The sequence below is a fragment of the Bos indicus genome, chromosome 6 (assembly GCF_029378745.1).
Source record: "Bos indicus isolate NIAB-ARS_2022 breed Sahiwal x Tharparkar chromosome 6, NIAB-ARS_B.indTharparkar_mat_pri_1.0, whole genome shotgun sequence".
NCBI classification, from domain to species: Eukaryota; Metazoa; Chordata; class Mammalia; order Artiodactyla; family Bovidae; genus Bos; species Bos indicus.
In genome coordinates, this window is record NC_091765.1 from 84,790,647 (window position 1) to 84,930,278 (window position 139,632).

The window sequence follows — 139,632 nt, forward strand, 5'->3', positions numbered from 1 at the left end:
AATTCACTAAATGTTAATAAAACAAGCCATATCTTTAATGCCTTCACTAAACATCCCTATATTTATTTTGGGAAGAAAAGAGAGGATCTTTAACCTCAAGAATAGTAAGAAATCAATCAATTATTCAATCTCTTACCAATAGGGACAGAATAAAGGAACAAGGTGGGTGATTAGAGTTAATCCCACTAGGGGATTGTAAGTACAGAAAATATGGGAGACTCTATAAGTTAATGATTACTCAAGAAAGCAAGTTTGCTTAACTGCAAAACCAAGTAGCCTTGCTTAGCAACAAAACCAAGCAACAGAAGCATGAGACATGCCCCCAAACAATAAAACAATGGTGGCATGAGACATACAGCCTGCTCAGTGAGCTCAGTAGGTTAATGATCCCTAGGACATGCTCTCTGCACACATAAAAAACAATAATCTAGCTATAATAATCTAACAATAATCTAGCTGTGTGGACCTAGCTTGACCACACAGGCACAAGAAAATTCCCCTGCCCAATCTGGAGGAGGAGTTGATGCTGGAAGCATGATGATCACTCAAGAAAAAGAAGCTCTTCTTCTCTTCCCTGCTTTTCCTTTGATTATTATACTATAGCCCAGGAAATTCTCAAGGTATGGCACTCTTTCGCTTGCCCACTTGAAATCCTCATAAGCGTCCTTTTCTGATAAATCACTTCTTATCTATTGCTTTGTCTCTTGCTGAATTCTTTTCTGTGCTGAGACATAAAGGACTCTGGTACCAGAAGCTCTTTGGAGCCCCTGGAAACGACCAAAATTTTCATTACCATTTCAGAGTGCATGCTCTACATGCTACTTGCTGGAAGAAAATGATGTGGGAACTAGTATCCTGACAGCCCAAGGGTTCCTGGGGAATTCATCAAGCCACATTAAATCACAGAAGGGTAGTGACTCTGTCAGTGGATTCTAGCTGATGGAATGACCTTGGACCTTTCAGACCTCCCTGAGCTGTAGAGTGCTTCCTCACAGAGCTTCCCTCCTTCCATGGTTCTTACTGCGAATGGCAAGAATTTCAGAGCCTGGACATGTAACCCACAGATTTCATAAAATTCTGAGATACATATACTCATAATTATATATATATATACATATATATGTATATGTATGTGTGTGTATATATATATATATATATATATTCATCATATACTTATATTGGTAGGGACTTCTCTGGCAGTCCAACAGTTGAGACCCCACACTCCCAATGCAGGGGGCCCAGCTTCAATCCCTGGTCACAACCTGCAACCAAGAGTTTGCATGCTGCAGCTAAAAGATCCTGCATGCTGCAACAAAGATCAAAGATTCAGCATGCTACAACTAAGACCCCCACACAGCCAAATAAGTAAATATTAAAGCAAAAAAATCATATTGATGGATACTCAGATACTTACAATTCAAGTCTAGTACTTGTACCTAAAGTGGTTGTATCATAATCAAGTTATGATCTACAGGGTTTGTGTGAAAGTCACTCAGTCATGTCCTACTCTTTGCAACTCCATGGACTATATAGTTCATGGAATTCTCCAGGCCAGAATACTGGAGTGAGTAGCCTCTCCCCTCTCCAGGGGATCTTCCAAACCCAGGGATAGAACCCAGATCTCCTGCATTGCAAGCGGATTCTTTACCAGATGAACCACAAGGGAAGCCCAAGAATACTGGAGTGGGTATCCTATCCCACCGAGAAATACTGGGGTAATGGGTAGTCTAAGGACTTCATTGTACTTCACCTACAGTAAGAACTGAAATGTTCAAACTTACTAGAAAAAAAATTAGAAATTTTAAAATGATGTGTCATTTTCCTTTTTAAAGGAAATTAAATTATGGAACAGGACGGTTGGAAAGAAAAAAAAACTGGTATAAGTTTTCAAAAGGGGAATTTTGCAATAATTATAAAAACTTGAAAAGTATACCATTTGCCTGAGATTCCACTTAGAGGAATTTATTTATTTATCAAATAGATAAATATGTAACAACCTAAAAGCCTAAAATTTAAGGAATTTAAGTAAATTATAACAATGTTCTACTTGCATTCCAGTCTGCTTCTAGTATTCTTCCTGTGCCTTCGAAGTTGGAAAGTAAAAACTACATTTCCCAGATACCCTAGCTGTTGGGGATGGGATGGGTTTAGGATCTGCCACTCAGAGACCAGAGATCAGTGAACTGCCGCGCAGCCCAAGCTGGTTTTGATGCTGAGAACCCTGGCGGAGCCTGTATTGTTCTGTACCCCACAACCTCGCGCTTTGATGATTTCCTAATGGCAATGCTACTTGGGAGTAAGGGTTGGCGGTGTGGTTCTGGTGAGTGGAAGTAGTCCTTCCCGGAAGCTCCCGGATGCCAGAGTTTAAGCCACCTAATACCGGGTAATAAATTTCTCCTACTTGGGACAGATAGAATGGTATGCAACCATAGCCAATAGCTCATTCATACGATGGAATACGACACACATCAATTTAAAAATTACATAGTCAAAATTTGATCACATAGTAAATTCTGTAATTTTATTTTTACGGCTCAATCGTTCATTTTTTATAGCTTAATCGTTTGCCTCAAAAACTGTTTACTTCAAGGCCCTCTATAGCATTGCTGCTGCTAAGTCGCTTCAGTCGTGTCCGACTCTGTGCGACCCCATAGACGGCAGCCCACCAGGCTCCCCCGTCCCTGGGATTCTCCAGGCAAGAACACTGGAGTGGGTTGCCATTTCCTTCTCCAGTGCAGGAAAGTGAAAAGTGAAAGGGAAGTCGCTCAGTCGTGTCTGACACTCAGCGACCCCATGGACTGCAGCCTTCCAGGCTCCTCCGTCCATGGGATTTTCCAGGCAAGAGTAAGAGCTAACAATTGAACGTGGTTGTAGGAAAATTAAAAATGATTTTTTTTAACACAGCACTTTAAAAGAGTTCCCTTCTGCTTTTCAGCTAAGCCACGATTCTGTTGCTGTACCACTCACTTTCCAACAAAAGCATTTGTTTTTAGGTATCTGTCTGTCCTGTATCGTTCAAACAAATTTAGCTAAAATCCACATAAATGGTAGAAATCCTGCTCTCCTCCATGTTGTTTTTGCTCATCTAATTCTTAGGAGAGAGAAGGAATGTGGAGGGTAGGTTTAATTTTTTTCTGAATAATTTATCGGTGTTTTTTCTGCTTGTTCTCTTGTGTTAAATTAATTAAACAAGGTGACCGTTAGATGTGTGAGTCACTCAGTTGTGTCTATAACTCATTGCGACCCCATGGACTGTAGCCCACCAAGTTCCTCTGTCCATGGGATTCTGCAGGCAAGAATACAGGAGTGGGTTGCCATTTCCTTCTCCAGGGGATATTCCCAAACCAGGAATCAAACCTGGTTCTCAAACATTCCAGGCAGATTCTCTACCGTCTGAGCCACCAGGGAAGTATGTCCTACTCTTCTTCCCTCTAAAAAATAAAACTGTGGTAAAACTACTATCAATAACGACAAGAACAACAACAATAAGGACTTCCATTTTTTAAGTACTTACTTCTGTAAGGCCACATATGCTTTACTTGCTAAATCTGCAAGGTAACTCTTTGAGGCAGATACTGTATTCTGATTCCCACATACCCTCAACATTAGGACACAGAACAGAAAGGGGTTAATTTAATCAATAGCCAAGTGGCAGAGTCTGGATTATAACAGAGAGCCTGATTCCAGAGTTTTTAAAGAGAGAAAAATTTGTAGACTCAGGCCCATTGAAAAATAAATTACTAAATAGATGCATAGAGAAGTTGATAGATTTATCATATTTAAAACGATCCAATCATGGTATTCCCATCAGTCACTCAAGATGCCTGTTAAAGTTTCAAGTTCCCAGGTTTATAACAATCTCCCGAATCTGATTTCTGGGTTCGAGGCCAGGAATCTACATTTTCAATAAATCTTCCTTATGAATCCTATGCACAGTATACTTTGAGAACTCTAGATCAAGAGGGTCAAGTTCAGACTCTGTATTTTGGGACAAAAACCAATGTCTTGGGCAGGACTTGCTGTGTAACAGACGTACAATAAATACTTGTGGGAAAAAACCGAAGGGGCAAGGAGGGGAGGAAGTAGGTTCGGCTACTTAAGTTTTGGATAAAACTAAGGCTTAAAATGGAGATAGGAAGATAGGATTTCTTGCCGAAATCCTATACATATTCCAGGATTTGTTTTGTGTCTTGTTTTTCTTTCTCCAAAAGATGGTAGCCCTTGAAAAACAAATGCATTAATTTAAGCATAAATGTAACTACTTACTTTTTAAATGCCTTTCATTCTATTCCTTTTTATTTCCCCTTTCTCTGCTTGCACAGGCATGCAAACTGGTTGTTCCGGTCAAACGAGTCAGTTTGGATGGAAGCAATGAGCTACGGGAGCACAGCTTGTGTTGCCATCCTGCTCAGACATTTACGAAAGTAGTGACTGCAGTCACTACTATTGTGCAGTCACTACAACTAGAACAGTAGGCCTGTTCTAGTTAGTCCACGGAATTTCTAAAATGTTCCTGGACTTTTGACCTGAAAGGTGTTTCAGAAAGGCTGGCACAATTTTAGTCCAAACTTACCCAACTAAAAACTGTCCCAGTTATCTTGACTTTATTATTATTATTTTTTAAATATTTATTTGGCTGCACTGGGTCTTAGTTGCAGCATGTGGGATCCATTTCCCTAATCAGGGATCAAACCTGGGCCCCCTGCTTTGGCAGCATGGAGTCTTAGCTGCTGGGCCACCAGGGAAGTCCCTAAGACGACAATATTATTTTTTAGAGTAGTTTTAGGTGCATAGCAAAATTGAGAGGAAGGTATAGAGGTTTCTGTTTAACCCCTGCCCACACACATGTATAGTGTTTCCCATTATTAACATTCCCCACCAGAGTGGTAATTGTTATAATTGATGAATCTATACTGAAGCATCATAATCACTCAAAGTCCATAGTTTATCTTAAGCACATCTTCAGTGTTGTACATGCTTTGGGTTTGGACAAATATGTTAATATAATGACATGTATCCATCATTATAGTTTCAGATAGAGTAATTTCACTGCCCTAAAAATCCTCTCTGATCCACCTAGTCATCGTTTCCCTGCCTTCAACCCCGGATAGCCACTGATCTTTTTACTGTCTCCATAGTTTTCTTTTCCGTACAGTAGGTAGTCTTTTCAGATTAGCTTCTTTCCCTGCCTTCAACCCCGGATAGCCACTGACCTTTTTATGATCCTTTTACTGTCTCCATGGTTCTCTTTTCCGTACAGTAGGTAGTCTTTTCAGACTAGCTTCTTTCACTTACTAACATGCATTTAAGATTCCTCTGTATCTTTTCATGCTTAATAGTTCATCTTTTTACAGTGCTGATTAATAATATCCATTGTCTGGATGTACCATAGTTTGTTCATCTATTTACTTACTGAGGAATATCTTGTTTGCTTTCACATTTTGGCAATTATGAATAAAGTTATTATAAACATCCATGTGCAGGTTTTTCCTTGGGCATAAACTGTCAACTCCTTTGGGTAAAAACCAAGAAGGATGATTGCTGGACAAATGCCAAAGAATGCTCAAACTGCCGCACAATTGCACTCATCTCACACGCTAGTAAAGTAATGCTCAAAATTCTGCAAGCCAGGCTTCAGCAATATGTGAACTGTGAACTTCCTGATGTTCAAGCTGGTTTTAGAAAAGGCCGAGGAACCAGAGATCAAATTGCCAATATCTGCTGGAGCATGGAAAAAGCAAGAGAGTTCCAGAAAAACATATATTTCTGCTTTATTGACTATGCCAAAGCCTTTGACTGTGTGGATCACAATAAACTGTGGAAAATTCTGAAAGAGATGGGAATCCCAGACCACCTGACCTGCCTCTTGAGAAATCTGTATACAGGTCAGGAAGCAACAGTTAGAACTGGACATGGAACAACAGACTGGTTCCAAATAGGAAAAGGAGTACATCAAGGCTGTATATTATCACCCTGCTTATTTAACTTATATGCAGAGTACCTCATGAGAAATGCTGGACTGGAAGAAACACAAGCTGGAAGCAAGATTGCCAGGAGAAATCTCAATAACCTCAGATATGCAGATGACACCACCCTTATGGCAGAAAGTGAAGAGGAACTCAAAAGCCTCTTGATGAAAGTGAAAGTGGAGAGTGAAAAAGTTGGGTAAAGCTCAACATTCAGAAAACAAAGATCATGGCATCTGGTCCCATCACTTCATGGGAAATAGATGGGGAAACAGTGGAAACAGTGTCAGACTTTATTTTTGGGGGCTCCAAAATCACTGCAGATGGTGACTGCAGCCATGAAATTAAAAGACGCTTACTCCTTAGAAGGAAAGTTATGACCAACCTAGATAGCATATTCAAAAGCAGAGACATTACTCTGCCAACAAAGGTCCGTCTAGTCAAGGCTATGGTTTTTCCAGTGGTCATGTATGGATGTGAGAGTTGGACTGTGAAGAAGGCTGAGCGCCGAAGAATTGATGCTTTCAAACTGTGGTGTTGGAGAAGACTCTTGAGAGTCCCTTGGACTGCAAGGAGATCCAACCAGTCCATTCTGAAGGAGATGAGCCCTGGGATTTCTTTGGAAGGAATGATGCTAAAGCTGAAACTCCAATACTTTGGCCACCTCATGCGAAGAATTGACTCATTGAAAAAGACTGATGCTGGGAGGGATTGGGGGCAGGAGGAGAAGGGGACGACAGAGGATGAGATGGCTGGATGGCATTGCTGATTCGATGGACATGAGTCTGAGTGAACTCTGGGAGTTGGTGATGGACAGGGAGGCCTGGAGTGCTGTGATTCATGGGGTCGCAAAGAGTCGGACACGACTGAACGACTGAACTGAACTGATAGTAAGAGTATGTTTAATTTTGTAGGAAATAGCCAAACTGCCTTCCAATGGCTGTACTCTTTTGCATTGTCACCAATGTAAAAAGAGAAACTGAGGCAAATTAAAAATCCTTAGTTTATTTGAGCAAAAAATAGATTCAAACTGCATGTAGGTAGGAGCACTTGGCTGAAAAGAGTCAGGGGAAAGACTTTATATAAGAAAGCACAGAAGCAAAGAAAGGAAAATATTTGACCGCTATAGCTTAAGGCCTAGATGGTTATTTGTGATGGGTTGCACTTAGTGGTTTGATTTCGTAACCTTGAGACATTTATAGGTTCAGGATTTGGTTTGCTTACATCAGCCCCTATGGTGTTAGAGCCATCTAAATATAATGGCTTCCTTGTTTAATTAATTTCACAAAGGTAAGATTATCTGTCCAAATGCAAGGATAAAATGCAGCCAAGTCTCAGAAAGAATTGCAGCTGAAAACTAGAATGCTGTAAGACAACCACGATGGGTATTTTCCTTTTCTGCTTCCCCTTTGCATTTCTTCCTTATTAGAAGATCAATCTTACCTGCTACTCAGTCCACGTTATGGTGATTAGATCAAATATTCAAGTGTTAATTATAGCTCAGTCACACAAAGAAAATGACCCTTGGTCTTAATTCACTCCTAAATCCTGCTTTACTCACATCACCTGTGGCCAGGAGCGACCATGACATTATACAGAGATAGCCACTGGGAGCTGTATATGTGAAAGCAGTGGTTTGTTAGAATTGGCTTATAATGACTTATGTGCGTGTGCTCAGTCACTCAGTCATGCCCAACTCTTTGCAACCCTATGGACTGTAGCCTGCCAGGTTCCTCTATCCATAGAGTTTTCCAGGCAAGAAAACTAGAATGGGTTGCCACTTCCCACTCCAGGGAATCTTCCTGACCCAGGGATTGAATCTGCATCCCCTGCATTGGCAGGCATAGTCTTTACCACTGAGCCACCTGGGAAGCCCTATACAAGAGCCAATTGTGAGATTTTCAGAAATTTTGCAAGCTGGTTGTTAAAGGGATTATTTAAAATTAGATTATATATGGAGTCCTTCAAGACTGTATATTATCACCATGTTTAACTTTATGCAGAGAACATCATGCGAAATGCCAGGCTGGATGAATCATAACCTGGAATCAAGATTGCTGGGAGAAATATGAACAACCTCAGATATGCAGACAATACCACTCTCATGGCAGAAAGTGAAAGGAACTGAAGAGCCTCCTGATGAGGGTCAAAGAGGAGAGTGAAAAAGCTGGCTTAAAACTCAACGTTCAAAAAGCTAAGATTAGGGCATCAGGTCCCATCGCTTCATGGCAATAGAAGTGGAAAAAAGGAGAAGCAAAGACAGATTTTATTTTCTCAGGCTCCAAAATCACTGTGGAAGGTGACTTCCCGCCATGAAATTAAACATACTTACTCCTTGAAAGAAAAGCTATGACAAACCTAGACAACATATTAAAAAGCAGAGACATCACTTGGCCGCCAAAGGTCTGTATAGTCAAAGCTATGTTTTTCCAGTAGTCACGTATAGATGTGAGAGTTGGACCATAAAGAAGGCTGAATGCCAAAGAATTGATGCTTTCGAATTGTGCTGGAGAAGACTCTTGAGAGTCCCTTCTCAACAAGGAGATCAAACAAGTCAATCCTAAAGGAAATCAACCCTAAATATTCATTTGAAGGACTGATGCTGAAGCTCCAGTACTTTGGCTACCTGATGTGACAAACTGACTCAATGGCAAAGACCCTGATGCTGGGAAAGATGGAGGGCAGGAGGACAAGGGCTGCTAGAGGATGAGATGGTTGGATGGCATCACCGACTCAATGAACTTGAGTTTGAGCAAACTCCAGGAGACAGTGAAAGGGAAGCCGCCTGGCATGCTGCAGTCCATGGGGTCACAAAGAGTTGGACACAATTTATCAATACTGAACAAACAAGTTGTAAATAGATTATTTTAAAAACAAAAGTAATAAATTTCAAAACTCACCACTTTAATTCTTTCAACCTAAAGTTAGTGCCGTCTCTGTTCTTGGGCTTATTTATACTTCCATGTATTGCATCTGTGTTGTGGAAATACTACGCAATTGTGTTATTGCACACTTTTCAACTGAACATATCACTTTGTTCATGATATGGTCTTACTTTGGTAGCTTGAAATAGGTCACCATGGAATTATCTATATCATAGAAGTTGGCAAACATTATAAAGATAGTTTTCCCTTCTGGAGAGCTGGTTGTTAAATATCTCACCACCAATTAAAGGAATCAAAACCCTTTATTACCTCCTTCTATTGTACTAGAAGGCAAGTTCTTTCAAACTAACTGTAACACAATTGATAATACAATTGATGCTTTTACAGTTTTTTAAATTATTTTTTTAATTGAAGTATAAAGTGAAATTGCTCAGTCATGTCCGACTCTATGTGAACTTATGGACTATAGCCTGCCAGAATCCTCTGTCCATGGGATTTTCCAGGCAAGAATATTGGAGTGGGTTGCCATTTCCTTCTTCAGGGGATCTTCCCAACCCCGGAATCAAACCCAGGTCTCCTGCACTGCAGGCAGACTCTTTACCTTCTGAGCTAGCAAGGAAGCCCAAAAATTGAAAATAAATGGAAGTATAGTTGGTTCAAAAAATAAAATGGCGGTTTTAAGGTTGTTACTGCTAAGAGATGACTATGAGTTTGGATAGCTAGATAGCAGTTTGCATAGCCATGTTCACAAGTAACCACAATGAGAACAGCAAGTGTCATGGGACTACAGGGTAGACAGTGATTACCTGAGACAGGCTGGGTGATATTTAAAAAAGAAAAAAAAAGGAATATATAAATGTTTGTGCTCAGATGCTCAGTCATGTTCAACTCTTTGGGACCCCATGAACCATAGCCTGCCAGTCTCATCTGTTCATGGGATTCTCCAGGCAGGAATACTGGAGTTGGGTGCCATTTCCTTCCCCAGGGAATCTTCCCTACCCAGGAATTGAACCAGTATTTCTTATGTCTCCTGCATTAGCAGGTGGATTCTTTACCACTAGCGCCACCTGGGAAGCCCAGTATACAAATAAATACATAGTTTTCCTTTATAGGGTTACATTCCCTGGTGGCTGAGATGGTAAAGAATCTGCCTGCAATGCAGGAGACCCAGGTTTAATTCTGGGTCAGGAAAAGTCCCTGGAGGAGGGCATGGCAACCCTCTCCAATATTCTTGCTTGGAGAATCCCATGGACAGAGGGGTCTGATGGGCTACTTCAGTCATAGTTGGACATGACTGAAGCAACTTAGCACACACACATACATGTATACTATGAAATGATTCCTGCAATCAAGTTAATATGCATCTCTATCCGTTCACATAGTTATAGTAACTTTTTTTCCCCTTTGGTGTGGTGAGAATACTTAAGATCTACTCTCTAAGAAAATCACAAGCATGTGTAAAATACTATGAACTATAGTCACCATGCTGTACATTAGATCCTAGAACTTAGTCATCTTAAAGCTGTTGTAGCTCTCCTAATATTGTATTCTCTTATTTTATTAAACTTCTTTTTTAAAATATGTGTGTATGTATGTGTGTTAGTAACTCAGTTGTGTCTGACTTTTTGCTGCCTCATGGACTATTTAGCCTACCAGGCTCCTCTGCCCATGAAATTCTCTAGGCTAGAATACTGGAGTGGGTATCCATTCCTTTCTCCAGGGGATCTTCCCAACCCAGGGATCGAACCATCTCAGCCACCAGGGAAGTCCCTTTTTAAATAGATGTATATATTTGTATTTAGCTGTGTCAGGTTTTTATTGCATCACGAGAGATCTTTTGATGAGGCGTACAGGTTCAGTAGTTGTGGCTCACTGGGTTTAGTTGCTCCTCATCATGTGGGATCTAGTTCCCTAACCAGGGATAGAACCCAGGTCCCCTGCACTGCAAGGAGGATTCTTAACTAGTGGACCACCAGGGAAGTCTCAGTTATACTAAACTTTTTGATGTTATTATTTTATAAAGATACATCATCCTTACCAGGCATAGGTGAAGATGGGAAAATACAGAGGCAGGAGCATCAAATCAGGTCCTATTAAACTGGCTCACATAGTACTTTACAGAGGCACTCAGGCTGGCAGTAAATAGAAAAGAGGGTGGAGGGTGAAGGCACGCTAGGCTTTATGCATCTGGAAGTCCAGATAAGCATTTTAGTAAAAGACACAGACTCCTATCTCCTGCTCTCCTCTCACCTACATGCACTTGCTTAGAAATAGGAAATGTTCTCGTCTGCATCAAACTCTTCAGAATGAGCAGAAACAAGGCCTCTAGTGGAAAAGGCCTCGAAACAATGACAGTGGAATGCTCGACTTCTTTACTACTGCCTTGAGCAACTATTTTAAACACAATTGCATGATCTGTTCAATTATAAGTTCAATTTAGAAATTTGCCTAAAATTCTTCATATGTAATTTTTAAAAATGAAATATTTCAAAGACACTGAAGACAGTAATGTAACCCTCATATTAATGTATTAATAATTAATAATACTTAATGTAGCATGTGTTAATGTCATTGCTTTGACATGTATTTCAGTTCTTTCTTGTCTTTAAATAAAGCATATCTGATGAGCATTAAATCCTCCTTATACCCCTCCTTATACCCCTTCTCAGTTCTATTCCTTCCTCACGTCCCATAATTTGTATTTTTCATACATTATTTCTGTATAAAATAATACTTTTATGTGTTTTTTACATTTAAACAATATTACAATAGCGATCTGAAAGCTCCTGTTTCACTTAACATTATGTTTTTGAAATTCAGCCATGTTTTAAATGTAGCTCTTGTTCATTTTTAATGCTGTATTATGTAACTGTGTATGAATATAACACAAATTATCTAGACATTTAATTCTATATTCCATGCCTAGGTATGATCATATCATACTTTCAGTTCAGTTCAGTTCAGTCGCTCAGTCGTGTCCGACTCTTTGCAACCATATGAATCGCAGCACGCCAGGCCTCCCTGTCCATCACCAATTCCCGGAGTTCACTCAAACTCACGTCCATCGAATCAGTGATGCCATCCAGCCATCTCATCCTCTGTCGTCCCCTTCTCCTCCTGCACCCAATCCCTCCCAGCATCAGAGTCTTTTCCAATGAGTCAATTCTTTGCATGAGGTGGCCAAAGTATTGGAGTTTCAGCTTTAGCATCATTCCTTCCAAAGAACACACAGGGCTGATATCCTTTAGAATGGACTGGTTGGATCTCCTTGCAGTCCAAGGGACTCTCAAGAGTCTTCTCCAACACCACAGTTCAAAAGCATCAATTCTTCGGCACTCAGCTTTCTTCACAGTCCAACTCTCACACCCATACATGACCACAGGAAAAACCATAGCCTTGACTAGACGGACCTTTGTTGGCAAAGTAATGTCTCTGCTTTTGAATATGCTATCTAGGTTGGTCATAACTTTTCTTTCAAGGAGTAAGCGTCTTTTAATTTCATGGCTGCAGTCACCATCTGCAGTGATTTTGGAGCCCCCCAAAATAAAGTCTGACAGTGTTTCCACTGTTTCCCCATCTATTTCCCATGAAGTGATGGGACCAGATGCCATGATCTTCGTTTTCTGAATGTTGAGCTTTAAGCCAACTTTTTCACTCTCCTCTTTCACCTTCATCAAGAGGCTTTTGAGTTCCTCTTCACTTTCTGCCATAAGGGTGGTGTCATCTGCATATCTGAGGTTATTGATATTTCTCCCGGCAATCTTGTTTCCAGCTTGTGCTTCTTCCAGCCCAGCGTTTCTCATGATGTACTCTGCATATAAGTTAAATAAGTAGCTTGACAATATACAGCCTTGACGTACTCCTTTTCCTATTTGGAACCAAACTGATCTATTAGTCTATCTGTCTTACTTTACCACACTGTGTTACTATAGTTTTATGATAAGTGTTGAAGTCAGGTAGTGCTAATTCTCCAAATTGTTCTTGTTTTCCTAAATTATTTTGACTCTTCTAAGTCCTTTTCACTTCCCTACAAATTTAATTTCACCTTGTCAATTTCTTTTAAGAAACTCCACTGGGATTTTGAATGAGATTGCTTTGAATTTATAGATCAATTCAGGGAGGGTTGACATCAATAGTGAGTCCTTCAAGGCATGATGAGTATCTTTTCATTTATTTAGGTCTTCTCTAATTTTCTGTCTACACTGTTTTATAGTTTTCAGTATTCCTAAGTATCTTATATTTTTAATGCTATTGTAAATGTTTTTAAATTTTATTTTCCAATTGTGTGTTGCTATATTTAGAAATACAATTGACTTTAACATATGGCATTTTATATTACTTCTCTAAGTGCCATGTAACAACATACTCTCAAGTTTAGTGGTTTCAAGAACAACCTTTATTATCTTTTGTCATTTCTGTGGGTCAGGAATTTCAGAACCATTTAGCTGGGTAGTTCTGGCTTAGGAAATTGAGGTCAGATTAAGGCTGCTGTCATATGAAGGCTAATCACCCTGAACTTCTGTAGGTTGCGTATTTATGTTTTTTAATCTTTTCTAATATGAAAGACTCAACTTCCACATTTTGTTTCCTCTTGTGGCTCATTCTGGACCTTGGTTTTAGTCTGTTATACAAATTAGCAACCATTAATAACTACTGTCTTGATCTGTTTATCTTATTCATGGTTATAAAATGATGACATCCTAACTTATAACATTGCTTTGCCCTGGACACATATTAGCTTGTATACCTCCCTAAAGAGAAACTTTCTTTCATCAACTACTTGCCTGGTAACCATGAGATTCAGTTCTAATTTGAAAGACAGGTTAAATGATTACTTCTCTTGTTTACCATTTTTCAAAATAATGAACTGGTTCCCTAGCATAACCCAAAGGGGACTGATAGATTTTTTTGAACTATGATGAATTCAAGGATTTAAACATATTTGGTATATTTCAGTCTACTGCAATTTTATCTTTACAGCTGCTCAAAATGCCTCATAGTTTGATAGGGCCCTAGCATTCTCTCTCTTCGGAGAAGGCAATGCCACCCCACTCCAGTACTCCTGCCTGGAAAATCCCATGGATGGAGGAGCCTGGTAGGCTGCAGTCCACGGGGTCGCTAAGAGTAGGACAAGACTGAGGGACTTCACTTTCACTTTTCACTTTCATGCATTGGAGAAGGAAATGGCAACCCACTCCAGTGTTCTTGCCTGGAGAGTCCCAGGGACAGCGGAGCCTGGTGGGCTGCGGTCTATGGGGTCGCACAGAGTCGGACACGACTGAAGCGATTTAGCAGCAGCAGCAGCAGCATTCTCTTATTACTCCTTTCTAATATGACAAGATGTTCTAGGTTCATATTGTATATTCCCTTTATTGATATTCTCTAAGACTCTGTACTGAGTTTCCTTTACTCTTCACTCTACATAACCTTCCCAGAGCAACAGAATCCAACTACCATTTTTTTTTTTTTTTCTGAATCCACACACTTCATAGATACATACTTCAGTCAGTAACACTGGACAAAGGTAAGGCAGTTGAGAGGGATGGTGGAGGAAGTCTTACTGGAAAGTGCCTGCCCCAATTAAAGGAATTAAGCTTCAATAAAAGCACAGAAACACTGATGGTTCAAGATGTCTTAGGTTAGCAGGCACCAGTTTGCAACGTGTTCTATAGGACCTGGCCCTGGTCTGATTTAATAGTAAACATTGTGGAAAATGTTTCAGAGATGTTTAAGATTTTGCTGTTTTCCTCCTAGGTGTGCTGCTCATCTTGAACTTGTGTTGGCTTATTTTCACATTTTATAGGTGTGGATCTGTGGAAAGCCAGAGGTGTTTTCCATCTGCCTCCAGTGGGCTCACCCCTGAATTTATGTCTCTCTGTAGATACTGAGCTGCTTTTGTTTTTGGTTGGGTCCTGATTAGGCCCTTACTCCTAAAGATGTGGCCTGTTTCTCAAACATTATCTCAGCCACTTGCTCTCTCACTATCTGGGTGGTAGCTCAGTGATGTTCTTTGTGGATCCTTGACCACACCAAGGCCTCCTTCCTGATCAGAGCCTTTGGGTGTGCTGGTCTCTGCCTGGAAGACCCTTATCTCCACCTTTTACTGGGTATCAGTCTCAACTTCATCTCCTTAGGACTTTATATAAAAAGCCTTCACCTAAGCCCCCTGCCTTGCCATATTAGCTTTTTCTTTCATAGAATTCATCATGATTTTTAATTTTTTACTTATGCTTTGTCTTCCTCAGTAGAATATAAACTCCTTGAAGAGAGAAACCAATCAAGGTCAAAGAACAAGGGAGCACAGATCCTGCCTTTCTTTGAATTTGTTATTAGTTTGATTTTATATCTTAACAATGTTACTTTTTTTTTTTTGCGTTCAAATTTTCTTTCCCTTGTAAACTCAGTTATGGAACAGTGAAGCAAAATTATATTTTCATCCCTTTGACAATGAACTTTAGGCAAGTGTCCTCAAAGATCTTACTCTATCATGTAAAATGATTTTTGGTCACTTTCGTAGTTTTAATTTCTCAAGTCTATTTAACTCAACTGTGTACCCTAGGAGCTCAATACATGTTTAAATCAAATTTACGTGACTTTACAAAGCTATTTTAAAATACAATACAATTCCTTTCCCCAGTAAAAAACACAACTAGCAGGCTTTTGTTACAACTGAGCTGATCGCATCCTGCGCTGCCTTTCGGTAAGCCTTCAGCACCAAATCAGAAAGTACATCTTGTACTTAGTGTAGAAAGTGGTGGCCGCACAGGGGCTGGCCCAGACTTGTCCTAAATAAGCCTTCAATTTTCAGAACTGAATCAGGTGTCCTGCGGAGAGACAGGAAGCATCTCTGTCTTGAGGCTGGAAGGTACTTTAATAGGCGCTTCAGGTGAGAAAACAGAAACCTGGGAGTACGCAAGATAGCATGTAACTTGGAATACTCGATCCCTAGAAATGAAACTCACTCCAGAGACTTCCGGGGTGCAGGGGGGCGGCACGACGTGCGGACGTTACGTCACGTTCCCTCGTCCGTCCCGCCTCTTCGCCCCTCTCCGCACTGTGACGTTCCCAGGGAGGAACGTAGCGTAAACAGCGCAGGGCACTTCGGGAGCTGGATTGTTTCACGCAGGAAGCAGGCTCCATTTTAGCGCCGCCCGCTGTCGCCATCTGTTTCCCTCCCCCCAACCCCCGCCTTTCCCCTCCTCCCGTCTCTAAGCCCCAACGGGAAGGCTGGGCCTAAGCTGCGGGTGGCTAGAGTGAAAGGAGGGAAGGGGAAAAGAGAAAGGGAAGAAGCGGGGAGAAAGGGTGAATCGGGAAGGGTAAGTGTAGAGGCCACGGTGCCGAGCGCGCAGCCCAGCGGACGGACTGACGGACGCGCCTGTTTTGCTGCCGCGCCTGCGGCACCCGCGCGAGTCGCCTCGAAGCCGCGGCGGCGGTAGCAGCAGCATCGGAAACAAGAGGGGAGCAATGGCGGCCGACAGCCGAGAGGAGAAAGGTTAGTGCGGAGAAAGGTGACGGGCGGAGTCGGGGCTCTGGAGTGGTCGCCCGAACCGTGGTCGTCATTGTGAGTTGGGGGTTGAGGAGGTTAGCTTGCTCCGCGCGGAGCCGGTCTCTCCATGGAGACACTCGAACTCACTGGCAAAGACCAGGCCTGCCCTTTCGTCCTCGATCTCCACATGACCTAACACTTCATCTAGCCTTGGATTTTTTCTTTGATCCTAATTTCCTTCTTCACGTAACGTTTATCCGTCCTGGGCGCGGCTGAGAGAAGGCCTTTCTTGAGTTGCAGGCCCTTGGGTTTATTTCCTGGTAGTATTATGCGGAGGTAATGCGTATTTTTGGAAGTCTTTTCTCTTAGGCTGAATTTCGAAAACCCTTAATGCCACGATTAAAGCTGGTAGTCTAGTGGATGTTTAAGACGTGGTATAGATAGATGATTAGTCCGGGGAAATGTCGACAAGTAATTTCTGTTCCTGTTAAGTAGGCAGTGGCAGGAATGGCCTATTTGGTTACATATTTACTTATTTTGGGAAAGGTAATGTTTGAAAAGAGGATTATGTGGTTCAGGCCTGGTAGAAAAAATCTTGGCCGCTATTCTGAAAGACACACGTTTTGCGTAGTTACTGGAGGGTAACTAGGAACAAATGTAATTTATAGAGTCGGAGGGATACAGTTGCTTTGAAATCTGGGAGGAACTGATGTTGCCAGAATGAAATATCAGGTCTTTTGAAATACTGGCCTTCCGGGGCCTAGATGTAGATCCAGACTCAATACAAGTTTGAAGAGTGGTCTAGATTGGATGGTGAGTTAAGGTTTTTTTTACAACCCAAAGATTACTATAATAGTTTTGGGAAGGATATAGCTGATTATTAAAAAATATATACATATATGGCCAGCTGTTGCCCTTTATTTCTCGAATCTACCCTTTTGTGTGGTGAGGGGAGCAATTTGTTAAATGGACTGCAGAGTCAAGTTCCATTAGATTTGTGATCTCTAATTTTGCTCCTTAAAAGAAGAAAGAGTCAATGAACTGGAAAAATCAGTGAACTGTTCTAGGGAAAGGGACAACCTTGAGAGTTGGACTGGGTGGGAATATGTTTAAGATAACTGCTCCTGGTTTAAGCAGGAGATGGTGACTGGGTTTAGTAGTTGAATTTTCCTTCCTTAAAGGAGTCCTAAAAATCCTCTCCCCTGCTTTTGAGCAATCCAGAAGGAATGCAATCATGGGATTGATTAGGTTTTAGTAGTTTAATTTTCCTTCCTTAACGAGCCCTAAAAATCCTCTCCCCTCCTTTTGAGAAATCCAGAAGGAATGTGATCATAAGATTGCATGATGTTAGTAAATAAAACAAACTGCTTTTAATCAGAAGTATAGTAGTATTAAATAGATGATTTTAATCAGTAAGAATTAACTCAGTCAACGATTGTTTCAAGAGTGTTATCTATGAGCTGTGTGTGTGGGATGGTGGTTGAGGTATGTGAGATGAGCTAGATGAAAAATGAGTAAAGCTCGGTACTTTCAAGAGTTCATTGTCTCAAGATGAACATAGTTGTAAGTCAGTTATGGAGTAGACACAGTTGTACAGGAGGAAAAAGAGTAGGTGCTATATTGAATTTTTTGCTTTAGAAATGGATTTAGAGGTGAAAATGTCTACATGAACTTTGTCACTTACTGGGAAGTAGTAATGCTACCTAAGAGCAATACTTAGGATAAATTGTCCAGCTTTTGAAAGGCCTCACATTTGTGTAGTTTTTAAAAACTTAATTTTCGTAATTCAGCTTATTTCAAAATTTATGATAAAAATGCTTATCTTATAGTTTAAGATTGTCTATAGTTTACTGGCAAAGCTAGCAGATACATACCTACTGGAGTTGCTTATATAATTTTGAAATGGGAAGATTTCTAGAATAGCCTACTTTGCAAATAAGGAAATTGAGGCCTAGGGTGTCTTACTTTCTTGATATTTGTCAAACAGCTGGAAAATAGCTAGAATTAGAATTAATACTTGACTTTATTTTCACATTGAACAAGGAAAAATGAACAGCAGATGTCTTGAATGAAACGTTAAGAAATTATAAAGATAAGCCCTGTAAGAATCTTAGACATGCCCACACACCTTAGGCCTTTCTTTAAAGATTCTGTAAGTGGTGTAAGATCTTGATAAGAAATGAGTTTAAGTTGCAAAAATTTGCTGTAAATAACAAAACAGTTAAACTTTGGTCATAAACCCCTTGTATTATTGGGCTTTGCACATTAGCTATATAATAAGCAGACATTACCTTGTATGAATGCTTATGTAATACCTGTACTTGAAAGCTCAAGCCTGTAATTGGAGAAATTGCCTGCTTAATTCCTGTGGTGATTATCCAAAATGGAGATTTGGAAGATGTTGAAATGTTGGTGGTATTATCGAATGTTATTTGCCGTTTTTCTGTATAAACATCTTTGCATTTTATTTCAGTTCTTATAAAGTTCTTTCTGGAGAACAGTTACACAAGTTTAATATATCTAAAATGTGGATAATTAGGTACCACTTTAAAAAGTAACATGTTTTTTGCGTGTTACCCAACTGGAAGCTCCATGAGGGCCAGGAATATGTCTGTCTTGTTTACCCGATTGCTGGTGTACAGTAATTGTCTCAGTACCTTGAATAAATGATTTAGAAAATTGTAAATCGTTAGTTCAAAGTTGGACTTCATTAAAAACTATTTATGTGATATTTGCTATTGATGTCCAAAGTTAAGAGTTTCTCAGTTTATACATAACACACGTTCATGCAAATACATACAAATATGTGCATTTGGTAACACACACACACACAAACACATGTCCTCACTCTAGTAAGTCTTTAGGGCTAGATAGTGTTCGTTCACTTTAGGGCTTTATAAAGCGTAGAGTATGTTTGATATTCCAATATATTTGTTTTATCCATAATAGAAGTAGGACAGAAAGCTACACATGCTCTCCGTAGACTTCAGTTGTTTGTTTTTTGAGAGGCAGGAAGTTTGGATGGGACGGGAAATCCAAGTCTCTTCTTTTAGAAGAATGACAATTTGAATGACAAAAAAATAACTGAGAGACTGGTCTAATCTAAAACAAAACAGAATGGGAGGCTCCAGGAAATGTTGCTCCATCGCCAAACCCCACTATATTAACTGAATTAAAATAACAACTGTAATGTATTGGTGCCCTATGTTAGACACAAAATGCACAATATATTTAACTGCTCAGTTTTTTTTTTTTTGTCTGTTTTTCCTCCCTTTAAATACTTAAGGTCTTAGTCTGAACCTGGATCCTGAAATAAACAGTACTCTGTATCTCCTGATCCAGAAGCTTCCAGAGTCCAAAAAACAAACAAAAAGCGAACCATTTCTCAGATAAATATTATTTTCAACACTGGTATCCCTGGAGTTAAGGATTGTGGCCTTTCAGGCCAGGAGTTTCAAGGTTGAGGTGTAATTCTGGCACAGTGGAAAGAGTACTAAATTTGGATTCAGAACTGTGAGATTTTATTCACAGTACTTGAATTTATTGGGCTTCTTTTTGGAATACTTGTTTCATACATAACCTTCTAAAGGTTAGAAACTACTTTGAAAGCCAGTTAGATTTTAAAGTTCCTGTGTTTATCTTATCCAAACAAATACTCCCATCTACAGAAGACAAGCTTTGTTGACTAACACAGTTTTGAACAGGTTCTCTAAAAACAGTGATTTTTTTCTTTCTTTGTTTTGTTTCCTGTATTGTGGATCTGTATATTTATCCCAAAACTCAGTTTGTTAATAGTTTGTGATGGTAACATAAGATTATGCTTGTTTAACCAGTGATGATAATGAAGTCCATGTATGAGCATCATATATTGCGAATGCAAAACGTTCACAGATGATTGTATTTCCATAAAGGAATCAAGCTAGCAGCAGCCTGCTTTGTTTTGTTTTAAATCAAGGAGTATTTGAAAGTCAGACAATTCAAGTAAAAATCTGAATTTAGAAATCCTCTTGAAAATTTATAAGATCTGACAGGGTACTTGGCATTTCTCTTAAGACAGTGAATCCACTGGAGTTGAGTAGGCTTGTCCCCTGTAGCATTCCTACTCTTTCACAAGGTATCCTGTGTACTAAAAGTATATATGTTTGGTGTTCCTGTTACCTCAGTGTCTTGAATTGAACCATAAATTTTTTGGTAGTTACTTAATATCAGTGTTGTTTAAGAGTTATGGGCATATGCATTCTAGGGTCAGGCAGATAAAATGCTTTAAAAATAGATGTGTGTGTGTGGCAAATAGATGGAGAAACAGTGGAAACAGAGGCTGACTTTATTTTCTTGGGCTGTGAAATCACTGCAGATGGTGATTGCCGCCATGAAATTAAAAGATGCTTGCTCTTTGGAAGAAAGCTATGACCAGCTTACACAGCATATTAAAAAGCAGAGACATTACTGACAAGGGTCAGTACGGACAAAGCTATGACTTTTTCAGTAGTCATGTATGGATGTGAGAGTTGGACTATAAAGAAAGCTGAGCGGTGACGAATTGATGCTTTTGAACTGTGGTGTTGGAGAAGACTCTTAAGAGTCCTTTGGACTGCAAGGAGATCCAACCAGTCCATCCTAAAGGAAATCAGTCCTGCATGTTCATTGGAAGGACTGATGCTGAAGCTGAAACTCCAATATTTTGGCCACCTGATGCAAGGAACTGACTCATTTGAAAAGACCCTGATGCTAGGAAAGATTGAAGGCAGGAGGAGAAGGGGACAACAGAGAATGAGATGGTTGGGTGGCATCACCAACTCAACGGACAGGAGTTTGAGTAAACTCCGGGAGTTGGTAATGGACAGGGAGGCCTGGTGTGCTGCAGTCCATGGGGGTTGCAGAGAGTCGGACACGACTGAGCGACTGAACTGAACTGTGTGTGTCTTAGTCGCTCAGTTGTGTCTGACTCTTTGCGACCCCATGGACTGTAGCCCACCAGGCTCCTCTGTCCACGGGGATTGTCCAGGCAAGAATACTGGAGTGGATTGCCATGCCTTCCTCCAGGGGATCTTCTCAACTCGGGTCGAACCCAGGTCTTCCATATTGCTGGCAGATTCTTTACCATCTGAGCCACCAGTGAACCCCTATTTAATACAATAGGTAATGGCAAGTACGGAGAAGGCAATGGCACCCCACTCCAGCACTCTTGCCTGGAAAATCCCATGGATGGAGGAGCCTGGTAGGCTGCAGTCCATGGGGTCGCTAAGAGTTGGACACGACTGAGCGACTTCACCTTCACTTTTCACTTTCATGCATTGGAGAAGGAAATGGCAACCCCCTCCAGTACTCTTGCCTGGAGAATCCCAGGGACGGGGGAGCCTGGTTGGCTGCCATCTATGGGGTCACCCAGAGTCAGACACGACTGAAGCGATCTAGCAGCAGGAATGGCAAGTATTGAGGTAATAGAGAATAGAGGGATAAGTATGGTCCATGTTCAGGAAATACTGGTAAATACCCTGATGTAAAAAACATAAAGCTAGATTGTCTCATGCACAACTTTGACATAAATTACTTTGTGTGTGTCTTTACCAAAGACTGTCAGGACTGCTCCAACTGGTAGTTTTCAGGTAAAAACCTGGGACCCTAGGGAAATGGCCACCCACTCCAGTGTTCTTGCCTGGAGAATCCCAGGGATGAGGGCGCCTGGTGGGCTGCCGTCTATGGGGTCGCACAGAGTCAGACACGACTGAAGCGACTTAGCAGCAGCAGCAGCAGCAGCAGTGATCAAATAGTCTTTTTTTAAAATGTAGAATATATGTTCTTACTTTAAACCCTTGGAGCTTTCAAAGACAAAGCATCCAAGAGCTAAATTCTACAGGCTCTTAGTGTATAACTTTGAATGGATTTGAACTTTAACTATAAATGGGAATACTGTTTGTGTTTCATTTGAGTTATTTTGTTGCATCGACACATTGTGAAAAATTCATTTTTTGTTGTGACTTTAAACGGGTTTTTTTTTTTTTTTTTAAAGACTCTATATAGATTTCTCAAAAAATAAATAAAGCACTTTAAATACTGCATTTGAGGGGCTTCCTTTGTGGTCCGGTGGTTAAGAATCCACCTTGCAGTGCAAGGGACTCAGGTTCAGTCCTTGGTTGGGGAAGATCCCACATGCCACAGAGCAGCTAAGCCCATGAGCCGTAACTGTTGAGCCTGTGCTCTAGAGCCCAGGAGTCTCAACTGCTGAGCCCATGTGTTGCAGCTGCTGAAGCCCTCACGCTCTAGGGCTTCTGGTCCGCAACAAGAGACGCTGCCGCAATGAGAAGCCCATGCGCCACCACTCCTGAGCCCAAATTCTAGAGCCTGTGCAATGAGAAGCCACCACAATGAGAAACTCAAGCACCACAAAAGAGTAGCTCTTGTGCACTGAAGACTCACCACAGCCAAAAAATAAAAATAAATAGATCTTTAAATAAATAAATTCATCTAAAAATCCTGTTAGGAAATGCTGCATTTGAGTTATATTTTATATAGAATTCTTAACCAGGCATCTGCTAACCTTTGTTCATTTTATTGCTAATATTCTTATGGTGCTGCTGTCAAACTACTGTGATGAAATTGAACATGTGCATATCACTGTGCAGAATAATGTTAAATTTCAGGATAAAATGAGTGATTTAAAGCATAAAAGAAGTCACACTGGAGAACCAGTGGATGCTACTTTCTCTCTTCTTCCCCAAAAGGATGTACCAGGGGTAGGTTAATCTTTCATAGTGGTAACTTCTGAGATTACTAAAATAATCCTTTATAGCTAATTCATTTTAAATTAAAAACATGAATTAAAACACAAAGTGTACATTTTCTAGCCAGTGAATGGTCATAGGAAGCAGTTAGCTTTATAACCCAATACTCTTATTATTTTAAGAATACATCTTAACATTTATAATTAAATAAGCAAAACTAAGCAAGTGGTGATAGTTTGGATAACACCTTCCAAGTATTTGGAACATTTCTTCCACAGTAGTTGGAGTCCCTGGCTCCTCTCTTTGAACCTGAGTAGATGGCCCTTTTTCTTTTGGGCTGTATTAATGTATCTTTAGAGCTCTAAACCACCATGAAAGAGGTTGACCTATGCTGAAGCTGTCATGGTAGAGGGTGCCATTGAAAAGCATGGCCTAGGAGCCCCAGCTGTTTTGAATCTACCCAGCCAGTGTGAATAAACAAGCCTTCAGATGGTTTTAGCCAGCCTTTAACTGCAGCCACATGCGAGACTTTAGTTGAGCCTCAGAACCATAAGCAGTAATAATAAATGACTGTATTGTTTTAAGTCACCAAGTTTTGGGATAGCATGTTAAATTTACTGCAGTAGTCAGAATATTTATGTATTTGTGTTATTGAGAAAAGAGGATTTTGTTTTATATTCAGGACTGTATTTTGTATATCATGTACCCTAGTCATTATTAATACAAGGTTCAGGAGGGTCAAATACCTGCGCCCCCCCGCCGCTCCCACCCCAAACAGTGATCTTTTTATTCTAATTGCCTCTTATCAGAGGTGAAGAAACTGGAGCTCAAATTGGGACTTCCCCAAAGATACCTAGCTCTTAAATGATGACCTGGATTTTCTTCATTCCAAACACAAATCTCGTCTGTATCATATTTCAGCAAATAAAAGATTTCAGTGGTGGAGAAAAGTAACAAATACAATCTTTTATATCAGGGAGTCAGAAAATATTTTAGGCTCTGTAGGCCTCATAAGATCTTTGTCATATGTTCTTTTCTTTTTTAAAAACACAACCTTAAAAATGTTGAAACCATTCTTGTCAGTCAAAAATAGGCTGTGGGCTGAATTTTGTCTTGCAGGTCTTAGTTTGCCAGTTTTGTGATTAAAACCAGTTACATTTTTGTTGTCATAGAGTATAAAATGGGTAAAAATTTGTAGACATCAAATGAGGATATTGTGGTTGAACTTAAAGTAAATTTAAGATGCTGCAATGTTTAGGATGCAAGGCTTTCTGATGCACTAATTTGAAATTAATTACTAGTGCACCCAACCTTTCAGTGATGTTTTGGGTTTTTGTTTTCTTACACTTTGTTTAAAGGTACTTCTATTGTTTACATGTAATTTAACCATATATTTAGAAAGCCTGGACTCTAGACAAGTGAATTTGCGTAACTTGAACTTCTCAGCTTCTATTTCTTTATCTGCAAAGCAGTCTAAAATATAGTTTATGTGTGTCATGTATGATATGTATGAAAGTGATAAAATGTTAGAAAAGCAAGTATTGATTAGTATTTTAAAAATTTGTAGATACTTTCTAAAACTGCAACTAATCTTTGGATTTGTCTAATAAAATTATTTATTGAAGTTTTTAAAGAGAGTAGTACCCTTTTTGTAGGTAAACCATGATTTAGGCATGTCTGAAATTTAAGTTGATATAATCAGCTTCACAGTATTTCTTTCTGTGTTAGATTTAGCATGTATAAAAGTATATAATTTCATGTGACTGTCCAAGCTTTTGGGTGGATATTTCTAATCAAGAACTAGCAATTTGCAAAGATTTAGGTAGCACTGTATTGATTGTCTTATTTGCTGTCATGTCATAGTTTTTTTTTGTTTGTTTGTTTTGTTTTGGTTCTACAGATGTCTTATCTTTCAGGATTTGTTGGACCCACTTTTTTACTGACTAGAGAACTTTGACCCAAAGATGGCTTAATATCTGAAAAACATGGATGTCTAAAAATCAAATTATATGTTTTTATTCTTTATTTATGATATAGTATCCAAAAATTGTGTTTGCACTGTTCAGGTTTCAAGGGGATTTTCTTCAGTGAAAACATGAACCCAAAGGATGAGAGAAACCATTTTGGTTTACATATCTTGATTTTCAGTAACATTAAAAAAAAAAAAAGGAAGCAGTCCATATAGTATATATTCATTTTAGAAAAATAGTAAAGTACAGGTAAGCATTTTTATGGCTCAAGGAAATCAGTTACTATTCTATTTCAGGCATATGTAATTTTCAGTGTTCTAAGTAGCAACTGTGGCTCCAGGTACAGAAGATTTGTTTTCTGTATCCTGTGTCACCTTGCTTTTCCTCTTATTTACCTACATTATCTGCTTTAGTTCTCTTCAGTACCTGATTTCTGTCCCTTTTTGGGGAAATTTGAGTTATATCTAACCTGTTCAAAGACCTCAGGTTAATAAACCTTGTTATACTTTGAGTGGGCTTTGCTTTTTGGCTAGAGCCATGGGTACAGTTGTCCTGTGTCATCAGTTTTTATGATTTTATATCTCTTGTTATGGCACCTTAAATTTGGAAAGATATTTTTGATGCTTGTATGCTTAGTGTTTAAAACATTGACCATTAGCTTTAGTGCCTTATTTGGGGGGAAAAATCAGTTTAAAGTAGTAAATACATAATTGCATATATTTCTAAGAATTTTTTTGTCCTATTAGACAGGATGGGGGCGGTATGAAGGAGGGTGGGATGATGAAACTGAGTTGTAAGTTTTCATGATCATTGAAAGTATCAGTTACAGTCAATGGTTTCTTTGTTTGGACAAGTTACACTTTTTATAGTCCAAACCAGCATCACTAATTTTCTTCTTTTAACCTGCTTCGATGTTATTTCAGACAACAGGATAGCTGTAGGGATAGTATGAAGATTTTGCTTTTCAACCACATTTCACATGTTAACATTTTTTACCATATTTGTCTTTCTAATTCATTCACACTCCATCTTTTGTCTGTTGCAGACGAGTCCTAAATACTTATGTATGTATTTTCTAAAAAGTAGAATTCTCTTTTACTTAACGGTAGTACTATCAAATCTGCAGACCTTATTTAGATTTCACTAGTTTTTCCAGTTAAGTCTCAGATCATGTGCTGTATCGCGTATCTTTTAGTCTCCTTTAATCTGAAGTGTTTCCTTAGTGTTTGTATTTCATGATATTGATGTTTTGGGATGCCTCTAAATTTGGGTTGGTTTTGTATTTGTTTCCTTATGTATAGGTTTAGGTTTTGCATTTTGCATAGGAATATTGGAGAAGTGTTCCATGAGTAGTGCGTCATACCAGGGTCCATGATACTGATTTGATCCACTGTGGGTGGTGATAACTTTGATTACTTGTTTAAGCTGGAGTCTGCCAGAGTTTCTGAATTGTAAAATAGTAATCAGTAAGTATTTTTCCCGAAATTCACAATCTTTGATAAATATGTGGGCTGTCGCTTCAGTTGTACCTGATGCTGTGTGACCCCATGGACTGTTGTTGCCTGCCAGGCTCCTCTTCTCCATGGGATTCTGCAGGCAAGAATGCTTGAGTGGGTTGCCGTGCCCTTCCCCCAGCGATCTTCCAGACCCAGGGATCAAACACACATCTCTTCACATCTCCTGCATTGGCAGGAGGGTTCTTTAGCACCACCTGGGAATCCCTTTGATAGATATGTTTATTTAAAAGTTATGCACCTGTATTTTTTTTTTTTTTTATTGTGCACATTTTAAAGCAGTTGACAAAAAATTAGAGATGAAAAGATGATGCACAAATAAGTTCTGACTTTTTCTTTTTGTACCCCAGTATATATCCTTTCATAGCCTAGGCTTTGTAGACCAGGGCTCTGTATCATATCCTCTGCTTTGTATGGTTTTATAGGAATTATTCTTTTGTCTTGATCCTGAAATAAAAACTCCTTAAAGGTTATGTTCTCATACTTAAATAACTTCACAGTAAGTACTCAGAAATAAATGCTTAATGGTAATGATTTTTCCCCATTACTTTTTAATTTCCTTGCTTTCAGATGGAGAACTTAATGTTCTAGATGATATTTTGACTGAAGTACCAGAACAAGATGATGAACTCTATAATCCAGAGAGTGAACAAGATAAAAATGAGAAAAAGGGTAAGATTTCTGTTTATTTTGTTAAAATAACAGTGTACATAGAGATAAATATCTTAAGTCTTTGCTTTTGTGCTTGTTCCTTGAGGCTCTTAACACCAAAAGCACAATCATAACAAGCAGTGGTACCCAATTCCACATGAAAGAGAGTAATACGTGTTTTTTCAAACGTGTGAAATGTCTCAGATAAGTGAATTTATTCCAGTATTTGAAAGCTGTGTTTTCTTTATAATTAACTTTGGAGTACAAATATTTCAGAAGACATTTTAAAGAAATGAGGCTTTTTTTCTCTCTGGTGTATTTACTTGTTGAACTTTGGTGAAATAAGTCTTAATACCCAAACCTTTTTTTTTTTTGGTATTTTTAAGGTTCAAAAAGAAAAAGTGACCGAATGGAATCTGCTGATACAAAGCGACAAAAGCCTTCTGTTCATTCAAGACAGTTGATTTCTAAGCCACTGAGCTCATCAGTTAACAACAACAAAAGAATGGTTAGTACAAAAGGAAAATCAGTCACAGAGTATAAAAATGAGGAATATCAAAGATCTGAAAGAAACAAGCGGTTAGAAGCTGATCGGAAGATTCGTTTGTCAAGCAGTGCCTCCAGAGAACCTTATAAGAGTCAGCCTGACAAAACTTGTCTGCGGAAAAGGGATCCTGAAAGGAGGGTCAAATCCCCTACACCAGATGATTCTGAGGTAGTCAATATTATTGCAGATATAATACAGAGAGCAATTCTTTCATTTCTGTGTGAGGCTAGAACTATTTATTCACTCTGACCTTGTTGTATGACTGCTGATTCCCTTTTTCTTTAAACATCAGAGAATTGGGCTTGAAGTGGATAGACGTGCAAGCAGATCCAGCCAGTCTTCTAAGGAGGAAGTGAACTCTGAAGAATATGGCTCTGACCACGAGACTGGCAGCAGTGGTTCTTCTGATGAGCAAGGCAACAACACAGAGAATGAGGAGGAGGGGGTGGAAGATGTGGAGGAAGACGAAGAGGTAGAAGAAGATGCAGAGGAAGATGAAGAGGTGGATGAAGATGGAGAGGAGGAGGAGGAGGAAGAAGAGGAGGAGGAGGAGGAAGAAGAGGAGGAAGAGGAGGAAGAAGAATATGAACAGGATGAGAGAGACCAGAAGGAAGAGGGAAATGATTATGACACTAGAAGTGAGGCTAGCGACTCTGATTCTGAATCTGTTACCTTCACGGATGGGTCTGTCAGATCTGGTTCAGGAACAGATGGATCAGGTACTAATTTTTATATGTTAAAGTTTGTCTTTTATTTTTTAGTTGACTTGATTGGTGTTCTTCTTGAATATTTTAAAATTGAATTATGAAATTTGAGGCACTGTGGCGAGGCACTGTGGGATGTTAGTAAGACTGTGCTGTGTTTTTGTTCTTTTTTTTTTTTAAATATGGTGTGTTTTGGAATGTATTATGCACTTGAATAAGATTTACATATCTTAGTAAAGGTGTTTCTCAGCTCCAAATTAATTGTATTGCAAATGCACATTACTTCATTTGTTTCTCTAATAAGGAAATATATCTGAGGTTTTATTGTTATAAATTCTTAGATTTACATACTAGTCGACACTAGCTTAAACACTGCTGTACTTAAAGTATATTCATATGGAACCTATCTGCTAGGTATTACAGTATTTTCATGTTAAATGCCTCTAGATTTCCATCATGTGGCAACAGAAATCAAAATAACTTTGTTTTTCTCCTGGGAGCATGAACTTTTATTTTTATACCTTTGGGTTGACTGACTGAGGCAATGCCTCCAGAGGGCTGGGTTTAAAAGGTATTAGATGGAAAATAAGAGTATAAAATTCTTGTGGAGAGACTGGGAAAGAATATTAGATGCTTTGCCACTTTCTCTGACCCAGGAGACTTAAAGTAGGAATGGTAGATAGTTGTAGTCACTAGGCTGAGGGGACCCTCTTTTGGGGAGAAATTCAGAAGGTAGAGTAAGGAGAGGTCAGGGTCCTTAAAGATCATTGGCCACTATATGATGATTATAGTGCCATGGCTGTCTTAATGTAAAGGTGCAACCAGATCTGCTACATAGGCCAAATGTAACAAACATTGGAACACAAGAAAAGTTCTGTTCTTTTGATATATGTGATAGTTACAATGTCATTATAGAATTTTATCATTTTAGTAGTACATTGTTGGTTAATCATATTCTTGATAGTGTAAATGTTAGAGCAGATGGCCAGGTATTCTCCAGTTGACAGCTGAAGGGCTGCTAGCCTTCTACTCACCAGAGTTCTAGGTTTGGGAGGTAGACAGGTTTTTGAAGGTGGTTAAAGAGTTAAACTGAACAGATGGGTAGTTGGGTTTAATACAAAAAAACTTGTGGAATCTATTACTATTATTCCATCATACTTTGCACAGACTGATGGGATATGCATTTATAATTTATGATAATGGATGGAGAACAAAAATTGCATTCAAAGTTTGAATGAATGTTCATTTATTGTGGAGAGTGTGAAAATAGAAAAGTAGGGGACATTTTATTGTAGGAATCTTCTTTTTGGTGTCCCCATTAGGAATGATATTTCTTTGACTTGAATGTTTATCTTGTTTAAGTTAAATAGGGGAGACTTATTTGGAGAAGGGAATGGCTACCCATTCCAGTATTCTTGCCTAGAAAATCCACGAACAGAAGAGCCTGGCAGGCTACAGTCCATTGGGTTGCAATGAATCAGACACGACTGAGCGAGTAAACACGCATGCCAAGGAGATTGTATAAATAGATCAGACCTGAAATCGTGTATTTTTAATAAGCTCCTAGATGCTGATACTTAGCAAGATACTTATTCATACTTTTTATGTTTTTTGTAGATTAGATATTTTGTATTGAATACTAACCAATGGTTTTTAGAAAACCTGGATATTAAAACTGTTGAGATTTATTGTTAGAGATACCTGGAACTCTTACTTTCCTTATTAAAGGAAGCTTTGTGACTTTTACATGGAACATGTTTTAAAGACTATTTAGTATGCAGGATATTATTATTTTTATCACGGAGCAGTTTCTATTACTGTGAAAGAAAAAGAACCTGAAACTTTAAAAGAGGGGTACCAGTTTTTAAATACAAAGAATGACAGTTTAGTTTCCTTGTCATGAATTTTCTAGCCTCTGGTTTATTTTACCTTATTTTTTCCTCTGAACTTTAGCAACTTCCTTTTATAATAAAAGTGACACAGTTGGTGCTTGTTAAAGGTTATTTTTTAGGTGACTTTTTTTTGATCTGAGAATAATAGTCAGGAGAGGGGATCATAAACTTAAGAACAATGAAAGTTAGTTGTACAAAAAAGATAAAAACTCCTTGGAGATTTTTCATGGTAATACAATATTTAACATTATATAAAAATTGTTGGGCAAGATCTGCTTCTGTTATTTTTCCTGCATCATCTTAGTTGAGAGATTCTTTTAGTACTTATAATCATAAAGTATTATTTTTAAACAGCAGTAGGAGTTGTATTATTCTTTGTGATCAATTTGTAATGTGTGGAAGTGGAAGTGTTAGTCACTCAGTTGTGTCCGACTCTTTGCAACCCCATGGACTGTAGCTCCCCAGGCTCCTCTGTCCGTGGAATTCTCCAGGAAAGAATACTGAAGTGGATTACCATTTTTTTCTCCAGAGGATCTTCCCGATCCAGGGTTGAACTTGAGTGTCCTGCATTGCAGCCAGATTCTTGACCATCTGAGCCACCAGGGAAACCTTGTAATGCTTAGATTCCCTAACGGTTCAAATAGGAAAAAGTAAAAGAAACGTGTTAGACATTTTGAAAGAAATAATTTAGAATGATTTTTTAAAAACAAAGTTTATTTTTCTAGTCTCCTTCATGTGCATGTCAATTGAGTCAATGAATTCAGTTCCTTCTGTATGCTAGATGCTATATAAGAATGTGTAGTCAGTGAACAAAACAGGCATGATGAGAGAAGAGATTTGGGATGTGACAAAAACTCCTGTTTCTCATCTGTTTGGTTGAGGTTTTCAGTTATTTTGTACTAAAACTTCAGTTTAATTTCTTTTCAAGTCTTAACAGTTTACCCTGAGGGAGAAGATTTTAAAACTTGAAAGTTAGGTCTTATTCAAAGCCGGCAGGCCTAGGAATACTTTTTTCTATAGCTAGCTATATGAATATCAGTATGTTCCCCAGTTGCTAGCTTTAAATGGGCTCGGTTTTGAAATTGTGTCAGTATGTACTGCCTTGCCTTTCTCTGTTTGCCAGAGTTAGAAACATCAGCATCATTTATAAACTTGTTAACAATCTTATTTGGAGAAGGTATTAGTAGTAAATTACAAGGGGGAGAAATGCTTACTTAGAAGGAACTTATTACCTTGTAGTTTTCCCTCTTTAAACTAGCTTAAACTTAGAATCCCCTTTCAAGAACAGTAGTAAAATATCTTTTCTATTCTCTTAATAAGAATAGAGCTCTTGTCTTGTACTTTCAAGTTAGAAACTAGGATCTGCCACTCAGGAACCATGGGACCCTGGCCAAGTTTCCTAACCACACCACTAAGTTGAGGTTTCCTTTTCTATAAGTGAGAATAATGGTATTATGTATCTTACGAGTTTGTTTTAAGGTTTAAGGGAGATAATCTATTTAAAGCTTTTAAAAAGAAGTTTATATGAAAGATCGTTGATTACTGTTATAACATTCTCTTATTTTTATAAAAATAAGTATATATGTTTTCTCCCATCATATTCCTTTTTTTAGCTGTAAAGGTGCTTATCATGAAGTAATTAAAATACTGATAAACAGAGACAGGAGAGCCTAATTCCATTTTAGGTCTTCATTTATATGCTTATAAAGTTCCAAATTAAGCTTGAAGTTGTTTTTATAAGTAATGCAAACCTTTTCTGTCTATTGAAGATTCCCAGCTTTTTAATAGCACTATACAGACCATCACTGAGATTTTAGAGATAAATTTTGAATTGAATTTGAAAAGCAGTAATTCAGGAAGGAAATGGTCAAAAAGAATGTATTTGAAGACACAGAAGCAAGCAGTGACAACCAGAAGGGACTTACTAGTTTAGTGTAATTTTTTTTATTTGAACAGTTGAAAACCTTTGAGTTCTGGGGTTCATTGGACATCTCAAATCAGACTTGGAATTTTGCTGAAGAATGATAGTAAGCTTTTTAAAAGAGGACTTAAAACAGTGATACTTGGTGCATAGAAGGGAACATTGTAATTTTTTTTTAACTTTATTTTGTATTGGGGTATCGCTGATTAACAGTGTTGTGCTAGTTTCAGGTGAACAAGGAAGGGACTCAGCCATAAATACACAGGTACCCATTCTCCTCCAAACTCCCCTCCCATCCAGGCTGCCACATAACATTGATCAGAGTACCTACTCTGCTATACCGTTGGTCCTTGTTGGTTACCCATTTTAAATACAGCAGTATGTACATATCAATCCCAAGCTCCCTGACTATCCCTTCCTCTCATTCCCCACTCCCCACCCCCAACCATAAATTGGTTCTTGAAGTCTATGAGTCTGTTTCTGTTTTGTAAGTTTGTATCATTTCTTTTTAGATTCCACATATAAGGGATGTCATAAGATATTTTTCTAGGTCTGATTTCATTCAGTATGACACTCTCTAGGTCCATCTCTGTTGCTGGAAATGGCGTTTTCTCATTCTTTTTTATGGCTGAGTAATACTCGGTTGTAGATATGTATCACCTATTCTTAATTTATTCCTCTGTTGATGGACTGTATGTTGCTTCCATGTCTTGGTTGTTGTAAACAGTGCTACGATGAACATTGAGGTGTATGTATCTTTTAGGATCATATTTTCCCCCGGATATATGCCCAGGAGTGGGATTCAGGGTCATACTAGCTGAATGTTTTTTAAGGAACATCCATACTGTTCTCCATTGTGGCTGTGCCAATTTGCATTCTCAAGAAAAGTGTAGGAGTGGTCTTTTCTCCCCACACCTTCTCCAGCATTTATTATTTGTGGATTTTTTGATGACAGCCATTCTGGCTGGTGTGAGGGAACACCATAAATTTAATTGAAAGAAAAGTAGTGTTTGCTTTGCAGAATTTTTTTTCCCGCCTTTTAAAACTTTAAAGACTTTCTTTTATATATAGGGTAAGTAGTTTTTAATTAATGGCTGTGCATTTTTATTTGATTCAAATTGGTGGGAGAAATAAAAAATGTGCTTAGCTTTTGAACAGTGTCTGGATTGGAACACTTTCTTCTGAGGAAGTTAAGTGGGTCAGGAGAGGTTAGTAATGAAAATCCAGAGGTTAGGGAAAATCTAGACATGATACATCCTTATTTGATTAATTTACATTGTAATGTTTTAAAAAATCTTGTCTTATTCTTTCTTAGATGAGAAAAAGAAGGAAAGAAAGAGAGCTAGAGGCATATCTCCTATTATTTTTGATAGAAGTGGAAGCTCTGCATCGGAGTCATATGCAGGTATTCTCATTTACTCTTATTTGTGATCATATCTGACTGATTCTAATGTAATCTGCTGTAAAAAGTGTGGAGGCTGTAGTTTAGCGTGAACTTGTTGATGTTCATTAGTATTGATTTCTGGCATGTTCAGTGTAATAATTCTAGAAGAAACTAAGCTTTTTCTTATTATTTTAATCCTGTTCTGTTACTGCTTAAATGGAATTTCACTTTTTTTTTTTTTTTTTTTCTTGGAAGATGATGATTCAGTGACTAGTTTTCTGAGTGAGAAATTGTTCAAATATTTTTAAAAACATCCAAACAACCCAAAAAGCAAAACACTCGTACACATTGAGAAGTATTTTTTTTGTGTGTGTGGGTGCGCCAGGAAGAATAATTTGTCTTGAATGAGAACTTTATGTGACAAGACTGTAGAAATTTTGTCTTATCTCTATTAAAGCCCAATCTGAACAAATGTACTTTGGCTAAATACAGGTTCAGAAAAGAAGCATGAGAAATTATCATCTTCCGTTCGTGCTGTCCGAAAAGGTATCATTTAAATTTGAAATTGTTTTCATTGCATGCTGCCTTAAAGTCATTATTTTGCCTTATTGGTTCTCCATTAATAGTTGGTTTTAATGTAGTAATGTTCTGATATATTGCATTAAGGGGGGAAAATATAATGTCTTACACAGAGCTCTGTATTCACTTTTTGCTGCCATATCTTTTAGAAAAATAGCAAACATCTTCAGCTACCTTAGTTTCTGGACAGAGTGGATGATGTGTGTGTAAAAAATATGTATATATTTTAATAGCATAAGAATTTATTACAATTTTAAATGGTTAATGTGATAAAAATCCATAAAATTTATAGCTATTTTCACACAAAATATGGATCTGATATATCGGAACATTACTATATTAGGTTTGCCTTCTTGCAAAATGCTGGTGTCTTTTCTTAGCTTTGCTTTACTACGTGTTGTGGCTTAGCTTTTCAGGTTGAATGGGTGATTATGAGTTTTAAAAGTTTAGCTGGGTTGCGGAGGGCTAATTTCAGTTAGTACAACTTAAATTCTTCTGTGTGATAATGGCCTCTGGTTAATCAGTTTGGATTTCTTTTTTTCAGATCAAACCAGTAAACTCAAATATGTTCTACAGGATGCAAGATTTTTTCTCATAAAGAGTAACAACCATGAGAATGTGTCCCTTGCCAAAGCTAAGGTATTAGCATCAGTTCTGTTGAAACTATCCTAACCTTGAAAATTTTACATGTGAAGGTGGACTTAACTATCACTTGAGTACATGAGATACTGTAATATTCATTAAAGCTTTAAAGCTCTTTCCCACAGTTGCCCTGCAGGGTCTGCTTTTTTTAACTGGTTAAGCAACCCAAGTAGTAACTTTAAGTTTTATTTTAAGTCTTCTGAAGATGAGTTTAGAAGTAAAATTATTCAATATTTGAAGAATATATTTCATTATACATTGTACTGCAAAAATGGTTCAAGTTTTGTGTTTCTTTATTCCAGTTGCTAGTTTATTATACCAACACTTTTTAAAAAGGTTCTTTAGTCAGCCAGTTTTTGTTTTGTATTACTGCTTGTTTTCCACCTTGAGGTTTTCTTGCAAAGAAGGTGTTCCTCTATGGAGAATCTCAAAAGTAAGATCACTTGGATTTCAAAGAAAAGAGAAGACTCAGTTTACAGGCCCACCCTAGCCTTTACAAAAGGGATATACCTGGTTGCTGTCAGATGTTGTAAGATTAATTTTTTTCTAATGTTTTGTTGTAAAATACATCTACTTTTTATACAAACTATTACAGTGTTTTCATATTTTTGGTTTAAGACAGTTTCCACTGACTTCAAGAAAGGTAAAACTAAACATTTTTTTAAAGATATTTCTGTCAGTATAATGATTCTGTATTTCTGATTTGCGGTTAACCCATTCAGTTTTACAGATGGAAGGAATAATATGCCAAATAACTATGTAATGGAAATTTATTCTGTTCCTCAGCTGGAGTGGATTTAGGCAAAAGTGTTTAAGCATCTAGTGTGAATGAGATCTAGTATGTATCAGCAGATCAAACTGAATTGGAGCTTCTGCTTTACTTTACCATTCTGCCTCTTAATCTTTCATGAAGAAAGAATTGATTAAAATGCTTTGGAAATGGTAGCTGTGTTCCAGCTGTACATAAAACACAAGTCTTCAAACTATTGGTATATGAAAATTTGAACTTAAATTGAAAAGAAAAAGGATTCAAACTTAATAGAAATTCTTCCCTGTGATTTACTCACATATTTTTGCATCATTAGGCAGTTTTTATTTTACTTATTTTTATTTTATTTTTTAAATTAAAAATTTTTTTGGCCCTGATACACTACATGTGGGATCTTAGTTCTCTGACCAGGAATTGAACCTGCGTGCCCTTCAGTGGAAGTGCAGAGTCCTAATCACTGGACCACTAGGAAAGTCCTTGAGCAAGTTTTGTTTTTGTTTTTTCAAATTATGAAACTAGGATAACACATTTATTGGATACTACAGAACAAAATTACATATAATTCCACTACAGATTACAGTTAACTTTTTAAGTAGATGAATTAAGATTTTTTTTGTTGGAGTTTCAGTATCACACTCTAAAATTAACAGAGTGAATATACAAAAGTAGAACAGTATAGTAGACGTGAAAAGCACTATGAACCAATTCAACATAATTAAGATTTTATACAGTTTTCACACAACAGCAGGGTACAAATGCTATTCATGTTACCATAGACTGTAATCCAGGAGACAATTGGAACATATCCACGGATGTAAAACAAAGTGAAAAATTTCATAGTCTAAAGGTATTGAAATCATACAGTCTGTTCTCTTATTGTGGAATTATGTTAGAAATCAATGTCAAGAGATATTTGAAAATAATACACATATTTTCAAGTGTATTGTGACATTTACCAAAAGAGATCTCTGACTTAGCCATTGAAAGTTTAGACACAATTTTTAAAGAAGAAATGTACACATTGTGATTCACTTTCAAACAAAATGTTTTTCTGGTAGTAAATGGTTCTAATTTAGAGTAACTGTTGGTGATTGTTTTTATTGTATAAAATTCTAGCTCATATGTTTTGGTCAGCTCCTGCCCTCGTGTGTTTCACTCATAGTTTTAATATTTTTGTTAAGTTTGGTTAATTTTCTCCATATTTTTCCCGAGTATTATATTATTTTGACTGCTGATAAATAGGACCTTTATTCATAATAGCTTATTGGTAGCCTTGGTCTTTTGCAAATATAATTGGAAACATAAAAGATTTATATTAATTTCAATCTGTGATCTTCACATCATTTATATAGGGTGTATGGTCTACACTGCCTGTAAATGAGAAGAAATTGAATGTTGCATTCAGATCTGCAAGGAGCGTTATCTTAATATTTTCTGTGAGAGAGAGTGGAAAATTTCAAGGTAAAATTTCATTGTTAATTTTTCAAGGGAAATTTCAGGGTAAAAATAAATTGGATATGTAAAAACATTAATTATATTTGCATGAATACATTATAATTTCTTCCCTTAGGATTTGCAAGACTTTCTTCAGAATCACATCATGGAGGATCTCCTATACATTGGGTACTTCCAGCAGGAATGAGTGCTAAAATGCTGGGAGGTGTCTTTAAAATTGATTGGATTTGCAGGTAAATTACACACTTCACTGTAGATAATTAAAATTGCCCTTGTTTTAAGTGGGCTACCAGTTGATAATGTTAACATGTATGTAGTTGTAATCTATTATCCTAATTATTCTCCCCTTTTTTGGTCTTACTCCTAATCTGATTGGGACCTGTGGGGTTTATTCAACAATATTGAAAGTAAAAATAACATTATATACTTTGTTTACAACCTTTATAATCTAAGATGCATAGGGCAAAGATTTAGTCACGAGTTTTATGTATTTCATTGGTTCTCTGTGTTAGTAACATAGCAGAATTTATGAACCAGACAAATGCTTGGAATGTTACTTAACATTTATATTTAGTGGTTTAACTTGGCATTTTATTACTGTAAAGTAGGAAAATAGTCACTCTTTGGCTTGGCTGAATAACATTTTGGAGTTGACTGATTTAGTTGTGAACAAGTAGTGTTTTTTAAGGAAGTTAGCAAAGTCATGTTAGTTAGCATTGTGATTCTTGAAACTGAAGTAATTAAGATTTAAATGTTTGTTATAAAAATAACTTACTTTGAACTCAGAGTTATTTACTACTTTTTTTGATTTTACTGAATGATTTTACATTGTTTTAAAAAAAAAGATTAAAACAGTCAGTTTAGATAATGCAGAAAAACTTAACACTTCAGGAAATGGACAGTTTGTTGTCTGGAACTGCCAGCTGGGGTGAAGGCAGAAAGCTTTTATAGGATAAATAGTAATGAATAAGAAAGATACTAATAAGAGATTATTTGACTGGGTGGGGTAGCATTGTCAACCTTGCTTGGAATGAGGAAGCCCAGAGCTGGCTTCATGTTTGGGGACTGGCTGGTAGGACATACTGCATTTCTGGTCAAATGGAGCATTTATAGGGACATGAAAGTTACCTAAATTTCAGTTTGCTGGTTTGGCACCTTGGGCAGGAGTGACTCCATCTTGGGCCTAAAAAGGTATTTCAACAGTCTGAAAAGCTAGTTATTTAAGTGATCTTGGCATGCACAAATCTACTACTTGTAAAATTAATTTTAGTTAAATAAGAATTACCTGAAAGGAACCATAAGGATTTTTTGGTATTATAAGTTGACTTAGGTGGATTTTGAGGGGGATAGAGGAATTAGATAAGAAGGAAAAATGCTATTTGTTTTCATGAAGGCAAACTAACACACAGAAGAACTATGAAATCAGAAACCTTGGGGGTGGGAGGTGTTGGGTATGTTGGGTGATAGAGGGAGCCACCTTTTTAATGAAGCAGAGTCAGTAAAGAGAACAACAAAAGGCAAAGATTATTATTAATGTGGGTCAGCCTAAGGAGTTAAACGTTTACTTTGGGACAGTGAAGAACTATGAAAATACATGGGCAGTGATACAGCAGACTATGTTGATATTTAATGGAATAGCAAAATGCTAGAGATATATATATATATCACCATTACTTTCTATAGGGAAAAATTAGAAGCAATCTAAATTCTCTTGTACAGGAAATTGGTTAAGTAAATTATGGTTTGTAATGTAATACATGTAACATGGAAAGATTTAACAGATGAAAGGATACATAATTACATTGAAATGCATTGTTAGCATGGTGAGACTATAGATAATATTCCCATACTCCATTGTACCCAGGGTTTTAAAATGAAGTTCTTTATTTCTAAAATTAATCATAATCAAAATTACAAAGTTTAGAAATCTGGTGGTAGTTTATAGGGAAGACAAGTTATTTCTTAGAGATGAGACATTTTTACTTATAATTTTTTTGATAGATAAAGGCCAAAGGAAAGGTTTGCTAAGTCTATGGTTTTATGACTAGAGACATTACTGGTGTCGCTGAAAGATATTTGGAGATGATGCTTTCTTAGGAATAGAAGAAAAGTAATTACCCAGTTTTAGATTGGTGGTAGCAAATTTTATTTTGAATTTTACTTATTTAACTTTTATTTTCAAATTATTGATAAATTTCTCAATTTTAGAAAATTAATTTATACACAGATTATTGTGTCATTTTCTTCTTCATTGACTTACTGGCAGTTTTACTATCTTATTTATATTAGCAACAGAAGAGGTAAAAATTCAAATAGTCCATCCTTCTAGCAGTTCGCAAAATTTGGGGTAGTAATTCTTATTTTTAAGTAAGTTTTAAGGTTTACCTGAAAAGAATATTTTTAAATTAAAAAAAATACAGCTTTAAAAAGAAAAAGTCACAAGTATGTTCAAGAGTAATTTTATAGTACTTAAAAGTTCTGAGGAGGCACATGATATTATTACATTGATATTTCCTTGGGTAAGTCACTTGAACTGTTCTCCATATGAAATGAGAATTACTTATAACTGTTAGTGTTAAAATGATTCAGTTCAGTCACTCAGTCGTGTCCAACTCTTTGCGACCCCGATGAACCACAGCACACCAGGCCTCCCTGTCCATCACCAACTCCTGGAGCCTACCCAAACTCATGTCCATTGAGTCGGTGATGCCATCCAACCATCGTATCCTCTGTTATCCCCTTCTCCTCCTGCCCTCAATCTTTTCCAGTATCAGGGTCTTTTCCAATGAGTCATCTTCACATCAGGTGGCCAAAGTATTGGAGTTTCAGCTTCAATATCAGTCCTTCCAATGGACACCCAGGACTGATCTCCTTTAGGATGGACTGGTTGGATCTCCTTGCAGTCTAGGGGACATCAAGCATCTTCTCCAACACCACAGTTCAAAAGCATCAATTCTTTGGCGCTCAGCTTTCTTTATAGTCCAGCTCTCACATCCATACATGACTACTGGAAAAACCATTGTCTTGACTAGACGGACCTTTGTTGACAAAGTAGTGTCTGCTTTTCAATATGCTATCTAGGTTGGTCATAACTTTCCTTCCAAGGAGTAAGCGTCTTTTAACTTCATGGCTGCAGTCACCATCTGCAGTGATTTTGGAGCCCAGAAAAATAAAGTCTGACACTGTTTCCCCATCTCTTTCCCATGAAGTGATGGGACCGGATGCCATGATCTTAGTTTTCTGAATGTTGAATTTTAAGCCAACTTTCTCACTCTGTTCTTCTTCGCTTTCTGCCATAAGGGTGGTGTCATCTGCATATCTGAGGTTATTGATATTTCTTCCTGGCAATTTCGATTCCAGCTTGTGCTTCCTCTAGCCCAGCGTTTCTCATAATGTACTCTGCATATTAGTTAAATAAGCAGGGTGACATTATACAGCCTTAACGTACTCCTTTTCCTATTTGGAACCAGTTTGTTGTTCCATGTCCAGTTCTAACTGTTGCTTCCTGACCAGCATACAGATTTCTCAAGAGGCAGGTCAGGTGGTCTGGTATTCCCATCTCTTTCAGAATTTCCCACAGTTTATTGTGATCCACACAGTCAAAGGCTTTGGCATCATCAGTAAAGCAGAAATAGATGTTTTTCTGAAACTCTTTTGCTTTTTCGATGATCCAGTTTAAAAGGATTAAACTTTAATAAATATAAATCAGATATGATAGTTACTAGAGTTTTATTTAAGTGCCTTTTGGATTTAATAACTGGCTCTGAGTTTTTTTTAGGTGTGGTCCTTGGATCACTTGCATCAGCAGTATCTGATTATTAGAATGTAGGATTCTGACATGTGCCTCAAACCTGTATGCACACACTCATGCTCACTCACTCAGTTGTGTCCAACTCTTTGTAACCTTTTGGACTTTAGCCTGCCAGAATCCTCGGTCCACAGGATTATTTTCAAGCAAGAATACTGGAGTGGGTTACCATTTCCTCCAGGGGATCTTCCCAACACAGGGATCAAACCTGAGTCTCCTGTATCTACTGTATCTTCTGATTTGCAGGTGGATTCTTTACCACTGAGCCATCGGAGAAGCCCCATAGGCACACTTGAGTTTTTAAGACTAGATGGTGCATGGTAGCACATAAGGAAGGAAGCATGCATAAAAAGTCCCAGTTGCCACTGGGAGTTAGATCAAAATAAGACTAAAATTATAAAATATTATTCAACCAGAATTAAATCTGTGTTTTAACCTCACCCCTATCGGGTCCATTCCAAATAACCCATTTCTCTTTTCTTTCATGGTTTCTCTGCTATTCCTGTTAGCTTTAATGACCAACTATTTAGTATATACAGAGTCTTTGTACAGTTCATGTTCTTTTTTTAAATATGCCCCATTTACTAAGCTCCTTAAAGTAGAGAATCACTGCCATGTTACCTAGAATACTCACAGTAGAGAGAAACATCTGTAGGCCTCTTCCTTACATGTCTGCTCAAAAGCTAGTTTTTAGGATGCCTGCTATATACCCGTGATAACCACAGATGTACCATTTCTCTTAGTTTTAACCTGAGCCCTGTTTTACTTAAAGCGTCATAGTTCCCTGTGATATTCAGGCTGAGATTAAATAATTTGTCAAAACAGTGGGCATATGTCTCTGGAATTCAGTTAGAACCAGTGCCATCAAAGAACCACCAAAGAATTTTAACCCCAAGTGACTCAACCAGCTCAACATAATGCCTTTTTTTGGGACCAAGGGTAATCCATGGCTAATGTTTAAATAGCAGTGATAATTCTGTGCAATAATAACTTGAAACCTTCCTGTGCTTTGGTAGTTGAAAGTGAAAGTGTTAGTTGTTCTGTCGTGTCCAACTTTGTAACCCCATGTATTGTAGCCCTCCGGGCTCCTCTGTCCATGGAACTTGAGGCAAGAATACTGGAGTAGGTTGCCATTCCCTTCTCCAGGGGATCTTCCTGACCCAGGGATCGAACCCAGCCGGGTCTCCTGCATTGCAGGTGGACTCAACCATCTGAGCCACCAGGGAAGGTTGTAGGTTATTCCTTTCTGTAACTTATTAACTGGCAATTTAGAAGAAAAATATAAGAAACTTAAAATACAGTTTTTAACTATAGATCTGTGTCTGGATATTCTAGGCTTTGCTATGGCTTTAGTTTAGCTTAATGATGATCTCTTTCCTCCCAGCCCTCCCTGAAGTGGCGGGGTGGGGATGTGTGTATATATGTATATATGTACACATATATTTTTGTTTGTATACACTCTTGAACCACTCTTGATGTGTGAGGTAAGATGTCTTTTAGATGAAGATTCAGGCCTTTTAGTAGTACCTAGTGGGCATTTATTTCCACCACTCACTGCTCACTTTTCCCATACATTTACATCACCACCACAACAGATCATGCCACTTTGTAACTTTAATCTTTTCCTGTAGATGTTAAAAATATTTTCTGAGGTTTAAAAAAGTCCAAACTTTGAGCATTAATATTCATCTTTAAGAAAATTCACATAAGGCTAGAAGTAAATGGTTGTATAGCTTGTCCATTGGACCAGGTCATTTGCATGTAATTTTTCTTCTCTGTTATGTCTTCACTCAGGTCCTTTTCATTGCTTCAGAAGTATCTCTGCTTTACCTTTCTACCTATGACTTTTCCTGAGTCACTTTTCTTTCAGGCTTATCCCTTATGCCACCTTTACCAGGTGGCATATAGAAGCATTTTCTATTTGTTTCTTTCTTGCTTGCCAAGACAAATACGACCATTCACATTAAAAGCAAAAGTTCTATACTCTGTTTATGGTACTCATTCTTTTTACAAAATACTTGTGTGTGCTTATTTATTGTTTGGTGAAAGCTGTTTAAAAAAGGTTAGGAATTAAAGCTTTTTATCTTACTCATCTTTGTATGCTTTTTGAGCAGTTTTATTTGTAGATATAGTTCTTTAATTAAAGCATTTCTTTAATTTGGCATTACTTTATACACAAATAGATGAAACATTATTGAATGATGTTAATTTCTGATTTTTTTTGGCAACAGGTATTTATTACTTGTCATGTTTATGTTCATTGTTGTGCTATAAAAATGCAGGGTATCTTTTTTTTTTTAAACTTGGCGAGACTATTTTGCCCTGTGGCTCAGAAACTGGAGCCTATAATATAGAGTGAAGTAAGTCAGAAAGAGAAACACCAATACAATATATTAATGCATATATATGTAATTTAGAAAGACAGTAACGATGACCCTATATGCAAGACAGCAAAAGATACAGCGATGTAAAGAATAGACTTGTGGTCTGTGTTGGAGAAGGCAAAGACAGGATGATTTGAGAGAATAGCATTAAAACATGTGTATTACCATATGTAAAATAGAGGACATGAAGCAGAGTACTCAAAGCAAGTTCTCTGGGACCACCCAAAAGGGGGTAGGGTGGGGTGGGAAGGGAGGTGGCAGGGGGAGGACACCTGGGAGGACACGTACATCCGTGGCTGATTCATGTCGATGTATGGCAAAAACCACCACAATATTGTGAAGTAATTAGTCTCCAATTAATAAAAAATGAAGTATAGCATTGTAGTGTAAGAGGAGAGATAGTGCATAATTAATACATGCAAATATGTAAATTTATAAGTATAAAATTTTGTATTATTGCTTTAGCAAAAGGGGAAGATAATTGAATCTGGGAAAGCAGTCTTGAACCAAGGGTAGGGGACATGTATTCATGTGGTATTAACTGCCTGGTTAAAGTTCATCTCTTTATTGATCAGTTATTAAAATATACAAGATTTTTAGTACATAGATATAAGATGTAAACATTTGATGTGTTATTTCATTTGCAAGCTACCTAAAACAAGTTTGAAGAGAGTGGCACTATCCTTATATTTATAAGATGAAGAAACTCAGGTTCAGAAAAGTTGAGAGAGACCAAACTGTCTTGGTGTCTTAGCTCATATTTTTAAGCATATTTAGCTTTTTTTTTTCTTTTTGAGAATACAGGAGAATGTGAAAAGTGTGTCTCTGAATGTGGCTTTGTTTCTGGGAAATAATCTCTATCAATCTTATTTAGTCGCATTTAAGTCATGATTAATAGGAATTCATTACTAAAGTAGTATAAGGTCTTTAAAAGATTCTGCAAAATAGTATAATTGATATCACTTTGTGTTTAGGCGTGAATTACCCTTTACTAAGTCAGCTCATCTCACCAATCCTTGGAATGAACATAAGCCGGTAAAGATTGGACGTGATGGACAGGTTTGTTGTTTTAATTGATTCTAAAAAACATATATTTAATCACTCTTATAGAAATCTTTATTGAAAGATATTTTAAAACCATTTTTGAGTGAATTTCTGAGAATGATTGGGGAAAATATTCTTATTTGGAGTTTGTGATTACTGTAATTATGACTGATTTGATATGACCTCCGTTAATGTAGAAAGGTAGATTTATTTGGTACTGGATTTATACAATTGAAGGAAAAGTTTTTGAAGAGAACTGGCACGATTTTAAAAACCTTTTAGGTTTAGGTTTTTCATTGTATTATTACTGCTTAACAGATTCTGATACATTTTAGAAATGCCACTTAACATCTTTACTGAAGTTTTCTGAATAGAAAGAAACTATTAAAAGGAGATGAGTATGTGTATACGCAGGTTGTCGAGTCTGCAGATAAAATTAAAAATGTGCAGTGATTTAAAATAAACCTAGGCTTGTGACCCTTAGTTTTCTAAATGTAATTTTGAACCAAGTTTTTATTGCTTGTAAGTGAAAATGTTGGTAATTTAAAATAAAAATTATATAAAGCCCATAGATTAGTTTGCCCTTGTTAATATATTCCAGTGCATTTAGCAATTCATAACCATGAAAATTGTTGACACACTAAACATTTTTTCTCCATTGTATTAAGATGGATGACTTCATCCTGATACTTAATGTATTTTGCACAAAGAAATATTCCTTTGTTACAGAGGGTGACTGTCACAGATTCTGTAGTTAACCTTGGAGATTCTGTACTGTGCTTAGTCCTTCATTTGTGTCTGACTCATTGCAACCTCATGGACTGTAGCCCACCAGGCTCTTCTGTCCATGGGAATTCTCCAGGCAAGAATACTGGAGTGGGTTGCCATGCTCTTCTCCAGGGTATTTTCCCAACCCAGGGATCAAACCCTGGTCTCCCGCATCGCAGATGGACTCTTTACTGTCTGAGCCACCAGGGACACCATTTTTCCCCTTACATAAATACATGAAACACTTTTGAAAAGCTTTTTAAAATCTTTCAAGGAAGTTGATTGGAATCTCATGTGATCATCAACCTTGGGAAGGAAACCTCCAAGTCAGCCTATTTTTGTTCTGTACATCAGGAAAATACAACAACTCTATCAAAAGTTTCTCCTTTTTTTCATTTTGTAAATTACTGCTTTCTTATTCCAGGAAATTGAACTTGAATGTGGAACCCAGCTTTGTCTTCTATTTCCCCCTGATGAAAGTATTGACTTGTATCAGGTCATTCATAAAATGCGTCACAAGAGAAGAATGCATTCTCAGCCCCGATCAAGAGGACGACCATCCCGTCGAGAACCAGTCCGGGATGTGGGAAGGTTAGAAACGTTCTTTGGACTGATAATAGGCACATATATCAGAATAACATGATGGAGGAATATGATTCGTCAAAAGTTTGTCCTGCGGTAAAGAAGAAAGAGAAAATCCTCAAATCAAGCTGCATGGACTAGTTTGTGGCTTCATTGAGGATTTCAGATGGTCACCTTGGTCTCAGTCATTTTTCAAGAGGAAAATGGGGATCTTTCCTTATGCAGAAAAAATTATCTGCTAAAGAGTGATAACCAGTTTAGATTAGATAGTAATCTGATAATACAATGTATACCATTGAAATGAGGTAGGCCTTTGTTGCTAAGAACAGGCTAGAAAGGAGGAAGAGGAGGAAGTCTTTATTTGCAAAAATTGTTAATATTTTGTAAAAAGCCTTTTCTTTCAGGTGTGTCTCTGGATAAACCTTATCAGATATGGGACTTTTATAAAGGATCACTATTATTTTTTCAGAAGATGACGCCTCATTTATTAGAGGATAAAATATTTTAAGTTATTTTGATATTCAAGAGGAGCATTGTTGGGACTGTTTCAGATTTTACCATCGTGATGTGTTAACCCCATTCTCAATATTGTCTAACATGTACCCCGTGAATTCACACATCTTGCTGAGCTTCTGAAAACTAGGTTCTTTCCAAAGGGGATCAAGTGGCCCTGGGAGACCCGGCAACAAACCAAAAAGAAGGGCTGTTGCTGTGTCTGTTTACAGCTTTTCCAGATGCTGGCAGTACCTGTGGACTTAAAGTGTTTTTTAGAGGATCGCCATGGTTGTTGATCACTACTTTATGAACTAAACAGCATTTTCCAGGAAAAGGGGTTTTAACTTGTTACAGAATTGGAGAAGTCTTTGCAAAGGACTGATTTAAGCCCTTCACCCAACACCTTACCCTGAGTAGATATGCATACAGCTAAATCTAAAATATTCTGCTAAAGACTGTTGGATGTGTGGTTGATGGGATGAAACCTTTGGTTAAGTTTCCTTTTGGTGGAAACATCCTGTGGTAGGTACAGATAATCCAACAAGAGTCCCCTTTTCTTTGAGCTTAAGAAGGACACTGTCAAGTAGGTAGGAGGAAACCTGGCAGAGCCCCCTTACTTTTGGCCTAAAAGGACTGATCACCAAGATGTCTTTTGAAGTTTTAAGCTAAGAGATTTCCAGTGCAATACAGTACATACAAGTGAAGTTTTTACCTCAGATTTGCAATGGACTGTAAACTATACTTATTACACCACTACTCCTCTCAAGCCTGCCAGGGCCTCCATATTTGTATGTGGCTTACAGCTTAAAGTCAGTAGTTGGACTACTTTATGAACTGTTACTATCATGTTTTATACCGGTCGTAAATGCACTCCCCAAACTACAGGAAAGCGGTATGTTTATTTTTTAAACCAGTTTTTAATTTTCTTAGTCTTATTTATTGTAGATGCAACTGTTTTTATTATGTTGGGGGGCTTGGGTTTATTGCAGCTTTGTAGTTTGAGTGAACTTGTGTTACAGAAGTTTATGAAAGCAGTAAACATTCAGAAATAACTGGAAAGCTAGTGATGCCCAGGTTATTACAGAGATTTTGACAAGGGTAAAAAGACATATTTATTATTACCTTAAAAACCCTGAAATTTTGTTTTTTAGTTTGTATAGCTCTTTATTAAATGCTAAGTATAATGAAGTGTATTTCATGATGTATATACGTTAACCTTAATGGTTACATTAACCTTTGAGATTTATGGAAGATCGTGAAGAGCAGCCTGCTGCAGATAGTAAAGTTTCACCTTCTAAAGAATACATTTTGAATTTGTATTATGAAACTCTGTTAAAACTCTGCCCCATTATTTGCCAGTTTATTTTAAGGCATTGTTTCTGGGAAAAAATTCCCACAATTTGTAAATGTTATTAACTTTAGAAATTAGTTTTTCAAAGTATTTAAACATTTTTAAAACTTTCCTGTAAAATAACTTTTAATAAGTATCAAATTTTCTGTATGATCATGTGAAAAGTATAATTTTGTACAAAGCAGAAGAAAAATATTTAAGAAATACATAATTTTATTCAGATTTAACCTAAAATGACACTAATAAGTTTAAATATATAGATTTTAGGGTTACCTGTTGTGTAATGATGAGAAGTTTTTTCCCCTTTATTTTACCTGAATGAAGACTTTATTCAGAAAAGTGTTTTAATTGTTAAACTGGATATTTATATTAGCTTTAGCTCATTTACTTTTGTTTAGATAACTAAAATGTGATTTACGTATTTTGAACAGATTACTTTTAAGTGTCTGATCATAGCACAAGGATTAGAGAATATATTTCTTTCTAGCAATACATCTAAAGGTTGGTGTATAAGAATTTGAGAAATTAAAATTTAGAGATTTTAAGATGTTCACGAAAGACGAGGCTGTTATTCTAAAGGAAATAATGAGCTTTTTTTTGTACTTATTTCTGTCAGAAACTCTTGCTTTGCTGTTTGTTCTCCTAGCAGTTTCTGGTTTAATTTCTAATGTGTCTAATTTATGTAGGCGTCGACCAGAAGATTATGATATTCATAACAGCAGAAAGAAACCAAGGATTGACTATGCCCCTGAGTTTCATCAGAGACCAGGTTAATATTTTATAATCCTGCAGATATTTGACTTGAAATGATTAAAAACAACAACAGCACAGAATCTTCTATCATGACCCTATAGTTTTAAAAGTGAGAAAACTTTAGGATGCAGCTATTAATGACCTGAAATTGTAGGAAATGGAAACTGCACTTGTGTTTTAAGATTAAATAGGGAAAGCAATGAACTTACACTCTTATTAGGATTTTTATTCTCTTTGATACTTAGTATTTCCTGTGGTAGAAAGCTTTAATTGGAAACTGAAATTATGCTGTATTTTTCTAAATACATCTTTGATTTTCATATTTTTAGAGAGGAATGGGAAATGCTTGGTTTGTAATCTAAAAGCAGCTTTTCAGTTAACCTTTCCCTTACTGGAGTTGAAAAAGGCACACTGTAGTTAAAGAGAAGATATTTATTTAAAACAGTCAGTGATACACTTATAAAAATCAGACCATTTGGAAGTTGGTGTTAGTGAGCATTACAGCCTTGTTACATGACAGATGGCTTGATAAGCCTCATTCTTCTCCAAAATGGGATATTCTGAAGAAGTAAAATTTTTCCCCAGTAACTTGGCCACTTAAACTTTTTCACATTTTAATTTACTAAGTTCTTATGAGAAGAAGAGGGGAGAATATTTCTCTGATTACTGTGGTTCTTTCATTTAAAATGTATATATTTTAATTTTTACAACTTTCGTTAATTTTGTTTTTCTCCCCTTAAGTTTGCATTTTTTAAAGCTTTGGTTGACTTAGCAAGGCTTATGTATTCTCAAGGTGGAAGGTAAACATTTGTTTTAAGGAAGACCTATTACAGTGTCCTCAAGATAATTCCTCTGTCCTTACCTTCCTATGGTGCAGCATGAAGAAATTTCTGTCTAGCAAGAATTGGGGTGTGGATTTAGAAGATCCATATGCAAACCTCTCTAACAGTTTATAATTCTGTGATATCAGTAAGTTATTTAGTTACTTTCTAATTATCATGTAATCCGAGAAGAAAATCTGAAAATGGAACAGTATGATAATAGTATCACTTAATAGCTTCACTATTATATCATGGGAAGAATTGAAATGAGTGGTAAGGAAGGTTTAATTATGATGCCATAATAAAAAATATAAGTTTGATATACTAAAATGCTTGATGTTTGAACAGGGTATTTAAAGGATCCACGATACCAGGAAGTAGATAGGTAAGTTGGGTTCATTTTTGTTCAGTTTTGAATTACATTCTTGGAACTAGTTTATGAACCACCTGAATTTAGTTTCACAAATCTTATTCCCAACAGACGGTTTTCAGGAGTTCGCCGAGATGTATTTTTAAATGGGGTAAGCATTTCTTTTTTTTTATTTAATGCACATAAAATCAGTATCTGCTTTATTTTGTAAGTTCTGGGTTTTTATTTATTGACATTATCATCTTTCATTTTAGTCCTACAATGATTATGTGAGGGAATTTCATAACATGGGACCACCACCACCTTGGCAAGGAATGGTTTGTATTAATTCTGTTTTTGCAAGTTATATAATTTCATTTGCAGTTCCATACATTTTGAATGCTTACTTGGAGTATGATTGTTACAGTTACCCATTAAGAGACATAAAATACATGTCTGGTGATAAGTAAAATTGCATGCTGTTTTTAAAGTAAAGGCTAATGAATGATTGGATTTGTATTAATAGTGGAGGCTTAGTTGATAAATGTTATGATTTATTATTGTGGTGGCTAGTAGTGTAAACTCTTCAGGGTTCAAATACCTTCCCGTCTCAGCTCTGACTTTAGAAAAGTTTCATAATACATTTTTGTCTTAGTTTTCCTTATCTGTGAAATTTGGATATCCATTCATTCTTTGACTCATCAAACTATTTAGTACCTACTCTGCACCACCCTGTTTGCTCTGGGTGTACATCAGTGAATAAATTGGGACAGTATGCCTATGCTTGTATAGTTTAAAATTTAATGGAATAGTGTCAACCTTGTAGGATTGTCAAGAAGCTAAGTTTGCAAAATACATGTTAAGTTTAGCATAGTGCCTGACCCTGATATTCAGTAAATTCTCTATGTTAAATAAGGTTAACTAAATCTTGTTCCTGAACTTTAATTTTTTTCTTTTTTTAAGAAAACTGGATGTTCTTCTTAAAGTATATTTTAAAGTATTAAAGATAGCTGAAGCATTAGTTCCTAATAAAATAAAACAACTTAGAAGTTTAATTTGTTCTGATTGTTTCTTACCTTTTTATCTTAAAATGCTGCCTGTAATGTGGCCTTTTCATCTGACTTTTGTTTCACTTAAGGTACTGTATACAGACAGATGAATTATTTCTTTCCTTTAGAGTATGACATTTAAAAAATAATAGTAATATCTTGGCCCTAACTAGGGGGAGAACTACCTTGATTTTCCATCATTCATTTTATAATTGCATTATTCATTTTATAATTTCATTAGCTCTTTAAATACATTTGTGCATAGTATTAACATGACTGATTCTAGAGTCAGGTTATCTGATGTTGTGTCTAACTTCTACCCTCTTTAGTAGCAGTGTGAATTTGAGCAAGTGACCTAACCGTTTGGTGCCCCAGTTTCCCTTTTTGTAAATTAGGATTACATAATAATACTATTACCTATAATTCTATTAGTACCTATCTGTAGGGTTGCTGTGGGGATTAAATGAGACTTCTAAAGTGCTTAGGACACTGAATAGTAATCACTGTGTAGGATAGGCTTTTGATTTCTAGTGGTATTTTATGGTATGTAACATGTTAGATGATGGGGTTTAAATATTCAGGAGTTTCTTACACACATTTTTTTTCAACAAGCAAATACAGAGGGTATTTTAAAGAATGCTAATGTCATCAAAGTAAATGGCTTCAACAGTAAATTCTTTGGGTTGGGTGGTTTGGATAGGGGAATTCTAAGAATGGTTTGTTACAAGGATGTTTTTTAGATGCTTATGGAAATGGTTTTCATTTTTTAGACTCCTTATCCTGGAATGGAACAGCCTCCACACCATCCTTACTATCAGCACCATGCTCCACCTCCTCAAGCTCATCCCCCTTATTCAGGACATCACCCAGTACCACATGAAGCAAGATACAGAGATAAACGAGTAGTAAGTGCACAAGAAGGCAAAAGCGTGAGGGAACTACTTAGAATTCTGTAGATAATTTAAATGTGGGGGACACTGACTTATTGGAAAAGACCCTGATGCTGGGAAGGATTGAGGGCAAGAGGAAAAGGGCGACAGGATGAGATAGTTGGATGGCATCCCAACTCAACGGTCATGAGTTTGAGCAAGCTCTGGGAGATAGTGAAGGTACAGGGAAGCCTAGTGTGCTGCAATCCATGGGGTCAAAAAGAGTCTGACATGATTTAGTGACTGAACAACAACCAGATTATGTTGATTAATAGATAATGGTTTCATATTTCTATTGCAGATTGTTTAGGCTAATCTCTTTGATTATTTAAGTGGATTATTTTTGAGTAAATATTTCTGGGTCTTCAATATAATAGTTGGGCTGAGTTTGTTTATTAAATGCTACACACATGATGACTCTGCTGGGCCACATAAACTTCTTTTTATTTTCCCACATGATAAAGAACATGCATGTCTGAGAACCAGTCAGAGCAGTAGTTTCTTATCTTTGAGATACTTTCATCTGTCATTTATTTCCTTATCTCATGAAGTTATTAAGCCTTCAAAATAAAGTCACACTAGGACCATTAATATTTAGTAAAACAATCTGAGAATTCTAACAAACAGACTTTTGGAGAAGGAAATGGCAACCCACTCCAGTATTCTTGCCTGCAAAAGTCTGTAGACAGAGGAGCCTGGCAGGCTGCATGCAGTTCATGGAGTCACAAAGAGAGTTGGACGTGACTTCACAACTGAATAGCAGTAGACTTTTAGTAGTTTTTTTTTCCCCCCACCACTCAAGTGTACAGCCAATGTATGATGAAATCTTAGTTGAATAGCTAGCTTGTGGTGTTTTTGAAAATGCCTTTTTTAAATGATCACATTACTTTGAAAAAGTTTTTCTGAGACTCTTAAACTATTCTTGTCCTTTTTAACAGGTTGTGCTTCATGCACCATTATATAGTAGCTTTCTGGTTAATACATATGTGTAATATATTTTGTATTTATTTAATCGCTTTTTTTTAATATATGAAAGGTAGTGTGAAAATTTGAATCTTATAAGCTGACTTTTGAAGAAACAAAGTTCACTAAAGATGAGTTGAGAACTGAAAGAGGAACTCTAGAGCAGGGGTCAAACTTAGTAGTAGCCAGTGACAACCTTGCACCTCACTTAGTTGCTTATCTTACCCTTCACTGTCCTCCTCAGCCTTATGTGTATTATTAGCTCTGTGTGAAATAGACTTCACAGTCTTATTGCAGTACATATTTTTAAAAAATTCTGTCAAATTCCATAAATTGTTAACAATGATTTAGTTTGAAAGAAAATCAGGAATGGAAGAATTCCCAATTTCACCTTTAGAGGGCGCAGTTGATTTGCTTTAGTTTGTAGACTCAAAGGAGGAAAAATTAAGTAGAATCCACCTGTTGCAGAAAAACATTGACATTTAGCATAGGTGGCCCCATGTATTGATGTTATTGATCATGCAGTTGGAGGTCATCATTAGGTGATTATTTGGCATAAATCTTATTAAAGAGATTGGTTAGAGAAATTAAAAACTGACTACAAGAAATGATTTTTTAATGAGATCTGAGTAAATCATCTGTTGTGTCTAATTAGTAAGACATCAGAATCCTTCTTCTAAACAATGTCAAAATTGCTTTCTGTGAATTAATGCATTAGGGTATTTCTTTAGATTCTTCTCTCTACCAGACAATAATTACTGTAAATGGACTCATAAATTCCATTTGATTTTTGACATACCTTATCCATTTCTTACCTTTTCTAGCATGATTATGATATGAGGGTGGATGATTTCCTTCGTCGAACACAGGCTGTTGTCAGTGGCCGGAGAAGTAGACCCCGTGAAAGAGATCGGGAACGAGAACGAGACCGCCCTAGAGATAACAGAAGAGACAGAGAGCGAGATAGAGGACGTGATAGAGAAAGAGAAAGAGAGCGATTATGTGATCGGGACAGAGACCGAGGGGAGAGAGGTAGATATAGGAGATAATGCGCTTTTGGAAGCACTGATTGTTTAAAGATACAGAATCTTGTATTTTTCTTTTTGTGTGTGTTTACAAGTAGTAAATTTATTTTCAACTGTCTACTTAAAGTTCATTGTGTAGAAGGATTTATTATGACCCTCTTTGTTCCAAGCATGCAGTATAATAAGAACTGGAAAAACTCAAATCCTCCAAAAATGCACAGTTGACAGTTTGAGTTGACACTTTTATTGGGACAGAATGGAACAGTCCAAGAATGTAGATACTGATTCAGTCTCTGTAAATCTTCATCTGCTTATAGGGTGTTCATCCTAGAGTTATTTTTTGTTCATTTTCTTTCTTTTGGATCTTGATTGATGACTGCCATGATATTTTGCTTTGATGTATTTCTAAATGTAGTTGCACACGGTTCAGTAAAAATAATGCTGCTATCAAGTATGCAAATATTGAAGTATGATGGTTTGACTCTATGGCAGTGTTGTAGCAGCCTCTTGGTTTCTCCCTTTCCCTCTTTTTTTTAATCTTAAAAAAGTCACTTTTTATTTTTCTTCGTCTTCAATGATGAGAGCAATATTAAGAAGACATTGCTATCTAATTTTTAATCTTTTTAGATAGGAAAACTTCTTATGTTCAGTAGCATGGTTGATGCTATTGGTTTAGCCTTCTCCTCCAAACTGTATACATTGGCTTGGAATGTTCACAACCTGCGTGTGTGGCAGCAGAAGATAATTCCCATATTCTACATTGCTACTGTTTTGTATAAAATAAATTGGTAAAGATTGACACTTATCTCTTGTGTTTCTTTCTTGTCTGAACGCAAGTTTGTTTTCTTGTGTATGATGTATGGGTTGGCCAAAAAGTTCATTTGGCCAAATAGTTCATTTGGGTGTTCCATATGATGTTATGGAAAGACCCAAATGAACTTTTTGACCAACCTATTAGTAGACATAAGAGAATGCTTTGTGCTTAGAAATTGTTGGACCCCCATTTGTCTTTTTTGCATATTTTATCGAAAATGATTAACCTAGGTCAATTATATATAAATGCTTACTTTTGTTTCTAATATAAGAACTAATGGTACATAGTGGAATTTCATTGATATTTTGGTTAAGGTATTCATTTGGTAGCATTTTTGGATCTACTTTGGTTACAGGATTATTTTGTTTTTTTCAGGTTTTGTGTTCATCTTTGATAAGTTAGATATTTCATATTTTACTTTTAAAATACACCTTTAAAATTAACCCTCATTAATCCCTCTCAGTAGTAACAAGCTATATAAAATATAGTTTATAAATAAATAAGTTTATATTTAAAAAAATAAAAGATTAAAAATTTTTTTTCATAAATCCACATTTATTTATTTACTTTTTAGTAAGTTTAAATACTTAAAGGATGCAACATCACACAGGTTCTATGTCCAGTAGCAGGAAGGTTGCTTTGAAATTCGGCACGAACCATGCCACTGTTGCTATGAGCGTGAGTTATCTTTTTCCAGATTACTCTGATTTTGTTAGGTTATCTGCCAGGAGTTACTGTGATGTTCTCTGCTTTGTGCACATAAGCAGATCACTTGCCTAGATAGAATTCATCCCAAGCATATACACCTTCAGTTTTCAGCAGAGCTGTGTGCTCCCTCTGGTTCCACAGACCCCACTTTTAGCCAACAAAAATGGCCTTGTACCACAGCCTTCCAGACATAGCTGTTGTTTTAGACATCCTGCTCCCAGCAGGCCTCCACAGGATCCAAGATGGCTGAAAGAACTGTATTTTAAGTTACCATTTTGGCCTTTGTTATGTTGAATATTTAAATATTTGTGATATTTGCATGTTTGATCACATTTTTTCATTTTCATACACTGTCATAATTCTGTGCTAGATCATGTTCATAATAGTGTCAAAAGAACACAAGAACTTCACTGTTGAATGATTTTTAAAACTGTCAGCTTACTGCTTTCATATTCTCACTGACATTTAGAATATTTTTCCATGCGTTCCCAATTAGTATTTAGGTTGGTGCAAAAGTAATTGTGGTTTTGCATTGTTGAACTTTGTCGTTTGATATTGAAATATATTCTTAAATAAATGTTATGTTTACATCATTTTAGCACATTTCTTGCCTTATATTTCTGCTGAAGATTTATAGCTGTTTAATTTAGACTAGAGAAATGATGTTAGACAAAAAGCAAATTCAAGCGATTTTCTAATTGAAGTTCAAAATGGTTTTTATGCAACAACCAGCTCTGGTTGGACCAAGAAGCTCCAAAACACTTCCCAAAGCCAAACTTGCACGCCCAAAAGGTCATGGTTACTGGTGGTCTGTTGTCAGTCTGATCCACTACAGCTTTCTGGATCCTGGCAAAACCATTACATCCAAGAAGTGTGCTCGGCAGATCGCTGAGCTGCACTGAAAAGGCCCAGTTCTCTCCACAATGTCTGACCGCTCAACCAGTGCTTCAGAAGTTGAAAAAATTGGGCTATGAAGTTTTGCCTCATCCACCGTATTCACCTGACCTCTTGCCAACTACCACCTCTTCAAGCATTTTACAACTTTTTGCAGGGAAAATGCTTCTACAACCAGCAGGAGGTAGAAAATGCTTTCCGAGAGTTCATTGAATCCTGACGCATGGGTTTTTGTGCTACAGGAATAAGCAAACTTGTTCCTCATTGGCAAAAATGTGTTGATTGCAGTGGTTCCTATTTTGATTAATGAAGATGTGTTTGAGTCTAGTTATAATGACTTAAAAATCACAGTCCAAAACCACAATTAACATTTGTACCAGCCTAATAGATATATATTGTTCAGTTGCTCAGTTGTGTCTAGCTCTTTGTGACCCCATGGACTGCAGCACATCAGGCCTCCCTATCCTTCACCATCTCCTGGAGCTTTCTCAAAAACTCATGTCCATTGAGTTGGTGATGGAATCCATTCATCTTGTCCTCTGTCGTCCCCTTCTCCTCCTGCCTTTCAGTCTTTCAAAAAAAGGATTTATTTTAAATCTCTGCAGTGGGGTTGAGAAGAAAGAACACTTATGTATTAAGAAACCTGGATTCTGAATCAGCATTGCCTTTGATTAAACCAATTGGTAATAAATTTCACTAACATTTTGTTTATATTCACCAGTACATTTTACAAGTTAATATCAGTTCAGTTGCTCAGTTGTGTCTGACTCTTTGCGAACCCGTGGACTGCAGCACGCCAGGCCTCCCTGTCCATCACCAACTCCCGAAGTTGACTCAAACTCAATGTCCATTGAGTTGCTGATGCCATCCAACTATCTCTTCCTCTGTCGTCCCCTTCTCCAGTCTTTAATTTTTCCCAGCATCAGGATATGTGTACATATATTTAATTCATTGACCCAACCATCATAAAAAATTTTGCTTCTTTCCACATCAGCCATATTTTTTATCTCAATCCCTCCACTGAGGAATTGTGACCACTATCTTTAGCTTCAGAAAAAGCTTTGCTTGTCTCTTCATCTTCCTTTACTGCAGATTCTTTTACTTCTCTCTTTGCCAGCACTTTGGCTGTTCTAAATTGCTAGTCTGATGGGATGACATGAACCTTGACCCTCAAACCACCCTACCCATGTCAGTTCATGGTTATCACTAGCACTGAGTTCTACCCCCCTAAATTTTAGGCACCCCTTTGCATCCTGGGGCTTCCCAGGTGGTGACACTGCTGCTGCTAAGTTGCTTCAGTCGTGTGTCCGACTCTGTGCGACCCCAGAGATGGCAGCCCACCAGGCTGCCCTGTCCCTGGGATTCTCCAGGCAATAACACTGGAGTTGGTTGCCATTTTCTTCTCCAGTGCATGAAAGTGAAAAGTGAATGTGAAGTCGCTCAGTCGTGTCTGACTCCTAGCAACCCCATTGCCTGCAGCCTACCAAGCTCCTCTGTCCATGGGATTTTCCAGGCAAAGAGTACTAGAGTGGGGTGCCATTGCCTTCTCTGCAGGTGGTGCTAGTGGTTAACTCACCTGCCAATGCAGGAGATGTAAGAGACTTAGGTTCGACCCCTGGGTTAGGAGGATACCCTGGAGGAAGGTATGGCAGCCCATTCAGTATTCTTGCCTGGAGAACCCCTTGGACAGAGGACTTTGGCAGGCTGTAGTCCATGAAGTTGCAAAGAGTTGGACATGACTGATAGATTTTAACACACAGCATAGCATGCCGCATCCTGAGTCTCAGATTAATCCCTTCTTTCCCTGTCATGTAACTATGATCATATTTCCTGACTTGGATCAGGGTTCGTTGTCCACTCTTAACAGTTACTATTTTCTTTGCCCACCGAGTGACTGGTATGAAGAGTCCAAAATGTGATATTCATAGCTTTATGTTTAGTGGTGACTTTACTGTGACCCCTGATAGAACTGTCTTCACTACTGTACCCCCAGAAGCAGAACCTAGAAGAACCTGGGTATTGAGCATTTTCAGGCTTACTCCCCCAACCCAGGTTTCAAGAGTTCCCCATTTTTCTATCTAGAACCTGACTTTGGTAGGAAAACTGTTGAGCTTGAGTTGAGTCTTCTTTGTAGGCTTCTATCTTAGCAATTATATTCTAAGCCTGGTTTTCTGCTGCTGCAGAAGAAAGAGGCTAAACACTGCCAAGGAGAACTTCTGACTTGCACAGCGTATTTTGATTTGATGTCTACTTAAACTGAGTTTGTCATTTATAAGACTTCTAAAACTTTTTGTTTGTTTGTTTTAAAAAAAACCCATGTCACTCTGTAAACTGTATTATTACCAATAGTAATTTCCACATAAGCATTATCTGGTGACTCAGATGGCAAAGAATCTACCTGCAATGCAGGAGACCCGGCTTCCATTCCTGGGTCAGGAAGATCCCCTGGAAAAGGGAATGTCTACCCACTCCAGTATTCTTGCCTGGAGAATTCTGCAGGGATCCAGCCTGAGGAACTCCACCCGTGGCAAAGGTCATGAGGAAGGAGGCTCAGCATACGCAAAGGCGGGATCGAGCCTCAGGAGTCCCCCTGGAAATTCTCGAGCATCTACCCCCAAAACCAGAGTCTGCCTACTTTACTGCTTTGTGCTCTCACCTACACCTCTGACTTTACGGGGGGCTGTCTCCCACCACCATCTCTCTCCTGAATAGGTTCTTCCGGCCACATGTGATTGTTCAGAGCCTCCCAACTGTGAGAGGCATAAGATGTTCTAAACTGTCTACAGATTCCTTTGAGCAGTTAAAAGATTGATTAGAAATTGTATTGGTGAAGGGTTTTTCACTTGTTGGGCCAATGTTTGCTGCTAAGTTTCCATATCCCTTACCTGCTGTGTCCCTGGCAGTGTATTGATTAATATAATTGGTGTAAGTAGTAGCTTTAATGTTTGTAACCTTGGACCCTTGAGTTAATTCTTTTTATTGTTACGGCCCACCACACCTTTGCCCTGTAGTAATGCAACTTTATCTAATGCTTTTGGAGGGTGGCGCCTGACTAATTACCTTTAGAGAAAAATAAGTTTTCTGAAGAAAGGGTCTTAAAATGTTAACAGGCCTCTGGGCCAGAAGATGATGCAAATCACCTAAACTTTTGCATATGATAAGTTTGCAGGAAGAAAGCCTGGCTTGCTGCATGACTCTACCCCTTCCCCCATTATCCTCTATGCATAACGTAAGGTATAAAAACTACTTTGGAAAATAAAGTGCGGGCCTTGTTCACCGAAACTTGGTCTCCCCATGTCGTTCTTTCTCTCACCTTCTGGCTGAATTATTCAGCCTCTTTTCTCCACTGAACTTCCTCACTGAGCTATCCTTATTTAACCACTCTTTATATCCTTAATTAACATTTAATTAAGCAATTGTTTCCTGATCCTCGCCGACACCGTTGCCGCTTCGAATTCCCTGGATCCACCGGGGCTGGACCCCTGCAGAATTCCATGGACAAACGAGCCTGGCAGGCTATAGTCCATGGGTTGCAAAGAGTTGGACATGACTGAGTATCTAACACTTTCACAGTGTACTGTCCATAAATGAATACTTTTTATCTTCTCCACATACCTCACTGGTTGTACGATTCTTATAAATTGTAATGTTGCCAAATGCTAGGATCTCTCAGTGTTGCACATGTCATCAGGAGTGAGATTGTTATTGCTAGTTATCAATGAGTTAGCCAGTTCCCACATCTTATCGTGCAGGTCTGCTTTTTAGAGCCAGTTCTGGTGCAGCCTATTTCAGTATATTCTCAGAAAACAGAGCCTGAGATAAGGATCAGAAAGCAGTAATTTATTTTGAGCAGTCCTAGGGTACAGGAGTAGGGAACAGGAAAGGATGAAACAGGAAGCGAGAAAAGTTAGTACATGTATTACGAAGCTAATGAGCACGTGGAACCTAAGTCCACTGGGACCCAGTAAGAAGCCATGTATAATATACTCACAAATGACCACCTGCACGATGGGAGGGGGCTCCTATTCAACATTCTGCTAGATTATGCTTGTGTGAGATGCGTTCCTTCAGCAGTTGCATGCAGTGGTGTTAAAGAAGCTCTTGTGTAGAAAGTGAGAGATCTATACTATCCAATTGTAACTGCAGAAGCTCCTTGGCACAGCAAAAGCTAGTGAGCAAAATAGGTTTAAAAAGGTAGGAGATAGGACATAGAGGTGTGAAATATACAAGACCCCTCCCTTTTTCCTCATTTCATTTTGTAGTAATTATGAATGAAATTTTTGATGACCTCTGAGGTTACTAAGGAGAAGGCAATGGCACCCCACTCCAGTACTCTTGCCTGGAAAATCCCATGGACGGAGGAGCCTGTTTGGGCTGCAGTCCATGGGGTCACGAAGAGTCAGACATGACTGAGTGACTTCAGTTTCACTTTTCACTTTCATGCATTGGAGAAGGAAATGGCAACAACTCCAGTGTTCTTGCCTGGAGAATCCCAGGGACGGGGGAAGCTGGTGGGCTGCCGTCTCTGGGGTCACACAGAGTCGGACACGACTGAAGTGACTTAGGAGCAGCAGCAGAGGTTACTAAATAAGGTTAAACTTTATTTTTTAAAATTCTGATTTGTTCATTATGTTTATTCTGGTGTGTGTGTGTCTGTGTGTGTGTGTGTGTTATGTGTGCTGGCCTTAATCTGGCATTTTATAAGCTATCCATAAATGTTTTCTGATCTTTGCTTGTCTCTTCGTATTTAAGAATGAGCAATAGATCAAAGAAATCACTGGGAACGCTCTGTACCTGTAAAGGATTTGTTAACTATCTGGCTTTGATTTTTATGCTGAGTGCGTATTACTAGATATGACTCAAGGGAGTTATACGTGCCAGAACGAGAAATGATTTACTTTGATGTGTTACACTGATTTTAGGTACTTTATTTCTCCCTGGACAATTTTTCAATTTCTTTACAAAAGAACTCTAATTCTGGGAGTTGGTGGGTGGGGGTGGAAAATGGGGGTAGGTAGAATGTAGAAACCACAGTGTTAACAGTCTAGCTACAGATTTTTCTGTTTCTAACTTTTTCTACACCAGGATCCAATCCAGGTTCATAGATTGCATTTAGTTGTCACATCTTCTTAGTCTCTTTTAGTCTTAGATAATTAATCTTTTAATCTTAGCATTTAGTTGTTACACCCTTCAGTTCAGTCACTCAGTCGTGTCTGACACTTTGCGACCCCATGAACCGAAACACGCCAGGCCTCCCTGTCCATCACCAACTCCCTGAGTCCACCCAAACCCATGTCCATTGAGTCGGTGATACCATCCAACCATCTCACCCTCTGTCATCCCCTTCTCCTACTGTCTTCAATATTTTCCAGCATCGGGGTCTTTTCCAATGAGTCAGCTCTTTGCATCAGGTGGCCAAAGTATTGGAGTTTCAGCTTTAACATCAGTCCTTCCAATGAACACCCAGGACTGATCTCCTTTAGGATAGACTGGTTGCATCTTCTTAAAATCCAAGGGACTCTCAAGAGTTTTCTCCAACACCTCAGTTCAAAAGCATCAATTCTTCAGCACTCAGCTTTATAGTCCAGCTCTCACATCCATACATGACTACTGGAAAAACCATAGCCTTGACTAGACGGATCTTTGTTGACAAAGTAATGTCTCTGCTTTTGAATATGCTGTCTAGTTTGGTCATAACTTTTCTTCCAAGGAGTAAGCGTCTTTTAATTTCGTGTCTGCAGTCACCATCTGCAGTGATTTCAGAGCCCAGAAAAATAAAGTCAGCCACTGTTTCCACTGTTGCCCCATGTATTTGCCATGAAGTGATGGGTCTGGATGCCATGATGTTAGTTTTCTGAATGTTGAGCTTTAAGCCAACTTATTCACTCTCCTCTTTCACTTTCATCAAGAGGCTCTTTAGTTCTTCTTCACTTTCTGCCATAAGGATGGTATCATTTGCATACCTGAGGTTATTGATATTTCTCCTGGCAGTTTTGATTCCAGCTTGTGCTTCCTCCAGCCCAATGTTTCTCATGATGTACTCTGCATATAAGTTAAATAAGCAGGGTGACAATATACAGCCTTGATGTACTCCTTTTCCTGTTTAAACCCAGCCTGTTGTTCCATGTCCAGTTCTAACTGTTGCTTCCTGACCTGCATACAGGTTTCTCAGGTGGTCTGGTATTCCCATCTCTTTCACAATTTTCCACAGTTTATTGTGATCCACACAATCAAAGGCTTTGGCATAGTCAATAAAGCAGAAATAGATGTTTTTCTGGAACTCTCTTTTTTGATTACTTAAAATTATGTATATATTATTAAACATATGCATTCTAATACTAATGAAGTAAAAATTGATGTAATACTATTAATTTCAAACAAGTAGAATGAAAAACAAAAAGTAAAATGTGATAAACATTTCTATTAAGAATTAACATAAAAATTGTGATATTTTAATGTACTCTTGGAAACTGATAGTCAAGCAAACAAAAATTAGTATGAAACTTGGATTATTTTGAGAAAACAAGTTTCATCCGTTGAATTCTGTAGCTCCATATAGAGTATATACATTCTTTTAAAGAGCACACACATGAAACATTTGATAAGATTGACCTTGTGCAGGGTCACAAATGAAATCTCAATGAATTCTAAAGTATTTATAGAAACATCTCTGACTTCATTAAAATTTAAAAAATAATTAAAAGGGAATGTCTTATCTGAAAATGCTGTAATTTGAAAAGATGGCATCACTCCAATATTCATAGCAGTATTTAGCAAAGACAAGCAACCTAAATGTCCACTGGAGGATGAATGGATAAAGAAGATGTGGTGTGTGCATGCACACCCACACATACACACATAAATATAGTGGAATATTGCTCAGCCATAAGTGCATGCATGCTCAGTCATATCCTACTCTTTGTGACCCCATCCATCTGTAGCCTGCCATGTTCCTTAGTCCATGGAATTTTCCAGGCAAGAATATTGGAGTCGGTTGCCATTTCCTACTCCAAGGGATCTTCCCAACCCAGGGGTTGAATCTAAGTCTCCTGAATTGGCAGCCAGATTCTCTTACCACTGAGCCACCTGGAAAGCCCCACTCAACCATGAAAAGAATGAAATAATGCCATTTGCAACAATATGGATGGACCTCGAGATTATTGTACTAGGTGAAGTAAGTCAGATAAATATCATTTGATATTGTTTATATGTGGACTCTAAAAAATAATAAAAATTTATTTACAAAACAGAAACAGATTCACATAGAAAACAAATCTATGGTTACCAAAGTAGAAGTGGGGGAAAGGATAAATTAGGATTTGGGGATTAGCAGATACAAACTACAAGCTGCTATATATAAAATAGATAACAACAAGGTCCTACTATACAGCACAGGGAGCTGTATTCAATATCTTGTAATAAACTAATGGAAAAGAATATATATATATATCACTTTGCTGTACACCAGAAATTAACATTGTAAATCAACTGTATGTCAATAAATTTTTTTATTTAGAAAGGCATGTTTAGACTGTTCAGAGATGAAAGTGCAGGTAAGAATGGGTTGGGGTGGGAAGTTGACTATAAAAAGAACCATTAGAAATTCTAGAAATCAGAAATATATTCATTGATTGTATGAACTAAAATGGAACTGAATGGATGAAGAGAAGAATGAGTATGATAAGTTGTAGACAGAATTAGTGAATTTTCTGTTTTTCTGACTGAATCTTAACAGATAGAGCCTCTAGCCTTCACATCAGAGCTCTCCTGATTATCTATGGTGCTTTTAAAGTTCTTGTGTTTCTAATTGTTTTCCTGGCCATACTTACCCATTCTGTGCTACATTGTAGTATTTGTGATCTGATTCAATGTGTTTGCCTTCCTTTTTATTTCATTCTTTCTTGGGTCATGTAACCTGCATGTCCTCATTATGACTGATCAACCCAGCTCCAAAGCTCAACTTCTCTGACCTTGAATTTCTGGTTAATTTTTACCAGTTAATCTGTCTTTTGTGAGTCTTGTTTCTTTGCCAGTCACTTTCACTCATGGTCATCCATGACTCTGGGATTCTAGATTTTTTGTTTTTACAAATGACAAATTGACCTTTCATACTTTCTCTAAGCCAAGGAAGAGTCAATAGAAAAGCACCACAATAGAAAAGGAGTTCAGTACGTACAAAAAAGAGACTTGAATGGATAAAAAACAACAAAACCACTATACAAAAAAATGGGTGATCATATTAATAGAGATTTGCCAGTTAAATCAATAAAATACTGTATTTCCATTTATTTTGGATTGTTTGATTTAATATCCATCATAGAGGAGACACCAATTATCTGGTCACTCTAGTGCTGGTTTGATGGATGTTTGAACAGATTGGTGATGGGTTCAGAGATGAAGGCTTATGTGGGCTTTTAGGGGAGGAAAACTTTCCTTCTCTTCCAGGTTCATTGTCTGATCTAATAATTAAATTTATGTAAGACAGATAAACAGGGAAAAACATTTAATTTTGTATATACGAGAGCCCATAAAAATATGAGACTCAAAGAAATGACCAGACAGGCAGATATTATACCTTTTAGACAAAGAAATAATACCTTGATGAAGAATTGACAAGGTAAAGGGGTTTGCCCTTGGCATAGCAAATTCATGAAAAAGTAACAAGTTTTGTTTAAATAGTCTTAGCCCTAAATTCCTTATCTCTGTTGATAAGGATGCCTTCCACTCTCCTGGAATAGAGGGTAGCCTCACAGGGCGATTTATTTCCTGCTATCAGTGGGGACAGAGGAAAGTCAGAGTATCCTTATACCAGTTTTCTCCTAAGTAACTTTACTTTCCTAAGTATTTAATTCAAAGTAACATGCCAAAGTGGCATAGTTTGGGATGGCATATTCGGCTCACCTTCAGGTCCAACATAATGGATTTCCCATAACCTAGACTGAGCTAGCTATTACATAGAAAATCTAGTCTATTCTACCATAATTTGGACATTAAAGAAGAAAGTCATCATTTTTGGTTGATGTAAGAGGAAGATGAAATTTGAATTGGGTTTTGAGAGAGAGGCAGGATTTGAAAAGTTGAAAAAAGAGAAAACATTATTCTGGGCATCATTCCAGAAATAAAAGGCAGTATGAATATTTACATGGAAGGTGAATATGAAATGTTTGGAGGCACAGCGAGTAGATCAGTCTGGCTAGAGGAAATGAAGTTGAGGCATACAGTTCAGTTCAGTTCAGTCGCTCAGTCATGTCAGATACAAGACAGGGCCAAAAAGGTAAGAGATAAGGCTAGAGGGCAGGTGTAGAAAGCTTTGTAATCAGTCTGGATTTTATATAACAGATGATAGGATAAACTAGTTAAAACCAGAAATTAAAAGAAATTAGGAAGATTATCTTTTTTTCTTTTTCTGGCTGCACTGAGTCTTTACTGCATGCAGGCTTTCTCTAGTTGAGTCATACAGGGGCTTTATGCCTGGGACAGGTGAGATCTTACTTCCCAGATGAGGGATCGAACACACATCCCTCACATTGGAAGGCAGATTCTTAACCCCTGGACCACCAGGGAGTTCCCAGGAAGAGTAATCTAAAAGAACATTTGAGATTACTTAAGGGCTAGACTTTCTCCATCTCTTGTTTTTTTTCTTCCTCCATTTCCCTACTCCACTTTCAGTTAAAATTCAGTCTCAAAATAATTTTTATTGAATTATAATTAAAATAGATAAATAAATTATTAGTTTCAAGTGTGAAAAAAAAAAAAAGAAGTGACCACCAGGGGTGCTGCAGACCCGAGGGGACCTAACTTTTATTCATCTTTGTCAGGAGCTCTATCTACTACCACTTCTATGAACTTCATTTTAAAGACAAGCTGTGCCTTTTATTTGGCTTCCCAGGTGACACAGTGGTAAAGAATCTGCCTGCCAATGCAGAAGGTACAGGTTCATTCCCTGGATCAGGAAAATGCCCTGGAGAACGAAATGGCCACCCACTCCAGTATTCTTGCTTAGGAAATCCCATGGTCAGAGGAGCCTGGCGGACTACAGTCCATTGGATCACAGAGTCATACATAACTGAGCACCCACACATGCCTCTATTCACCTGAATTTTATTATGATGCTGGGCCCAAGGATGCAAAAACCTTTGGGATGTTAATGAATGAAAAATTTGAAGTACTATTGTCTGTTATACCAGTTTTCAATTTATTGTTTCAACTCCAAATTCAGCTTTGTGATACAGACGTATTGTGTTTTGCTTTATTATTTATTTATTAATCTGTTTGCTGTAGGTTTGTCATGCTACTACTAAGTCACTTCAGTCGTGTCAGACTCTGTGCAACCCCATAGACGGCAGCCCACCAGGCTCCCCCGTCCCTGGGATTCTCCAGGCAAGAAAACTGGAGTGGGTTGCCAGTTCCTTCTCCAATGCATGAAAGTGAAAAGTGAAAGTGAAGTCGCTCAGTTGTCATGCTGCTGCTGCTGCTGCTAAGTCGCTTCAGTCGTGTCTGACTCTGTGCGACCCCATAGACGGCAGCCCACCAGGCTCCCCCATCCCTAGGATTCTCCAGGCAAGAACACTGGAGTGGGTTGCCATTTCCTTCTCCAAAGCATGAAAGTGAAAAGTGAAAGTGAAGTCGCTCAGTTATCATAAATGCCCTTAATTATGTTGAATATGCTCCATTGCTCAGTTGTGTCTGACTCTTTTTGCTACCCCATGGACTGTAGCCTGCCAGGCTCCTCTGTTCATGGGATTTTCTCAGCATGAGTACTGAAGTAGGTTGCCATTCCTTCTTCTAGTGGATCTTCCTGACCCAGGGTTCCAACCCGTGTGTCCTGTGTCTCCTGCACTGCAGGCTGATTCTTTATCCCTGAATCACTGGGGAAGCCCCTGTGTTGAAATATGTTTCCTCTGTACCCACTTTGATGAGAGTTTTTGTCATGAAGAGATACTGAATTTTATCAAATTGGTGATATTTGTGTGATTTTTATCTTGCCTTTTGTTACTGTAGTGTATCACATTGATTGACTTTCATATGTTGAGCCATCTTTGTAATCTTAGAATAAATCCAAATTGATCATGGTGTGTGATTTTTTTAATGTATAATTGAGTTCAGTGTACTAATTTTTTTGTTAGCTAATATTTTTAAAGGATTTTTGCATCAATATTCATCAAAGATATTCACCTGTAATTTTCTTTTTTGTTGTAAGTTCAGTTCAGTTCAGTTCAGTCGCTCAGTCGTGTCCGACTCTTTGCAACCCTATGAATCGCAGCAGGCCTCCCTGTCCATCACCAACTCCCAGAGTTCACTCAGACTCACGTCCATCGAGTCAGTGATGCCATCCAGCCATCTCATCCTCTGTCGTCCCCTTCTCCTCCTGCCCCCAATCCTTCCCAGCATCAGAGTCTTTTCCAATGAGTCAACTCTGCATGAGGTGGCCAAAGTACTGGAGTTTCAGCTTTAGCATCATTCCTTCCAAAGAAATCCCAGGGTTGATCTCCTTCAGAATGGACTGGCTGGATGTCCTTGCAGTCCAAGGGACTCTTAAGAGTCTTCTCCAACACCACAGTTCAAAAGCATCAATTTTTCGGCCCTCAGCCTTCTTCACAGTCCAACTCTCACATCCATACATGATACAGGAAAAACCATAGCCTTGACTAGACGGACCTTTGTTGGCAAAGTAATGTCTCTGCTTTTCAATATGCTATCTAGGTTGGACATAACTTTCCTTCCAAGGAGTAAGTGTCTTTTAATTTCATGGCTGCAGCACCATCTGCAGTGATTTTGGAGCCCCCCCCAAAATAAAATTATACATAAATCAGTATTTTAAAAAGTAGAATTAATTACTGAAAGATTTATGAAATTAGAATTTTAAATTGACTATAATCCACCTTATATTTTTAGGTACCATTTTTCTTTGGTTTGATGAACAGAACTGATCATTTCAAGAGGAATATTTAAGTGTTTATCAAGAAATACACAGGATTTTCATCCTTAGAGTTGAGTAGATTAACTAACACAATATATTCAATCAAGATTAAAATTTTGGGTAAAACAGGAAGACACAGTTCTTGTCAAATATGGAGGAAAATCTGGTCACAACTTGATCCATAGTGGTTGAATTAAATGGAATAACACTGTCTATCATGTCTGCTAGCCTGAGATCTCACAGTCTACTTCCTCTTTTTCTTCTTTCCTGTCTTAACAAACTTTTGATAGCAAAGCAAGCAACCTTTTATGAGAAGGAAAATAACAGTTGTCATACAGGCCAGCAGGAACCCAGTCATATCCAGGGAGTGGTACTGGAAGCAGTTGAGGTAGTCAGCTGGCCACAGGTGGTTGGCTCCTTTGTGGCACATGACAAACTCAATCCAGAAGACTGCTCGGTCTAGGAGCTTCATAGGCTGATCACGTAGAATGGTTGATAACCTCATCACATTCTCTGTATACCTAAAGGAAAACCAAAGAGACATTAATTTATACAACAAACCAGAAAAGATAAATGTGTGAAATTTTCATGCAGATGGTATAAATGAATGCCACATAAAGGAAAGAAAATATATTATTTTCCTTAGGGACAATTATAGAGAGCTTATGGGCTAGAATTTGTTAAATGAATAGAATTTCAAGCTAAGAGAGAAAAGATGGGGAAGGAGAAACATTGAAGCCTAAAGAGTAGAATTAGTTAAGTCCCTAAGGCAAAGAAAGAGAAAGAAGAGAAGAAATAAATACATGATTTGAGTGTTCAAAGCTGGAATCATCCAGTAAAGAATTTTTAATAAGTTTCAAAATGCTGTCATAACCCAGAGATACCTGGTATATCTATGATGAGGTTCAGAGATACATTCAGGCAGGGATGAGGAGGAGTAGCCCAGAAATTGATGATGATCTTTTATTAGTGAAGTAACAGTTAAAAGTGTGGCAGTGAATTGCCTTGGTTTGAATCCTGACTCTGACACTTATTTGCTGCCTGTTTTTCATTCTTCCTAGTTCACAGTTTTTTATTGTGAAATGGAATGAATGGAAATAGTACCTTATCTGATTATTTTGAAGAATAATGTGTTGATTCTTAGAGGCATTCCTAGCATAAAGTAAGCTCTCAGCAAATGTTTGCTAATATTGTTTTCCTTGTTAGTTATTTTAGAATCTGGAGAAGGCTCAACATTTCACTTTCAGGCTTTGCAGTTACATTTATTTCTACAGTTGAAATGATGATGGACTAACAGTCAAGAAAGAAGGAGGAATAAAGAAATTCAGGAGCTCTGAATCACAAAGTGCTACAACATGGCACTGTAGCGATAATTATTGAGGTAACTTCTCTCCCTGTTCTGTACAAAACATATGGGGAGCACTGGGTTTTTGAGAAAAGGTCAGTAATCCAGACATATTTTTGTTATACTCTAGGGAAAGACTATAATGAAAAAGTTACTTAGTATGTGCCAAAAGACTTAGTACACCTTGTAGAGTTTCATAAACATTCAGTATATATCTGGTAATAAATTATTTTCATTTTTGGACAGCAGCTTTACAATACTAAAGATTAAGAAATGTATAAAGATACTAGAGAGATGTACTTTTACATAAAAACCACCAAATGAAGCCTATAGCTCTTAAAAAAGAAGAAACTGTGATTCTTATGGTACTCATTTATTGTATTTGTGCTAAAATAAAAATAATACTACTTTTAAAACAAAATTGTCCACTGTCACTGTGCTATTATTATCAATATATTCTCAAAATGTTTTCTTTCCAAAGTTACCATGAAGCAAAAGGGGGAAGATATATACATCATAGTTATGATAATAATAATAATATTGAAATTAATGCATATCCTGAAATAATTTGGAAATCTAATATTCCTGGTTTAAGAAAATTTGGCTTTTCTACAGGAATATCCCAATGTATATCTTCTAAATCAATTACATTATGATTTTACATTCTTCTAAATAACATAACAACCAAAAGAACTAAGAATATACCTATATTTATAAGTGATTCCTCTCATTCTAATGAGTAACTCTTCCAAAATTGTTCCACTATCCCTAAACCTGAGATAAACCTTTTCCCTAAAAACCACAGAGAAAAAACTCAATGTGACACTCAAAATGGTTACTGACAACTGTTTTAAAAGTGTTGAACAATCTTACTCCTCATTGTGTTTATATGAAGACTCATTTGTCTTCATATGAGAACTTCTCTAGGAAGAGTAGAAAAACAAAACTATACTTAAAAAGGATTATTAATGACTTGCTTCAAAGCATTGAGCAAATCTGTCCTTAACATTTTCCAAGTCCAATCTGACGGCTGCTCCCTTGGCCTTCATATGAGTGATGTTATCATGTTGATCAGCAAACAAAGGAAGGCCCACCATAGGGATCGCATGGTAGATCACCTTGTAAATGCCATTGGTTGCACCACGAGTTATGAAAGCTTTGGTTTTTGGATGGCCTAGGGTTGAGTGAATTTCAGTAGAATTATTAACTTTTAGTCTTAGAAATAAAATGAAAAATGGATATTATAAGGCACTGAAAGAAGCAGTGTCTTTTAGATAACAGATGATGATACATGGGAAACTGCATTTAAACTGCTTTCAGAACTCAGAGCAAGAATCCATTAAGTCTGCTGAAGCGGTAAGTGAAGACTTTCTGAAAAGAGTGCTTCGTCACTTTAATTCCACAAGTGAATCCAAGATTGAAAGGTGAAGAAATGGAAAGAACAGTCGGGATAAAAGGAAGCACATGAACAAAAAAAACAGGGAAGGGCATGTCAGAAATATTCTCTCTTAAAGAAATACTGAAGCTATTTATTCAGATAAGAAGGGAGTCAAGGCAACAGGAAGCATAATTGTAGTGGGAATGCAAGCAGAGGGAGGAAAAACCAAATTTTATCATGAAATGTGACATGGAATGCCCACATTTTATGTACTTATTACTGTTTCTATGCAGCCATGACCTTTCACACATAATGGCATAGACAAATGAGATTTTCAATGACAAGTATAAATATTTGAGAAATCATTAGGTGGTCTTCACTCTAGTGCAAAAATAGTCACAGATTACTAATAACTTGCAATTTACTTTATTTCATATACTAGCTCTCAAATTTAATAGTTACTGGTTTATTTCTTTTTGACTGTTATAGAAGGGAGCTAACTTATATCCACTTAATATAACTCATTATTTCATTAGAGTTTTTATTTTTTTATTTACAGAAAGGAAAGTGCATACAATCATGCATGCAATGAGAAATATTTTTACAAATTGATGTAATTGTGTTCAATTCTTTGTGACTCCATGGACTGTAGCCCACCAGGCTCCTCTCTCCATGGGTTTCTCCCAGCAAGAATACTGGAGTGGGTTGCCATTTCCTTCTCCAGGGGATCTTCTTGACCCAGGGATCGAATCCAGGTCTTCTGCATTGCAGGCAGATTCTTTACCATCTGAGCTATAGGGAAGTCTCTAATTTATCAATAATCAATTTAACTTATGCTGCGTAGGAAGTATAAGTTCTTTGAGATTGCAAATTGTTAAGCCCTACTTCCAACAAATATGGCAACTGGTAGTATCTTACATGAATCCAGAGTATTAGCACTATTACTAGTTTCAAAATTATTTGAATTTAGAAAAGAAAACCATGTTACTACTTTTAAATATCAATAAGGCTGTTGAAAAATTTCCAAAATGATGTTGCTAAAATTTATTGAATCAGTCCTGAACATTTTGACAATGAGGCACAAAGCATTGACAGCACTGATTAATGTGGTTTGCTTGCCCAGTATCAAAATAAGATAACCAACTTTGATTCCCAAGCAATTCTTTTATCGGTATTTTAATTTACTAGCATTTGACTTCTACTTGTCATGTGAATGTAAAATAACTCTAAGTTCTCAGCAAAAAATTAGTGTAGGTGCTTAGAAGAAGACTATAATATCAGATAGCAAACTAAAAAGTAGTTCACAAATTTCCAAAACGATATTTAACATAGTAGAAGATAACAGCCAAGGGTATTTTACATAGTAGAAAATAGATTACTACTATATTTTATGGAGGAGGAGGCAACTGAATCTTTTCCATGCCAGTCTTGCTCATACTTGACATCTTCTTACAGCCTCTTTTCCTTCCTCAATTTGGAGGAGAAACAGAGTCCACTAGGAGTCAGACTTTACAATGGGCAGGTTTCATTCTAAGGGCAGGACCCCATCTTCACACTTTGGTCTTTGATCTGACAGGGCCCAGTCAAACAGGGATGTTGATGTTTCTCTTTCTCTAAATCACTGTGGCTGGTTGGATGTCTGGAGGCAGTTTGGGGGGCCCTGACCATCCTTTCTCTATCTAGGTAGTTCCCTTGAAAAGCACACTGAATAGCACACTAAAATTTAGAGGAAATAAAAGGGGCCAGGATTACCTCGCAAGTATACATTGCATGGCACATTTCAGGCTTTTATCAAAATTAACATTATTGTGCTACTATGCTTACTGGATCATCAAAAAAGCAAGAGAGTTCCAGAAAAACATCTATTTCTGCTTTATGGACTATGTCAATGCCTTTGACTGGATTACAATAAATTGAGGAAAATTCTGAAAGAGATGGGAATACCAGACCACCTGACCTGCCTCTTGAGAAACCTGTATGCAGGTCTGGAAGCAACAGTTAGAACTGAACATGGAACAACAGACTGGTTCCAAATAGGAAAAGGAGTAGGTCAAGGCTGTATATTGTCACCCTGCTTATTTAACTTATATGCAGAGTACATCATGAGAAATGCTGGGCTGGAGGAAGACAAACTGAAATCAAGATTGCCGGACGAAATATCAATAACCTCAGGTATGCAGATGGTACCACCCTTATGGCAGAAAGTGAAGAGGAACTAAAGAGCCTCTTGATGAAAGTGAAAGAAGAGAGTGAAAAAGTTGGCTTAAAGCTCAACATTCAGAAAACTAAGATCATGGCATCTGGTCCCATCACTTCATGGCAAATACATGGGGAAACAGTGGAAACAGTGGCTGACTTTATTTTTCTGGGCTCTGAAATCACTGTAGATGGTGATTGCAGACATGAAATTAAAAGACACTACTCCTTGGAAGGAAAGTTATGACCAAACTAGACAGCATATTCAAAAGCAGAGACATTACTTTGTCAACAAAGGTCCGTCTAGTCAAGGCTATGGTTTTTCCAGTAGTCGTGTATGGATGTGAGAGTTGGACTATAAAGAAAGCTGAGTGCTGAAGAATTGATGCTTTTCTTAAATTTAATTTTATTTTATTTTTAAACTTTACATAATTGTATTAGTTTTGCCAAATATCAAAATGAATCTGCCACAGGTATACATGTGTTCCCCATCCTGAACCCTCCGCCCTCCTCCCTCCCCATACCATCCCTCTGGGAATTTATGCTTTTGAACTGTGGTGTTGGAGAACACTCTTAAACACCAATACAGTATACTAACGCATATATATGGAATTTAGAAAGATGGTAACAATAACCCTGTGTACGAGACTGCAAAAGAGACACCAATGTATAGATCAGTCTTATGGACTCTGTGGGAGAGGGAGAGGGTGGGGAGATTTGGGAGAATAGCATTGAAACATGTATAATATCATGTATGAAACGAGTCGCCAGTCCAGGTTCGATGCACGGTACTGGATGCTTGGGGCTGGTGTACTGGGACGACCCAGAGGGAGGGTAGGGGAGGGAGGAGGGAGGAGGGTTCAGGATGGGGAACGCGGGTATGTATACTTGTGGCGGATTCATTTCAATATTTGGCAAAACTAATACAATATTGTAAAGTTTAAAAATAAAAAAAAAAAAAAAAAAAAAGAGTCCCTTGGACTGCAAGGAGATCCAACCAGTCCATCCTAAAGGAAATTAGTACTGGGTGTTCATTGGAAGGACTGATGTTGAAGCTGAAACTCCAATAGTTTGGCCACCTGATACAAAGAGCTGACTCATTTGAAAAGACCCCGATGTTGGGAAATATTGAAGGCGGGAGGACAAGGGGATGACAGACGATGAGATGGTTGGATGGCATCACCAACTCAATGTACATGGGTTTGGGTGGACTCTGGGAGTTGGTGATGGACAGGGAGGCCTGGCGTGCTGCAGTTCATGGGATCACAAAGAGTCAGACATGACTGAGCGACTGAACTGACTGACTGATGTTTACTGTTAAAATTTAACTCCTGAGAACATCTGTATGTGTACTGTATCCTCTGGAGTCCTTCAAGGTAAAGGAGTAAATAACAGGGCATAATTTGGCAATTTCTGTACCTGCCCACACTACTATTATAATACCAGAATTCACAATGCATCTCTTAAATATACTTTCTTATCACAATATTACTTCAAAATTCTCATCAATCAAAGGCACGCTGTGCTACTTTAGCACCTGCTGTGTATATTTTGGTTTTTAAATATATATATGAGGGGCTTCCATGCTGGCTCAATGGTAAAGAATCTGCTTGCAATGCAGGAGACACAGTTCACTTCCTGGGTTGGGAAGATCCTGTGGAGAAGAAAATGGCAGTCCACTTTATTATTCTTGCCTGGGAAATCCAACAAACATAGAAGCCTGGCAGGCTACAGTCCATGGGGCCACAAAAGAGTTGGATACAACTTAGTGATTAAGCAATACCAACAACATAAATATTTGAGATAAGCTGAAGCTATTAAAATGGTTTATCTTTCTTACAGAAGATGTCTAAAATCTGACCTTTTATAGAGTGTAACCAAGTTATTAAATATTTATTTATGTATTTATTTTAATTAGAGGCTAATTACTTTACAATATTGTTTTGGTTTTGCCATACATCAACATGAATCCACCACGGGTGTACAACGTGTTCCCAATCCTGAACCCCCCTCCCACCTCCCTCCCCATAAAGAAAAACACCAACTTATTAAATGTTAATAGTTGCCCACTGGTTAAGTTACTGTGCATACCTTTTGTGGAATCTGGGCAAGGGCTGATGCAATAATATTAGCTCTTTCTTCTGACATGTTAGAAGTTTTCTTCTAACAATTGACCCCAAAGAAAACACCACAATACCATTTTCTCCAGAGGTCTGCACAAGCTCTTTAATTTCCCGTGAAAAAAAGCATTTGCTCCATCACAAAAGAGCAACAGCATACGAAACATTTGTTGAAGGATGACTACAAACAGTTAAAGAGAAAATCTGATATTTTGAGGAATTATTAGAGTTGCGGCTGTTTTTCAAAATATTGTGGTAAAATACATAGAAAGCTTACCACTTTAATTACTCCTAAGTGTATAGCTTAGTAAAGTATATTCATATTCTGCAACTAATCTCCAGAACTTTCTCATCTGGCAAAAGTGGTAGTCTATGTCCATTAAGAAACTCTATTTTCTTCTTTTCCCAGCCCCTGGCAACCTTCATTCTTCTCTATGTTTCTACTAATTTTACTAGTCTGGATACCTCATATCAGTTGAGTTTTACAGTATTTGTTTTTTTTGTGATTTACTTATTTCACTCATGTAAGATTCTTCATTGTGACAAATGTCAAAATTTTCTTTTAAAACCTGAGTAATATTTCATTGTTTGTAGATACCACATTTTGTTTATGGATTTATCTGTTGATGGACACTTTGGTTGCTTCAGCCTCTTGGCTGTTGTGAATAGTGCTTTCGTGAATGTGGTGTGCAAATAGATCTTGGGATCCTAATATCAATTCCTTTGGATACATGCCCAGAAGAGGAATTTATGGACTTTAATTATATTTTCAAATTTTTGAAGAATATCCAAATTGTCTTCAGTAATAGCTGTCTTTTAAGACTTCACTCCTTAGGTCCTTGAGAAGGATATGTGTGATTTGAAGACAGTTTTTTCTATTAGGTATATTTGTGGGAATGTTTGTGTGTGTGTGTGTGTAAGCAAGAAATGAGATAAAGCCAGTACACATAGTAATGAGGGGATAATATAAGCTTAACACGATTATGCTTAGACTCTTTATCAGTAATGTTATCAATTACTAACATAGATTCTTAGCAGGAGGGATGACCACAGGATCTTAAGTCACCTTTAATTCTCTCTCTCTCTCTTTTTTTTAGAACATTCTAAAGCCTTTATTAGTATCAGGTAGATTATTTCATTATAACACTTGTTAACTTTGAGACAGCCATTGAAATAACTTACTGGCAGTTACCTAAGGCCCCTAGGAGCAAAATCTCAGTTTGGGGTTGGGTAGATAAATATTATGTGATTAATGTGCCCCAATTAAAGGGGCAAAGCTACTGTACAGTAGGTCTCCGTACATATCTTAAGTACACAGGTGCCTTGCAAACCTGAAATGCACAAGACCTCCTTTTATATAGTTTGATATTTATAATACATGAATACAACTGAGTTTCTCTGGTGGCATTTGCCACTGGAAGTTGAAGGATTTAAAAAGGTTTGTCATTATGTAATGATGGTGCCTAAAACCTCTATTTTTATGGTATTTTTGTGAATTGCTAGGTTTTATACATATTTTCAAACATACAATTCAAACACCTTTTAATTCTAATGACATTAATTATAGAAAATTGTAAAAGTAAATTAAGAGTACTAAAATAAGCAAATGAAATACCTTTTCCAGCTTCGAATTTTCAAATTAGGAATGTCTCTTCCGAACACTCAGACATTTTTTTTTTCTTTTTAGGGATGGGAGGGGGCAAAATTGAGAGGATTAGTGTAAAGAAAAGCCATCTTTTCAATGTAATCTTTACAAAATGACATACACCTCTATATTTGAGCATATAAACCTTGTATAGGAGAATTTTAAACATTTCAAAGTTAAATCTAAAACATTCAAGCATGACATCATAAAAATATTCAAAATAACTTGATTTGGGTTACTATATAATTCCATAAAGCTAAAGTTACATTTAGGCATAAACCTTCGGTAAATATGGCAACAGCAACCATCAAAAGCATATTTGCCAGCAGTTTCCCATACCTCTGTATAAAATAGTATTCCAAAGAAGCACGACCTAGCAGAATTACCCATTCTTCCTAAGACTTTCATCACTGGTATCACCCAATACCCCACTTCTGTTGGGTGAAGGGCAAATTATCATGAGAGGGTTTTTTCCGTTTTTTTAAAAAAATGAGTAGAGACCAAGGAAGAAAATTTTAAAACATAGGTTTAAGATTTATCTGCAGATGAGTCAAAACGCCCCAACTTGTCTACATTTTAATAAATGTCAGGCAAATTGTAGTAGTTTCTGTCCCAGTAGCTGCCTGAATAAAGCCAGTCCTGGGCTCCGCTGTAGGGATTAGGGCCTTGATGGAACCACCTCGTCTTCCAGTCCTCCTCCGACTTGGACCTGTTCTTGCGGGCCGCTCTCTGTTTCTCCTCGAGTGGCTTTTTTTCTTCACTAGCTGGATCTATCTCCCCGTTCTCCATGGCTCTGATGTCAGGCCGCAGCTTGCAGTCTGTCTTAGGAATCACGCTCTCCATCTCCTTGTCTACTTCATTCAAAACCATTGCAAAGCTAGTAAAATTGTACATCTGGGCTGAGTTCGGAGGCCGCGGGGCTATTCGCCACAGGAGAACGCTCCTGGGGATGACGAACACGCTCTCAGAATCCGGCATTGGCATTTCATCCGACTCCTCAGAAGCGCTCACCTGTTTGCTGTTTTTCTTCTCTTCAGTATTTTTCTTATCATTTTTTTTGTAAGCATCAAACGTGGCTGGGTCAACACTGTACAAACATTCTGTCCATTTCCCATAGAGGGCACGGAGCTTCTTTTTGCTTTTATCTTGAATGTAGCCTTCAACTTTGTGTAATTCTTTACCAAAAAGGCCGCACGGCTTAAAATTCAACACACATTTGTCCCCAGTCTTGTGGTTTGTGATCTCCACGTTGCCGCACTGCTCAATCCAGAGCTTTCCCACGATGATGTTGTGCACACAGCACGTAGGATTCGTCCACGTATATGCTTCATTGTGTTCAAGAAGCTCCAACGTGATGGTTCCTTTGGGTTCTGTTTCTACGCTCTTCCCCCAGAACTTCAGTTTGGGATAGATTGAGCCATGAAAGATGAAATCATTGTTTAATCCTTCAGCATGAAATGCACTAATGGGTGGGTGATGGCTGACCTGCTCAGAGATGAGTCTGAAACCAAGGTCATCTCGAACTAACTCGTAAGTCTCTCCCAGGAGTGGGTTGAAAGGCTTTCCAGTGCGTTCCCACTGCGAGGCAACAGCGGAGACAGCAAATGCAGCCACACACTGCATCCCTTCCACAGGATCAGCGAGCGAACTGGCCTTGTGGATGAGGTATGTATGCTCCGTATAGTCAGTGAGTCGCTGGAGGAAGCTCAAAGGCTCATTAAATACAACTGGCATGGTGATCTTGGAGAGTTCCATTCCGATGCATTTTCTGAGGATGCTCCAGATACTGAAGTCATTTCTGGAAAACATACGGGAAGGCAGGCTTGTTCTGACAGTGCATCATAGAACTCGTCCTCACTAAAGATGCTCAGAGGCGGGGAACCTTTAACCAGAGACTGCTCTAATTCGTGATGTTCAGTGGCTACAGTCGCCAGCGCTTCTGATAAAATTTTGTTTTTTTCTTGTTCCTGTTCCAATTTAAAATTCCTCACCTGGGCCGGGGTCGGGGCTCCCCCCGGCGGCGCCCTCCGCCCGGCGCAGCTCGCAGCTCTCGCAAGAACGCGCTCGACCTGTCCCTCCGCCTCCTCTCCAGCCCAGCTGCGAGGCGCGATCCAGGGCGGCACCGCAAGGGCTCTCTAAGTCACCTTCGCGCGGCCCGCCCCCGGCTCCCGGCGAGGTCGAGCAGGGAGAGAGGCGCGGCCCAGGACTAGCGCCCGGGCCGCCCGAGGTCCGCGCTGGCCCTTCCGCCGCACCGCCGCCCTCCGGGGCTACAGCCGGCGAATGAATCTAATTCTTTATTGTTGTAGTTCTACTACATTATCTGTTTACTCCAGTCAGACTTTATAGGGAATTATTTTAGCTTAGTCATTACTGTTTCACTTCTCTATGAGCATTAAGAAAGAATTATAATATAAATGACTTTATCAGTTGGTCAGCTCTGTAATTTTTATGCCTTACTTTAAACTCTTTCAGAATTTCTAAAACACTCTAAATCATTAATCACTGACATTGAAGAGTCTGGTATTATGGTTTGGAAGTTCTGTAAAGCAATCCTTTGAGTCCTATTTATATATGACCCAGAGATATGCCCATGTCGTTACATATTTCAGTGACCATATTGCTGAGTTTGTTTACATATTACACCCTTTGCCCTGAGCTCATATTGTATGATCAATGTCACAGTCGGCTGTGCTGTATGCAACTGCTGTGAGGGACTCTTGCCATCATCTCAGTGGGTACCCCAGAGAGCACCTGTTCCCCAGTGGGACAACATTATCCTGATACAAAATAAATAGGAACATCACAATAAAAAGCTATAAGACAATATCCAGGATGAATATACATGCAAAAATTCTCATCCAAATATCAGTAAACCAAATTCAAGAATACATTAAGAGGACCATATAGCATGACCAAGTGAGATTTATCCCTGAGAGGAAAGGATGGTTTAACATACCAAAATCAAATGTAATACTTTATACCAATAGAATACAAGACAAAATAACTTGATCATCTCAGTAGATGCAGAAAATGCATTTGACAAGACAAAAAAAATCCTTTTATGATTAAAAACCCTCAACATACTGGATATAGAAAGAACATACCTCAATAATAACAGCCATATATGACAAATCCGAAGGTAACATTATACACAATGGTGAAAAGTTAAAGGTTTTTATCTAAGATCAGAAACAAGACCAGGAGGCCCATTCCCACACTTAGTCAGTTTAACCTAGAAGTTCTTGCTAGAACAATCAGGTAAGACAAAGGAATCAAAGGATCCAAATCAAAAAGAATGAATAAAAATTATCACTTTTTGCAGATGACAAATTTTTTTTGTATAGAAAATCCCAGACAGTCAACCATAAAACTGAACTAATCAACAAATTAAGTAAAGTTGCAAGATACAAGGAGAAGGCAATGGCACCCAATTCCAGTACTCTTGCCAGAAAAATCCCATGGACGGAGGAGCCTGGTAGGCTGCAGTCCATGGGGTCGCTAAGAGTCGGACATGACTGAGTGACTTCCCTTTCACTTTTCACTTTCATGTATTGGAGAAGGAAATGGCAACCCACTCCAGTATTCTTGCCTGGAGAATCCCATGGATGAAAGAGCCTGATGGGCTGCTGTCTATAGGGTCGCACAGAGTTGGACATGACTGAAGCCACTTAGCAGCAGCAGCAGCAGCAAGATATAAAATCAACATACAGAAATCAGTTGGATTTCTGTATACTAACAATGAAACATCTGAAAAAAAAGTATCTCATTCACAACAGCATCAAGAATAAGAAAATAACTATAAATAAATTTAACCATTGAAGTGAAAGATCTGTATAATGATAACTACAAGACTTTGTTGAAAGAAATAGAATAAAACACAAAGAAATAGTTAAGTGTCCACACTATCCAAAGCCAAAGATAACACACCTCTCAATTTCAAATTATAGTACAAAGTTACAGTATTTAAAACAATATGGCATTGGCCTAAAAATAGACACATAGGACAAGGGAACAGAATACAGGATTCAGAATTAAATCCTTGCATGTACAGTCAACTAATATTCAACAATGAAGGCAAGAACACCCAATCTTGAAAGGTTAGTCTCTTCTTTCTCTTCTGAGGAAACTAGATTAACACATGCAAAAAAAAAAAAAAAAAAAATGAAATAAGACCTCTAACTTACACCACTCACAAAAATTATTCGAAAATGGATCAATGGTTTAAATATAAGACCAAAAATCATAACACTCCTAAAAGAAACTCTTATTTTTTTTTTGGATATGACATCAAAATGACAACAAAAGAAAAAGAAATCAACTAAGTGGAACTAAATCAAACATAAAAGTTTCTGCACAGCAAAAGAAACAATCAGTAAGATAAAAATGCAACCTACAGTATAGGAGAAAAATATTGCAAACCACACATGAAAAGAGGCATTAACATCTTATTTATATATATATTTATAAATAGTAAATAATATATATTATTTATATATAATATATAATATAAATAATTATATATATAACTCATACATCTCAATAATCACAAAATTCATTGTAATTAGCAGATAGACAGGATAGACATTTTTCCAGAGGTACCCAAATGGCCAGCAGGTATATGAAGAGATGTTTAACATCACTGATACTCAGGGTAATGGAAATCAAAACCTCAATGAGATACCATCTCACAACTGTTAGAAAGTCTACCATCAAGAATATAAGCAATACATGTTGATGAGATGTGGAGAAAAGGAAATGTAAATTGGTTGAGTGTCTATGGAAAACAAAATGAAGTTTTCTACAAAATTAGAAATATATCTATTATGTGATCCAGAAATTTCACCTCTGGGTATATACCTAAAGAAAGCAAAAGCAGTGTAGTGAAGAGATCTATGCTTCTATGTTTGTTGCAGCATTATTCATGGAGCCAAGGGGAAAATTCCAGTCCCTTATAATGAAAAAATAAAATGGCTGTCTGAGCAGGCCTTAGAAATAGCTGTGAAAAGAAGAGAAGCAAAAAGTAAAGGAGAAAAGGAAAGATATACCCATTTGAATGCAGAGTTCCAAAGAATAGCAAGGAGAGAGAAGCCTTCCTTAGTGATCAATGCAAAGAAACAGAGGAAAACAATAGAATGGTAAAGACTAGAGATCTCTTCAAGAAAATTAGAGATACCAAGGGAATATTTCATGCAAAGATGGGCTCAATAAAGGACAGAAATGGTATTGACTTAACAGAAGCAGAAGATATTAAGAAGAGATGGCAAGAATACACAAAAGAACTGTGCAAAAAAGATCTTCACAACACAGGTAATCACAATGGTGTGATTACTCACCTAGAACCAGACTTATTGGAGTGCAAAGTCAAGTGGCTTTTAGGAAGCATCACTATGAACAAAGCTAGTGGAGGTGATGAAATTCCAGTGGAGCTATTTCAAATCCTAAAAGATGATGCTGTGAAAATGCTGCATTCAATATGCCAGCAAATTTGGAAAACTCAGCAGTGGCCACAGGACTGGAAAAGATCAGTTTTCATTCCAATCCGTAAGAAAGGCAATAACAAAGAATGCTCAAACTACCACATAATTGCACTCATCTCACATGCTAGTTAAATAATGCTCAAAATTCTCCAAGCCAGGCTTCAACCATAGGTGAACTGTGAACTTGCAGATGTTCCAGCTGGTTTCAGAAAAGGCAGAGAACCAGAGATCAAATTGCCAACATCCTCTGGATTGTTGAAAAGGCAAGAGAGTTCTGGAAAAACATCTGTTTCTGCTTTATTGACTATGCCAAAGCCTTTGACTGTGTGAATCACAATAAACTGTGGAAAATTCTGAAAGAGATGGGAATACCAGACCACCTGACCTGCCTCTTGAGACACCTGTATGCAGGTCAGGAAGCAACAGTTAGAACTGAACATGGAACAACAGACTGGTTCCAAATAGGAAAAGGAGTACATCAAGGCTGTATATTGTTACTCTGCTTATTTAACTTACATGCAGAGTACATCCTGAGAAACCCTGGGCTGGATGAAGCACAAGCTGGAATCAAGATTGCAGGTAGAAACATCAATAACATCAGATATGCAGATGACACCACCCTTATGGCAGAAAGTGAAGAGGAACTCAAAAGCCTCTTGATGAAAGTGAAAGAGGAGAGTGAATAAGTTGGCTTAACACTCAACATTCAGAAAACTAAGATCATGGCATCCAGTCCCATCACTTCATGGCAAATAGATGGATAAACAGTGGAAACAGTGACAGACTTTATTCTTTTGGGCTCCAAAATCACTGCAGATGGTGACTGCAGCCATGAAATTAAAAGACGCTTACTCCTTGGAAGGAAAGTTATGACCAACTTAGACAGCATATTAAAGAGCAGAGACATTACTTTGCCAACAAAGGTCCATCTAGTCAAGGCTATGGTTTTTCCAGTAGTCATGTATGGATGTGAGAGTTGGACTATAAATAAAGCTGAGCACTAAAGAATTGATGCTTTTGAACTGTGCTGTTGGAAAAGACTCTTGAGAGTCCCTTAGACTGCAAGGAGATCCAACCAGTCCATCCTAAAGGAAATCAGTCTTGAATGTTCATTGGAGGACTGATGTTGAAGCTGAAACTCCAATACTTTGGCCACCTGATATGAAAAACTGACTCACTGGAAAAGACCCTGAGGCTGGGAAAGATTGAAGGTGGGAGGACAAGGGGATGACAGAGGATGAGATGGTTGGATGGCATCACCGACTCAATGGACATGAGTTTGAGTAAACTCTGGGAGTTGGTGATGGACAGGGAGGCCTGGAGTGGTGCAGTCCATGAGGTTTCAAAGAATCGGACACGACTGAGTGACTGAACTCTAATGAACTGAAGGGAAAAAACCTAAGTGCCCATCACTTGATGAATGCATAGAGTAGATCTGAAATACACACACACACACACACACACACACACACACACAGGCACAGACGTAGAATAATATGCATCCATGGGAAAGAAATTTTGTCATATTTGATAACATGGATGGACTTTAACAAGATTATGCTAGAATTTGTACATTCATTCTAGTCTTTTATCTACTTCTATAATTAAATATACATTATGACATATATTTTGAAAATTGTAATCTAACTTATATTCTTTTTTATCCTACAGGAAAATTATGATCTTATTATGTTTGTTATTTTCCACTTGTTTCCAAATAAGTCTCATATGTAGATAATTTAGGGTAATTAAGGGTAAGTAAGGGTAAAAAAAATTCTTTGATAGTTCAATTATAATGGTATGATGTGCACATTGATACATTGTTTAATCATTGCTTAATATTGGATATTTAGATTGCTTCCTGTGTTGACTCTTATGAATTACTGCCCAAAATATTGTTTTTGCACATCTTGATTATTTTTTTCTGTATCATTTCATAGGAGTATATTGTGAAGCCAAAGGCTATATGCATTTTTAAGATTCTGGACACATTTTGCCAAACATCTTGTTTCTTCAAAAAGTACAGAAATTTTCTGAAAACCTAATAATTAATGGAAAAGGTGATAGTTTGAAAGAACCATTTCTCTGTATAATAAAGTCTTCACAGTCATTGACTTGGATTCTAATCTTGTTTCTCCGACTTAATAACAACACATATTATTACTAATTATTGTGATTTACTGCTATTTATCTTTCTCTTTTACCTTCTTCCTCTCCTGCTTATCTCTTCTCCTATTAGCATTGTCACTTTCCTGAAATGAGAATGGGGAAATCTTTTAAAAAATGGAGTTAGGTAGCACATAACTTTCACTAATCTTATCTCAGCTTTTGGACATGCTGAAAGTTACCAGAGATAACCCAAGCTTTTGTAATCAAAAATGATATTGTGTTTTACCTTTGAAAAAGATGTTTCATTTTTCCACCAGTAAGAGACAAGAAGAATTACTTGAGCCATCACAAAATAGTTTACAGATTAGATTCTTGCTTTCCTTCACATGGACTGTCATGTCATCCTAAACCAAAGACAGTTTTTTATAATTTGAAAATATGGGCAATTTTCAGATTCATGTATGAATAATTGTTTGGTCCTTATTACATGTGCAGAATTTATGGTTCTTATGTATGCAGTGTAAATTCTATCAGGAAGCTATGATGTTGAGACCTACATTCTTTTAAGGGAGATTTTCTGATGTTTTCTTTAGGCTTAGTATAGGCAGAAAACACCTGGTTATTAGAATAAATGAGAATAAATTCTTCCTTTTATTCTGTAAGATGTAAAACCCAGGAGTTTTTAGTGAGGAATGGTTTAAATGCTGGTGTGAAGGTGAGGAAATGTTGGATTTTGTTGCAAAAATTGTTAGGTCATACATTTCATACATTTATATTGTTGAATAATTTTTTTTTTAAAGCTAAAGCACTGGTGAAAATCCTCAACCCTTACAAAAAAAATATCGCATTTTATCTTGCTCATCTGTTTGGCAAAACCTTAAAAAATTCTTAACATTATAATTTTAAATTGAATATACTCATTAGACTCTTGAGAGTCCCTTGGACTGCAAGGAGATCCAACCAGCCCATCCTAAAGGAGATCAGTCCTGAGTGTCCATTGGAAGGACTGATGTTGAAGCTGAGACTCCAATACTTTGGCCACCTGATATGAAGAACTGACTCATTTGAAAAGACCCTGATGCTGGGAAAGATTGAAGACAGGAGGAGAAGGGGACAACAGAGGATGGGATTGTTGGATGGCATCACTGACTCAATGGAGATGAATTTGAGTCAACTCTGGGAGTTGGTGATGGACAGGGAGGCCTGGCGTGCTGTGGTCCATGGGGTCACAAAGAGTCAGACACAACTGAGTGACTGAACTGAACTGATTATATTTCATTTAACTTAATTTTATTAAATGTACTAAATTTTTTGATTAACTTTATATTTTAACATAAAACATTAAAAAATTTACTTTTAAACAACTCCCTAGAATATCTACTCTCTAGGACTTTACTGGATTATATAATCTTGATGTATTGGAAAACTGATTTCTAAATATCAATTCACAAAGAAAATCCAAGTGGCTGGTGCACATTGGGCTATTGATAGTATGTTATAGTAACAAAATTACAATAATGACAATAGTTAATATTTCTTCTGGATCACTGAGTATGTGTCAGAAACATTTTAGGTACTGCATACCTACTAAAATTTTTTTTTCCTAAAATGACAATATGAGGTTGGTACTGTTGTTATGTTAGTGTGCTTATATCTCTATGAACACTGTAGTCTAGTTTTCCATCCTTGTTGTCTGTGTCTTGCCTGCTAAACGATGGCCATTTCCACTCTAGCCCCTTTACAATCCAACACAGTGACTAAATCTTGTGTTTCTTTTAAATGTGATTATCTCTCTCCCTTTCTTAACCTTTTTAATTTTCTCTGTAGTGCTCCTACTAGATGTTTCAAACTCCTTATACTTATCTGTCTCCAGCTTACCTCTCTAACATCATCTGCTTCTTTACTCAGCCTCTTCCTGTTTAGACCAAACTTAGACTTCTTGGGAACTGTCATTACTACTCCACCTGTTTTTCTTTCCTGTCTTCCCCCTGCACATGCCCTATCCCTTCTGTTTTTTCCTAAATATCCTTCAGATCTCACCTTAATAACAGTGCCTCAGAGATAATTTCTGTGATTCACTCTGGATATTTCCTTAGTGTTGTGGTCTTTTCTTATTATAATAATTTTCACACAATTTTTGTGTGCTGCTATTCTATCTTTTACTTCCCTGGTGGCTCAGAGAGTAAAGCGTCTGCCTTCAGTGTGGAAGACCTGGGTTTGATCCCTGGGTCAAGAAGATCCCCTGGAGAAGAAAATGGCAACCCACTCCAGTATTCTTGCCTGGAGAATCCCATGGACAGAGGAGCCTGGTAGGCTACAGTCCACAGGGTTGCAAAGAGTCAGACACGACTGAATGACTTTACTTTCCCATTCTATCTTTCCACATAGAGTATCAGGTGGCAGAAACTGTGCCTACACATCTCTGCATTGTAGCACTTACTTCTGGAATATGCTAGTCACCATTATAATTATTTTTGAATGAATGTCTGATGCTTTATTATGTGTTCAATAATGAATTCATGATTTGATCAGCATATTCTCAAAGTCTCATGGGTTTCTCATTTCCCCAGGATACTCTCCTTCCCAGTTTATTCTTTTTTTTTTTAACTTTACAATATTGTATTGATTTTGCCATATATCAATATGAATCCGCCACAGGTATACACGTGTTCCTGATCCTGAACCGTCCTCCCTCCTCCCTCCCTGTACCATCCCTCTGGGTCGTCCCAGTGCACTAGCCCCAAGCATCCAGTATCATGCATTGAACCTGGATTGGCGATTTGTTTCATATATGATATTGTACATGTTTCAATGCCTTTCTCCCAAATCATCCTACCCTCACCCTCTCCTACAGAGTCCAAAAGACTGTTCTATACATCAGTGTCTCCTTTGCTGTCTCTTACACAGGGTTATTCTTACCATCTTTCTAAATTCCATATATATGCGTTAGTATACTGTATTGGTGTTTTTCTTTCTGGCTTACTTCACTCTGTATAATAGGCTCCAATTTCATCCACCTCATTAGAATTGATTCAAATGTATTCTTTTTAATGGCTGAGTAATATTCCATTGTGTATATGTACCACTGCTTTCTTATCCATTCATCTGCTGATGGACATCTAGGTTGCTTCCATGTCCTGGCTATTATAAACAGTGCTGCAATGAACTTTGGGGTACACGTGTCTCTTTCCCTTCTGGTTTCCTCAGTGTGTATGCCCAGCAATGGGATTGCTGGGTCATAAGGCAGTTCTATTTCCAGTTTTTTAAGGAATCTCCACACTGTTCTCCATAGTGGCTGTACTAGTTTGCATTCCCACCAACAGTGTAAGAGGGTTCCCATTTCTCCACATCCTCTCCAGCATTTATTGCTTGTAGACTTTTGGATCGCAGCCATTCTGACTGGCGTGATATGGTACCTCATAGTGGTTTTGATTTGCATTTCTCTGATAATGAGTGATGTTGAGCATCTTTTCATGTGTTTGTTAGCCATCTGTATGTCTTTTTTGGAGAAATGTCTATTTAGTTCTTTGGCCCATTTTTTGATTGGGTCGTTTATTTTTCTGGAACTGAGCTGCAGGAGTTGCTTGTATATTTTTGAGATTAGTTGTTTGTCAGTTGCTTCATTTGCTATTATTTTCTACCATTCTGAAGGCTGCCTTTTCACCTTGCTAATAGTTTCCTTTGTTGTGCATAAGCTTTTAAGTTTAATTAGGTCCCATTTGTTTATTTTTGCTTTTATTCCCAATATTCTGGGAGGTGGGTCATAGAGGATCCTGCTGTGATGTATGTCAGAGAGTGTTTTGCCTATGTTCTTCTCTAGGAGTTTTATAGTTTCTGGTCTTACGTTTAGATCTTTAATCCATTTTGAGTTTATTTTTGTGTATGGTGTTAGAAAGTGTTCTAGTTTCATTCTTTTACAAGTGGTTGACCAGTTTTCCCAGCACCACTTGTTAAAGAGATTGTCTTTAATCCATTGTATATTCTTGCCTCCTTTGTCAAAGATAAGGTGTCCATATGTGCGTGGATTTATCTCTGGGCTTTCTATTTTGTTCCATTGATCTATATTTCTGTCTTTGTGCCAGTACCATACTGTCCTGATGACTGTGGCTTTGTAGTAGAGCCTGAAGTCAGGTAGCTTGATTCCTCCAGTTCCATTCTTCTTTCTCAAGATCGCTTTGGCTATTCGAGGTTTTTTGTATTTCCATACAAATTGTGAAATTATTTGTTCTAGCTCTGTGAAGAATACCGTTGGTAGCTTGATAGGGATTGCATTGAATCTACAAATTGCTTTGGGTAGTATACTCATTTTCACTATGTTGATTCTTCTGATCCATGAACATGGTATATTTCTCCATCTATTAGTGTCCTCTTTGATTTCTTTCACCAGTGTTTTATAGTTTTCTATATATAGGTCTTTAGTTTCTTTAGGTAGATATATTCCTAAGTATTTTATTGTTTCTGTTGCAATGGTGAATGGAATTGTTTCCTTAATTTCTCTTTCTGTTTTCTCATTATTAGTGTACAGGAATGCAAGGGATTTCTGTGTGTTGATTTTATATCCTGCAGCTTTACTATATTCATTGATTATTTCTAGTAATTTTCTGGTGGAGTCTTTAGGGTTTTCTATGTAGAGGATCATGTCATCTGCAAACAGTGAGAGTTTTACTTCTTCTTTTCCAATTTGGATTCCTTTTATTTCTTTTTCTGCTCTGATTGCTGTGGCCAAAACTTCCAAAATTATGTTGAATAGTAATGGTGAAAGTGGGCACCCTTGTCTTGTTCCTGACTTTAGAGGAAATACTTTCAATTTTTCACCATTGAGGATAATGTTTGCTGTGGGTTTGTCATATATAGCTTTTATTATGTTGAGGTATGTTCCTTCTATTCCTGCTTTCTGGAGAGTTTTTATCATAAATGGATGTTGAATTTTGTCAAAGGCTTTCTCTACATCTATTGAGATAATCATATGGTTTTTATTTTTCAATTTGTTAATGTGGTGTATTACATTGATTGATTTGTGGATATTGAAGAATCCTTGCATCCCTGGGATAAAGCCCACTTGGTCATGGTATATGATCTTTTTAATGTGTTGTTGGATTCTGATTGCTAGAATTTTGTTAAGGATTTTTGCATCTATGTTCATCAGTGATATTGGCCTGTAGTTTTCTTTTTTTGTGGGATCTTTGTCAGGTTTTGGTATTAGGGTGATGGTGGCCTCATAGAATGAGTCTGGAAGTTTACCTTCCTCTGCAATTTTCTGGAAGTGTTTGAGTAGGATAGGTGTTAGCTCTTCTCTAAATTTTTGGTAGAATTCAGCTGTGAAGCCGTCTGGACCTGGGCTTTTGTTTGCTGGAAGATTTCTGATTACAGTTTCAATTTCCGTGCTTGTGATGGGTCTGTTAAGATTTTCCATTTTTTCCTGGTCCAGTTTTGGAAAGTTGTACTTTTCTAAGAATTTGTCCATTTCTTCCACGCTGTCCATTTTATTGGCATATAATTGTTGATAGTAGTTTCTTATGATCATTTGTATTTCTGTGTTGTCTGTTGTGATCTCTCCATTTTCATTTCTAATTTTATTGATTTGATTTTTCTCCCTTTGTTTCTTGATGAGTCTGGCTAATGTTTTGTCAATTTTATGTATCCTTTCAAAGAACCAGCTTTTGGCTTTGTCGATTTTTGCTATGATCTCTTTTCTTTCTTTTGCATTTATTTCTGCCCTAATTTTTAAGATTTCTTTCCTTCTAACTAACCCTGGGGCTCTTCATTTCTTCCTTTTCTAGTCGCTTTAGGTGTAGAGTTAGGTTATTTATTTGACTTTTTTCTTGTTTCTTGAGGTATGCCTCTATTGCTATGAACTTTCCCCTTAGGACTGCTTTTACAGTATCCCACAGGTTTGGGGTTGTTGTGTTTTCATTTTCATTTGTTTCTATGCAAATTTTGATTTCTTTTTTGATTTCATCTGTGATTTTTTGGTTATTCAGCAGCGTGTTGTTCAGCCTCCATAGGTTGGAATTTTTAATAGTTTTTCTCCTGTAATTGAGATCTAATCTTACTGCATTGTGGTCAGAAAAGATGCTTGGAATGATTTGTATTTTTTTGAATTTACCAAGACTAGATTTATGGCCCAGAATGTGATCTATCCTGGCGAAGGTTCCATATGCACTTGAGAAAAAGGTGAAATTCATTGTTTTGGGATGAAATGTCCTATAGATATCAATTAGGTCTAACTGGTCTATTGTATCATTTAAAGTTTGTGTTTCCTTGTTAATTTTCTGTTTAGTTGATCTATCCATAGGTGTGAGTGGGGTATTAAAGTCTCCCACTATTATTGTGTTATTGTTAATTTCTCCTTTCATACTTGTTAGCATTTGTCTTACATACTGCAGTGCTCCTGTGTTGGGTGCATATATATTTATAATTGTTATATCTTCTTCTTGGATTGATCCTTTGATCATTATGTAGTGACCATCTTTGTCTCTTTTCACAGCCTTTGTTTTAAAGTCTATTTTATCTGATATGAGTATTGCTACTCCTGCTTTCTTTTGGTCCCTATTTGCATGGAAAATCTTTTTCCAGCCCTTCACTTTCAGTTGGTATGTGTCCCCTGTTTTGAGGTGGGTCTCTTATAGACAACATATGTAGGGGTCTTGTTTTTGTATCCATTCAGCCAGTCTTTGTCTTTTGGTTGGGGCATTCAACCCATTTACGTTTAAGGTAATTACCGATAGGTATGATCCCATTGCCATTTACTTTATTGTTTTGGGTTTGAATTTATACACCATTTTTGTGTTTCCTGTCTAGAGAATATCCTTTAGTATTTGTTGGAGAGCTGGTTTGGTGGTGCTGAATTCTCTCAGCTTTTGCTTGTCTGAAAAGCTTTTGATTTCTCCTTCATATTTGAATGAGATCCTTGCTGGGTACAATAATCTGGGCTGTAGGTTATTTTCTTTCATCATTTTAAGTATGTCTTGCCATTCCCTCCTGACTTGAAGAGTTTCTATTGAAAGATCAGCTGTTATCCTTATGGGAATTCCCTTGTGTGTTATTTGTTGTTTTTCCCTTGCTGCTTTTAATATTTGTTCTTTGTGTTTGATCTTTGTTAATTTGATTAATATGTGTCTTGGGGTGTTTCTCCTTGGGTTTATCCTGTTTGGGACTCTCTGGGTTTCTTGGACTTGGGTGATTATTTCCTTCCCCATTTTAGGGAAGTTTTCCACTATTATCTCCTCGAGTATTTTCTCATGGTCTTTCTTTTTGTCTTCTTCTTCTGGGACCCCTATGATTCGAATGTTGTAGCGTTTAAAATTGTCCTGGAGGTCTCTGAGATTGTCCTCATTTCTTTTAATTCGTTTTTCTTTTATCCTCTCTGATTCATTTATTTCTACCATTCTACCTTCTAATTCACTAATCCTATCTTCTGCCTCTGTTATTCTACTATTTGTTGCCTCCGGAGTGTTTTTAATTTCATTTATTGCATTATTCATTATATATTGACTCTTGTTTATTTCTTCTAGGTCCTTGTTAAACCTTTCTTGCATCTTCTCAGTCCTTGTCTCCAGGCTATTTATCTGTGATTCCATTTTGATTTCAAGATTTTGGATAAATTTCACTATCATTATTCGGAATTCTTTATCAGTAGATTCCCTATCTCTTCCTCTTTTGTTTGGTTTGGTGGGCATTTATCCTGTTCCTTTATCTGCTGGGTATTCCTCTGTCTCTTCATCTTGTTTAAATTGCTGAGTTTGGGGTGTCCTTTCTGTATTCTGGCAGTTTGTGGAGTTCTCTTTATTGTGGCATTGTCTTGCTGTGTGTGGGTTTGTATAGGTGACTTGTCAAGGTTTCCTGGTTAGGGAAGCTTGTGTCGGTGTTCTGGTGGGTGGAGCTGTATTTCTTCTCTCTGGAGTGCAATGAAGTGTCCAGTAATGAGTTATGAGATTTCTATGGTTTTGGGGTGACTTTGGGAAGCCTGTATCTTGGAGCTCAGGGCTGTGTTCCTTTGTTGCTGGAGAATTTGCTTGGTTTGTCTTGCCCTGGAACTTGTTGGCCCTTGTGTGGTGCTTGGCTTCAGTGTAGGTATGGAGGCGTTTGATGAGCTCCTGTCAATTATTGTTCCTTGGAGTCAGGAGTTCCCTGGAGTCAGGGTTTGGACTTAAGCCTCCTGCTTCCAGTTATCGGTCTTATTTTTACAGTAGTTTCAAAACTTCTCCTTCTATACAGCACCACTGATAAAACATCTACGTTAAAGATGAAAAGTTTCTCTACTGTAAGGGTCACCCAGAGAGGTTCACAGCTTTATATGAAGAGAAGAGGGAGGAGGGAGTTAGAGGTGACCCGAATGAGATGAGGTGGAATCAGTAGAGGAGACAGTGGGCTAGCCAGTAATCACTTCCTTATGTGCACTCCACAACTGGACCGCTCAGAGATGTTCACGGAGTTATACAGAGAAGAAAAGAAGGAGGAAGGAGACAGAGGTGGCCAGGAGAATAAAAGGGGGGAATGAAAAGGAGGGAGACAGATCCAGCCAGTAATCAGTTCCCTAAGTGTTCTCCACCGTCTGGAATACACAGAAATTCACAGAATTGGGTATAGTAGAGAGGGGTTAGGGAGGAGACACAGGCGACCTGGTGGAGAAAATGGAGAGTCCAAAGGGAGAGAGAGCAGTCAAGCCAGTAATCTCGCTCCCTAGTGAACAATGGGTACTGAGGATTGGGTTCTTAAAGGTACAGAATTGGTAACAAATACATAAAAGCAAAAATTAAAAATCTAGAGTAGAGTTTGGAATTTCAAAAATACGATGTTATAGAAAAGAAGAAGGAAAAGAAAGAGAGAAAAAAAAGCAAACAAGGTCACGAAAATTATAAAGAAAATGTAGGTACAAAATTGATAACTAATACCAAAAAGCAAAAGTTAAAAATCTAGAGTAGAGTTTGGAATTTCAAAAATACAATGTTAAAAAAAAGAAGAAGAAAAAGAAAGAGAGAAAAAAAAAACCAAACAAAAACAAAGTCGCAAAAGTTATAAAGAAAATACAGGTATAAAATTGATAACAAATACCAAAAAGCATAAATTAAAAATCTAGGGTAGATTTTGGAATTTCAGATATACAATGTTATATAAATGAAGAAGAGATAGAAACAGAGAAATAAAAAAGTCACAGAAATTATTAAAAAAAAACTATAGGTACAAAATTGATAACAAATACCAAAAAGCTAAAATTAAAAATCTAGAGTAGAGTTTGGAATTTCAAAAATACAATATTAAAGAAAAGAAGAAGAAAAAAAAAAACAAGGTCAAAAAAATTATAGAAAATGTATATATGAAGTTTGTGTTAAAAAAAAAGGGTCTTTTTTTTTTTTTTGCAAAGTAATATGTTATAAAAGTGAAAATTAAAGGAATAATAGAGGACGTAAAATTTTTTTTAAAAATTAAAGAAAGAAAGAAAGAAAGAATGATCGTAAAAATAGTAAAAATATATCTAGGACTTTCTCTGGTTTTGTTGTGAATATTGTGGGTTCAGTTCATTTTTGTCTAGTTCTTTGGTCTGACTTATATTTCTCAAGATCTATAGGCCCCTTCCTATGTAGTTGGTACTAACCACAGGGTTTTAATCTATTGCATGTAGCTTCCAAGGCGGTTCCCTCTGTTATAGCTTCTTCTGTTTGCTGGTCTCTTCAGTGTCTGGTTTCCACCCTGACACAAAGGGGACGGTGGAGGACACTTTTTTTTTTTTTTTTTTAGGCGCACTTGTTCATTTGTGCTGTAGGGAGGGAGGGAGGGATGCTGCAAACAAATAACACTGGCATGTGCTAGCAGTGCCTCAGCCACACTGGGTCTGCCCCCGCTCACGGCGCGTGTAGCCTCCCTGCCCACACTGCTCAGGCTCTAGGTTACTCCGCCAGGAACCATCCGTGGCTGGCCCTGGGCTGCCTGCACCTCCCAGGTCCAAGCCGCTCAGGGTAGTCCTCAGAGGCCCAGACTTGGTTGGGCCTGCGTTTTGTGCCCTTCCCAGATCCCAGCAGCTCAGGTGATGAGGTGTTTGGCACACGCGATTGCTGCGACTTATCGCCTCCCTGCCGCCCGGTTATCTAGGTGTTCAACCGGCGCACCTTCTCAGGCAGATATTGACTGTCCAGACCCCCAAGAAGTTTTAGTTAGCAAAGAAGCCTGCTTACAGTTTTATAGATAATGTCTCTCTGGGGCAGCGAATGCCCTCTTCCGGCTCTGGCTGTCTGTCACCGGAGGGGGATGGTATGCAGCCGGCTATCTCTGTTCAGTCCTTTGTTCCATGCATGGGCCTGGCGGTGTCTTAGGTTAGGGCTGGCTTTTTGCGTGGTAGATATCCCACAGTCTGGTTTGCTAGCCCAAATTATTTTGCTCAGATAGCGCTCGGGTTATTCAGGCCAGATCCTTACTCTAAGTGGTGCAGCCCGTGCCACGCCTCCCTGCCCAGCCCCTGATTGCTAGTGGCGTATGCAGGCATCTGCGCTGCTTCTCCGCTGGGGGAGTTACCGTAGGGCTCCTAATCTGCAGGTTTTAATTGTTTATTTATTTTTCCTCCCTGTTATGTTGCCCTCTGTGCTTCCAAGGCTTGGCACAGATTTGGCAATAAGGAGGTTTCCTGGTGTTTGGAAACTACTGTCTTTTTAAGACTCCCTTCCCAGGACGGAGCTCTGTCCCTCCCTCTTTTGTCTCTTTTTTTGTCTTTTATATTTTTTCATACCTCCTTTCGAAGACTTGGGTTGCTTTTCTGGGTGCCTGATGTCCTCTTCCGGCATTCAGAAGTTGTTTTGTGGAATTTACTCGGCGTTTAAATGTTCTTTTGATGAATTTGTGGGGGAGAAAGTGTTCTCCCCATCCTACTCCTCCGCCATCTTAGCTCCTCCCATCCTGATTTTTTTTTTAAGTTAAAAAAAATTTAGTAAGTTGGATATATAGTTGCTTGGAGAATTTCCAAGTTATTCAGTTTGTGGCTTGTTACTTCCTGAAATGTTCTGTGTTAGTGACGGTCCACAGGCTTCTACTTTCAGTTCAGTTCAGTTCAGTTGCTCAGTTGTGTCCAACTCTTTGTGACCCCATGGAATGCAGCACGCCAGGTCTCCCTGTCCATCACCAATTCCTAGAGCTTTCTAAAATTCATGTCCATTGAGTCAGTAATGCCATCCAACCATCTCATCCTCTGTCATCCCCTTCTCTTCCCACCTTCAATCTCTCCCAGCATCAGGGTCTTTTCAAATGAGTCAGCTCTTCACAGCAGGTGGCCAAATTATTGGCGTTTCAGCTTCAACATCAGTCCTTCCAATGAATATTCAGGACTGATTTCCTTTAGAACTGACTGGTTATATCTCCTTGCTATCCAAGGGATGCTCAAGAGTCTTCTCCAAGACCACAATTCAAATCATTAATGCTTCAGTGCTCATCTTTCTTTATAGTCCAACTCTCACATCCATACATGACTACTGGAAAAACCATAGCTTTGACTAGATGAACCTTGTTGGCCAAGTTGTCTCTGCTTTTCAATATGCTGTCTAGCTTGGTCATAGCTTTTCTTTTAAGGATCAAGCGTCTTTTAATTTCATGAATGCAGTCACCATGTACAGTGATTTTGGAGCCCAAGAAAATAAAGTCTCTCATTGTTTCCACTGTTTCCCCATCTATTTGCCATGAAGTGATGAGACCGGATACCATGATCTTAGTTTCCTGAATGTTGAGCTTTAAGCCAACTTTTTGACTCTTCTCTTTCATTTTCATCAAGAGGTTCTTTAGTTCTTCTTCACTTTCTTCCATAAAGGTGATGTTATCTGAATATCTGAGGTTATTGATATTTCTCCCAGAAATCTTGATTCCAGCTTGTGCTTTATCCAGCCTGGCATTTCTCATGATGTACTCTACATATAAGTTAAATAGTTAAGTTCAATTCAGTCGCTCAGTTGTGTCTGACTCTTTGCGACCCCATGAACCGCAGCACGCCCAGCCTCCCTGTCCATCACCAACTCCCTGAGTTTACCCAAACTCATGTCCATTGAGTTGGTGATACCATCTAACCATTTCATCCTCTGTCGTCCCCTTCTCCTCCTGCCTTCAATCTTTCCCGACACCAGGGTCTTTTCAAATAAGTCAGCTCTTTGCATCGGGTGGCCAAAATATTGGAATTTCAGCTTCAACATCAGTCCTTCTAAATAAGCAGGGTGAACATATACAACTTCGATGTACTCCTTTCCCTATTTGGAACCAGTCTGTTGTTCCATATCCACTTCTAACTATTGCTTCTTGACCTGCATACAAGTTTCTCAGGAGGCAGGTAAGGTGGTCTGATATTCCCATCTCTTTAAGAATTTTCCAGTTTGTGGTCATCCACACAGTCAAAGGCTTTGGTATAGTCGATAAAGCAGAAGTAGATATTTTTTCTGGAACTCTCTTGCTTTTTTGATGACCCAACAGATGTTGGCAATTTGATCTCTGGTTCTACTTTGCCATATAATTTAAGTGTTTCTGTATTACTTATGAGATCAGTGGATCATTTTATATTTTCATTCCATCTTTACACTTACAGGAGAAAAATTATTGGAATTCTATACAAACACACTTTCTGAGGCACCAGAAAAGTTAGAGCTCATCCTAAAAACTAAAAGATAACTTACCTAAGCACTTCACTGTAAAACAGACTCCATTTGTTTACATTAAATGCCTGGAAACAGAAGTCAAAATAAAATACATATATCATATTTTTTTAGCCTTTCCATAATGTCATATGGTCATTTAGTTCTGACATAATAACAGGTATCTAGGATGGTGGGAATGGAATTTTTCCACTATATTTTTCAATTGAATAACCAGGGGTGAAACGAAGACTGTACATTAAAAGAATTAATGGCATCTGCAAGAAGAACCTTGAACCTTGATTCCTGTAGCTTTGTCATACGTTTCTTGTTTGAAACAACATCTTCTCAAAACCTCATAGTAGTATCAAAATATTCCAAAATTGCATTTTTCTGCATTGAGAAATGTGTCAAAATGAGTGTTTTGACACATCCATCCACACATCTTGACAAAATGCTTGATAAAATTTCAGTAATCATCGTTAGCTAAAGATGCATGGAAAGCCTCAAACTTAATAGCAGATGGTTTGTTGGGATCAATAAGAGTGCAATGAAGATGTCAAAACAGTCAGATCATGACCCCTTGTGACAAGTTGATCCAGAATCATCTTCATTAATCCAATGACTATATTTCACTGGCCATGCCAGCACCTTTCCACAACTTCCAGAGCTAAAGTAGCAAGTCAGCCTTAGCAGCAACAGAAATGACAGACATTTCATAGACATCTTATTCATATGCAAAAATTGCTGAATCATTTTGCCATTGCTCATGCTTATATCTCCTCATGCTTATGAGGAGGTACCCCATGTCCAAGATCAGAGAAACCCCAGTAAGAGGATAGGTGCTGGAGCAACAGCTGCGCAGCACTGAAGTGGCTGTGAGGAGGTATCCCATGACCAAGGGCAAAGGTGAAGTCCCAGAAAGATGGTAGGAGGGGTGAATTCGCATTTTAGAATCAAACCCCATTCCTTCTAGAGACACTAAGAGGGCTCAAACAAACCTTGTGTGCACCAGGACCCAGGGACCCTACAGAGACAGAGCTGTGTTGAGGGTTTCCTGTGGAGGTACAGGTCAACAGTGGACTGCCACAGAGACGGGGACTCTGGGTGAGGCAGACTTGGGTATGGCATAAGCCCTCTTGGAGGAGGTCACCATTAACCCCACCATAGAGCTACCAGAACTTACACAGGACTGGGAAATAGATTCTTGGAGGGCACAAACAGAACCTTGTGCACCAGGACCCAGGAGAAAGGAGCAGTGACCCACAAGAGACTGACCCAGACTTACCTGGAAGTGTCCATGAGTCTCTAATGGAGGTATGGGTCAGTCATGGCCTGCTGCAAGGTTGGGGGGCGGTGAGTTTAGCAGTACATGCATGGGATCTTTTGAAGGAGGTCCCATTAACATTACCTCTACTATAGTTTGGCCCCAGGTAAGTAGTGGGGATGGAACACAGCTCCACCCATCAACAGAAAATTGGATTACATATTTACTGAAAATGTCCCCATCCATCAGAACAAGACCCAGTTTCACCCTCATTCAGTCTCTCTCATCAGGAAGCTTCTATAAGCCTCTTATCCTTCTCTATGAGAGGGCAGACAGAATGAAAACCACAGTCACAGAAAACTAACCAATCTGATCACATGGACCACAGCCTTGTCTCACTCAATGAAACTATGAGCCATGCCATGTAGGGCCACCCAAGATGGACGGGTCATGGTGGAGAGAGCTGACAAAGCGTGGTCCACTGGAGAAGGGAATGGCAAACCACTTCAGTTTTCTTGCCTTGAGAATCCCAGGAACAGTATGAAAAGGCAAAAAGATAGGACACTGAAAGAGGAACTCCCCAGGTGAGTAGGTGCCCAATATACTACTGGAAATCAATGAAGAAATAACTCCAGAAAGAATGAAGAGACAGAGCCAAAGCAAAACCAACACCCAGTTGTGGATGTGACTGGTGATAGAAGAGCAATATTGCATAGGAACCTGGAATGTTAGGTCCATGAATCAAGGCAAATTGGAAGTGGTCAAACAGGAGATGGCAAGAGTGAACATTGACATTTTAGGAATCAGCAAACTAAAATGGACTGGAATGGGTGAATTTAACTCAGATGACCATTATATACACTACTGTGGGCAAGAATCCCTTAGAAGAAATGGAATAGCCATCATAGTCAACAAAAAAGTCTGAAATGCAGTAGTTGGATGCAATCTCAAAAATGACAGAATGACATCTGTTCGTTTCCAAGGCAAACCATTCAATATCATAGTAATCCAAGTCTATGCCCTGACCAGTAATACTGAAGAAGCTGAAGTTGAATGGTTCTATGAAGGCCTAAAAGACCTTCTAGAACTAACACCCAAAAAAGATGTCCTTTTCATTATAGAGGACTGGAATGCAAAAGTAGGAAGTCAAGAAACACCTGGGGTAACAGGCAAATTTGGCCTGGAGTACAGAATGAAGCAGGGCAAAGGCTAATAGAGTTTTGCCAAGAAAATGCACTGGTCATAGCAAACACCCTCTTCCAACAACACAAGAGAACTCTACACATGGACATCACCAGATGGTCAACACCAAAATCAGAATGATTATATTCTTTGCAGCCAAAGATGGAGAAGCTCTATCAGTTCAGTTCAGTCGCTCAGTCGTGTCTGACTCTTTGCGACCCCATGAATTGCAGCACGCCAGGCCTTCCTGTCCATCACCAACTCCCGGAGTTCACTCAGACTCACGTCCACTGAGTCAGTGATGCCATCCAGCCATCTCATCCTCTGGCGTCCCCTTCTCCTCCTGCCCCCAATCCCTCCCAGCATCAGTGTCTTTTCCAATGAGTCAACTCTTCACATGAGGTGGCCAAAGTACTGGAGTTTCAGCTTTAGCATCATTCCTTCCAAAGAAATCCCAGGGCTGATCTTCAGAATGGACTGGTTGGATCTCCTTGCGGTCCAAGGGACTCTCAAGAGTCTTCTCCAACAGCACAGTTCAAAAGCATCAATTCTTCAGTGCTCAGCCTTCTTCACAGTCCAAATCTCACATCCATACATGACCACAGGAAAAACCATATACAGAAGCTCTACACAGTCAGCAAAATCAAGAGTTGGAGCTGACTGTGGCTCAGATCATGAACTCCTTATTGCCAAATTCAGATTGAAATTGAAGAAAGTAGGGAAAACCTTTAGACCATTCAGGTATGATCTAAATCAAATCCCTTGTTATTATGCTGTGGAAGTGAGAAAAAGATTTAAGGGACTAGATCTGATAGACAGAATGCCTGATGAACTATGGACGGAGGTTCGTGACATTGTACAGGAGACAGGGATCAAGACCATCTTTAAGAAGAAAAAAAAAAAAAATCCAAAAAGCAAAATGGTTGTCTGAGGAGGCCTTACAAATATCTGTGAAAAGAAGAGAAGCAAAAAGCAAAGGATAAAAGGAAAGATATACCCACTTGAATGCAGAGTTCTAAGGAATAGCAAGGAGAGATAAGAAAGACTTCCTTAGTGACCAGTGCAAAGAAATAGAGGAAAACAACAGAATGGGAAGACTAGAGATCTCTTCAAGAAAATTAGAGATACCAAGGGAATATTTCATGCAAAGATGGGCTCGATATAGGACAGAAATGGTATGGACCTAACAGAAGCAGAAGATATTAAGAAAAAGTGGCAAGAAAACACAGAAGACATATGCAGAAAACATCTTCAGGACCCAGATAATCACGATGGTGTGATCACTGACCTAGAGCCAGACATCCTGGAATGTGAAGTCAAGTGGGCCTTAGAAAGCATCACTATGAACAAAGCTAGTGGAGGTGATGGAATTCCAGTTGAGCTATTTAAATCCTAAAAGATGATGCTGTGAAAGTGCTGCATTCAATATGCCAGCAAATTTGGAAAACTGAGCAGTGGCCACAGGACTGGAAAAGGTCAGTTTTCATTCCAATCCCAAAGAAAGGCATTGTCAAAGAATGCTCAAACTACCGCACAATTGCACTCATCTCACACACTAGTAAAATAATGCTCAAAATTCTCCAAGCCAGGCTTCAACAGTAGGTGAACCGTGAACTTCCTGATGTTCAAGGTGGTTTTAAAAAAGGCAGAGGAACCAGAGATCAAATTGCCAACATCCGCTGGATCATGGAAAAAGCAAGAGAGTTCCAGAAAAACATATATTTCTGCTTTATTGACTATGTCAAAGCCTTTGACTGTGTGAATCACAATAAACAGTGAGAAATTCTGAAAGAAATGGAAATATCACCCCACCTTACTTGCCTCTTTAGAAATCTGTATTCAGGTCAAGAAGCAACAGTTAGAACTAGGCATGGAACAATAGACTGGTTCCAAATAGGTAAAGGAGTACGTTAAGTTTGTGTGTTTTCACCCTGCTTATTTAGCTTGTATGCAGAGTACATCATGAGAAATGCCAGGATGGATGAAACACAAGCTGGAATCAAGATTGCAGGGAGAAACATCAATAACCTCAGATACGCAGATGACACCACCCTTATGGCAGAAAGCAAATAAGAACTAAAGAGCCTCTTGATGAAAGTGAAAGAGGAGAGTGAAAAAGTTGGTTGAAAGCTCAACATTTGGAAAACTAAGATCATGGCATCTGGTCCCATCACTTCATGGCAAATAGATGGAGAAACAGTGGAACTAGTGACAGACTTTATTTTTTGGGGACTCCAAAATCACTGCAGATGGTGACTGCAGCCATGAAGTTAAAATATGCTTACTGCTTGGAAGGAAAGTTATGACCAACCTAGACAGCATATTAAAGAGCAGAGACGTTACTTTGCCAACAAATGTCCTTCTAGTTAAGGCTATGGTTTTTCTAGTAGTCATGTCTGGATGTGAGAGTTGGACTATAAAGAAAGCTTAGCACTGAAGAATTGATGCTTTTGAACTGTGGTGTTGGAGAAGACTCTTGAGAGTCCCTTGAACTGCAAGGAGATCCAACCAGTCCATTCTGAAGAAGATCAGCCCTGGGATTTCTTTGGAAGGACTGATGTTGAAGCTGAAACTCCAACACTTTGGCCATCTGATATGAAGAACTGACTCATTGGAAAAGACCCTGATGCTGAGAAAGATTGAAGGCAAGAGGACTGGGGAATGGCAGAGGGTAAGATGTTTGGATGTCATCACCAACTCAGTGGAGATGAGTTTGAGTAAACTCTGGGAGTTGGTGATGGACAGGGAGGTCTGGCGTGCTGTAGTTCATGGGGTCACAAAGTGTTGGATACAACTGAATGACTGAACCGAACTGATGCTTACATCCAAAGAGAAATCAGTCAGGAAGTTAAATTAAAACAGCTCCATCTCAAGTAAATATGTAAATAGCAGATGTAGAAAGCAACTGAAAGGGCAAAGTCTAGAACACTTCCAGATTATACAGTGTGTTTAATATTGTTTTGTCAGTCATCACACATTTAAATATTAATGTCCTTGCATAGAACATCAACTATATCTTGTAAGGGATAAAAAGTGTAAAAATAATAGCAAATGAGAGGTTCTTGTGACTGCAGCCCCTTTGACACAGAATTAGAAATAAAGTGACATTAGCAAGTTGGAGGGTTAGGAGGGTCCCAACACTTGTATCCCCCATAAAATCTACAAAAACAATAAATGCACAATTAGAAACCATTGAAAAATATGTAGAACTAAAATTTAAATTCTCTTCATTGGAAATTCAGTGTATTCTTTAAGATTTTCCCTGTGGTATGCAAATTTACATATATTTACATACGTTTAATTTTATGTCCAAAGAAGAATGTCATGCTTATTTTTTGTAATTTTTGCAACTTTTTATTTACTTAGTAATGTGACATGGAGAGTATTCAACAATATTGTCCATAATCCATCTGTTTTCTCTCATGGCTGTATAACGCATACCTATGTTGTAGGTTAGTGTGTTTATAAACTGATAGCAATTTAAGTGCTAGTGGGAATTCAGTATATAATTATGAACCCACCTACCAATGCAGGAAACATAAAAGATGTGGGTTTAATCCCTGGGTTTGGAAAATCCCCTGGAGGAGGGCATGGCAACCCACTGCAGTATTCTTGTCTGGAGAATCTCATGGACAGGAGAGCCTGGCAGGCTACAGTTCATGGGGTGGCAAGAAGTCAGACATGACTGAAGTGACTTAGCATGCATGAACACTTGCAAGTCTTTCTGTATGAAAGATAACCAAGATGTAGAGTTGCAGTGTTAAACAGTACATTTAAATTTTATTTTCAAAGGGTATCTCCACATTATACATACAGAAAAATAGTTCTCCTATATTATTTGTTCTGAAAATTATTTTTGGAAAATAATTTGCTTTAAAAAAATTTTTAATTATGAAAATATGCATTTTCATATAGTTCCCTGTATATTAGAATTTTTTAGGTAGATAAGATTTTTAGTTAGAATTTCAATATCAAACTCTCAGAAATTAATAGAATGCATCTATAGAGAAGTAGAAGAATACAGTAGACCTTAAAATCATCATGAATCAATTCAACATATTAAGATTTATGCAATTTTTACACAACAGTAGAATACAAATTCTACTCAAGTTCCCATAGACTATAAACTAGGAGACACTGAAATATATCCAGAGACATAAGTGGCTTAGTTTCCATTTCCAAAGCACCAGTGACTTTTGTCCATTTCTACATGTCATCGGCCATTTCACTTCTGTGACTTTCTTATTCATCTTCATCTATTTTCATATTGGACTGTTTGACTTTTTGTTGGAGTTTTGGAGTAATTCTCACTATACAGTAATGACAAATGCTTTTTTTTGTTACAAGTGTTGCAGGATAGATTTCTGGAAAATTATTTAGAACTATATGTGTGATTTAATAATATTATCTACTATGGTACCATATTAATTCTATCTTTTTTAAATATGGCAATTATGTTGAGAGGCAGTATGGAAAATTCTATGGTACATTTTTCCTATCATTCCCCAAGCATCAATTTATTTTTAAATAATTTGAATAAATTATGCCTTAGACTGATGAATGTTTGTTATATGACTTAGATGGTGGTCCTCTTGATCAATAAGACCCATTTCCTCACCTGGACCACCTTGATTATAAACTGCTTTCCTGATGTGCAATTTACAAAAGTGACTTCATATTGCTTTCATTTGATTTACCAATTTTCCATAAACTTCATGTAATTTTTGTATTTTGCCCATTGTTATCTGATTATGTAAGTCAGAGGAGGTCTAGGTTTATCATTCTAGTGTCTATGCACACCATGTGAAACACTGTTTACCATATTCAATAATTTTTTAGTAAATCTTCTGATTTAAAATAATAAATTTCAATATTTACCCATTTACTTTTATATAATTTTCATCAGCTTTCATCTTGGTATGACATTTTTCTAAATCTTAAAACAGTTAAAAAATTCCTTGTAAATGAATTTTGAAAGGAGGTGCTGAACTGTGAAAAGCCATTTTGTCACAGGAAGATAGGAGCCTTTTCATAACTCCTTCCTGTTGAAATAAGCTGGAAGAATTCCACCTCTGGGGCATTACTGCTTTGGGACCCAAATACAGCTATTCCCTTTTCCTCTTCTTTCCTGTTTCAGCAAACTTTCGGCAACAGAACAGAAAACATTTTGTGATGACAAATACAGCAGTTGCCACACAGGCCAGCAGGAACCCGATCACATCCAGAGAGTGGTACTGGAACCAGGTGAGCTTGTGGGCGGCAGGTCGCAGGTACTTGGCTCCTTTGTGGCGCATGACAAATTCAATCCAGAAGACTGCTCGGTCAAGGGGCTTCATAGGCTGATCACGTTGAATGGTTGATAACCACATAGCATTCCGTTTATACCTGAAGGAAAATCAAAGAGACATCAATTTATAGAATGAACTATAAAAGTTAAATATGTGAAATTTCCATGCAGAGAGAGGAAATGAGTGCCACATAGAGTGGAAGAACGATTGATTATTTTTCTAAGAGATAATTATAGAGATCTAAGTTCATCGGCCTGGAGAAGGAAATGGCAACCCACTCCAGTGTTCTTGGTGGAGAATTTCATGGACGGAGAATCCTGGCAGGCTACAGTCCATGGGGTCGCAAAGACCTGGATATGACTAAGCAACTGAACACAGGCACAGGAGCTTATGGGCTTGAATTTGTTGAATGCATAGGATTTCAAGCTATGAAGAAAAGAGAAGACAAGAGAGAAGTGTCTGTAGCTTGAGAATGGAGTAAGTTAAATTGTGAAGGTGAAAAGAAAAGAAATACATGACTTGAGCTATCCAGTAAGGAATTGTGAAGAGATCTGGCAGAAAAGCTTTGAAACACTATCATAATCCAGAGATAAGAGGTAAATACATCATGAGCTTCAGAGACATGGCCAGATAGCACTGGCCAGGAGTTGGTGTTGACCTTATATTAGTGAAGCAGTGGTTAAAGTGTGGAAGTGAATTGCCTTCGTTTGAATTCTGACTCTGACACTTACCTTGCTGCCTGCTTTTTAAACTCCATTTCTTAGTTTTTCATTGTTAAATGGAATGCATAGCAATAGTATCCTATCTGATTATTTGGAGGAATAATATATTGATCCTTAGATGTATTATTAGTATACAGTAGACTGAGTAAATTTTTCCTAATATTATTGTTGTTTTCCTTGCTAGTTATTTTAGAATACAGAGTGTGCCAAACATTTCACCCTCAGACTTTCGAGTTTTATTTGTTTTTATTGTTGAAATGATGATGGACTAACAGACAAGGAAAGAGGAATAAAGCGATATGATGCATGAACTTTTATAAATAACAGTGTGGTAACAATGAAGGTAACTTCTCTCCCTGTTCTGTAAAAAACTCAGGGGGAGCATTGGGTGTTTGAGAAGAGGGTAGTAGTTCAGAAATACTTTTAATAGAGTAGGGAAAGTTTATAATGAAGAAGTTACTTAATATGTATAATGGACTTAGTACAATGTGTACCATATCATAGTCAATATATATCAAGCAGTACATTATCTTTCTTTATTGACGCTAGCTTTGCTGGTGCCGCTTACTGCTGCTGCTGCTGCTAAGTCCCTTCAGTCATGTCCGACTCTGTGCGACCCCATACATGGCAGCCCGCCAGGCTCCACCGTCCCTGGGATTCTCCAGGCAAGAACACTGGAGTGGGTTGTCATTTCCTTCTCCAATGCATCAAAGTGAAAAGTGAAAGTCAAGTCGCTCAGTCATGTCTGACTCTTAGCGACCCCATGGATTGCAGCCTACCAAGCTCCTCCGTCCATGGGATTCTCCAGGCAAGAGTACTGGAATGGGGTGCCATTGCCTTCTCCGGATGCTAGCTTTACATTATTAAAAATTAAAAAATACACAAAGATACTAGAGAGAGTTACTTTTACATAAAACTGCCTACTGAAACATATATTTCTTTTAAAAATAAAGAAACTATTCTTCTAATGGCAGACATTTAGTGTAATATTTGTGCTAAAATTAAATAACACTGTTTTTAAAGCACAAATGTCCATTGTGCTATTATTGCCAATATAGTCTCAAAATGTTTTTTTCCAAAGTCATCATGAAACAAAAGGGGGAAAATACATACATCATATTTATGATATTAGTAGTAATAATATTACTCAAGTTAAACCATGAAACAATTTGAAAACAAAATGTTTCTGGTTTCAGAAAATTTGGTTTTTACATAGGAATATCCCAACTTGTCTTTTCAAAGTCAATTACTTTTTGATTTTACAGTTCTTCAAAACAAGACAAAAATAACCTAAAGAAGAACTAAGAATGTACCTATATTTGGGCTTCCCAGGTGGCACTGGTGGTAAAAAATAGTCTCAAAATAGTTGTAATTAGATAGTTCTAGATGTTTATCTTTCATCTTTTATGGAAAAAATTTTAGCACAGAAAATTTGAAAAGTGCTCAATGTAATGAGAATTTGAGATGGATCATGTCATGGTGATTTACTAAAATTAGACCATTTTAGAAGAGTCTAATGGAGAAGGCAATGGTACCGCACTCCAGTACTCTTGACTGGAGGATCGCTTGAGCAGAGGAACCTGGTGGGGTGCAGTCCATGGGGTTGCGAAGAGTAGGACATGACTGAGCGACTTCACTTTCACTTTTTCACTGTCATGCATTGGAGAAGGAAATGGCAACCCACTCCAGTGTTCTTGCCTGGAGAATCCCAGGGACAGGGGATCCTGGTGGGCTGCCCTCTATTGGGTCACACAGAGTCGGACACGACTGAAGTGACATAGCAGCAGCAGCAGCAGCAGCAGAAGAGTCTAAAACATTTGCGGAATTCATATGCTGAAGGAAAGTTGTAAGTGTGCAGATGAGTGCTTAAAGAGTTCATGGTTTCCTACTTTAACTTTGTTCTCAGTGCTTCCTCTTAATCCTTGTTACCACCTAGGGATTCTTCTCATTCTAATGAGGAGCTCTTTCAAAATTTCTCCACAATCCTTAAGCCTCTCACAAATCTTTCCCCTAAAGCCACTGAAAACACACAATGTGACCCAATAGGTTACTAATGACTATTTTCAAAGCATTGAGCAAATCTTACTGAAGACTCCTTGCTGCCTCTTGTGTCTTCCTATGAGAACGCCTCTAGAAATAATACGTAGTAAAACATATATGTGTATATGTATACTCACGAAGGATTGTTAATGACTTGCTTCAGTGCATTGAGGAAATCTGTTTTTGACATTGTTTCCAAGTTCAATCTGACAGCTGCTCCTTTGGCCTTCACTCGGTTGATGTTATCAGGTTGCTCAGCAAACAAAGGAAGGCCCACCATAGGGACCCCGTGGTAGATAGCCTCATAAATGCCATTGGTTCCACCGTGAGTTATAAAGGCCTTGGTTTTTGGATGACCTAGGATTGTGTGAATTTCAGTAAAATTATTAATTAAAAGTCTTAAAAATGAGAAAAGGGCATTAGAAGACACTGAAAGAAAGCAATGTTTGTTTGTTTAATATCACCCTTGATTACACACAGGAAACTGCATTTAAATAGCTTTTGGAACTCAGTGCAAGAATCCACTAAGTCTGCTGGAGAGGTAAGTGAAGACTTCATGAAAGAAGTACTTTACCTTTTGAATGTCATAAACGAATTCAAGATCAGCAGGTGAATAGCTTGAAAGAATATTCTGCGTAAAATAAAGCGGATGAACAAAAATACCAGAGGAGGGCATGTCAGAAATATATTCTCTTAAAGAAACAGTAAAGTCATTCAGTCCGATAGAAAGGGTGACAAGGCCACAGGAAGGGTAATGGTAGTTGTACTGGAACCAGAGGAAGGAAAATCTACATTACCATAAAATGTGTAATTGCCTCAAGGAAATGATTGCAGAATTTTTCCTACAGAAAATGAAGGGTCATTGGTAATAAAAAAGGAGCGGGTATTTTTCAGTGGATCTTAATATCCCTACGGGGGCGGAAAAGATAGAGAATTCAAAGACAGAACAACCATCTCTGAAGTTATTTAAAAGTTCATGGCTCAAAATGATTACAGCTAAAATAAGACATTTTGATTCTAAGGGACATCTCTATGTTTAATAAAGTGACAATTGCTATATTTTCTATTTTCACCTAGAGCTGGAAATAAAAATAAAGGAGTAAAGTTTTCTTTTTGAGTGTTTCAATAATAAATACTTGGTAAGTTTGTTTCCTGTTGAAGTACGATCACTCTGCTCAGCTGTTACCCATGCTTTCAATTGTTCTACCAAGTCTCACCAAGAAGGTCATTCTGGGGGACCCACTTATACAGCCGAGTATTGGGTCCTAAGGTGTCTGGTTTCTTGCCATCATATCTCCATAAAACCTGTTAAAGAAAATATTCCGTAAGTTGAACTTCAAATTTATAGGGATAGAATTCTAAAGAGATTGAAGACAACTAGTTAAAAGTCTTCCATATGGAAGACTTTTCATATGGAATTTGCCATATTCCATATGAAATGTCATATTCCATATGATATTCAGTTGAAGCTGAAAGTCCAATACCTTGGCCCCCTGATGTGAAGAACTGATTCTTTAGAAAAGACCCTGATGCTGGGAAAGATTTAAGGCAGGAGAAGAAGGGGACGACAGAGCATGAGATGGTTGGATGGCATCACTGACTCAATGGACTTGAGTTTGAGTAGCCTCTGGGAGTTGGTGATAGACAGGGAAGCCTGGTGTGCTGCAGTCCATGGGGTCGCAGAGTCAGACACAACTGAGTGACTGAGCTGAACTGAACTGATGACAATTAAGGAAACAAGGACATGACCTCTTAAGTAATGATATTTACTAATACACTGCCATCAATAGGAAGAACCACATTTTATGAACTTATTCAACCAGGTGTGGTATGCACTAATGACTGATGCCATAAAGAAATGAGATCTTGAATAGCAAATTTATATATTTAAGAAATTGCTATTGGTCTCCATTCTATTAAAAAAAGTGGCAAATCATTAATAACATACATTTATTTGCTTTATTTCATACACTAGCTCTTATTTTAAAATTTAATTGTCTCTTACTGATTCCTTTTGGATTCATAGTAGGGACTTTACTTATATACACTTACTCATATAGCTTAAGTAATTTTTACTAGAGTTTTATATCTTTTGGTTTACAAAAAGGAATACATTCAATCAGCCACTTATTACAATTAATATTTCTGCTTATTTAGTAATTTATTAATAGCAAGTAATGGCAACCCACTCCACTACTCTTGCCTGGGGAATCCCATGGACGGAGGAGCCTGGTAGGCTGCAGTCCATGGGGTCGCGAAGAGTCAGACACGACTGAGCAACTTCACTTTCACTTTCACTTTTAGCTTTCATGCATTGGAGAAGGAAATGGCAACCCACTCCAGTGTTCTTGCCTGGAGAATCCCAGGGATGGGGGAGCCTGGTAGGCTGCTGTCTCTGGGGTCGCACAGAGTCAGACACGACTGATGCAACTTAGCAGAGAGAATTAATGCTGTTTAGGAGATAGCTTCTTTTAGATTACAAATTGTTAAACACTACTTCTAAGAAAAGTGTCTATTAGCAATTTTTGACATGAATCCAGTGTATTACCACTTTTCTAGGTTAGGAAAGTCTTTAAATTTAGAAAAGAAAAGCCTGTCAGCAATTTGTAACTATTAATAACAAAACAGCTGTTGGTAAAGTTCAAAAACTGTGGTGCTAAATTAGTACCAAGCAATCTTTATAAACTGGATTATAATTTTTAGTTGTTTAGCTTCTATTTGCTATGTGAATGTAAAGTAGGTTTCCAGCAAAAAATTAGCATGTGTAGTTAGGAGAATACTATGATCGATATCAGATAGTAAACTAAAAAAGAAGTTCACAAACATCCAAAGACCCTTGGTGTATTTTATACATTAGAAAATAAGTTACTGCTATATTTTATGGAGAAGGAGGCAGCTGATCCTTTTCCATGCCAGTCTTTCTCATGCTTGACTCCTTCTTACAGCCTCTTTTCTTTCCTCAATTTAGAATAGTAATAGAAGCAGAGTCCATTAAGGACCAGACTTTACAGTGCACCGGGTTCATCCAAAGGGCAGGACCCCACCTTCACCCTTTTCCTTTGCTCTTCCTGCCTCAGACTTTGGCAGGACCCAGTCAACCATCAGAGAAGGCGATGGCACCCCACTCCAGTACTTTTGCCTGGAAAATCCCTTGGACGGAGGAGCCTGATAGGCTGCAGCCCATGGGGTCGCTAAGAGTTGGCACGACTGAGCGACTTCACTTTCACTTTTCACTTTCATGCGTTGGAGAAGGAAATGGCAACCCACTCCAGTGTTCTTGCCTGGAGAATCCCAGGGACGGGGGAGCCTAGTGGATTGCCGTCTATGGGGTCGCACAGAGTCGTACACGGCTGAAACGACTTAGCAGCAGTAGCAGCAGTCAATCAAGGAGGCTGATGTTTCTCTTTCTCTGAATCACTGTGGCTATACGGATATCTGGCAGCAGATTGCGGTTCCCTGACCATCCTTTCTCTGTGTAGCAACCAGAAAAGGACACTGAAGAGGGCTGTTTCAACATTTAGGACAAGGAAAGGGGTTGGGATTTCCTGGCAGGTAGAAATTGCATGGCACATTGCAGGTTTTTGTCAATATTGCTTAACATTATTGTATTATTGGGTCTTCCCTGGTGGCTTAGATGGTAAAGAGCCTGCCTGCAGTGTGGGAGACCTGGGTTTGATCTCTGGGTTGGGAAGATCCCCTCAAGAAGGAAATGGCAACCCATTCCATTATTCTTGCCTGGAAAATCCCATGGACAGAGGAGTCTGGCTACAGTCTATGGGTTTGCAAAGAGTCGGTATTATGCCTACTGTTAAAATTTAACCTCTGAGAACACCTGTATATGTATACTGTGTCCTCAGGAGCCCTTCATGGTAAAGGAGTAAACTACATAACAGAATGTGAGATTTCTTTTCCTGCCTACAACACTATTATAATACCAAAATTCATACTACATCTCTTAAATATATCTCTTTTTGATTACAATGTAAGTCCAAAGTTATTGTCAATCAAAAACACTCTGTATACCACTTTAGCATCTGCCATGTATATTTTGTTTTTTTATAAATATCTCAGATAAGTTGGAGCTATCATAGTAGTTTACCTTTCTTGCAAAAATTTTCTGTAATTAGACCTTTTATAGAGTTTAACAGACTCATTAGTTGCTGTTGTCATTCAGTTACTAAGCTGTGTCCAATGCTTTGCGACCCCATGGACTGTAGCCCACCGGGCTCCTCTGTCCATGCGGTTTTCCAGGCAAGAATACTGGAGTGGCTTGCCATTTCCTTATCCAAGCGATCTTCCCAACCCAAGGATCAAGCCTGAGTCTCCTGCATTGACAGGCATACTCTTATACTGAGCCACCAGGGAAGCCCAACTTGTTAAATAGTTGTCCACTATTAAGTTACTGTGTGTACCTTTTGTGGAATCTGGGCAAGAGCTGATGCAATCATATTGGCTCTTTCTTCTGTCACGTTAGTGACCATTGACCCCAAAGTAAACACCACAATACCATTTTCTCCAGAGCTCTGCACAAACTCTTCCATTTCCTGTGAAAAAAGCATTTGCTCCATCACAAAAGAGCAACAGCATAGCAAACATTAACTGAAGGATGGCTACAAACACTATAATTAGGAATTATTGGTGACTTTTTAAAAAAAGTGGTAAAATATACATAAGATAAAATTTACCATCTTCATCATTTCTAAGTGTATAGTTCAGTAGTGTTAAATATATTTGTCTTGTGGAACCAATCTCCAGACATTTTTCATCTGGCAAAACTAGAAGTCTATGTCCATTAAGAAGCACCATTTCTTCTTTGCCCAGCCCCTGGAGACCTTCATTCTACTCTAGTTTCTACAAACTTGAGAGTCTAGCAATCTCATAAAAACTGAATTGTATAGTATTTGTATTTTTGTGATGGATTATTTCACTTTGCCTAAGGTTCATCCATGTTTTGCCTTGTTTCATATTTCCTTTTAAAGGCTGAGTAATATTTCATTGTTTGCAGACACATTTTGTTTTTTTTTGCTTTATCTGTTGATGGATGCTTGGGTTTCTTCAACCTCTTGACTCTTGTGAATAGTGCTTTCATGAACATGGTGTGTAAATATCTCATCCTAATTTCATAACTAATTTCAATTTTTTATATATATCCCCAGAAGGAGAATTGTTGACCTCTATGGTAATTCTATGTTTTATTTCTTGAGGAATCTCCATAGCGTTTTCATTAATGGCTCTCTTTTAAACAGATGTTATCCCTGAGATCCTTGGGAAGGAGATATGTAATATGAGGTTAATTTCTTCTAATATGTGTATTTGTGCAAATGTGTATGTGTGTAAAAGCAAGAAAAAGACAGTAGTGAGGAGATACTATTAAACAATGCTACACTCAGATTCTTCATCAATAATGTTATTGATTACTAACATAGATTATTGGAAAGATTTGCTTCCTTTGTGCCTCAGCTGGCAAAGAATCTGCTTGCAATGTGGGAGACCTGAATTCGATCCCTCAGTTGGGAAGATCCCCTGAAGAAGGGAACGGCAACCCACTCCAGTAATCTGGCCCGGAGAATTCCATGGACTGTATAGTCCACAGGGTCACAGACAAAGAATTGGACACAACTGAGCAACTTTCAGTTTCACTTTTTGCTTCATCTTATTTATTATTATAATCCTACTAAATCACTAATTTATTCCATACATTCTGGTGAGTTATTTTAGTTTCATCATTTGTATTTTATTTCCCTGACTATTAGTACTAAGAAAAAGTTATGATTCTAATAACTTTCTCATTCTTTCAGCTCTATAATCCTTATACCTCAACTTAAACTTTGCCAATATTTCCCAGACTCTCTCTCTAAATTACTAATCACTGACAATGAGGAGTCTGGCATTGCTGTTTGTATGTTCTACGAAAGAGTCCTGAGTCCTATATGTAAAACCCAGAGATATATCTGTGTATTTATATATATATTTGAGTGATCATATTGCTGAATTTGTTTCAGTTCAGTTCAGTCGCTCAGTCATGTCCGACTCTTTGCAACTCCATGAACCGCAGCATGCCAGGTCTCCCTGTCCATCACCAACTCCCAGAGTCCATCCAAACCTATGTCCATTGAGTCGGTGATGCTATCGAACCATCTCATCTTCTGTCGTCCCCTTCTCCTCCTGCCTTCAGTCTTTCCCAGCATCAGGGTCTTTTGTTTACACTTTCTTAATGTCACAGTAGGATGTACTATGTGTAACTTCTGTGAACTTGTGGTTCACATCAAACTAAATAAAGCTCCTGGTGAAGCTGTATTTGCTGGAATTGTTTTAGAGTTATTTTGTTGAGTAACCCCAGATCCTCACCAATTAAAAATAATTTTGTCACTAATATACTAGAATAAATCCACATTGCTCAATGTACTCTCCTAAAAAAATTGTACGCTTGGAATTGTATCAGAATTATTTTGTCTTGTAGTCCTTCACACTTTCCAATGTAAAATTTTTATCTTCTATATTAGAATAATTCCACATTCCTCATTGTACTCTATTACAAAAAAAATGCAGAGAAATTTTCCTGAATAGCTAGTGAAAATGATGTACATATCTTTTAAACTTCTTTCTTTTTTTTCTGTTTTCAATTTACTATTTTTTTCTTCTGGAGAATAATGACTCAACCCTTCCGTCATAAAATGTATATTTTTTGACCCTACTTATGATCATAAAATATTTTTTTAACCTATTTTTAACAGAAAAAAAAAGACAATGGAATCTTTTTTCAAACTTTAACCTTGCAGATTACATTGTGTAGAGAATTCTTTAAAAATGTAATTTCACCCTGATGATATCAGTCTCAATATGAACTTCAGTGAACTTTCCTATGACTCACATGTGTGTGCATGCTCAGTTGCCTCAGTCATGTCCGATTCTTCACAACCCTGTAAGACTGTAACCTACTAGTCTCCTGTCCATGGGATTCTCCAGGCAAGAATACTGGACTGGGTTGCCATGCCTTCCTCCAGGGAATCTTCCTGACCCATGGATTGAACCCACATCTCCTTTGGCTCCTGCATTGCAGGTGGATTCTTTACCACTGAGCCATCAGGAATGACTGACTCACATGGTACATCCAGGTCATATGTATATTTCTAGTGACCTTTAGCAGTATTTAAAGTTATGTGTCTTCAGTATTTTGTTTCATTGTCTTACTATTCAAAGCTCATTTTTCTCTGCTCTGGAAGATGCATCCCTATCATATTGTAATACAGCCTTTCTTTAAAAATTAATCACAGATGTGGACTGATTATTCTCCTTCTCTGACATCTTTATGAAAATAACACAAGCAGTAATCCAAGTCTATGCCCCAACCAGTAATGCTGAAGAAGCTGAAGTTGAAAGGTTCTATGAAGACCTACAAGACCTTTAAGAACTAACACCCAAAAAAGATGTCCTTTTCATTATAGGGGACTGGAATGCAAAAGTAGGAAGTCAAGAAACACCTGGAGTAACAGGCAAATTTGGCCCTGGAGTACGGAATGAAGCAGGGCAAAGACTGATAGAGTTTTGCCAAGAGAAAACACTGGTCATAACAAACACCCTCTTCCAACAACATAAGAGAAGACTCTATACGTGGACATCACCAGATGGTCAACACCGAAATCAGATTGATTATATTCTTTGCAGCCAAAGATGGAGAAACTCTATACAGTCAACAAAAACAAGACCAGGAGCTGACTGTGGCTCAGACCATGAACTCCTTATTGCCAAATTCAGACTTAAATTGAAGAAAGTAGGGAAAACCACTAGACCATTCCGGTATGACCTAAATCAAATCCCTTATGATTACACAGTGTAAGTGAGAAATAGATTTAAGGGCCTAGATCTGATAGATAGAGTGCCTGATGAACTATGGAATGAGGTTCGTGACATTATACAGGAGAGAGGGATCAAGACCATTCCCATGGAAAAGAAAGGCAAAAAAGCAAAAAGGGTGTCTGGGGAGGCCTTACAAATAGCTGTGAAAAGAAGAGAAGTGAAAAGCAAAGGAGAAAAGGAAAGATATAAACATCTGAATGCAGAGTTCCAAAGAATAGCAAGAAGAGATAAGAAAGTCTTCTTCAGCAATCAATGCAAAGAAATAGAGGAAAACAACAGAATGGGAAAGACTAGAGATCTCTTCAAGAAAATCAGAGATACCAAAGGAATATTTCATGCAAAGATGAGCTCAATAAAGGACAGAAATGGTATGGACTGAACAGAAGCAGAAGATATTAAGAAGAGATGGCAAGAATACACAGAAGAACTGTACAAAAAAGATCTTCATGACCAAGATAATCACGATGGTGTGATCACTGACCTAGAGCCAGACATGCTGGAATGTGAGGTCAAGTGGGCCTTAGAAAGCATCACGACGAACAAAGCTAGGTAGGTGATAGAATTCCAGTTGAGCTATTCCAAATCCTGAAAGATGATGCTGTGAAAGTGCTGCACTCAATATGCCAGAAAATTTGGAAAACTCAGGAGTGTCCACAGGACTGGAAAAGGTCAGTTTTCATTCCAATCCCAAAGAAAGGCAATGCCAAAGAATGCTCAAAGTACCGCACAATTGCACTCCTCTTACATGCTAGTAAAGTAATGCTCAAAATTCTCTAAGCCAGGCTTCAGCAATATGTGAACCATGAACTTCCTGATGTTCAAGCTGGTTTTAGAAAAGGCAGAGGAACCAGAGATCAAATTGCCAACATCCACTGGATCATGGGAAAAGCAAGAGAGTTCCAGAAAAACATCTATTTCTGCTTTATTGACTATGCCAAAGCCTTTGACTTTGTGGATCACAATAAACTGTGGACATGTCTGAAAGAGATGGGAATACCAGACCAACTGACCTGCCTCTTGAGAAATTTGTATGCAGGTCAGGAAGCAACAGTTAGAACTGGACATGGAACAACAGACTGGTTCCAAATAGGAAAAGGAGTTCGTCAAGGCTGTATATTGTCATCCTGTTTATTTAACTTATACGCAGAGTACATCATGAGAAACGCTGGACTGGAAGAAACACAAGCTGGAATCAAGATTGCCGGGAGAAATATCAATAACCTCAGATATGCAGATGACACCACCCTTATGGCAGAAAGTGAAGAACTAAAAAGCCTCTTGATGAAAGTGAAAGTGGAGAGTGAAAAGTTGGCTTAAAGCTCAACATTCAGAAAACGAAGATCATGGCATCCAGTCCCATCACTTCATGGGAAATAGATGGGGAAACAGTGGAAACAGTGTCAGACTTTATTTTGGGGGGCTCCAAAATCACTACAGATGGTGACTGCAGCCATGAAATTAAAAGACTCTTACTCCTTGGAAGTAATGTTATGACCAACCTAGATAGCATATTCAAAAGCAGAGACATTACTTTGCCTAAAAGGTTCGTCTAGTCAAGGCTATGGTTTTTCCTGTGGTCATGTATGGATGTGAGAGTTGGACTGTGAAGAAGACTGAGCGCCAAAGAATTGATGCTTTTGAACTGTGGTGTTGAAGAAGACTCTTGAGAGTCTCGGACTGCAAGGAGATCCAGGCAGTCCATTCTGAAGGAGATCAGCCCTGGGATTTCTTTGGAAGGAATGATGCAGAGGCTGAAACTCCAGTACTTTGGCCACCTCATGTGAAGAGTTGACTCATTGGAAAAGACTCTGATGCTGGGAGGGATTGGGGGCAGGAGGAGAAGGGTGCGACAGAGGATGAGATGGCTGGATGGCATCACTGACTGATGGACGTGAGTCTGAGTGAACTCCGGGAGTTGGTGATGGACAGGGAGGCCTGGCGTGCTGCGATTCATGGGGTCGCAAAGAGTCAGACACGACTGAGCGACTGATCTGATCTGATCTGATGGCAAAAGCAAGAGAGAAGGCAATGGCACCCCACTCCAGTACTCTTGCCTGGAAAATCCTATGGATGGAGGAGCCTGGTGGGCTTCCGTCTATGGGGTCGCACAGAGTCGGACACGACTGAAGCGACTTAGCAGCAGTAGCAGCAGCATGGCAAAAGCATGCAAAATACAAAAAGTTATAAAAATGAAATAAGGTATACTACTGAGTAGGGATATCCTTATTTTAAAATTCATGCACTTTTTTAGAAGAATAAAATATATTTGACATAAAGCATTATGGAACTTAAGACATAATGATTTGATACATTTATATATTGTAATAGGTTTGCCATTTTAATGATAGTTTACATCTTCATAATGTTACATAATTATATTTTCTTTTTTTGTGGTTGTAATAACTAAGATCTAGTCTCAGCATGCTTGATGATTATAATATTGTTGTCTACAATCACTGTTCTGTACCTTATGTCTATAGCACTTATTTACTCTGAGATGCAAGTTTGTACCCTTAAAAGCATCTCTTTATTTCTCCCAGCCCTTAGCCCCTGGTAACCACTACCATATTACTCTCCTTTATTAAAAGTCTGACCTTTTTAAGTTTCCTCAAACAAGGGATTGGTGTGTGTGCTTAGTCACTCAGTCGTGTCCGACTCTTTGCAATCCCATGGGCTGTAGCCTGCCAGGCTCCTCTGCACGTGGGAATTCTCCAGGCAAGAATACTGGAGTGGGTTTCCATGCCCTCCTCGTACAAGGGATATCATACAGTATTGGTCTTTGTCTTTTCAAAAAGATAAACAAAAATGACAAACTTTAGCTAGACTAACAAAAGAAAGAAGAAGACTCATAAATAAAATTAGAAACGAAAGAGAAGACATTAAACTAAAATCACAAAAATACATAAGGTCATAAGATACTGCTGTGTAGAATTATACACCAACAAATTATGTACCACAAAGAATAGATAAAGTCCTAGAAATACATAATATGTCAAGGCAGAATCAGGAAGAATTAGAAAATCTGAATAATTATAATGAGTAAAGATACTGAACCAGTAGTCAAAAATTTCCCAACACAGAAAACACCAGGACTAGAAGACTTCACTGACACATTCTATAAAATATTAATATTTACTGTTGTTCTTGAGTCACTAAGTTGTGTCTGACTCTTTGTGACTCCATGGCCAGTAGCATGCCAGGCTACATGGGGTTTTCCAGTCAAGAATACTGAAATGGATTGTCATTTCCTTCTCCAGGGGATCTTCCCAGATCAGGGATTGAAACTGTGTCCCCTGCTTTGGCAGGCAAATTCTTTACCACTGAGCCAACAGGGAAACCAAATTATACATTCTTTTTTTCCTCCCTATTTGTGTATGTATTATAAATTCTCAACGATCTTAGTTTAACTTAGAATAAAATTTATTTCCTGGTCCATAGGTCCTGGTCCTTAGAAGTATATGAATTTCAGAATTTGGAGGAAAGAATTCTGAAAATTTTGGAGGAATTTGATGCTGGTGACGATTAAAATCTAAAAAAAAAAAAAACTACAATGTTCCTTCAAGGTCAGGGAACTGCATCCACCATGTCACACATGGAAATGGTCATCACTGCATTGTTGTCCAAGCTCTTTAACTCGGAGATCCCCATGGCCACACTGACTTCTGAGCCCATTCTCAGCTCTTCCTTGGAGGCCACAAGCAAAGTTATATCAACAAGGGGAAAGACTATATGACCAAAAATGCCCCCACCCAAAGGGTTCTCTCCTAAGATAATTTCCCCAGGCTTTATAAATGGCTTCTAAATTGCAGGGTTCTTTCTTATTTTGGGTTCTAGGAACCCTAGGTATCCACTGGTTGGAACTCGAGGGTTCTTAAACTCCCCTGGGGTAGGGACATTTAACATGCATATGTGTGATTTGTTTTTCTTCTACTGAAGTATAAACATTATCAGAATCAAAATAATATTAAAGGAAGATTTTCATCTCTGTACATCAAAGAACTGTGAGTACCATTAGTTCAAATATGGTTGATGAAAATTGTATGAAACTTATCGTGAAGTCTTTCATTAGAAAAGACAGTAAGTTAATATCAGTTTTGCTTTTTCAACCTGAATCTCTTTAGTTCTCCCAGCTGATTCACTTGTCAAGTCTTTTAGGAGTTGCACGGTTACATTTCAGAGACTGCTTAAACAGTATGGACCTCATTTTATAAACAATAATATGATTATCTGAAGAAAATATGAATTTCTCCTCCAAATATGTCTATGTAAACTTGTAATATGGAGAAGGAAATGGCACCCCATCCAGTACTCTTGACGGAAAATCCCATGGACGGAGGAGTCTGGTAGGCTGCAGATCATGGGGTCACGAAGAGTCGGACATGACTGAGCGACTTCGCTTTCACTTTTCCCTTTCATGCATTGGAGAAGGAAATGGCAACCCACTCCAGTGTTCTTGCCTGGAGAATCCCAGGGACGAGGGAGCCTGGTGGGCCGCCGTCTATGGGGTCGCACAGAGTCGGACACGACTGAAGCGACTTAGCAGCAGCAAACTTGTAATATAGTTTAAAAAGCCAAAGAGAGGAAAGTAGTAATTCTGAGACTATGAAGCTTCATAGAGACTAAAGTGGGATCTCTGTCAGTCCCTCATTCAGACACATCCCCACATAGCATGAAGCTCATCAGTACTTACTCCAAGGGTTGTGAATCATTGCTTCAAAAACTTTTCCTAAAAAATTAAACAGGAGAGAAGGAACATTTCTAAACTCATTCTACAAGGCCAATATTACACCTTGATATCAAATACACAAGGACATTCTAAGTAAAGGAAACTATATGCCAATATCCAGGGTAAATATATATGCAAAAATTTTCATCCAAATATCAGGAAACCAAATTCAACAGCACATTAAAAAAATTATATACCATGACCAAGTGGAATTTATCCATAGGATGCAAAGATGGTTCAACATCCAAATCAATAGATGTAATACATTGCATTAATACAATAAAAGATAAAATAACTTGATTATCTCAAGAGATGGAGAATAACATTTGACAAGATAACATCCTGTCCTGATAAAACCTCCTATATATTGGGTGTAGAAAGACCTCAACATAATAAAGACCATATATGGTAAACTCAAAGCTAACATGATCAACAATGAAAATTTGAAAACTTTTTCTCTAAGATCAGGAACAAGACATGGATGGCCTCTCACACTCATTCAACATAGTATTAGAAGTCCTAGCTAGAGCAAGGAGGCAAGACAAAAAGATAAAAGGTATCCAAATCAGAAAAGAAGAAGTAAAATCGTCATTCTTTTTTTTTTTTTTTGGTGGATGACATAATTTTTTTGTACAGATAATCCCAGAGGTTCAACTAAAAACCTGAACTAGTCAACACATTCAGTAAAGTTATAGTATAAAAAATCAACATACAGAAATTAGTTGCATTTTTCTATGCTAATAATGAGACATCTAAAAAAATTATGCTATTTACTATATGATCAAAGATAATAAAATAACTAGAAATAAACTTAACCAATGAAGTGAAAACTCTGCACAGTTATAAGCCTTTGTTGGAAGAAATAGCAGAAAAAACAAATAAATGGAAAAACATCATGTATTCATGGATCATAAGAGATAATACTATTGAAATATCCACACTACTCGATGCCAGCCAGAGCATCACACCTACCAATTTCAAATTATACTACAAAGCTGTAATATTTAAGACAATATGCTATTGGCCTAAAGATAGACAAATAGAACAGTGAAAGAGAATGCAGGGTCCAGAATTAAAACAGCATTTATAGTCAATATTTCACAAGGAAGACAAGAACACCTAATTGGGAAATGTTAGTCTATTCTTTGTCTTCTGAGAAAACTAAGCACTTGCAAAAAAGTGAAAGGAGATCCCTATTGTATACATTTCACAAAAATGAATCAAAGACTTCACATAAGACTAGACAGCATAGTAGTCTTTAAAAAAAAAGTGGAGAGAAGCTTCCTTAATATTGGTTTTGAAAATGATTTTTTTGAATATGACACCAAAATCATGATAGAAGAAAAAAATCAATGATAGGACTATATCAAACTCAAAAGCTTCTTCACAGCAAAAGAGACAATCAACACAATGAAAATACAAGCTACAGAATGGGAGAAAAGTTTTTCAAATCACATACTGAATGAGGAATTGATATCAAAACTATTGATGCATTTTGCCAAAAGCCAATTCTTTCAAAGGTAATGAAAATTTCTGAGAACCTAATAATTAATAGAAAAGTTATTGTTTGAAGGAATAATTTTCTATATGATGAAATCCTCACAATAATTGACTTGGATTCAAATCTTGCTTTACAACTTAATAGCAACAGCTACATTTACTGATTATTATCATTATCCTACTGTTCATCTTTCCTTGTCATTCTCCCTTTCCTTCTAACCTCCCTTCTTACTAACACTATCATGTTCCTGAAATGAGAATGGTGAAATCTTTCAAAATACATGGTTAGGCAGTGAAGAACTGTCACTAATCTTATTTCAGCCTTTAGACACTATGAAAATTACCATAGATAACTCAAACAATTTGCAATCCAAAGAGTTTTCCCTTTGAAAAAGATATCAGTTTAATTTTTCCACCAATAATGAGTAGACTAAAGAATCTCTTAAGAGATCACAAAATAGTTTGCTGAAGATTATTTGCTTCCTATTTAAGTTTTAGCTACATTAAAAACTAATCATTTTAATTTATAACAAATTATATTCTTGCTTTCCTTCATTAGAAATAGAGCCCTATGAACTGAAGAAATTTTATAATTGGACAGTTTTCAGATTCAAGTGGCACAAATTATTTGGTCTTTATCATAATCTGCAGAATTTATGATTCCTATATAGGCAGTGTGCATTTTCTCTGTGTTCATTCTGTCAGGCAGCTATGATGTTGAGACCTACACTCCTTAAGAGAGCTTTGCTGAGGTTTTTGTATAAGGTCAGGGTAAGCAGAAAACACTTGGCCTAATAGACGAAGTTATTCCTTTTATGCTGTAAGCTATAAAACCCTGGGATTTCAAATGAGGACTGGTTTAAAAGCTGATGTGAAGGCAAGGAAATGTTGTATTTGACTGCAAAAATTGTTAGGGCATACATTTATGTTGTCAAAGAATAATTTTCATTTTGTCTAGAGCACAGGTGAACAGAAAATAATTCTAGCTTTTCATCTTGCTCATTTAATTACTGAAACCTTAAGAAATTCTTAATATTAAAATCTTAACTTGTTATTAAATTATATTTTATTTAAATTTTATTAAATTACTTTTATTAACTTAATTTTTTTCTAAAAGAAATTAAAAATTTATTTTTAAATCACTTCATGGGATATCTGCTTTCTAGGAATTTACTGGAGAGCATAATCTTGATGTGTTAGGAAACCAGTCTTGATTCAATTAGGAATTAAATCCAGGTGGCTGGCACACATTGTGTTATTGATAGTATGTAATAGCAGCAAAAAAACAATACTTAATATTTCTTCTAGGCCACTGAGTTTGTGTCAGGGACATTTTGGATGCTTCATATGTACAGTTTTTTTCCCCACAAGAACAATATGAGGTTGGTACTATTATCATGATTTAGTGTGGTCATATCTTTTCCGTCCTTGTTTCCTGTATTTCATAGCAACTTGCTAAATGGTGTCCCTTTCTACTCTTCCCCCTTTACAATCCAACCCAGTGACTATATCCTATATAGGTTTTTTTTTTTTTTTTAATGTGATCAAATCTCTCCCTTGACCCTTTTAAAGTTCTACCTAACACCTTTACTAGATGCTTCAAACTCCTCATAATTCTCTGTCTCCAACTTACCTCTTCAGCATCATCTGACTCTTTACTGAGCCTCTTCCTCTTTTGATGAAACTTGGACTTCTTGGCCACTATTATTACTACTCAACCTGCTTTCCTTTTGTATCCACTTCTGCCCTTATACCTTCAATTATTCCTGAATATCCTTTGGATCTCACCTTAATTATTAATGACTCAGAGATATTTCTGTGATTGCTGTTAGATGTTTCCTTATCATTGTGGTCTTTCCATATTGTAAAAATTAATACACAAGTTTTATTACTTGTCTGTATTCTGTTTTTCCAGGTAGAGCATCAAGTGGCAGAAACTGGGTCTCTACCATTTCTCTGCATATTATCACTTACTTTTGGAATATGCTAGTCACTTTATAATTATTTTTAATGAGTGTCTGATGCTTTATTATGCATTAAATGATGAAATCATAATTTAACTGACATATTCTCAAAATCTCCCAGGTATCCCTCTTTTATTCTGTAATGTTAACGAAATTCAGATACTTGTGTTGGTGTGGAATATGAGTTTCTAATTGGAAGTCACTTTAGTTTCCTACATCACTCTCACTGTAATTAAACATTATAAATAAAGAATGCAAAATTATTCCTACTGAAAATGCAAAGTTAAAGAAGCACAACAGAGAAGAGTAGGTGACCTTAGGCAGAGGTTTGGCAGGTTTGCAGTGGAGGCCTCCAATAAATTCAACATTTGGTAGTAGTGGGCAAGGATATTCAAAATCCCAGTAGGATCGAAAGAGCCAAAATTCAGCTTTTCCCATTGTCTCTAATAATGTAGTTGGTCTCCCTGGAAGGAAGGAAAAAAAAAACAAACAAACAAGACTCAGATCAAATGAGAATATTGCCATATATATATATATATATATTAGGTAAGTTTTATAAAAGAGATTGGGGGAATGATGTAGCCAAAGATGTTTGAATGTTTCTATTCTTTGATAAAGCAAATATATATGTGTGTGTATAATATATATTAAACATAAAATGTCTGAAAACTGAACTATATAAATAAAAAAAAAATTAATGCTACCTGGAAGCTTGTGTTACAAATATGTGTGTAACTCTTCAATCTACATGTCTTCATTTATTAAGACATTTTATGAATTTTCTAGTGACTTTTTTCAAGTTAAAAAAGTTTAGTAAGATGGATATACAATTGTTTAGAGAAGTCCTAAGTGTTTCAATCTGTGGTTTATGACTTTCTGGAGTGTCCTGTACTAGTAATGGACCACAGGATTATATCTTACCCTATCATGTAATGTTTCTATACATTTTATGAGATTGATGGAACATTTTATATTTTCTTTTCATCATTTTACTTATAATAGACAAATTTCTGTGACTTTATACAAACTTTTATTCCAAGGAAAATTAGGACTTTATGCCATCAACTAAAAACCTGACTTACCTAGTACTTCACTGTAAAACTGGTCCCACTTCTTCTCCTTTAACATCTGGAAGTAAAAGTCAAAATAAAGTACATATATCATATTTTTGACCCTCTCCATGAATGTCATGTGATCACTTAATTCAGACAATATAACAGGTACGTAGGATGGTGAGTATGGGAGTTTCCCACTCTTCCTTTCAATTGAATAACCGGGAGTGAAGCGGACACTGTACACTAAAGGTACTTTAAATATCTCAGCCAGCAGCTCTCCACAGGGTCCAACGGTATCTGCAAGGACAACATCAAACCTTGATTCATGTAGTTTTGTCATAAGTTTCTTGTTTGAAATAAGTTCTTTACAGATCTTTAGAGTAAGATCAGAATATTCATCAAATAAGCTTTGCAGTAACAAAGGAAATGTCCAAAATGAATTTGTCAGGTCTGTCCAGTTCCCGACAAAATTCTTCAAAGCATCCTCAAAATCATCTTTAGTTAAAGATACTGAGAAATTCTCAAATTTGATGGCAGATGGTTTGTTGGGATCAATCAAAATGGAAGCTGAAGATGTCAAAACAGTCACCTCATGACCCCTCATGACAAGTTCATCCAGAATTATCTTCATATTCATCCAGTGACTATATTCTACTGGCCACACCAGCACCTTTCCACAACTCCCAGAGCTAAAGTAACAAGTCAGCTGTAGCAGCAGCAGAAGCAAGAGCCGTTTCACAGCCATCATGTTCATATGCAGTACTTCTTTAAAATAACTGTATCTGGCAGCTCAAGCTCATAGCCAAAGAGAAATCAGTCTGGAAGTTAAATTACAACTCCTCCATTTCAAGTAAATACATGATATGAACGGTCAGCAGGTGTGGAGAGCAGCAAAAGGGCAAAGTGTAGAACACTTCCAGATGAGTGTGTTTAATGTTTTGCCAGTGCTATTACTCATCTAAAAGTCAAGGATCTTGTACAACAAATTCACTATGTTATGTAAGAGATAAGACTCGTGTAGAAACAGTAGGAATGAGAGGCACTTTTGTCTGCAGTCTCCTTGACACAGAATTTGAAATAAGGTGACATCTTCAAGATGGAGGGCTAGGAGGTCCCAACACTTGTATCCCTCACAAAAACAACAAAAATAATAAATGAACAAGTACAAACCAATGTAAATTATTTGGGGAAAGTTCTATTATAATGATGAAGGAGTAGAAACCCTGAAGAGGGCAAAGCAAAAACCGAAGATGTCCATGTAAAAAACCATGGGAATGATTTTACATACATAGCAACATCCTTCAGTTCAGACCAGCTTGGCAGCATTAAGGATCCCTCCATCAGGATCTTCCCCATGGAGAGAAAGAGAGCAGGAGAATTCCAAAGAGCATCACCTCTGTAAGCATCTGCAGCCTTTGTTACTGAGGACTTCCATAGTCTTCACCAGCGCTGATTTCATTTGACAGAACTGCCAAGAGTTCCTGATGCTGTGTCTTTCCTGAAGCTGGAAATGTCACTGTGGTGAAACCTGAGCTTGGGGCCCCATCACTCCTGTACCCTGCTTTCCTTGGTTGAGATGTTACAGTGCCTTGCCATCTATGAGACTGGAGCTGCTGCTCTGTGTTCTGGCCCCAGGTTCTAAGTCAGTGCTTTTTTTTGCCATAACTAGGGCCACTCTGCTGTTTCCTTGGCCATCACTCTGTATTCCTGAGGGTTCCTGGGTAGTGCTAGTGGTAAAGAACCCATCTGTCAATGCAGATTATATATAAGAAACTCAGGTTCTATCCCTGAGTCTGGAAGATGCCCTGGGGAAGTCCACGACAACCCACTCCAGTATTCTTGCCTGGAGAGCCCCATGGACAGAAGAGCCTGGTAGGCTACAGTCCATGGGGTCACACATAGTTGTACATGACAGAAACAACTTAGTACAGCACTCTGTATTCTTAATCATGACTTTGACTGGACATACCTAGGCTGAGCTGCTGCTGGTCGACATAGCCTCTCTGTATCCTAAGCCACAGCTTTAATCTATCATGCTGTACCACTGCAGCAACAGCTCCCCATCTAATATTAATATATTAACTACATTGTAATGTGCTTAACAATATAACTATATGCTTGATTTGCATGCTTGCATTTTATATTTGTTAAGGGAAGAAAGGAGAAGAAATGTGTGTTTGCTGTTGTTCAGTCACTCAGTCATATCCGACTCTTTGTGACCAGATGGACTGTGTCATGCCAGGCTTCCCTGTCCTTCACTATCTCTGAGAGTTTGCTCATATTCATGTCCATTGAGCCAGTGATGCCATCTCTTCCTCTGTCGTCCCCTTCTCCTTCTGCCTTCAATCTTTCCCAGCATCAGGGTCTTTTCCGATGATTCAGCTCTTCAGTCAGGTAGCCAAAGTACTGGAGGTTCAGCTTTAGCATCAGTCCTTCCAATGACTATTCAGGATTGATTTCCTTCAGGATTGACCGGTTTGATCTCCATGCAGTCCAAGGGACTCTCAAGAGTCTTCTCCAGAACCACAGTGTGTTTGTATTGTCTTGTATAATTCTTTAGTTATCTTCACCAGTGCTCTTTGGTTGATTATGGTGATTAGAATTGTAGTCTGGGTTTATTTTCTTGAAAACCTGAAAACCTCTGAAAACCTCTCTTTGGCTTTTCCTGTATGTCAGAATTCATAGCAAAGAATTCTTTCTGGGGTGGGGTATAGAGAAATGTATGTATTTTGCCCTCAGTTTTGAAAGATAGCTTTGTTTGACAGAATTTTTGGCTGACAGTTTTGACTTTGAGCACTTTGAACATGACATCCCATTGCCATAGAGCATCCATTGTTTCTGATGAAAAATAAGTAGTATCTTTTTGGAGTTTGCTTTTATGGATGAATAATTTTTCTCAATGCTTCAAGATTTTCTGTCCTTAGCTTTCAACATTTCACTAATGTCTTTATATGGCTCTCCTGTGTTTATCCTACTTGAAATTGGTTGAGCAAATGCAGTGTGTAGATTAATAGTTTTCATCATAATTGGGATGTTTTCAGGCATTATTTTTTGAAGATTTTACTTTACATTTTTCTTCTGGCACTCCCCTTTTTGAGTGTTATTGTTGTTGTATTAGTCACTGAGTCATGTCAGGCTCCTCTGTCCATGGGATGTTCCAGGCAAGAATACTGGAGTTGGTTGCCATTTCCTTCTCCAGGGGGCCTTCCAGAGACTGAACCTATGGCTTCTTTTGTATGTCCTGCATTACAGGCAGATTTTTTCCTACCGAGTCACAGGGTCAACCCCTTGTGTATGTATTGTGCTTAATTATGTTCCACAATTATCTACCCCTCTGTTTATTTTTCTTTACTCTTTTTTTCTCTCTGTTCTTTGGATTATATTGTTGATCTATCTTAAGTTTTCTGGCTTTTTCATCAGTTCTTCAAATCTACTTGTTAAATACCTCCCACCTTAGTGAATTTTTTGTTTCAGATATTTCAATTTTCTACTTCAAAATTTTCATTTGTTACTTCATAAAATATGGTTTCTATCTATTATTTATAGACTCTATTAGGTGGGACATTTTTATTATATGTTTCTTCTTTAAGCATAGTTTCCTGAGGGTAGGTTGTATACTTTCAAGAATGTATCCATTTCTTCTAAATTCTCCACATTGTAGGAATAATACTATTTCCAATAGTTTCTTATGATCATTTATATTTTTTATTTTAGCTTCTTATTTTATATATTTCAGTGTTTTGTCTTTTTTGGTGGTTTCCTTTGGGTCATTGAGCCCATTGAGATTAGCTAATTTTGAAGTTTTTCCTGTTAAAGCCAACCATTAGTACCTCTAACAGGCAGTTTCTTTTGCCTGTTTTTTTCTCCATATAGGTCACATATTCATACTTTTTTATATATATGTTGTGAAGTTATTGTTAAACTTTGCGTTTAGACAATAGAGTGTAGCTACTCTGGATACTGGCCCTTTCCAGCTCCATGTATTGTTACTGGTATTTGTTTAGTGACTACATGGACTATTTTAGTGAAGTCTTTTTCCCCTACTGTGTTAAGGCTCTGACATGGTTTCTTGGAGGGTGCAGCCTCGGGGATATTCACATTACTGGGCAGCAGTGATTTTAGTAGGGTGTTCATTTTAACTGCCTCTTTTCTTACTTTTAGCTTTCACTGATTGCTGGGTGATGAGTAATATTTTCTGATAATATATTGGGAGCATAAATTGCCTCAGAATCTGATCCCAGAAAGTTTAGGCTCTTTTGCGGGCATACTCTTTGAAATCAGCATCTCAGGTGGATTTTTACCTCAGGAAGGCTCTTCAATAGCTGTATCCTTGATAAACTTGTTTGTCAATGGTTTGACCTGTATCTATTATGAGACAACCAGATTTCTTTTAATTGCTTACCAAATTATCTTTCATAGTTTGTTGGCGTTCTTAGATTTGAACTTCCCACAGAAATTTTGAAATAAAGTGAGTTTCTTATGGAATAGCTTAGAGCTCTGTGTTTATGTCCTGAGTCTCCATCTGGTCAAATTCTCTGAACCTTGGCTTCCAGAGCTGGGGAATAATAGTGGCATGCTTCTTTCCGAGTGGCATCCCCACTTTAGCAGTCAGACCATGGCCTCTCTTTTTAGTTTGCCTGTTTCCTCATGGAAACTCCATCCTTTGAATGACCTGGGGAAATGAGTATTTGGAATTTGGTATTCTCAATATGTTGTGCATTAATGGAGCTTCTTCCTATCACTGGGGCTCAGGGAATAAGGGAGATCCCTCTCAGCAACATTTGTCTGAACTTTGCCTCTGTAACACATAACTGTGTGTGTGAGAGAGATATAGAAAGTCAAGCAGCTTGACCCTTCTAAGAAGATACCACGGCACTCAAAAGGGAGCTGTGGGGAGTGAGAACTCCGTGCTCTTTCTGAATCTACCTGGAATAGAGTCTCTCACTCTGAGTAGAGAGGGTGAGAGAGGGAGTAAGTTGAGGTTCAAATGCCACAGGCTATCACTCATTTTGCTGTTAGTGTATTTCTGGAACAAATGTATCTTTATTTGCTGTATGTCTTTAGGATAATTTCTTTAAAAGACACTTTAAATAGTTGTCTTAAAAATATTTTTCACTTGTGATGCTTGTTTCATGTGGGAGCTAGTCTGTGGAACATGCCATACTGCCATTCAGAAATTGGGAGGTTCAAAGTGTTCTTGAAAAGTTTCTCTATATTCTAACGCTTTGACACATTCTGTGTTCTTGTATACATTCAATAAAAGAACAATCAAGGAATTAATAGTAAATTTTAATTCATCAGATAATTTTAATTTAGGAACCAAGAAAATACGTGAAAAGTACAGAAAGAAGCCTGGTTAAAGTTTTAGTCTTGCATTTCTTTTGTTTGTTTTCTGGTATTACTTAAATGCTGCACAGTGATGAAAGCACAAGGCTTACTTGCTAGGGCCTGGGAGTGGGTGAACGGGAAATAACTATCTAAAGGCTATAGAGTTTAAATACTCTGGATCCAGATACAGGTGACAGTTGCACATCATTGTACATTCATTAACTTAACACAGAATTATACAATTTATTACAGTTAAAAACGTGAATTTCCTGTAACATGAATTTTAACTCAATGGAAAAACGCAAATGGCTACCAAGAGTTAGGTCAGAGGCCATGGTTTTGCAGCCCTTAATTTGTACATATATATATTTGCTTGCTTATTTATGTTAGTTGATTTATAATTTTTTGTTAGTTTCACATGTTCAGCAAAACGATTCAGTATTTTTATAGATTATATTTCATTATAGTTTATTATTAGATATTTGGTACAATTCCCCTTGTAAGTGAGTGAAAGTCGCTCAGTCGTGTCTGACTCTTTGTGACCCCGTGGACTACAGGGTCCATGGAATTCTTCAGGCTTGAATACTGGAGTGGGGAGCCGTTCTCTTCTTCAGGGGATCTTCCCAACCCAGGGATTAAACCAGGGTCTCCTGCATTGCAGGCGGATTTTTTACCAGCTGAGCTATCAGGGAAGCCCATAATTCCCCTTGCTATTCGGTAGATACTTGTTTCTTTTATGTAGTTTGTTTTGGTTATACTGTATTCTTAATTTGTCCTTCCCCCTTTCCCAGGTAACCATAAATTTATTATCTATGTCTGTAAGTCTGTTTCTACTTTGTATATAGATTCAATTTGTGTTAATTTTTAGATTCAATGTATAATTTATATCTTACAGTATGTGTCTCTCTCTGACTGATTTATATCACTTAGCACAATATTCTCTAGGCCCATCCATATTGCCACAAATAACATTATTTCATTCTTGCTTATGACTAATATTTCACTGTACACATATCCCACATCTTTCTAAGACAGTCATCTGTTGCTGGGCACTTAAGTGACTTCTGTGTTTTGGCTATTGTACTGCTATGAATATCAGGGTGGATGTATCATTTTGAATTACAGTTTTCTATTTTTTTGGATATATACCTAGGCATGGAATTTCTAGATATTGTGGTAATTCTATTATTACTTTTTAAGGAACCTCTATACTGTTTACCATAATGGTTACTTCAATTTATATTTCCAGCAATAGTATATGAAAGTTCCCTTTCTCCACATCTTCTTCAGCATTTATTATTTATAGACTTTTTGATGTTAGTCATTCTAAGCAGTGTGAAGTGACACCTCATTGTGGTTTTGATTTCCATTTCTCTGATAATTCAATGTTGAACATCTTGTCATGTGTTGGTTAGACATCTGTATGTCCTCTTTGGAAAAGAAGATCTTTTCTTTGGGTGTTCTGCCCATTTTTTGATTAGGTTCTTTGCTTTTTGATATTGAGTTGTATGAGCTGTTTGTATATTTGGGATGTTAACCCCTTGTATTTTCTTTTTTTCTGCTAAATTTGGTCTTTCTTTGTTCTTTTTCTTTCTTTTCTCTAATTGTTTTGTAAGGTAGGTTACATTTGAAATCTTTCTTGTTTCTTGAGGAAGGCTTGCATCATTATGACCTTCCTTCTTAAAATTGTTTTTGCTACATCCCATAGATTTTGTAGAACTGTGTTTTCATTTTCAATTGCTTGTGGTGTTTTCTTTTTTTTTAATTATTATTGTTGACTAACCAGTATATTAAAATGTGCTAAATTGTAGAATTCACAAGTATTCATGACATAAAATATATTTTTCAAAGGTCATATTTCTTTTCAGTGTTCCATATTCAAACTGACTAAAAGTTTTTTTAATATAAATTTATTTACTTTAATTGGAGGTTAATTACTTTACAATATTGTCTTGGTTTTGCCATACAAAACAATTTTTGTTTTCTCATTTATTCTTTGATTTCACTGTTGACCCATTGTTTTCTTTATAAGCATGTTGAATAGTGTTAATGTGTTAATTCTTTCCATCTTTTTCTTTTTTGTAGGGGATTTCTAGTTTCATACCATTGTGATTTAAAAGATGCTTCATATATTGCTAGTTTTTGCATGTCTGAGAAATTCTTTTCTTTCCTTCTTTTCCAAATGATAATCTTGCTGGTCAGAGTATCCTAGGTTTCAGGGTTTTCCCATTCAGGACTTTGTCTATAGCAGCACTCTCTGTATGGCTTGCAAAATTTGTTCCAAGAAATCAGCTGATAGACTTATGAGGGTTCTTTTGAAAATATATTTTTTTCTTGCTTCCTTAAATTCTGTCTTTATCGTTAACTTTTGCATATTAATTATATGTTTTTTTTGTGTCTATTTGGGTTTATTTTGTTTTTTACCCTTTGTGTTTCCTGTGCCTGGAAATCTGTTTCCTTTTCTAGGTTTGGAAAGTTTCCATCCATAATTTTTCAAATACATTTTTGATCCATTTCTCTATCTATTCTTCTTCTACAACCTTTATAATGCATAAATTGGCATGTTTTATATCATCCCCTGGGTCTCCTATTTGCCTTCATTTTTCAAAAATTTCTTTTTCTGTTTGCTGTTCTGATTAAGTCATTTCCATTATTCTGTCTTCCAGATCACTTATTCATTTTTCTGTGTCATTTAGTCAACTATTCATTGCTTCTGGATTGTTCTTTGTCTCAGAAATCGTTCCTTTTTGATCAGTTGAACTTTAAAATGTTTAATTCCTTGTTACAGTGATCTGTGTTTATGTCTATAATTTTTCTTAATTCAGTTAGTATATTTATTACCTCCTTTTTGATCTCAGTGTCTGATAGACAGGTGTCTGTGTTTCTTTCTTTATTCTTTCAGGGGATGTCTCTTGCTCTTCTATTGGGGAATATTTTCTGTAGCTTTCTATTTCACTTAACTTTTTTGTCTCCATGAATTTAGGAGAAATAGTCTTATCATGGTCATGAAATGGCATTTTTATGTGGGAGTGTCCTGGTATAGACTGCCTGTTTCCAGTGTGTTTTTGTTGTGAGCAGTGGTTTAGAAATGAATGTCAGTCACAAGTTTTATCAGTGTGCACTGGGCATTATCACCTTGATAGGGGATGCTGTTGTGGTCAGAGTGTCTAAAGACTGTGCAGGTTGGGAGGCAGGACTTCCTCTCTGCTACATGGCTTTCTGAACTGAACTGAACAGGGCTTTCACTGCCCTGTCAGAGGTAGGGTCTGATCTTTGCTTTTTTGGAGTAGAAGCCCTGGGGTCAGACTCAGTTCAGTCGCTCAGTCATGTCCAACTCTTTCTGACCACATGGACTACAGCACCCCACGCCTCCCTGTCCATCACCAACTCCCAGAGCTTGTTCAAACTTATGTCCATCAAGTGGGTAATGCCATCCAACCATCTCATTCTCTATTATCCCCTTCTTCTCTTGCCTTCAATCTTTCCCAGCATCAGTAAATAGTGAGAGTGGGTCTGGTAAGAATTTTACAACCTTGAGACATTCTTTTGATTTACTGTATTTTTTTTTTAAATGATGCAGCAAAGATTGTAATTGGAAGAGTAATAATATCATTTACAGAAATTAGAAAGACTTGAAAAGAAGCAGATTGACCATTCTTCTAGTTGGCCACGACTTTTTTTTTTTTTTAACTTTGAAGATATTTACTGTAATAACCAGTTGAAAAAGTATATAGCTCCCTTGCTAAGATTAGCAAGGGGGGTGCTCTCTGTCCCCCTTCTGATATCAATGTCAGAAGCTTTCTCTGTCCTTTTTCACTTTAATAAAACTCTGCTACACAAAAGCTCTTGAGTGATCAAGCTTGGTCCCTGATCCCAAAGCTAAACCTTCTTCGGATATCATGAATCCTACATCATTCACCATAAGCTATCATTGTGTTCCTTGCCCTGAGGGTGGGGAGTGCTGAAGCAATGAGGTCCGTGTGCTCACAGATGTCCTATATACAACCTGTGTAGGCATCTGTGGCTCTGTTTACATGCAACTTGAGTTCAATTCGTGTTACTTCCTTTATTGTGGTTGTCCCAGACGTAATGCAAGGCTATGATATGAAGTAGGTGGGGCCACAGTCTTTGGTAGATGGACCATGGTATGCTGGTAGTGGTGACTCTTGAAACACTGCCTAATATGTGCCAGTATTGACATGACTTCCCACCTGGACCATACCCAAAACCCCCAGATTTCTCTGTATAGTCAGTCTGAGTCTTTTCCCAGCTGATATGTGAAATGAACAGGCCTGGGATGTTTGTGCTGCTTGGATTCAGGAGAATGGCAAAGTGACAGCTGCTGGTGTGGAGCTTCTCCTTACTGTCTGTTAATAAGCCAGCCACTTCTGCACTTTTTGAGAGCAGCACCTAGGCATTTGCAACCCTGATGTTTGTTTCAGTGGTTTCCCAGCAGCCATATAGGACCCCAGGATGGGCTGTCTGATCAGCAGTTCTGCTTGCTAGCTCTCCAGGATGAGGGTCCACCTGTGAGGGAGTTCTCTTTTTATTCAGATCTCTCTCAGGGGCTGAGGTTCCAGTTCTATGCCTTTTTTTCTGTCCTACTCGATTACAAGGCTTCCTGGGTAACTCAGCTGGTAAAGAATCTGTCTGGAATGCAGGAGACCCCTGTTTGATTCCTGGGTCAGGAAGTTCCCCTGGAGTAGGGATCAGCTACCCACTCCAGTATTTTGGGACTTCCCTGGTGACTGAGATGATAAAGAATCCACCTGCAGTGCAGGAGACCTGGATTCAATCCCTGAGTTCGGAACATCTCCTGGAGGAGGGGATGGCAACCCACTCCAGTATTGTTGCTTGGAGAATTCGCATGGACAGAGGAGCCTGGCGGGCCTACAATCCATGGGGTCACAAACAGTAAGACATGACCAAATGACTAAGCACTTGATCACAAGGAAATGTTTCCTGCAGCTATATTTTTATAGGAGTTTTGCCAGTTTCCAGTTAGTTTTCTCTGAATTGTTACACATGAAGATGTATTTTTGATGTGTTTGCAGGGAGAAGGGGTTTGAGATCCTTATACACCATCATCTTGTCAGATTCCAAACCATAAGTTTAATTCCTACATATTTCTCAGGAAATTATCATTTTGTTTTTGTTGTTGTTCAGTCACTAAGTCATGTCTGACTCTTTGCAACCTCATGGACTGCAGCATGCCAGGCTTCCCTGTCCTTTACTATTTCTCAGAGTTTACTCAAATTCATGTCCACTAAGTTGGTGATGCTATCCAACCATCTCATCTTCTACCCCTCCCCCCCTTTTCCTTTTGCCTTCAATCTTTCCCAGCATCAGGGTTTTTTCCAGTGAGTCAGCTCTTTGCATCAGGTGGCCAAAGTATTGAAGCTTTAGCTCAGCATCAATCATTCCAATGAATATTCAAGGTTGATTTCCTTTAGGATTGACTGATTTGATCTTCTTTTTGTTATTTACATGTTACATTAAAATATATTAGGTCAATGTGAAGACTAAAGTCATTGTGGAAATTTTCTATGTATTTAAATGAGAATGTGCTTAATTGTTCAGTCGTGTCCAACTCTTTGCAACCCAATGGACTGTAGCCCACCAGGCTCCTCTGTCCGTGGGGATTCTCCAGGCAAGAATACTGGAGTGGGTTGCCATGCCTTCCTCCAGGCGATGTTCCCAACCCAAGGATAGATTCTAGGTCTCCTGCATTGCAGACGGATTCTTTTCCATCTGAGCCACCAGGGAATAGTCAATGCAAATTACATTTTACTATATACAGCAACTATTCAGTTGTATATATTTTTTGTATATATTTGTATGCTGTATAAAATTTACAATATTAATATATTTAGACTTTTAACAACCTATCAAGTAGGTGATACTGTTACTTTATCTGCATTCCATTGATGAGGCAGAAGAGGCATAGGGAGGTTGAGCATCTGGTCCAAATCCATGTAACTCTGTGGTTGTTTCATGGTGACTTATGGATATACTCTGTTTAAACTGCAGTCTCTTAAATGGCTCCCCTTTCTGTGTTATAGTTACCTTAAAAATGAAATATTAAGTTTCCCATTAAGATATGTCATAATTGTAATATTATTCAGTTCAGTTCAGTTCAGTTGCTCAGTCATGTCTGACTCTTTGTGACCCCATGAATCGCAGCACACCAGGCCTCCCTGTCCATCACCAACTCTTGGAGTTCACTCAGACTCACATCCATTGAGTCAGTGATGCCGTCCAGCCATCTCATCCTCTGGCGTCCCCTTTTCCTCCTGCCCCCAATCCCTCCCAGCATCAAAGTCTTTTCCAATGAGTCAACTCTTCGCATGAGGCCTTCATCAAGAGGCTTTTTAGTTCCTCTTCACTTTCTACCATAAGGGTGGTGTCATTTGCATATCTGAGGTTATTGATTATTACAGAAGTATAATTATTGTTCAGTTATATATTAGTGCACAAAAACTGCCCTTAAATGAAAGGACTTAGAACTCATAGTTCTGGGTGTTGCTGGGATCAGCTAAGTGGTTCTTATAGGAAGTTTCTCAGGCAGTTACTGTTTTGTGGTGGCTGGGGTTGTAATCATCTGAACATACCTGGTGATTGGTTTATGAAGACTCAAACTGCTGGGGGGCTGGAACTAGGAGGAATTGTTCAGTTCAGTTCAGTTCACTAGGCTTCCCTGTCCATCACCAACTCCCAGAGTCCACCCAAACCCATGTACATTGTGTCGGTGATGCCATCCAACCATCTCATTTCTCTGTCGTCCCCTTCTCCTTCTGCCCTCAATCTTTCCCAGCATTAGGGTCTTTTCAAATAAGTCAGCTCTCTGCATGAGGTGGCCAAAGTATTGGAGTTTCAGCTTCAACATCAGTCCCTCCAATGAACACCCAGGACTCATCTCCTTTAGGATGGACTGGTTGGATTTCCTTGCAGTCTAAGAGATTTTCAAGGGTCTTCTCCAACCACAGTTCAAAAGCATCAATTCTTTGGTGCTCAGCTTTCTTTATAGTCCAACTCTCACATCCATACATGACTACTGGAAAAACCATAGCCTTGACTAGACAGACCTTTGTTGGCAAAGTAATGTCTCTGCTTTTCAATATGCTGTCTAGGTTGGTCATAACTTTCCTTTCAAGGAGCAAGCATCTTTTAATTTCATGGATGCAATCACCATCTACAGTGATTTTGGAGCCCAGAAAAATAAAGTCAGCCACTGTTTCCACTGTTTTCCCATCTATTTGTGATGAAGTGATGGGACCAGATGCCATGATCTTAGTTTTCTGAATGTTGAGCTTTTATGCATATCTATTTTGTTGTTTAGTCACTCAGTCATATCTGACTCTTTGTGACCCCATGGACTTCAGCATGCCAGGCCTCCCTATCCCTCACTGTCTCCCAAAGTTTGTCCAAGTTCATGTCCATTGCATTGGTGATACCATCCAGCCTTCTCATCCTCTGATGCTGTCTTCTCTTTCTTCCCTCAATCTTTACTAGCATCAGGGACTTTTCCAATAAGTCACATTAGATGACCAAAATTCTGGAGCTTCAACTTCAGCATCAGTCCTTCAAATGAGTATTCAGTGTTGGTTTCTCTTAAGATTGACTGATTTGATGTCCTTGCTGTCCAAGGTGCCCTCAGGAGTCCTCTCCAGCACCACAATTCAAAGTACTGCCTTCTTGATGGTCCAGCTCTCACAACCATATGTGACCACTGGGAAAACCATATGTCTACAAATGGTCTTTAATCACAGAGACTTTCCATATAGTACAGGGCTCCATAGTGAGTAGAGAGATAGAGAGATGATGGAGTGATACACACACAGAAGAAATACAGATACAGAATGTGTTGAATTTTCTAACTGAGCCTTGAAGGTGAAGCCAAAACATTTTTGAGATGGCAGCAAGACTTACTAAACTTCAAAAGAGGAAATTACTTGGTGGGCTGCTGCTGCTGCTAAGTTGCTTCAGTCGTGTCCAACTCTGTGCAACCCCATAGACAGCAGCCCACCAGGCTCCACCCTCTCTGGAATTCTCCAGGTAAGAACACTGGAGTGGGTTGCCATTTCCTTCTCCAATGTATGAAAGCAAAAAGTGAAAGTGAAGTCAATCAGTCATGTCTGACTCTTCAAGACCCCATGGACTGCAGCCTACCAGGCTCCTCCATCCACGGGATTTTCCAGGCAAGAGTACTGGAGTGGGGTGCCATTGCCTTCTCTGACTTGGTGGAAAAGCTGTCAAAATACTTGTAGTCATGTCTCAAAAGGACTACAGATATTTGAAATAAGCCAATAGAGGTCCTCAAGCTCTTGTAAAATTCATTAACTATTGATATTAAAACCACAGTAAAGTCATTAAAATTTTGTGATTTAATTTTTGAAGCTATTTAAATATTAAAGCTATTGTAAATATATGTTGTAATATATTTACTTATAATATTTGAAACATAAAGTAAATATCCTAAAAAAGTCTATCATTTGATATATTGGGTAGTAAGTATGTCAGGTTTTTCCAGTCAAATGTTCTGAATGAAACTAATACATTGATTACATCGTATGAACATCTTAGAATTTAATATATGGAATCAATTAATTTTTTTCACTAATTATTTTTTAAACCACAAAATTAATAAATGAAAAAATTATTGTTAAAGGTCAAATAATAAAGAAATATATAGAATAAAAATTTAAATTCTCACCATTGGAAATTAGGTGTATTCTTTAAGATCATTTCTTCTGTGGCATACAAATTTACATATATTTCATTTTATTTTGGAAGAAGAGAGTCATGCTTATTTTTTATAATTTCTGAAACTTGATTTTTATTTAGCAATGTGACATGGCAGTATTCGCCAACATTGCCCATAATCTATTTTCTCTCCTACTATCCCATACTTATGTTGTAGGTGAGTGTGTTCCTTAGCTGAGAGCCATATAAGTGCTACTGGGAATGTTTAGATTATAGTTATGAACATGTGCAAGTCTTTCTGCAGGGCAGATTTCTAATGTAGGTGGCAATATCAGCATTGTGTTTAAATTTTCTTAAAAAGGTATTTCCACATTATACTTCCAGAAAAATAGTCCTCCCATACAATTTGTTTTACAAATCATCTATAGCAAAGTAGTTCATTGACTTAATTTCCATTTCATAAAGAATCAGTGACCATTGACACCTTTTATATGTCACTGGCCAGTTAACTTCTGTGAATTTCCTGTTCATATACTTCATATATTCATATTCATATTGGGCTGGTTGACTTTTCTTTGGAGATTTGTAGTAGTTCTCATTGTACAGTGGACTACCAGTCCTTTTTCTGTTACATGTGTTGCAGGATGGATTTGAGAAAAATTATTTAAACCTATATGTGTGATTGAACAATACTATCTACTATGGCACCATATTAGTTCTGTTTTTCTTTAAAAATGTGTCAATTATTTAGGCAGCTTTCATGGAAAATTCAGTGGTAAATTTTTCTTATAATTCTCCCAGTGTCAGTGTTTTATTTTATTTTTGAAATAAATTATGCCTCAGGTTGATAAATGTTTGCCATATGACATGGACAGTGATCCTCTTGACCAATAAGACAAGTATGCTTTCCTCAGCTGGACCACTTTCATTGTACACTGCTTTCCTGATGTTCAGTTTTCAGGAATGTCTTAAGATTGTTTTCATTTGATCTATCAATTTCCATGAAATTTATGTAATTTTTGTATCCTGCTCATTGTTATTATGTCAGTCATAATGTGCCTAGGTTTATATACATATATATTCGTGTGCATTTTGAGAAAATGAAAATTCAATAAGACCATTTATTATATTATCTTAATATACAGTTGAGACCTACATCCATTATTGAAGGCTGAATATCGATGTGAAAGAGATAAGGTGATTATTTTTAAAGGTGATGAGGAAAAAATAATTAGGTCAAAATATCAAAGATTTTCCCAAATATCTCAGTTGTTTTTTTTTTTTTTTTTAAATAGGAAGCAGGTAGCAGAGGCTATATTTCTAATTCCACAAACATTCCACTGGGAAATGAGTTAAACTGGATGAAGACAAATGTTACATCATGGCTTTA

The 139,632-nt window shown here is 37.8% G+C and overlaps 2 protein-coding genes and 4 pseudogenes across 6 annotated transcripts; 1 reads left to right on the forward strand and 5 right to left on the reverse strand.

The window, feature by feature from the left end:
• The first annotated feature begins 16,006 nt into the window (after positions 1-16,006).
• YTHDC1 (YTH N6-methyladenosine RNA binding protein C1) lies at positions 16,007-54,213 on the forward strand. Of its 5 annotated transcripts, none has more exons than XM_019962835.2 (17): positions 16,007-16,343; positions 27,114-27,215; positions 27,581-27,702; positions 28,034-28,460; positions 33,574-33,663; positions 34,135-34,188; positions 34,766-34,860; positions 36,985-37,093; positions 37,203-37,320; positions 44,254-44,338; positions 45,516-45,682; positions 48,206-48,288; positions 49,442-49,478; positions 49,551-49,614; positions 49,718-49,780; positions 51,262-51,396; positions 53,208-54,213. In XM_019962835.2, exons 1-17 carry the CDS (start codon positions 16,316-16,318, stop codon positions 53,430-53,432), a joined length of 2,004 nt encoding a protein of 667 aa, XP_019818394.1. In that variant the 5' UTR covers positions 16,007-16,315; the 3' UTR covers positions 53,433-54,213. The 5 variants fall into 5 exon arrangements, with proteins under 5 accessions (XP_019818394.1, XP_019818389.1, XP_019818390.1 ...); XM_019962830.2 differs by having other exon boundaries at positions 16,008-16,343; positions 27,581-27,909; XM_019962831.2 differs by having other exon boundaries at positions 16,008-16,343; positions 27,581-27,909; positions 49,575-49,614.
• Positions 54,214-54,801: 588 nt separating this feature from the next.
• On the reverse strand, positions 54,802-55,122 carry LOC139183645 (large ribosomal subunit protein eL33 pseudogene; annotated as a pseudogene).
• A 12,595-nt stretch (positions 55,123-67,717) lies between these two features.
• Positions 67,718-74,811, reverse strand: LOC109560048 (UDP-glucuronosyltransferase 2B18-like; annotated as a pseudogene).
• A 1,059-nt stretch (positions 74,812-75,870) lies between these two features.
• LOC109560519 (oxysterol-binding protein-related protein 1 pseudogene) lies at positions 75,871-78,680 on the reverse strand (annotated as a pseudogene).
• A 17,968-nt stretch (positions 78,681-96,648) lies between these two features.
• Positions 96,649-97,336, reverse strand: LOC139183494 (UDP-glucuronosyltransferase 2B31-like; annotated as a pseudogene).
• A 5,475-nt stretch (positions 97,337-102,811) lies between these two features.
• On the reverse strand, positions 102,812-125,068 carry LOC109560520 (UDP-glucuronosyltransferase 2B31-like). Its single transcript, XM_019962838.2, has 6 exons — positions 124,239-125,068; positions 123,472-123,620; positions 111,522-111,653; positions 108,327-108,414; positions 107,247-107,466; positions 102,812-104,444 (listed from the first exon to the last, which is right to left on the reverse strand). Exons 1-6 carry the CDS (start codon positions 124,963-124,965, stop codon positions 104,165-104,167), a joined length of 1,596 nt encoding a protein of 531 aa, XP_019818397.2. The 5' UTR covers positions 124,966-125,068; the 3' UTR covers positions 102,812-104,164.
• Positions 125,069-139,632: the final 14,564 nt, after the last annotated feature.

Coding starts and splice junctions, on each gene's coding strand:
- YTHDC1 (XM_019962830.2), top strand. CDS start 16,316: ATGGCGGCCGACAGCCGAGAGGAGAAAG. Junction 37,094..37,202: donor AGAGAGTGGAAAATTTCAAG/GTAAAATTTCAT, acceptor TTCTTCCCTTAG/GATTTGCAAGACTTTCTTCA. Junction 45,683..48,205: donor CCAGTCCGGGATGTGGGAAG/GTTAGAAACGTT, acceptor TAATTTATGTAG/GCGTCGACCAGAAGATTATG.
- LOC109560520 (XM_019962838.2), bottom strand. CDS start 124,965: ATGAACATGATGGCTGTGAAACGGCTCTTGCTTCTGCTGCTGCTACAG. Junction 108,415..111,521: donor TTGCCCAGATTCCACAAAAG/GTACACACAGTA, acceptor TTTCTTTAACAG/GTTTTATGGAGATATGATGG. Junction 107,467..108,326: donor CCCCCAGAATGACCTTCTTG/GTGAGACTTGGT, acceptor ACACAATCCTAG/GTCATCCAAAAACCAAGGCC.